Raw genomic sequence first — 144,179 nt, 5'->3', positions numbered from 1 at the left:
AGTAATGATATGGCGATGGCGAGCAGAGATAGATTAGCATGGGGGAAGCTTTTTGCAGGGAAGCAGTTAGCAGCTCTGCACACCAGTTCTCATTGCATTAGCAAGGGTGGCTGGTGGCTTTTCTTAGCTACTCTGAGTCATGTCAGAGGGTTTCAGCCCTGCTGCTATTCTTGTATTCTGCAGGTAACGTAGAAAGGCAACTCACATAAAAAAGAGAGCACCCATTTTTTCACATGTAAGTGTAAGCATCAAGCTTAAAGGGGAAAGTCTGTATGTCTGTGTGCAGATGAGAAGAGCCTGTATTCAGTATGAGCTCAGCTGCAATAATTGTTAACTACAGTTGTACCCTACTTATTCACTGAAGTAGTTTGCTAATGGGTGTATTCTTTGTATGTACAAAAACATTAACAAATAACAGCCCACTACGGGTTTCAGCACTGCTAGTATCACAAACCATATTTCTCTTTCCAGAAACATAGTTGTATCAATGCCAGCTTTCAATTAAAAGAAGTAATTTTATACATTGCAGTTTCTGCATGTTAATAAGTATTTTTCACCATGCAAATTATCAGAAACACTTTTGAGTTTTCTGCTAAGAGAATATATGGGTTTCCTTCAGTATGAAGGAACATGTAGCTGCTAAGGAACACAGAGAGTAATTATCCCTTCCTGTTACCCTTACAATTAACACTGAGGTATCCAAAGGGTTGGTCAGTGGGACTTCCCATTATGAGTATTTCTTGCCCTTGGTCTGCCTGCAGGAATTCCTGATGATTGTTTTATGAGGACAGGAGCAGGAAAGGGAAAACCCATGCGGCCTGTAACTTCCCTCCAATCCCTTTGGATGGGATCCACAGATCTGTGCTACAGTCACCATTACTCAGCAACATATGGCTTTTAGCTTTTTTGGGGGGGCATAGTCCCACCTAAATGGAAGACTTTGTTGTTCTAAGCTGTATCTAGTATGGGAGATGATAACCTTCTAATTACAAGGCCAGGTAAGGGATTTCCCTGGGTGCAATGCCAGCAGTGGCAGGCTGGGTCATGTCTGTATTGCTCCCACCATTAATGCATATTGGTGGTGTCTAAGCTGCATGGCATTTGCCCCCAGGTTTCTGCTGGGATCATGTGGATGCTCCTTCATTAACTATATTTGCAGCTTATGGAATGATTCATAAAACAAAAAGGTGCTTAGGCCAGAGAGTAACTCCAATGTGAATGTATAGGTTAGGTTACTAATGAACTCCATTATTATTGGACCAGAACAGGAAATCATGCTTCTTGCACACCCAGATCCTCAGGAAGTGAGGTGTAACTTGCCTGAAGTGGTGCATAACCTGAGGTAGTAAAGTCTGTCCGGCCTGCAAAAGCACAAGGATGTCTAAAATGAATGTACTAAACTGATGTTAATTTATATCTTGTAGGAGTTTGTTGGTTTTTTTTCTCCAGCTCTGGAAGCAGACATGTAGAAATTAACTGTGTTGCCTGAACATGGTGTCATTTTTGCTGCTTTTGATAGCTGAGACATCTGTGTGGGACTGGGGAATACACAGCCATGGGAGGGCTGTACCTTTGTGGAGCAGTGTCTGTCAGCTGGGGAGATCTGTAGGACATTTCAAATGACAGTAGACGCCTCCTTGTCAGTGACTGAACAACTCTGTTAAAGGGGATTCTTTTTGCAAAAAAATTAGCAACCAGACAATAAGGTTCTTCTCAGTTCTGTCTTTTGATGTTTTCCCACCTGGACCTTTCAATCCCCTCGAAGGGTGCAGGCAAATTGGAGCATGCCAAAAGGTGGGAGGCAACATTAATAAGATGGATGTCTTGAAGATGGCACCTCTGAGGGGCAGGTTGAAAGAACTGCCTTTGTTTAGACTTAGGAGGAGAGGATGGAGGTGTGGAACGTCATAACAGATTTCTAATACGTAAAAGGTAACTGTGAAGAACATAATTATTTGCTTTCCATGTCCAGTTGTTTTTCACAGCTGGAATTAAGTATTCAGTGTAATTGTAGAAAAGAAATGGTAATTTTGATCTTGGGAAAAAAAAATCAACTCTAAAAACATATAGTGACAGACACATGGGAGGCTTTGGAATACCCTTTGTCAGAAAATTTCAAGAAGTGACTGGACTCTGATCTGACAGGGCCCTCTCTCCATCAGTGTAGGGCAGAAACCAGATGGCCTCTTGAATTTCTCTTTTGCAGATGATTCCCTCTCCAGTTGCTCCACAGCAGTATTCCCAAGTGTTTTCCCTAGAGCAGCCCAATCCATTACAACAGCAAAGCAAAATAGGGAAAACAAATTGAAGAGTGGCGCTCTGATGTAAAAATGAACAAGCTCTTAACTCAAGCACTATAAACAGACCCTGTGCAATCTTGAACAGTTTTGGCTTATTCTTCTGTAAGCAAAAAAGATAATAACCAATTTTAAATGCTGGCCTTCACAGCATACTAGAGGAGAGATAAGGGATTGCACACACAGGGCTGCGCATGTGATGCTGTGTTCAAAGCCTTAGAGAATTCTCTAATTTTCTTTGATACAATACCAAGTTTTGCAAGTTTTAATATGCCAGCTTTTGGAAAAGGTGATTTTCTTGCTAGCTTTTCATGTGGATGCTGAATGGCTCATTGCAGAATAGGCTATGCATTTCTGTGCTGGGACTGTTGAACGATTTTGTACCAATTATTAGGAGTGAGGGGATCTCATCAATATAGATTGACATCTGTGTCTAAAGAAAAATGTTCATCTTATATAGGCAGGATGCAATAATGAGATAGAGTTCAAAGAATGCTAACATAATACTCTTCTTGAGCATAAATTGGGATCTGGTATTTATTAGATGATACAGCCTGAAAATGGATTTCAAGTGGGAAAAAATAATACAATTCTGCAAAGGAATTCTTTGAATTTGAATGGACAGCTTATTTTTCATCCAATACTAGTTCACAAAGGCTGGATTTATTGTTGTAGGGGAAAAGGAAGTGCTGACTCTAATATATAATTTTAACATCTATATATACTGAAATTCCTGTGGTAGGTACTTTTGATGTTCTTGGTATGTTCGGGAGACCAAGTATAGCCTAGAACTGCACCAGGATGAAGGTAGTTACATTTCCCTACTGCCAGTAAAAATTAACCACCCAAGGAGAAGGGAATCAAACATTACAAACTGCTTTGTGACAGGGAAGGCTTGAAGGGATATGAAATAATTCCTTTTCTCCATCACTATACTGCAAATGAAGGAGTAATGTAATGTAATGGAACATGAATTTAATGTGCCTAAAGCTATTCTCATTGCAGTGTGTAGAATACTTTCTGATAACTTCACTGGCATTTTTGCTCAGCCTACATAAATCCTTTGCACTAGCCAGAACAAATATTTTCTGAAGAATAAATAAAAAAAAAGTAAAGCCACACAGGCTGATTTCTGAGTGCAATCATCAGTCCTTTCTAAAGAAGAGAAAAACAAGAGCAACTTGAAAAATGAGATGATTATATTATTTATGAAAGTTATAACCATGTAATGTTGTGGCCAGTGAAAATACTGTGCAAAACTTATGAAAAGTAAAGGTTTATTAGTGAACCTTGAGATCCATCATGAATACTAAGGCACTGAAGGACTCTGTAATAACCAAGGTAGTAATTGCTTTTTTACCAAAACAGTATATTCTGTAGTCAGGTTTTGCTTATTGACTGTGGCTTTTCTTCCTATATTTATTTTGTAATTATTCTGTCATGAGGAAAAAAAATATGCTGAACACTACTGCTAACCTTCTCAGACATTATAGCTTTGGCCTGGTTCTCGGGCTGAATCTTCTGAGGAAGGTGCGTTGCAGCATGACTGCAGAGCTCTCACTGGTCCGAAGCTGATGCCTACTCAGTCCCTCCATGCAGCAAGCCATGGAAAGCATCCTTTTGTGCTTCTGAAACTCTCCCCCTGGACTGACCACTGGGGTGAGGGAAGTCTCCTTGCCCATTCTGTGTCACCTCAGCTTGCCCAGAGGAGCTCCTGGCACACGAGAGAGGCTGCTGTATGAATGTGGCAGCTGCCCTTGACTCCTGTGGTGTCCGTGAGGCTAGTGAGTCTCTCAGGTGGACAGTGGCTGTTGTCCAAGCTAAGGTGGCATTGCCCATAGGAGAAGTCCTAACTTGGTCACTGCCATGAAGTACCTGAAATTAATGAAATGGATTGACCAGTTGATCCCAATATTGTATCAGTAACTTTAGACTTTGACTCTTTTTGAAAAATCTCAGGTACTCTAACTGAAGCCTTTTGTTTCTCTCCAGCACTTCTTCCAGGAGCACTGGCACTGGTTTAGTATTTCTGGGGGGTGACTCTCAAACACCACATTACTTAAAAGGCAGTTGAGACTGGGGAATATGTTCTTAGTTACAAGAAAAACAAGCTTGGAGAAACAAGCAAGAAACAAACATTTCTAAAAAATCCCAGTGAAATGTTTAGTTTAGATATCAGTCCCTTTGAGGAGGAGTGAGTATCCCTTTTGACAGTCTGACTTTGCATCCTGATCTGCAGCGGCCTACCTCCAAGATTTGCATGGGACAAGTGAACTATTTCTAACTCGGCTCCTAAATTGAGCTTCTTAAAATAACTTCTTCCATCTTTCACTGTCTGAATGCAGGTAGCATTATGGTTTGCCTTGCCACAAACAGCTTGTTTCTGTGACACTTCCCTGGCAAGCAGCATTACCTGGGTACCATCTTTCCGAGCAGCTGTGACTACGACTCACATAGGACCCCTGAGATCAACATAGTATCATGAAGTGTGAACATGTTGAATAGCTTTATAAACAACATTAAATCACATTGAAGTTCATTAATTAGACATTAAAGAATGTCCGCAGTACAGAATTCAAATTTTGGTCTGTGGTAGTATGGACATCCCTATGAAACAAGATGGCGCATGCAATGAGGTACATGTCTCCCTTTCTCACTCTGTCCCCTTACTTGGTCCTTCATTATGAATATTTTGGAGGCTGGAGTGGAGATTTTGCAAGGCACAGTGAATAGCTGAATGATGTCTAACTCTCGCTGTGTGCTAAAATGCTCTTCAAAGCTTCTATTTTGCACTGGCAGTAGAGGCTGGTGGAGAAATCTCATTGGAAAGTGGAGGCAAACCTCCTGGATTTTAACTGAACAATTGTCTTCTGCTCTAGTAGATGCTGCTCAGATTTGGTTCTCCCAGTGCAAAAAAACCTCACAAAAAACAACTGCCCTCCCAAACTCCTACCCTTCCCAAACTCCCACATCTGAGAAAACTACAGATGAAGATGCTTAAAAGGGTCAATTTTTTTTTATTTCTGAAAACTTCATGGTCCACACAGGGAGACTATCTAAGCAGAAACATCTTTAAGTTTTAATGATAAATATTTTTTTTTCCCCAAATGCTGTTACCTCCTGGTAAAAAAGTTATTGTCTACATAATTTCCATTTAATTTTATTTCTCAAATATTAGATTAAATTGTCCATTGTCACTAAAGTGTGTCTGTGCTTTGATCTCAGTGTATTACTTGATGCAACAGGCAGTAGGCTGAGTTTTCAGGAAAATTCTAGATTTACATTTACATCTAATGGAAAAAGATTACATTTTGCAATTACACATTTTCTTGTTGACGTGAAAGAGAGAAAATCTTTTAGTACACACATACTCAGCAGAGATTAAAGAGCAGAAGACTGGTCTGAAGCATCCTGGCCATGTTAATATTACAGGTACTTGAAAGGAAGCTAGGAGATGAAAGAAGATTCTCTTTGGAAACACTGCTCTTCCCTCCTTCAGCCTTTGCAATGCAATGAATTCCTTTTTCTCTGATTTTTCCTTCATGGAGACAGATAAGAACATGTCATCTTCTGTTAAATGGAGATGACTGCAGTAGAAAGAGGACTACGTGGTAAGGGTTTGCTTTTGCTTCGCCAAATGACATCCCAATGAAAAGGTCCTGCAGATTAGAGCTATCTCTGGTTTACAATAATGTCACTTTGCTTGTCCTTCCCAGGACAAGAAAGCCACAGACTGAGGGCATCATGAGGAATCCTTGAGAGCGGTTATTAAGGGGGCAGAAGATGAAAAAAACATCACATCCGTTATCTCTTTGTACTGTGCTGGGTGGCACACAAGCTGACAAACTGAAATTGTCTGCAGCTGGTAAAGTGGTGCTGCCAGTAAAAAGCTGCAATTATTCAGTGGTTAAATACCCTGGGCTGTAAGACCAGCAAGACACCTTCCTACAGACTTCCACCTGTCTTCCAAAAGTTAGTCACAGGGGCTGGAAGAGAGCAGTGAAACCATGATTGCTCTGTTCACCGGGGTACATGCTCATGCATGTTAAATCCATGCTTACTGCCTTCCTGGAGCCATTGCCAAAAGCATTTAGAAGTAGTCTGCAAATTTTAATTTTTATCTGTTTGATTATGTAATAAATGCTGGTCTGCACACCCACAGAGGAACACAGGAAAGACAATGGCAGGGGGACCTCAAGTCACACCTTGTCCCAGCTACTCCCAGGCCCATCCCAGAGGCAATCAGCCCAGAGGAGCACAGGGGCATAGGGACAGGTGGGAACATAAATTAAGGACTCAAAGGAACAAACACCCTGTCCAGGCCCCTAACAGCATTGTCCCAGCAGGGACTCAGCTCCAGCATCCAGGCGTGAAACCCAATCACGAGGAGTCACTGGGAGCAGCTCTTCATATCACCCTTTGGACTAAAAGGAGGGTTCTGCCTAAGGGTGGCACACATTGTGGGATGCCGGGGAAAAGCAGTTTGGCATTGCACAGGACTTATTATGGGGTATTTAGGGGATGACACCCTGTCCCTTGACCAATATCAGCAGCTAGGCAGGACTGCCAACACCACCCCTGCCTCCTCCCTCAAGTGACATGGGCAGTCTAGGCAGGATACCACCCACACGATTTATGTAAGGCATGATTCTCTCAAGTCACAGTGACCTTGGTGAAGCAAATGGATGGCATGGCTCTTACCTGTGTTCAAAAGGCATGTGCATGATTGCCTGTTGCTGCCAGATGACCTGGGACATTCGGTGTCCCTGGCAGTCCACCCATGGCATCACTTATGATCCTGTGTTCTCTATAGAATCAGGCGAGTTGCCACATAGGTGTGTTGCTGCTCATCTTTCTTTGTGTTTTTTCTGTTGGTTTATAATGTGTTTTCAGACTCCATCATTGTTCAGATGACTGAGGAGGGACCCCAGGCAGGAAAAAGCAAAGCTAAAAATCTGATGAGAATTATCTGTAGACACGTTTTGTGTATGTTTTAGACTTGTGACTAAAACAGTGTTGATAACACACTGTTTTGGTTATTGCTGACCAGTGCGTACAGAGTGTCAAGGCTTTCTCTTTTTCCCACTCTGTCCCCCCGACATATAGGCTGAGGGTGAGCAAGAGGCTGGAGGGGACAGAGCTGGGACAGCTGACCTGAACTGACCAGAGGGATTCTCCATACCTAACATTGTTGTGCTCAGCAATAAAAGCTCAAGGAAAGGAGAAGGAAGGGGGTACATTTGTGGTTATGAAGTTTGTCTTCCCAAGAAACCATGACAAGTGTTAAGGACCTGCTTTCCATGACGTGGCTGGACAACTGCCTGCTGATGGGAAGTAAGGAACAAACTATGTGTTTTGCTTTGCTTCTGTACACAGCTTTTGTTTCAGCTGTCATTATCTCAATCCATGAGTCTCCTCATCTTCCTTTTATTTTTTGAGCATCCTGCAAGAGGGTGGAGTGAGTGAGCAGCTGTTAGCTGTTAGCTGGGGTCAACCCACCATGGTGCGGTTTGAGAATTTCAATGTATCTGTGTACATACATATACATTACCTAGATAAATACACAAGTGTGTCATGTGACTGTTGCATTTCAAGCTGGAAATTGTATAGGAATGTCCAGTTCTCAGTAGTTTGACAGGAAATTGAGTTTTTAAAAGTTTGGAATAGATTAAAAGCAACAGCCTGTGGAAAATTGTATTCATCCATATGATAATGTGCAGCATGTGGACTAAATAGAGTCATCAAGCTTTGATCCCATCATTTATTCTTTGCTCAGTATTTCTTCTCACTTAAATTTTTGCAAGACTACCCAACTTCTCTGAGGAGGTGAAAGTGTTGTCCAAATTGTTTACTAGGGATCTGCAAGAGATAAGGCTAACCTGCCGTTTCCTTCACATGCCTGGGCAGGCCTCTGTAGCTCTCCCGAGGACAGAGATGGGGTCAACAGATGAATCCTTCTTCTTAGTTGTTCTAAAGGTGGGCATCACTCACCTCTCTCCAGTGTCTGTACAGAGAGCTGGGGTCTCTGGGTACTTACTGGACTTAAGTGCTCTGAATCACTTGTTGCCTTCCTGGATAAAGCCACAGCGGGTGCTGTCTAACTCTATTCCTCCAGTCTGTGTGCCTGAATTAGGAACCAAAAGACCTCTGCAGAGCTTTGAATGACCTGCTGGAGCCTCATTACCCATTCAGGCTCCTAAAATCCCTAAAGGGGTTTCCTGACCCTACTACCATGCCACTGGTCTGCCTAAGGTATGCCAATAACCTTCAGTCATCCATTTTTACCAACTCCTTTTTCAGTGTTCCCCTGAAAACCCACACAAGGGAGAAGAAAATTGTAGTATGGGGAGTTTTGTAAAATGAGGACAACTGCTGATCTCCACAGCTTTATGGAGTGTAGTGATGTGTGACTCACAAACAGGAGAGCTTAACTTGGAGACCTCAGATGATGGCAGGGCTTTTTTAGAAAAAGAAAATCTCTACACTTGCAAACTGAAGAGCTGCAATAATGTTATAGCACAATAATTTGCATCTAGAAAGTCACTTTGCAGAGACCAGGGCATCTCAGAGACAGGATTTAGACACCCTGAAACAAGAAATGAAAGTCCAAGTCAAAACGGTCCTGTAAGTAGGTCCCCCATAAGATGCCTTGCGGAGTGGTAGGTAAAAGGTGCACAGTAAGGAAGGACTGGCATATGACACACTGGCAAAGGCCCCATGCGGAGCTGCCCCAGATGGTTACTTACCACCCTTCACAGAGTACCACTCCATCTGTTCCTCTGGCAGGCACTGACCTTGTGGCTACCACCCGCCGGCAGCAGCTGAGTCTCTAGCTCAGGAAGCACAAGCGCTGCACAAACCTCCTGACCCAGTCGGGTTGCACTGGCTGTGCATCACAAATGCCATAAAGCTGTTTTGATAGCATACAAGTGATAATTACTATAAGGAATATTAATGACAAGTAGTTAACAAACCATTGTATCTATATGTAACTATCCATCTAGCTGCTTTATAATGGATCCCCATTTTTGTAGAGTGAACTATTAATGCACCTATAACAAGGATGTATGTGTGACTAGGTTGTGCTGTTGTTAAATATCAGTTATGTTAGCAGGAAACCGTAGCATGAAGACTGTTGAAGAAAACCTGGAGGAATACGAGGTCCTCAAGAATGAGGTGAGACAGGCTTTGAAAGTCTGGGCACAGCATGCCCAAGACCTATAAATGTAAATTCAGAGTGGCTGACTACCGGTTACTAGAGGAATGCAACCAGCCTTGGGAGCTGGATAAAACAGATTTTAGGGATAACACAGGAGAAACAAGCATCTGACATACATAAAATACATAATATGCAGATAAAATGGATCTGACGGGGAATGAAGACCAATGAAGAAAGGATAAATGGGCAGTCCACGTTAGCTAACATGTAACCATAACCCCCATTATCAGCATCAGGTTCCCCCCAAAGAAGAAGGTGGGATGTTCTGGACATGTCAAGATCTCCATTCCTCTTGGGGAAGGCCAGTGTCACTGACCTTAGGAACCTGAAGGGCAGGGGAAAGATCAGCAGTACACCGTGTGTAGGATGGATATGAGGGTGTTCATGCAGCACAATTTTAACTATATTATTAATTAGACTTTTCCTGTAATTATATAATTTGAACAAAAACTTTAAATATCACCATAACTGGAGTAGTACTGACTTTTTTATTAGACTTCTGCAACTTTAATTAGGCTAATAACACATTTTTGTCTTCGCCTATAAAGGTGCATTGCTTTAGCCCATGGAAGTTGTGTGGGTTATTTTGTCTTGAGGCTGAGCTTCATTTAGGATGCACTGCATTCACAGCCAATATCTGATGGCTGAAACTGGGCATTCCCTGCCTCTCTTAGGAGATACATAAGAATCTGGTGCTCATCAGTACTCAGCAACCCTTTAATAGTAGTTTCTATGGAACAGCTGGTTTTATATACCAGAAATTTTCTGGTATAACAAATGTGTCAGATTTGACACGAAGACATTAGTTGTGTTATTGTGAAAAAAGGGGTGCCTTTTCCTCTTGGGAGAGGGAACATGTTGCTGCTCCCTTCTCCCCTGGAGGCTGCTAGTCACATCGAAAACAAAAATGTGCTCCCTGATGATTTGAATCTGTTGGGGTGATTGATTTTTCTTACAGTGCTGTAGATTTTCTGCTTCCCCATATTTGTTATCAATCAGTCTGCCTTCCAGTTGAAGACCCAATGTGAAAAATACCCTTCTGAATTTTGTTTGAAGGCCTTACAGCCCCCTGTAAATGAAATAAGGGGAGGGGTGGGGGTGGGGAAGCATTTGGGCTTTGCAGACTTATAGTCAAATGTAGAGATTTCTGCAAAGAAAAGCAAGGAAATTTAATCCAGAGGAGACTGAGTTTCTCACAAAAGATTGTCAGGCTTACGTATATTGGGCGAATTCCTACTCTGTCTCTTCAGAGGATATGAAAGATGTAGACTGGAAAAAAAGACATACAAGCCTCTATAAATAGCAGTTCAAAATCTTACTGGCATAGTGCTGGGAGCGGGGTGGTAGGGCAACAGCATCCAGCTGTGGGAGGCAGGCGCCGGGTGAAATCCTCGCCTGGGTCGCAGGTAGCAGCAGGATGAATGTGAATGGAAGTGGGAGCTGTGGGTCTGCATGTGGGGCTGGTGCTTGGGCTCGAGACTTGCCAAGGACAACACACAATGCTCTGGCTTCTCTTACCAGTCACTGCACATCTTACAAGTTATCCACACAGCTTGCAACTATTCTCAGACACCCTGTAAAACCTGTCCCAAGAGAAATGCTGTGAGTTTGCATCATGCTTTTTTCTGTCTGGCTAAGTTGTGGATTTTCCTTGTGAAGAAACATAATTTAAAACATTTCATTGAAGCTTTTTAACCTTTGTATATTAAAAGCTAGGAGTTACTATGAGAAAATAGAATTTAAAAATGGCAAAACAAAATTTCTTTCAAGTCAATGTGTTTCTACTGTATATTTTTTTGCTTCTTCAGATCTTCAGGAAAAATCATTCTGTGAGAAAAGTGTCAACAACTTCACTCACAATAAAGGCAGCAGGAAGTTGAATTGTATTCTTTAAGTCATCTGAATTCAAACTTTTCTCTTTTTCCTCTAGTTTAGCATAGCTACAGAACTCTGACAAGTTTTCATGTTCACATCACGTCATTTGTGTTTACAAGGTTGTATTTTATTTCCCTGTGCCACTCACAGGCTTATGAAAGTGCCTGGTATTTGGGTCTGAATGACTGTTTTGCAAGAGAACAACTGAAAACAGAAAAGGACCGTAGCTTTACATAAGAATAGGGGAAAAAATTGCCAAAAAGGTCCTTTATTATTGATTTCCAATAGTCAAGATAAGGGTTCTCACTTAATCTACAAGTATTGATGACAGTTATTACGTTACAATCCTTATGTCTGCAAACAAGCAAAGGCAGGAAAATGTCCTTGTAGTATGCCTCTAAAACTCGAGCCTGGAGAAAACGTTAGAAGGTGACCTCCCTGCCTATTGAGCTGTGGCTCCTTTTCTGTCCGCTCCTTGGTAGATTAAAGAAAGAGAGCTGGGAAGTAATGCCTTCCTGCTGTTGACTTGCTGTTGCTCATTAGGATGGCGTGAGTGTGTGGCAATCGAATCTTCAGCTGAATTGTGGCTGGTCAAGTATTCTGTTATTTGATCTCTGCAGATTAAAAGATTTCCCTCAGTGAGAAACTGTATTCAATTTGAGGCTACTTAGGGTAAATCTCAGGTCTTACGGAGCTTAGATCAGAGGCAAAGTGAATAATGAAGGGCAACTTCGCCAAATAATGGAAGTGTCAGCACTGTCTGAAAGTTTAAGATAGCATCAGCAGTAAATTAATTGGTAGCAGCCTATCCAAAGGATGGCAAAGACTTTTATCCTGAGCAGCATAAAACAAAGATAAGTTTGGACACTCAACATGGCATTGATGGACTTCTCAGATCTCCACAGCCTTTCTGACATGTAGCTGCTGGCACCATAGTTGACAGGGATGTGCAGAGATGCACTCACAGGTCTGAGCTCCTGGTTTGCAAGGCAATGGCACTGCTGCCTCACATGCAGCATCCTCCAGGCTTATTGCTTAATGCCCTAGAATTGTAATGATCAGTTAAAAGATCTGATGAACAGGATGAAAGCTGTTCAGATGAGTGCAGTTTCTAAATTCCTGCACTCAGAAGTATTTTTTGGAGTGTGTTCAGAGACTGCATGAATACTTAGTGCATTAGTGCAGACAATAGATGTAATGAGTCATCTTTCTGCTGGTTAGTGGAAAATGGAAAGTCTGGACATGTGTGAATTTGTCTTGGGGCAGAAAAAGAAAAGAGGTTATAAATCCAAGCAGTCAGAGGTAGACTGCACAGCAGGGTTGAACAGAGGTACCAAATTCCTTTCCTTAGTAAATGGAATTATTGCAATGATTGATTCAGTTTTACAACAGGCTACTCACAAGAGGCATGGAGAATCTGTAGCCTGAGGCTTACTGGTATTTCAGCATCTTCTTAAAAATCCCTGGGCTACAGCTGGGAACTCTATGCAAGTTAAGAAGATGAGGCTGGCTCAGACACCCACAGGTGGCCCATGACTCTCTAAGGAGAGGGGTAACTCCTCTTGGACACCCAGCAGCACTCCTGGAGCAATTCAGCTACCTGGTGCGGCCCTATCTTAACCTATTTTGAAACATGGAGTTTGTGTCACTAGGTGCTTAATCTCATGCTTGCCACAAAGGTCCAGCCAGGAGGCCAGAGACCACAGGATCTGGGAGGCTTGGGTGCTGCTTCTTGAGGGCACAAGGACACAGGAGTCACTCTTATCCTCTTGATCAGAGAAAGCCACAGGAGGTAACTGCTGGGAACTGTATTCTCTCACCAGGGCACATCTTGCAGAAACCAGCAGATCCTCGCTCTCAGAGAGGTGAGGTCTTTTCTTGCTTGTGGTAAGGACAAGGTTTTCAGCCTTTAATGTCATCTTGTAGTTAATTTCTCTCCATACCCCACAGCTGCTCTCACTTCCCGAATTTTCCATATTTCCACAGAAGTAGCAGCTATTGCTTTGGAATGTAAGATGCTCAAAGCCATCATTTATGCCTTTCTTGCTGTTTTGCACATGCTATGATAAGAGGGGAGCTCTCTCCTCCCTGGATGGCAGCGTCTGCCAGTGCCGGCTCAGGCCAGGGAACAGGAGGAGCTACGGGCTAAGGGCTCCTGCCATGACAGAGCTACAGGGGTGGCCGCCAGCCAACTGGCAGTGCCTTGCTTCGGGGAGAAGCCTGGGTTTCCACATTCCCCAGGAGTTCGAAGGGATACCAGCACCCCAAAACACAGGCTGCAGGGTTTTGTCCAGTAGAAAGCACGGCCACACAATGGTCTGGCCCATGGTCTTCTGCTTCAAACAATGATTGCACACCCTCCCTGCAAGCCCTACCTTGGAAATCATTGTTAAAGGTGAGCTGAACTCTTTATTAATTCACATTAGAGGAAAATAAAAAACTACAACCTGCTTTAGGTATTAAAACTACTGGTTGAAAGTAGCTGAGCATTTAAGGAATTTCTTAATTTCAAGGCAAGCAGATCTATACATCTGTTTTCTTTAATTATCTACAGCTTCTTTTTAAAGACATTTGAGAGTTTCAGAGAAAAAAATCTTTTATTATCCCTGCATGCTGTGTAGCTCTCAGAAATACTGTTCACAACCAAATATTAGTTCTTCTAATGGAAAAATTGAATTATTTATTTGTTTTTGATATCATAGCTATACTATTTCTCATTGATTTGAAATTTATTTCCTGAAGTATAAATTTCAGTTTTTAAAATGTACAATGTTCATTGCAAATACAGTTCTTTTTCCCATTTCGCTCCCACTTGCCTCACCAACAACGCTATTTTCTTCCATGCTTTTTTTCAGAAACACAGGTATTTGTCTCAATCTGTAACTGAAACATTTCTGATCCTGAAAAATCTCTTTTCGTATGTGCATCACAACAATCATGTAATCAAATTGTTCTTGAGCCTCAGAGAAAATAAAGAATACTTGATTTTTAGATTGCTATACTTTTAGTTTTGCAAAACTTGCCGTTTCTTGATTTCTGTAGTGCAGTTTATTCCTGCTTCCTATTCCTTCTTTGGCTTCTTCACTGTTCCAGGCTCAAACTCTTTTTTTCACTCTGTCTTTTGTTCTCAGTCTTTCCTTTCTTTCTTTGTAACTCAGATTTTCTTCCTTATAGCCGAGTTATCAAATGACTAGGCTCACCTTAACTTTCTCCTCTTACCATTGTCTACTGTCCCATTGACCTTAGCACTTCCGTTCAGCTTCCCAGCTCTCAAGCATAATGCAGTCTTTTGTTGCCATTTCAAAATATGCTTTTCTTTTGACAGTTCCCTTTTGGGGGGGGCTTTCTTCATCTCACTATTTTTATTCTATTGTAATAATTTTCTATTACAATAATGTGTCCTTCCAGAACAGACTCTTATTCACATTTTGTCATTTCTTTTCTTACAGGTCTAATATGTTACTTCCATCTCTAACGTCCATACATTGACTATTATTATTTTTAATGGAATTGCTATGCCCATTTCTACCATCGATGTAGCTCCTGGATCCGAGCTTCAGAACTGGTTGCTACTACCCCAGCTAAACACAATTGTCAAAGTTATTGTTCAGATAAAGGAAAGTAGACATTTTTTTTCTAAAGACACACACACATTGGAAGTACTGTATAACAGTCTTGGGGACTGGCATTTTCTTTCAATTTTCTGTTAGTAAATATTCTAAATAAACTGAGATCCAGATCCATGGCTGGGTTGTATGCACTACTACACACAGAGAAAGAATAATAATCCCAGCCTACCTCACTTCATTACTTAGGCACAAATTCCAAGCCGCTTACTGTGTATTTTCTTTCACGTCCCTATCCATCTAGTTGGTTACCTATGTCTGTATGTTTTAGGTAATACATACTACAAGCCATAAAAACAACAGCAGTTCTATGGACCATGTGCTTTGGTGCAATAAGAGTCTATTTCCACACTCTGCCAGCTGTAGTGACCCCAGGCTAAGACTAGGAGTATGTAAAAATTAAAATGATTTTTGTCATTGTTCCTAGAAGTGATCTTTTCAACACCTGTGAAGGCAATGATCTTGTAAAAAGAGTGCTTGCCTTCGTAGTGTTGTATCTTAGGTTCCATATCAAGAGTTAAAGAGAAATGTGGTCTTCAGCAAGGGAAGAATCTCTGATTCTTAATATATATTATGGTAGCTCATGTTAATTGTGCCCATCTGTTATTTCAAAAATATAAAGTGACATTTAGGCTCCTGAACAGTGCTGGAATGACATTTCTGAAAAGTGAGTTGCCCACTGAACAGAAAGAGCAGCCAAATCTGGTACATGAGTAGCCCTGACACGATGCAAACACCAAGAGCAAGCGGGAGGAAAGCCCACACCAGCCACGCCAGTCACAGCTGGACCAGCCATACTGCAGTGTCAGCAGCAAAATCAGCACCAACTCTGGGAATAATCCCATCTCCTGCAAGTGCCTCACTGTGTCCCTGCACTGTCCCCACCTGCACTTCCACCCTCCATGCCCCAGGGCCAACTCAGCCTGCTTGGGAGGGTCACAAAGCTCCTGGGAGAAAGACAGAGGCCAGGTCCTGGTCAGCAGCAGGGCAGGACAGGCAAGGCTTGGGGAGGGTGGAGGAGGGGAAATCTGTAGGAACTCTGGGGAGGAGGTCTGCGGAGAATATGGGGCATTTTGCCTCTGGGGAGGAGGTCTGCGGAGAATATGGGGCATTTTGCCTCTGCTCCCACTTGCTGGTGAATGACCTCACATGCTTGACCTCCTCATGCATTGACATTTCTGGCTCAGACCACACAGACCACATAAGCAACAGCCTCAGGATTCCTGAAAGCACCACCCACCTCCCCCCTTCCATGCCCCCATGTGTCACCCTTGCTGACATCCCCCAGACAGCTGGGAAAAGGAGGATTGGGACCTGTTGGCTGCCACGGCAGAGCATTGTGTTTGCTTGTGAGGTGGGCTCAGGAACCAGGGAGTGAGTATGTGTCTGGGCAGAAAGGGTACTAGAGGTCAGCTGCTGAGCTCCAGCCCTCTGGTACAGCCTGCCATCCCCAAATCCTGACTGTCTATTTTAACGTACACCAAAACTGGAAAAAAAAAATGGAAACCAAACCTCACTGTCAAAGGATTAATGGATTTATCCAAAACCAAAAAATATTTTGAAGGGAATTATTAAGCTCATGGAGAAAAGAGCTATTACATACAGTGATGAGTATGTGATCCCTAGCTCAAGAACTCCTTACAATGCTGGTTTCTAGAGGCTGGGAGGATCAGTAAGGGCAGAGGACTATTTTTTACCCTCTGTTGTTAAGCAACTTTTGGAAAGAGACTGTTCTACTAAAAGACCCTTGCTCTGAGTCTGGCGGTGTTTATGTTTTTAAGACGTCTCTTAGAAGTGGCCTGTAGCATTGTTGTGTATCCCAGATCCCAAGTTTATAGCTCCCTCAAGCCACAAACTCAGAGCAGAGGATGTCTAGGAGGTGCTCTGTGGTCAGTTTGTGAAAACTTCACCCCTCCACAGGATTTTACAGGGCTATAGGTATGCAAGGTGACAGCTCCATGCGAATGTTGTCTCCTGCCCTGGGGAAGAGCTTTGGGGAGGTAATGCAGAGCCTCTTGAGAGATGGGTCCTGAAGATGAGAAAGGCAATGAGCAACCAGGCAGGACAGATTTGGAAACCTCCACAGCAGACATAGCTGACACAAAGCAGTCAGCCATGGCTGACCTCTCCCAGAGGCAAGCTGCTATTTCTGGAGTGGGAGAGCCGCAGCTTGGGTCACAGCACACTGCAGCCACGAGATGAATGGCAGTGTCGCCCTGTGGGGAAACACAGCCCCACGGACGGGCACGAGTGGCACCCACAAGCCATTGTACCCACAAGCGCATTGTACAGCACAGGAAGGAAAGGGCTGCGCAGACAGCTGCAGCACTGTTTCAGAAATGAGCGGGTAGGGGATTCCTTAATTTTGTGAAACACTCTGAACTGACATAATTCCCAGGGGTGCCAAAAGGAAAATCAGGCAGCTGTGCTACTTCTGGAACCAGTCCTAAATTCCTTACCCAGCAAAACTGCCTCCTGACATGAACGCACAGACACCCATGCTGAGTAGTTTGTAAAGTGGATGTAATTTGTGGAGTATCAATTACATCAAACCTGTTTGTGATAGGCTCAAAGCTGATTGTGTTTCACAGCTTACCTACCAGTTGTCTGTCATGGGGATGGGGTACGCTGTGTGCTTCCCTTCAAAACAGCTAGCTGTTTTCCTTATCTGGCATGTTTTATTAAAGGAAAAAGGAAATGTGAACAGAAGAACCATCCCCTACATCATTATATCAGGTGTAATCAGGAAATACATTCTTAATTCATTCTAATTTAGAGGGAAATCGCTTTAATTTTGCGAGAAGGCAGCACAACAGAATCGGTTAATGATTAGCTCACCTGCCTTACAGTTGTTCAATAATCTGTTTTCCTGGTCTGTAAACTGCATCTTAATTGCTGCCTAATGAAATAACTTGAATTCTTCTAACCTTCTGCAACGAGGATGTGTTTTTACTCCATACATCTCAATTTCATGCTTCCCTTCCACCGAACATTTTGCTATATTTTGTTTTGAACTATACTAGAATAGTCTAGAATACCTTATAAGTGATTAGCAGGGGATATCATTGCATCAAGTCATGACATCACATAACTCGTACTCATCAGCTATGTAGGGCTCAATTGTATTGTCAGTGCTCAGACCTGAGTCAGAGGTGGAGAAAATCTTCCCCTAGCTCTGAGAAGTGTGAAGGTATCATTTCATGAACCATCACCAATATCCTGCCTGCCCTGTTGCCTCTAAATTGAGTGCCCTGGTCAGCCGCATCCCTCCTCCCTAATGAGAGGCACGGCAGATGTGGCTGGGCTTGCTGTGCACAGGCTGGTACAGTTCCCCAGGAACATATGCCGAAGGAAATGGTGAAGGGAGATGGCCTGTCTCCCAGAATCTTTGCTAGATCCCAGGTTCCTTTCCCTAGGTCTTGCTGTAGGGGGAGAATAGCTCAGACCCATGGCAATCACTCTACTCCAGAAGTGAGACTCCAGCTGCCTTTGGCCAGTCTAGAGCCATACTGATGACAGGTATCAAAGGGTTTACAGGTCTCATGTAGCCCAGAAACTGCTGTCCCTCCCTGCAGTCACCATCAGGTCATATGAAATACATTCAAGAGAATGGGAACATAGGGTGAGTTCAGAGTTCAGCTGTGGCTTTAAGCAAAAGTACATTGGTGTGATGCTATCAAATAGATCATACACATGACACTTCTGATGCAAGCAAAGACTAGCTTAGGTTTGGATTATCTTTTTTTGTGGGACCTTTTTTCCCTTAGAATATATGAGAGTAAAGTAAGTGGATGTAATAATTCATTCCTACGCTATTGATTTAACTAAGCTTGTTTTGCTCCTCTGTTCTCTTGGGATTATATGAAGGATCTGCCCAGTATTTTACTGCATTGCCCAGTCATGTGTGTGATTATGCCGACAAATTAAATATGATTGCCATTTATCTCATACTTTGGCTCTAAAATAATTATTTTGAGGTTTCCCTTCTTTTCATTAACTTGGTTTGTTCCTTCAAGTAACCTCAATTTTTCTAAGAAATTAAAGACCTATTAGGTAAGTTTTTATCTATCAATGTAAGAATCAAATTCTGAAGAAAAGCATGTGGCAGAAGCAACATGAGGAAGGTCTCTCAGTGGCCCTGTGAAATGGCTCCTCCACTCCTCTGAGGCTCTGTGCTGGTGGGTGGCATTGCCTGACACACAGTCCCAGCAGCTTGGGCTGGAAAGGGCTGTCTTGGTGCTTGAATATATCTCCCAGGTCCGCAAAGGCATACACTGGATTGGATCTGTATGCAGAGTGAAACGCAAACCTTTCCCCACATTTTCCGTGCACTATTACTTAGGAATGAATATCCACCCACAGCTGAGCATTTACTTTGCAGCATTAAATATGGAGCAGGAAAGTATCCTGAAAGTAACCACAGAGCTGATGGAAGAACGTGGACCTCCCCCAGAAAAAGACTAAAAACCCCTTTCCTCTGTTTCTACTGAGCAAAAGTACAAGCAAAGAGAAGTCAACCCTCTGGCAGCTGCACAAAGTCCTTGAGCAAAAAGCATGGGGACCATCCTGAAATACCATAAAGGTGCTCTGGCACGGATCTTGGTGTGTGATACTGATCTTGCAGAAAGCCTTGTATCATCACACGCTGCCAAGGGAAAAAGCTTTTAAAGTGTACATCATCCAGCCGCTGAGCAATTTGTGCTTTCCCACCTAAGTCATTCCCCAAACAAATACATTCAGGCAAATTAATTATTCTAAGTATAAAAAAACTAGCATGAATCCAGTGTAATTCTAACTCTAGAATGAATCAGTAAAAGGAATTACATTTGATGTAATTTAAATTAAATTGGAATGCACATAATTGCATGGATTGAATGCAATTACGTAGCAAAGTTGACAATTTTCACTTCATTTATTGTTCTTTAAAATTAGTGTGTATGCTTCTCTAATTCTTTGGAGGGCACAAAAAAGTAGTACTTGGAAATGGAGAGTACTTGGAAACATGTTTTTGGAAGAGTTACAGAAGCTGCTGCAAGTTCAGCAAATGTATGCTATATGGGACAGAAGGATCTGTAAGATGCTGGAAGGAAAGAATCCTTCATGCCAGTTCTGCTGAACTTGGCTTCAAGTTTGAACCCTTTGATCCTACTCTTTATTTTCTGTTTTCTTCTTTGATCACGAGCCACAGACAGATGTGGAGCCAGAGACAGATGCGCCTACATTCCTTGCAGAAGCTCAGTGGTTGTCACCCAAATCAGGAATGAATCGAACTCCAAGTGTTGTTGCAAAAAGTTGAAATCACCCTTTAATCACACCGTGCATGCTAAACCGATTGATTTGTTGTCAAATGGAAAAAATCAGTTCTCTGAGTGCCAGAAAATTTGGTGTAATTTTTCCAGGTTCCTGGGTAGAGCCTCTAGGCAGTGTTTCACGGGCATGTCCTTTAAACTGAATACCAGCCCTTACTGCTGCTGATCAGTTCCTGGAGAAAGGGCAACACTTGGAACTGGCTCTTTGGACTTGATTCTCATGCCTGCTGGTGGGCTGGCACTAAAAGAAGCTGACACCAGCCCTGAAAATAACTTTATCACCTTTCCACCTTTCCTAACTGCTTGGCTCTACTCAAGCTGCAGTTCTGCACTTCATCTTCATTGCCAATAAGACAGTTTATGAAGCTATGCTGTATTCCAAATCACTGAAGTGACAGTAAGAATCTGCTGGACATTTGCTCCTGCACATACCTGCACAAGAAGAACCTGGAGATTTAGCTCGCAACTTTTGTGCAACATGTTCCTCAGTGTTTTCTAGACATTAAAAAAATCCCAAACGCTAAAGAACCTGAAAATTGACATAATCAAAATCAGTGTAGAGACCTCCTAGGCTATTTCTTACTATATAGGTAAAATACAGGTAAAAAAAGGAAATATCTAAACCTGGGGAAAAAAAAAATACATCTCCAGAATGCATGCAATTAATTGTGTCACATCAGGGCTGTGCTGCAAAAATCTGCCACCGTATTGAATTAAGTGATCTAAATACTGTTTCCTGTTCTGTTCAAATGGTAGTGCAAAAATTTTGTTGATCTCACTGACATCAATGTGAGTAGGTTTAGGTGTCCAGGATGTAGCTGAGGACAAAATCACCCTTGAGAAACAGCCCATAAAACCAGTGCTCTAATTTGGTGGTAAGCAGGGGCTGCTCTGTCTGTAATGTGAGGACCTAGTGAAAAGCTTGTGAAGGGTTTATTATTTTAATATCAGGCTCAGAGATTCAAAGTTCTCAGCCAAATTTTCTTCTCTAGCCATCAACATAATTACTGTAACATTTTCCTTTTATTACTTATCTTGCCCTTGGTGCTTCAGTGAGAATGGCTGGGAACTGGAGGGTGGGGTAAGTGGGCAGGCACAATGCTCTGCAATATAACAGAATAAGGAAGACAGCTCTTGTTCCTGTGCTATCTGTATGTACAAAGGGTTGAAAAATTGTAGTGTCACAGCTATTGCAGCATCCTTTAAAATGTAGATTGCATTGCTGGGAAGATAACTCTGTGTAAGAAATTTATGACCTACCTTGCCACTCTTTCCCTGAAAATCGGAGATAAAAAGCATTTAGCGGATTCACAAGCAGATCAGAGAGATTATTCTTGCTTATAATATACCGTATTTTGTAGTACTTGGACATTTTTTCATCTTTTAACTTAGCCTAGAGTTCTAGTAACTTCTATGCATAGTGTTTATTCTTGTGAACCATCTAATTGTAATGTATGTGAGATGAGTCTATTGGATGTTAATTTTAAAGAATTAATCAAGTCACTGTTTTTCTACAGTACTTTGGCTTGCAATTTGCTTAGGCAATCTTGATTGATATTTCTGCCTTATGATAGTGGGAAAATGGCAAGAAATCTTATGCTTCAATAGGAAACGTAGATCTGAAATAACCTTTAGAAAGATATTTTGTAAGTTGTACAAAGTAAGGACTAGCTGTGCTTCATTACTAACTACATGACATATTAAATAGCTAATGCATCTCAGCAGAATGGAAACACAGATATCTTTTTAATGTGCTTGTTTATTGGCAGCATTTGTTTAAAGCCATGTGCATTAGTGCTAACATGTTTTTTCTGGTCATCTGTTCAGCTAACTATCACTTCAATATCTACTTCATCCAAAGGGAGAATGCACTCAAAATACTTTGCAGGAGGATGGGATGGCTTAGAATTAGATATAGGGAGCCATTTATTCATTGCCTGTACAGAATCAGAATGGCTTTTTCTTTCTTTAATATATGATTTTACTTCTAATATTAGATAAAGCTCAATGTATTATGGACAATCACTCAGCAGGAAAAGACACAATGGGCTGCATGCTTATGTGAAGTCAAAATAGCATACAGGTGTCAGGATTCCCTTTAGTTTGATTTGAACTGCTACCTGTCCCCTAGAAAAAGCAATCAAACAAAATCTTTCCAATGTGTAATGAACAATTTTTAAATCTTTTCCATAAAATTAGAGTAGCATGTCACATTTGATAGACACAGCTCTAATAGGCACTGCCAAAGCAAAGAGAGTATCCTAAGTACATACTTACTAAACACAATGTACTTTTCCTACTGGTTAAAATGGGTAAAAAGATCAAACAAGAATAGAATGTTTCAAACTCCAAAACATCTTTAGCTGGCATTGAAAAGGAGTTCAAGAGACAACAAAGGTTTGGCTAATGTCTGAGAATAAGGAATAGTTCTAGACATCCTGGCCTGGATTCAGCAGAGCACTTTGTCTTGCACGGTGTATGACTTAAGAGGCTGGAGGAAAGGGAAGTGTTGGTAGATCTTCATATGTCTAAAGATTTGGGATAGACAGCCAATGCTTTAAATTGTATTTAACCCCTGAAAAGATGTAGGTAAGCAATTAGTGACCTTTTCAGATGTCCACACGTACTTCCAGTTGGTGTCAACGGATGCTCACTTTCTACACATCTCTGAAATTCATTTGGATGATTCTTAGCCTTGTGATCTTGTGCATGCTTACTACATAGTAGCACTTTGCAGTTCCTGTGAGAGATTTTCACCATTCACACCATTACACTCCTTGAGGAAGGGTATCTTCTCTTCCTTCTTTCTGGTCTTGCCATTGTCCACAGACATCTCACCTTGCCAACTTTCAAAAACTCTTCCTGGCTCTGGGCTTGTCATATGTACTGTGCACACAGCTGCTGCTTTTCCTTTTCTTGTACTATTTAGCCGTATTGCAATGAGGTTTAAAGGAAAAATTTTGTTCATTGTTTCCTTCCCATTGCCTTGAACTGAAGCTAGCCCTGGCATCATCTCAGCACACCTTCTTTATCAGAAATTTGAGACTCACACATAAATAAACGTCTGTGTGAGACATTTGTAAACAAAGAGTACAGAGGGAAGGTTTGCACTTCATGTTTTTGCACTGACTTTTCAGAGCGCTGCAAATGGCTGTATCTGAACTCTGCTGCTGCTGACAACAATCTTCTCCTAAGATAGGCGCCTCAGTAAAAAAATGGTGAAAATTATAAAAAAATTTGTCAGCAGAATAAGGTAAATATTTGACCTCTCAAGTTTTGGGGACCCAAGTTCCTGGTAAGACCCCAAACCAAGACCACTTTCTGCTTGTGCTGTAATGGCCCCTGCACCTGTCTCACACTCATCTCGCGGGCTGTGCAGCCCCTGCGGGAGTCAGCAGGGAAAAGGCTGCTCTCAGGAGTGGGGTGGCTAAAGGGCAAGATCAGGAAAGAGCCACCCACGCTTTTCTTCTCTGCTGTATACAGAGGGAAAATAGCAGCCTAGATAATTATGGCCCACAACTCTTTTGCATTGCTTCTGACTCACCTGGGTATCGGCCACCAGGGAAAAAACTGCAGTTTTCTTTCAGATATGGGTTATTCTTCTTTCTGTCACTGGTAGCATACCAGAATAAAAGGAACTTTTAGGGAATCCGTATTTTCATGGATGGTTGAAATACAGGAACATATTGTGACAAGATAGCAGCGACTGCTGCTGTTGTGTGGAGGGTTGCTTTCTGGTTCTGCCGTAGACCCTAAAAACAATAGCTGAAGAACAAAATGAGGACATATGTTCTTGTTAGAAACTTGATTTTTCTGCAGGTTGGTGACTATGATATCCATCCTGTTATAGGAAAGGGTGAGAAGTTTTGGAGTTTGATCTGCCAGCCACTGAATTTAGCAAGAATTTATGTACCAACTCCAGCAAAGGCAGCATCAGGACCTCTGTATGCATCTGCACCATGCCGTGTGGGTTATGCTCAATAGTCCTCCTCCTAACACACATGATATTACAGCTGATTTGGCTAGAGGAGTATTAAAGGAATTGTAGACATTACTTCCTATGGCTTCATTCCCATCTCTTCACACATGTGGCCTCCTTGCCCACCCACAGCCTCTTCCAGATTGGAGATCATCGCTACAACAATCCCTAATGCTCTCAACAGTCCTGTCTTTCGAAAACGAAAATGTTCTTATTTCACCTGAATTATAAAGTCTCCTGCAACACTCTGCTTGCCTAATCTGTAGATTTCACATTTACATGGTGGGGACAAAACCTTACTAAGGAAAGCTGGCAGTGCTCTAATTCATTGACAGCAACACAGAGAGGCTGTAAAGCACCTGAAAGATCTTTTAAGTACCCGAAAGAAAATCTTTGCAAAATATTCTATAAGCTGTGTTTATGCAGACATGCAAAGCAGGTATTTAAACACTGTGGCTATTTCAGCAGCTAGGGGTACAGCACCTTAACAATATTAAGAAGTTTAATATTAGATATTAAGAAGATTTTAATATTACTTTCTGTGTTTAAAGAGTGAATGCTTGTATGCTCTGATAGAAATAAACTCAGGTCTCACTGTGTTTTTTGCCAATTGCATTAATTACATAGCAGCAGTTAATTATGTCAAAGGTTTGAGGCACATCAGCATTAATGAATGCATGGTGGAGTTTTACACTAATTAATTTGTCTTTTCAGATTATGATCAAGTACTTTCCAATGAAAGTTGCCAAGTCACAACCCCAGATAAGCCACCAGACAGCAATTAACAAGATATTTCAATGATTAAGTCCTCATCTGCAACCTCAACGTGAAAGCCTTGAGTATCACAATACACTAGCCAAGGTAGGAGAAAAATGGACTTCAAACCCAGTTAGGGATACCTTAACAATTCTTAATTATTTTTTTTTTAAATCTTACATAAAAAAAGGTAGCAAATTTTGTAAAATATCTAAAATATCTTACTTTTCAAGCAGTGACTATCCTGGTGCAAGGAAGAAATAAAACAATAGATCTGGCAAACGGGATTTGGAACTCCAAATACTAAAGATAGAAAAAGAGATGTATCTTTTTTACTGTGTACTTCATCACCTGTTTCTTTTACTCGGTGATACTAAGAAATCACAACTGTTATTTGTCAGAGATTTTTCATATATATGTCAAATATTTTCTGTCTCATTATTTTCCTCCCAGAACTTCTGATCTGGAAAGTCAATGGTATTCATCTCATGCTTTTATCTGAAGGATATTCTTGGAAGATGAAATGTGATTATTCTGAAGTTCAGGTTCAGAACCATGCAGCTGTACCTTCATTTTCATTTCCTTATCCCATTCTCCACTATTCATGCTGTTTTCCTATATACAGCTTTTTCTCTTTTGTGTATGATAACTTTTTTTTTCTAAAGGAAATTTGCAGCTTATTTTCAACATGAGTTCTGATGATTCACCTCCTATCAGCTTCTGGCACAGACCACAAAGAATAGATCTGCAGAAGCTGCTGCTGACCTTGTATGATCAAACAACACACAGTTCAGTAGTCATAGGGAGCTCTTCATAATGCTAGCGCATAAATCAGTATGTTAAATTTGAAGATTGACCAGATGTCAAAATATATATTAAGATATGAGCCCCCAGGGCCTCTTGCACTGATGCAGTTCAGCGTTGGCCTGATATTCCACAGTATCCTATGGGTAATAAAAAGTCAAAGAGTAAAGCAGGATATTATCACAAATGGTTTGAGCACAAACCACTCAGGCTAACGAGACTAGTTATCATGCATCATCTACATTTTATTTGATGAGAGGTAGGAGGAAGTTGAAGTTGGAAAGAAACTTTTTTTTCCCCTTTTACTTAAAACATCCCCCTAGAGACAATTATACGTACTGTGTTAGAGTAATGATATTATCTCAGACCAGAGCCATCTCAGTCTTTACAGCCCTGTCACTGTGCTGTTACTGATGTGATGTCAGTCATTTTGAGGATGCCATGCAGACAAGCTTCTTGTCCTCCAAAGGATCAGAAACGACTGCCCAACTGTGCCGTTATCCAAGGAAGCCCTTGTGAATGTGCTCAGCTTTCAGTACTGTCCGGGATTAAGAATGTGCTTAAAATACAGAAAATGCTCAAGGCAGGGAATGAGGGAAAGTATATTGTCCCTAGCCAATACCTAAAAAGATGGAGCTGGGAAAAATTCCTTTGCATGAATAAGGGTGTGGTTATGTCCAGATCTTCTGGGAAGGTGACACATGGCTATGGCAGGGTGTCTGCAGCTCTGTGCCAGACCTTGTTCTCTGGCTGGGCCTGTGTTGGTGCTGGGCTCTGGGCTGGGATGCTGCCCCCTGCAGAGTCCCCAGGGATGGATCAGATCCCAGTATCTCAGGTGACACCATATGGGCATATGACCTCGAGGGCTTCCATGGATGTGGCTGTGACACATGCCCACAGGCTACACCTTTACAGCTTGGCAGCTTTAAAATGTGCACAGCAAGGTTGTGGCTCTGTGACTGGTAAGACGCCAACTTGGTTCACCTGCTTTGTGCCGTGCTGCCCCTTGTGGGCTCAAAACATTTCAAAAGGGGCATGTTCAGGGAGAGGACTCCCACACTGCTCTGTGTGAAGGTGCCCACATCATGGAGACATATGAGAAAAAGAACATTTAAAAACATGAATGTTCAAATTACTATACTCTTTGAATGACAACTGAGTAACTTCTTTCCTTAGGGACTGACAGCATCCATCCAGTGAGTTCCAACACATAAGGATATATTCTGACAGGAATTTTGCATATTTATGTTGTATAAAGATACTTATGCAATTTCTACTGGCCACACTTTTCTGTTCATTTTAGTTTCAGATTTGGAACAAAAATATTTTATAATGAGATAGTGCTGTGGTCACCCTTCAAAGATATGTATAACGCATTTATCATATACAGCTGACATCTCCAGGAAAGAGTAATTGCAACTGATTTTCTACCCCTGAATTAACACTTTAAAACCAGTGGATGCCTGTGATTGCTGTTACTGTCTGACAGACCTACACGCTCACTGTGTCTATAATTTTTTTTTGTGTCTTAAAGTAACCAGAGGCTTCCTCTGTACTGAGTACATAGCAACAGTGCACAGACATGGGTGTACTGAAGGAGAATAGGATGAATAAATAATACAGGAGGGCACAGATGCCCTTTCTCATTTTCCTCCTGTGTTAAGACATCTCATCTGATGTGTTATTATTACCAGCAACGCTGTGGACATAGTCTGCTCTCGAAAGTGTTCTGGTTTTTCTTCCAGTACCCCTGGCACATTTGATCATTTTGTTAGCCAGACAGCAGGCTCCATGTTTTGCAACCACTGGGTAAATAGCTCCGAGCATCAAAGGCAGCTCTGGGCGCAGAGCAGCCCTGGCAGTTTCAGGTGGCTTGCACTGTTGCCCACTCTGGCTGGTGACCCAGACTCAGCCCTGGCAGCAGCCCCCTTCTGGGTCCTGCTAGCCCATGCTGGGAGAAGGTAAATGCTGCAACGACTTCCAGCAGCTGTGGTGAGAAATTCCCCACCCGTTGGCAGTGCAGTTCTTGCACAGTTGCCCTGGGCTGGCACGGTGCCATGGAGCTCTCTCAACAGCTGGGGAGGGATGTACTTCTTCCTCTTTCCATGCCCCACACCACGGCAATGGAGAGAGGGGAGAGCCACTAGACTGAGGAAATTACTTCATGTATTTGAACTCCCTTTTGTTCCTAGCCACCTTATTTTTCATTCATGTCTCCAAATAGACTGGATGATGATGCCTGGTGTGTCAATGGAAAAGGCCAGTAGCAAAAAGATGCAAATAATCATTTGAAGGGTGCATATGCATCAAAAAAACCTAAAAATTAATTAACAGCATGATTATTAAAAAAAATCATGTTTTCTCTCCCAAAGCTACTGCCAGAGTCTGTTTTACTCACGAGACATAGTCCACTACTCTATGGTGGCTGATACTGCTTATCTCCAAGATGCCAGAGGCTCTCAGTTATTTTCCAGGCTGGGTTATGTACAACAGTATTACGTGGCACCAAAAATAATCTGAAAACTTCCATTCATCAACAAAGCATTTCAGATGTTGCTTACGCTGGCAGAGACTGCAAATGTTTTATCAAGCTATTTCTTTTTCAGTCACAAGCAAGCCTACAAAATGAAAGGTAAATTGAGTTTGTTCAAAGCATTGTCCAAACCAAAGATACTAACACACACAGCTGTTCTACATGAGAGTTTTATATCTTTGCTGCTTTAAGAAAACAGATATATACTAACCAGAGCCACATTTTGAATCTTTTTTGTTAGGCAAAACTTACAGACTTGCATTAGCAAAAAGAACCAAATAATGACTTAGGAAATAGGAGTCATCTACAGATAAGTTGCATGGGAAATCAGATAAAAGGGAGAAAAGGCATAACAGCGGCTAGTGATCGGGTATCAGAGGAAAAGGGCTTTGTGTGTTGAAAGGCAAATGAATTGCCAAAGCTACCACAGCACTTGTATTTCATGGATGTACAAACTGCACTTCCCTGCCAGAATTTCACAGCAAAGAGATCTTATACTTTAAGGTGCAAATGCTGTCTTGGCCACATACTTCAGCCTCAAGTTTTTAAAGAAGATGTTCAAGAAACAGCAATAGATTCCAAAGCAAACCTACGCATTGGAAAGCAGCTCTTGTACCTTCACCTGAGACCTCAGCTCAGTCAAAACCAATCTCAAATACCTTGTTTCTCTTTCTTCTTTTTACTTGTCTCTCTCTTTTTCTTTTTCTTTCCTAACTGTCCTCTTGTCATCAATGCATATTCAGAGGGTCTCCATCTCACTTTGAGGTGCTCCACTGAAACTGGTGGAAGATATGTTTAGGTAGGTGCCAGTTTTGACTGCTGTGCTGACTCTAAGCTTTTGCTGCCATTCACCTGACCTTGCTGGCTGACTCAGCCAGCTTCTCTGAGGGGCCTCGTGACTCCTGCTTGGAGGGAACGGAGGGCCATCACAGGGGGCTGAGAAGTGCTGTGAGAGGGTCTTACAAATGGGTGTTTCAATGGAGAGCACAAACACGCCTGAGGAAATTCCGGTGAAATTCTCAGTTCATTTACCAAAGCGACTGTGATTTCTATTGTGTGACTGGGTAAAAAATTACAAGTAATTTATCTCTTGTTGTTTATCTGCTTTCAGGGCATTTTAGAGATATTAACATTCAATATAAAAAGCACTCTGTGGACTCTTAGTCTTTGTTGACTTTTGTTTTAGCAGGTAGTCCATCAGGCAACCTACATTAGATATTTCTCACTGCTTGTTTGTAAGGCATGTCACTAAAGCATATATTTTCTCTTTTCCAAAATGCCAACAGAATAACTTTCTCAGTGTTTGCTTCCAGTACACTGGGTAGTACTTACATTGGCCCTCCAGACAGCAATTTTTCACAAGTACATTAACTTTATATCAATGTGAGTTTATGGGCATGTTTTCTTTGCAACAGATCTTTCATTATGCTTGTATGAAAGGATGCCCCTGTGAGTAGGCTGTGAGACTGGATGTCAGTAGAATTGGTCAGTCCATTCTTCTTGTCTAGTCCTTGAGTGAGTGTTATTTCCAGGCTACCCTCCCTACAGACATCTAACCAGCTGGTTTATTCCCAGTTTATCTTGTTAAGTGATATTGTGACAAAACACTTGATTTCCCTCTAGTAGAAATCCGTTCTGAAGCCTCACAGCCTTAGAAATCTGAATGCCGAGTTTAAAGTGTTTTTTTCTTATAAAAGTTGTTGGTCATTTCTTTTCCCTGCCTGTTGTGCCTCCGCAGCCCATTGGGTCAGGGGTTCTGCCAAGCTGGCCTCAATTGCCTTGGCAGGATCTTACGCCTCCTCTGTTGCAGTCCTTCCACCCTGCGTAGACTAGTCAGGTACTGGAGAAGAGAAGGAATGGGACATGATCTCGCTAGGGATTCAGAGGGTGGATTTGAGGCAGCATGAGGCAGCAGAGGGAGCTACTCATATGTATGATCTTGTACGACATAGAAGGTTAAAACAGGCTGCATTCCGTGGGGCCCTGTGTGAAAGCCCTTTGCTCAAACTGTGGCTACCTCCTTCCCTATAACATCCCTGGTTATGCCCAGATAGTAATGCAAGGTAAGTCTGTGGTGTCTTGCATTGGCTTAAAAAAGCAAGGATGACATTGTCAAGTAACTGCACAAAGACCCTGAAATGTATTTCTTACACATATAGATATCACCATAACTACAGGTAGGAAAAATAATTTGATACAGCACATTCAGCACACGGGGTGTGAGTGAAGGGTATCACATGCATGAAGGTTATCACACCACCTTTTTACATTTAGAAACTTGCTGGGCAAAGAGGCATGAGAGCTGATTGCCACACCGAGAACTGATGGTTCCCCAAACTGGAAACCCACCAGCCATGGCTCTTGGCTATGGCTCAGTCCACCATTTGTACTGTAGATTTTATTTCTGAGGACTCCAGGAGGTTGTAGGTTTTCCACCCTTGGCAGTTTTCAAGCCGGGACTAAGCTCTGAGCAGACTGGTCTGACCTGACAGCTGTCCCTACTTTGGTCAGGGACTTGGAAATCTCCTGAAATCCCTCTCAGTGCAAATGACTGACTGCCCTCCCCAGGCTGTAACCCCTACAAGAGTGCTGTTCCTGCCCTGCTCTCTGGGTGACTGGTCCCCAGTCCACAACAACCCTGTCCCTGGCTGGGGGCCTGTCATGTCAGCCTGCTAGCTCTGCACAGGCAGCAGAGGCTCCATGCTCATGAAATCCAATGTGTAGGTTGGCAGGAAGCTATGGAGGTCCTCTGGTCCCCTCTCCTGCTCTAGGTGGGACTATCCCCAATGCTGGATTGGACTTAATCTCACATTCCATAGGTTGTCATGAGGAAAAGGTACATTGGTTATATTTTCAGCAGTACTAGACAGACATGATGAGCATTCATCACCCAGCTGATGACATCTACTTTTGGGTGAGTCAGCACTGTTGCTGGCAGAAGCAGTTCTGGTTTGAAGTGAGTGCATAAGTGCTAGTTGGTGCCAGCAGGTTTGAGACCAGTATGAGCTGAATGAAATCCAGGAAGTGGTGGGTGTCACTGGGTGTGAAATGAGAGACTTGGCTTAGCATCAACCAGTCACATTTGTTGTGAGTTCCTGGACCAAGCAGTACCACCTGCCAAGAGCAGATGATGACCTGAGCAATGTTTCCACTGGTTTTGGCACTCAGCAGGTACCATCTGTTCTTCTGGCTCTGCCCACAGGTGTGGGGACCAGCACTTTCATCTGAGTGGTCCCTCAGCAGGCTGTCAGAGATGCAGCCTGAAAACTGACCATCTTTTCCTTAGTGCTCTGCTTGCTTCTTCGTGCCAAACCTTCCAGTGTTTTTGCACTGGTGTTGCCAGCCATGGGGCTGGGAATCGCATTGCTCCAACCAGAAAGGTGAGAACCAGCAGCCCTTTGATGTGGTGCCAGTCTCTCCCTTAATAATGTGCTGCTCTGGCTCTGCAGCTGTCCCTGTCCCCTGTGCCCCAGGGGCTCCCCTGGTCAGGCCCATACAGTGCAGTTGTTTCAAGGGCCTCTACCCCCGCGACGGTTGAGCTCCTTGACCCTTCCAGAGCTGATGGGTTTCCCCATGGCTCTAGGTCAGCCTGAAGCCGATGTGCGAAAGGACATACTGCTGCTGTGGCTTAATTTTGCTTCTTGGTTTGTGGATGGTTACACTTGACTCCTCCAGCTCTGTAGAGCAGGGTCATAGCACCCTCTAAGCAAAGCATGAACTATAAACCCACCTGCTTGCCCCCAAGCCTTAGTAGCTCTTGATGGGAGTGCAGAAAGTGGGGAAGGAAAACAGCAGTTTCCATGATCTGGGACATCTGCTTCGGAAAGGCCAGTGCACCCTGCTGCCTGCTGTCACGCACCCAGCTACGAAGGTGAGGGAAAAGCCATGGCACATGTGAAGGTGCTTTGCAAAACCCCAATACTGTTAATTTTTCACCCATCCAAGTCTGCTAACAGTTTTAAAAAAAAAAAACAGCAAAGCAACTGAGAAAGAAACATAGAGGTAATGAGATAATGACATTGCTTTGCATAAAACCAAATTTGAACCAATAACTACAGCCCAGGCAAGCAGCTTTGGCAGGCATGACTAAGAGATTTTGCTGAGGAAAAGGAATGACCCATCCTGCTCACTGGCTGCCTTGATGTGGCTCTGAGGCAACATTTGCTTTCATGTCTTCTTTTTTTGGTTCATCTGTGAAACAATCAACTCCTGATGCTTGTGCTTTTGCTCTGCACACCCTCACTGTCAGCCAGGTGCCTTTTGCAGTGCCCTCTTCATAAAGCCAGAGAAAAACCTTGTTTTGCATTTATCAGTCACGCCTGGAAGTTCTCCAAGGTCTCTTAACCATTTCAGTGTGAAGCTCACCTCACCTCTGCAGTAATATTTTACTACTTTGTAGATGGAAAAACTGATTGCATTCAGGTAACCTGCCTGGGCTACTTGAAATTTAGTGATGTACTGTGACTGATTATTCTGTGGAAATGTGCAGAAATATCCCCTCCCTTCTGGGCTATCTTTCCCCCTTCTGCATTGGCTACTGAAGCATGAACACTGGTCCGTGTGATGAGAGAACTGCTCTGTGCCATAGCTTTCCATTGACGTGTTGGCTCCATTTCACCCTGAAAGCTAGGGTTTTTACTGAGAATGAGAAAATTGAGATCTCTTCAGAAAAAAATTGGAAGCTAGAATTTTCTCTTGGGATGGTAAAACTGAGCTTTTCAGTCAAAGTAGGAATGTGTTAAAAGCATAATTAAGCCTAATAAGTCTGCAAATAGCATTTGGATTTCTGCAGCTTGCCAGATCTCTGAAAAGAAGGTTCTTTAGTGAAAAATTCATCACTGTTTATGCAGGAAACTGTTCGAAGCTTCTTATTTCTTGGGTTTTTTAAAGTATTTCTTTAAAATCTGAAAAATTATACCAAATCCCCCTTACATGATACTGTAAACTATACCAGATATACTGATACTGTAAACTATACCAGATATAAAAACCCCAGCACACTAAATATCACAGAGCGTTAATATGACTGTTGCTGTTTATTGATACTGTTCATTTCCCGCAAACTCCAACCTATTCCTGTAGTGTAAAGTTGAGTCAGGTATGCTTTGATCAAAAAACCTCTAACGTGCGCTAGCAAAATGTATGTTAACGCCTTGCACCAAATCATACCTATCTGAAACCAGAACTCTTCAGGAATGTGCTGTGGAGTACCATAAAATAAGCACGAAATGCAACAGGGAGAGCTGCATCCAGCATTAGTCTCAGGGCTGGGTTTGGCTTTGTGCACAGGTTCAGCTGCTTCAGTCCTGTGGGTGATCACTGCCAAATGTCCACGTATACCATGACTGTGCAGTGGCCTTCAAACAGACATTGCTGAGGCAGAGAAGCATCTTGAAACAATCCACTCTCTAGAGTTTGCCCTTCCACTAAGAGGTGACTCTTCTAACTGCTCCAGCTCACCCAGCCTCACTCTATACATTGAGCTTTTTCAGTACTGTCAAGGAAGTTTTTCCTCATTAGCTGCTAAAGAGTAATTGCATTTTTTTAGACTTGTTTGTTTCTTATTAATCACTGCAGTGGTGTTCCAAAGACATAAAGAGATATTTATTTCTAGAAACATAACATATTTCTTAACAGTCCAGAAGTACTTTGCATGCTTTGCTGCCATCTTTGCTGATAGCATCAGCAAGTGATTTCTACTCCACGAATACCAGCTAAACCAGAGAAACACTCTCAGAGGGAAATATCTGAGATGTTGGAAAGTGCGTGTTTTAGAAGTATTTTGGCCTCACAGTGGCAATTTTCTCCCTGTTGTTTTAAGCTCACACTTTTCATCTTGTATACTTTGGATGTTATATTTGAAGGTGAAGTACAGACCCAACAAAGTAAGTTTAAGGGTAGAATACCCCTTTGATATCCACACATTGCTGGAGCTTGAGAGAATCTTGCATTGAGCTGAGTGATGGGTAAGACCATTTGAAACCCTTGAGCCTCCTGCATATTTGAGCCGCTTGGGTGGACCACACATGTGAGACCAGGTTCTCTCTCCATCCTGCTTAGTTGTTGACCTCACAGGTGATGACAGCTCCATGCTGAGGACTTCTCATGGTGAAACCTTTCTCAAATGCAGGATGTCCGTAGCCAGCACAGCCTTCTCAGTCCCTTTCAGGGGTCTACAGGGCCCTGCTGATCCAACCCCCTGCCAGCTCTGCTCTGATGCTTTGCTGGGGAGAGGGAGGAGTGCTGCCTGGAAAAGCATATCACACACCTCATGCAAATGCTGGGGGATATTATTCAGATGCTATTGACTCATGCCTTAGTTCTCATTTGCGCTACAGACTGGGATAATACTGGGTCTGCAAAGAGGGAGCAAGGTACAAGCAAAGCAAACTTGCAAGGTTCTTCTGAATCAGCTTTTGTCCTCTGACTGTGGATTATGCACAGACACAGTTGCTATACATGGCAATGGTTTGCTCACAGCTATGTAAATCAGGATGAGATGTTTAGGACTTCGCATTGTATAAATGAGAGAAAGCAGAGATGAGGAAACACATTGCATAGTATGGTCATGAGCAAACATTTTAGTTTAGGGTCAGTTTTACTGTAGAGTGAGATTGAAGAGTTTGATCGAAGAATTTGATCACCTCCGAATGAGGGAAGTCTGGTGTTATTGTGCGCTACGAAAAGAATAAGCCTTGCAGAGAAAAGAAAAAGAGGAAAAAAAAATGACAGGAAGACTTCTGCACCTTAGAAATACCTTACCAGAAGTGCAGCACAGTGTGGAGAGAATGCTGTGCAGAAGTAGCAAAGAAAGCAAAGATCAGAGGGCCTGCAACCAAGTCATAGCAGGAAATCATCACCTCTAGGGATGACATCTTGTTTCTCTGCTCCCAGGTCCTGCAAAGTTTTCGTCTTGTGAGAGTTATGCAATTAATTTAAACAGTTAGTACCTGATGAGTGTCCAGTCCTTTGCTAAAAAAAAAGGAGAACAAGGAGACACAATATTTCTAAAGGCAGCTAAAAACTTTCCTGAATTAAAATAAAGATAATATAGTCATAATATTCACAGCCATCAGTTGGCCTTGGTGACAAGTAAGGAGCATTTTAGGGCATACAAATTGGTTCAAACAATTCCAAGATTTACCACAATCTTGTTCCAACACAAACGGTTTAGTAAGCCCCAGTCTGTGCAGGTAATGTGTGTCCTTATAGATCCCTATGGACCCATAAATGACAATCCATGCTTACTTCTAGACGAGTGTGGATACCTGTTGAACAGCTGGTCTTAGTCCAGTGAAAAATGTAGATGTTTCTTAATCATCGGAAAGCATCAGCTTGGTTCAAAGTTACCACGTGCAGGACTAAACATTGGCATTTAAAATACCTGGAGCTCTGCCACATGCTCTTTAAGTGGAGGTTCACACAGGAGACAGCCTCTCAAAGTCTGGCATTAGAAGGCTTTTCCTTCTTCACTTTCTGAGAAGTTGTCAAGGCTCTGGGACTTTTTGACTAAACTTTCTGAAGTGCTCTGCTCTCTTGCAGCAGGCTTCTGGTGAACGGAAGCCTTGTTCCTGGCTGCAAATTATACCAAGTTTAACAATGTGATGAGCTTTCTGCTCTCAAATTATTTATTTTCCTAGACAACAGACTAATTTGTTAGTGAAACAGAAATACACATTAGGTATTCCGTTGGTCAGGGGGGCTTAACTAATGTGCTTGTCATTATTTATACAAACTTGTAATTTATTACACAACTTGTCATTTTTATATAATTTGGACTTGGCATCACATTGACTCTCCAGGATGGTTTTCTCAGTAGGACAATTGTTTTCTTGGGAAGCTGAAGTGATTCTTGGGACATTCAAGGGATTTACTTGGGGATTTATGGTCATGGTATTGTTTTTCCTGTTTGGTTTCTCAAGAAGTTGGGACTAAAATGCTCACAGTCTGAAGAGCTTCTGCAGCGTGGAAAGGAAGTACCCTGTGCTCGCTCTCAGATGGTAGTGATCAGCAATGGCGAGAAGCTGATGCATCTGATGAAATGGCAGTGAGCGAGCCTAGCTCAAAAAGCAGCATTTGGAAAGAGGTGAAAGCTTGGTTGGTGACTGCCACAACCACCCATTTGCCCTGTTAACACTTTACATTTCACCTACAATTTAGCTATAAAGCTGCCTACTGTCACTGCTGGTGAGGTGAGCACAAGGGAATTACTTGTGCAGGATGCAATCAAACGTTTCCATAGCTCTTCCAATTCATTAACAAACTTCTCCCAGTAACCACCTGGAAGCAGGCAGCTCCCACACACGGCTCCGGGGTGCCCAGAGCAGAGCGCGGGGGGCTGCCGCACCCCGGCTGCCACAGCAGCATCCGATGCAGTCCCTTGCTCTCTCCCCCTCCTTCTGCACTGAAGGCTCCTCTGAGAGTTTTAGCGTGGCAAGGCGGCGGTTGCCACTGTCTCTGGGACTGGCTCGTGTCTGGCTGCTTCTTTCTCTGCCAGCCACTGAGAGGACCAGGAGTTTTTCTTGCCAGTGCTGCTCAGTGAGCAAGAGCACTCGGTGCTCCTTACCTTCTCAGCCCAAGCTTTTCAGCCACCTGCTCAGGGAATGGGACTGCGACTATCCAGATGCACCTAATCAGTAACAGCCCACAAGGAGGAGGTTCCTGAAGCAGATGTCTTGGGAATAGGCCAATAGAAGAAAAGGGTTCTAAATTTTTGGCTTACTCTTCAGGACAACAATTTCTCTGACAACTCAGGATCCATTTGTGACTGATTCACAAAAAGAAGATTAAATTCATCAGACCATGTATTTAAAATGAACAGTTTAGCACACTCCTGGCTAAAAATAAATAAGTTTATAGAAAATATTGAAACAGGATGACTCTCGTATGTAAAGTTCAGCAAGTACATGAATATTTTCTGGCTAATGTCTTCCATTTCCCAGCAAGACAGCCTACAAATTCACAAGCCTTATTCAGCTGCTGATTTTTTTTTCAGGACCACTGTGTCCTGAGGAACTTATCACCATTTCTGAGATTGAAGATGACTCTGTCATGAGCTGCTGTATTTCTGTCATATGAATGTTCACTGTATTTTCATATCTTATCACCACAGCTAAAGTACTATAATTCCACAATTTCACATTTTCACGTAATGCCTAATTTCATTTTTCATAGTAGCAGCTCCTCTGTTTTCCAGCACGCAGCCTGCTGGGGCTGTTGCAGGAAAGCAGCTACGGCACAGTGCTCCACCGCAGAAGGGAATATATTCGCACCCTCAGTGGCTCGTATTTTTAGACCTCAGGATTTCACTGGGTAATCTTAGAGTTTGGGCCAGAAATGTTTTAATGAGGTTTACTTTCTGTTTAAACATAGCTCGAGACAACTGCTGGAGGGTTTCAAAGCAGGGTGTCTGTCAGCACAAGAGCTGCCTGTGGTTGCTGCTGTCAGCCAGCGCCCCGAGATCATTTCAGCATTGACCAACACTAAGCTGTGTCCCTCAGAAGCAGTATTCAGCGTGGTTTTAACCAGGAATACGTTTCAAGAAGGAAAGCTTCAGTGGTTTGAAACGAACTACAGCTGGTAGCTGCAGTTCAAAAACCCGAAATTCTGTGAGTGATTAAATGAATGAATGAGCAAATAATGAGTTATAAAGCAGCTCTCATGCTCATCGTTGCTTTACCTGGTCCAGTGAAGTTAGGTTTAGGTCAGGGCGATATACTAAATGATTGGTATACCTCTCATTTGCTATAAAAAAAGGAAGAATATGGCCTCAGTTGCTTACCTGAGATTTCACAAGGGTTCTTGCTTTATCAGCTTAATTTGACCTCCATGATCAGTATTGGGAGCAAATATATTGAAATATATTTGGAATGGCTATGGGCATAAGTAGTATTCAGGACTACCTGCAAAGCATCAGACTTTCTGTGTATTTACAAAATCTTTTCATATATAGTGATGCCGATATGTTTGTCAGATGTGACCCAATCGGAGCTATTATGTCCTGGGCTTCTCCCCTCCAACCACCATTAAAAAACTGTGATGGTTATTCTGTAGGTGGAAAAAGGAAAAAAGTGGGGACAAGATAAGATTATTAGTACAAACCATCGATAATTACAGTTCTTTATAAAGAGCAAGTTGTAGATTATGAATCAAATTATGTCTATTGCATGTAATTTGTATGTAATTTTGGTAATGTCTATGTTCTACGTGACTATATTGTATCTTCATGGTTATGCCAAGGCCTTTAATTGTACTCGTTCTATAGCCTGCAGTGCTTTATTTTTGCTATAAACTCAAAGAATTTTGAAACATCGTACATATTAGTTAAATCTTATGCAGTATAACTATGTTACTTGTGTGAGGCTAGTGGATACTAGCCAAGCCAATTTTCATAAAATGTGTCTTTAATTAAGTTTCCTATTTACTGTTCCCCATAAAACATAATGTGTGCAGATGTAGGCTCTGAAAAAGGAGTGAAAGGAAATAAATTTCTTAATATAAGACCCCACCTCATTGCTTCATGGCAAAATAAGAGAAAGTTTAAAACCAAAGTAGGACAAAACTTAAATTTCAGTGTTTCCCTTCTCTCTCTCGTGAGTCAGTCCCTGGTAGCCTTTGCCTCCTTGCAGATTAAGACAGTGAGAGGCACGTCCTTCACCTCCTCCCTTCCTGAGGCAGGAACAGAAAATGTGTGCTGGTGGCCACATCCTGCAGTGGAGCCATGTGTAACATAAAGACTATCACGGTTCTCTCCAGAGCTTTATTAACCACTTTCCCTTGGCTGATTTTCCCCCTCCTTTTGTTGTTATTGTCCTCTCAGTCACTTTGCGGCTCCTGGGAGAGCATTCACATCCAAATCAATCTAAGTGAATTTGGAACACAATATGCATGTGACATGCTATCAAATGCCTTGCCATAATTTAAGTGAGTATGACACCTACCACTTTTTTGCTACCTACTAACTTTGTTAATCCATCCAGAAAGTAATCACGGTGCTGTGACAAGCGGTATCATGGGCTGCTCATCACTCACAGTTTCATTACCTAGTGAAGGTCTAGTGATTTTTTGTTGTCACATTTATTTTAATCATTTACAAGGAATGGAAGTTAAGAGTTGATCATGATTGTCAATTCATCTCTGTCAGAGACCCAGGCTTTATAGCATGTGACAACATTGCTGTCATACAATGTTTGCAACTGCAGTGATAAAATTAATTGGAAGAGAACTCTTTACCAGTAATTTTCTGTCACCTCCAAAGTAAATATTGAAATACATTTCTCTTTGCTTGGCCTTGGCTTTTGTGTTCTCAGTGTTTGATCATGGCAGGAGAACAAACACATATGTCATTACTATTTCACCAAGAAGGTCAATTCAAATAAATAAAAAAGTGATTAATACTAAGAGTTTCCAGTTGGGAGTGGAAGGACACCTGGACTTCTTAATAAACTGTATTTAACTTTCTTTTAATGGTAATGCATCCTGTTTGGCCCTGAGGGGAGGAGGCAGGGCAGCTAGGATGGCATTTAGATGCTCAGATGCTTCCAGAGAGGAGGTTTTGGGCATAGTCACCCTGAAGTGAGGAGGCTTGCAGATTCACTTAGACATGAGCTTTTAAGGACCAAACAGATGGACAAAATTAGGGTATGAGAGTATTAGGGGTATTATTTCCTTTTTTTTTTCTTCTTTTTCTGGCAAGCCTGGTAATGCAGGAAGGTCAGAAAGGAATGCAGTAAGGAAACTTAATGTGTGAAGCCTTCTCTCAAGTGGCCTACCCACAGGGTCACAAAGATTGGTGCACTTCCAATGTCTTGGACTTCTCACTGGAACATCCTAGTGGCTCTCTAGGCTGAAGAGGACTGGCATGATGGTTTGCTCTGGGCTGTAGAGGGAGCTGCTTGGGGTGTCTGCTAATGTACTTTAAAGGGGGATGTGGGATGAATGGACGTGGGGATTTCAAGGACAGCTTTGCACTGTCTGAGATAGCTCTGACTGTAGTGGACTCAGCCTCCTGAAAGCCTGCAGCATTATCCCTCCAGGGCTGATGAGATGCAGAACAGACATGACTCTGCCTGCTGGCACACCTCCTCATGGCTAGATAGAGGTGGGCAGGTGTGACTCACTGCATTACTTCACAGTTTGCTTGCTTTTTAATGGGCTGATGATTTTTTCAACTTGAAAAATCAACCCTGTAATGCTTGTGTGGACCTGGGTCCCTACAGTCTGCTCTATTTGTGCCATTTCCAATGAAACGTCATGCCATGTACACATTTTCCCATTCCCCCTCATAAAGCACTCTGACCCTCCAGTCACACTACCTTCCTTAAAAGCATCCACTTCCCTTTGGATAAAGTGTACATGGCGTGTGGGATCTGTCAGCTCTGCTGCTCTGAGAGCTCCTCCTCCCCAGTGCAGGTGTCTTCACCTTCTTGCTCCATCTTCCAGCCCAAACAGAAGAACTGGTGTACAAACCCCAACATGATTTTGGATTTGTTTCCACAACAGATCTTACTGATGTTGGCTTCCTGCTACAAGCTTTCCTCTGAAGCTTTTACCTCCTACCTTGCTGTGCCTGTGGCTCTGGTTTCACCACTGAAGTCACTCTGTCTGGACTTTGGTTTGTATCTGACTTTCAGTGACTAAGTGCTGCTCCCTTTGCTTCAGACTGAAGGTTCCCCTTGTGCCAGTGTATCTCTGCCTGTGAGGAGTTCCTCTGAGCCAGCCCCACTGCCTGTTTGCATCCATTGCATTGCACCCTCGGCACAGTCTGGTGTCTGGTAGCCTTCGTTAATCTTTCAAATGCTGGGAATTGCTTCACTGTGTGATGCTTGCTTCAGTGTGTGCATGGTACCCTGGGGGCTAGAGCACCAAACGATATGCCCCTCTCTCTTCAGTATTTTAACTCACTTGCTCCCCATTTTTCTGGCATTCAGCTGTCTATTAATCATCATGATCTTTCTAAAAACCTTCCTCTCTGCTCTACAGAAGGAACACTTCCAGGGTCCTTCTAGCTTTTCCTTCCTGTGTATGCATTTTTCTTTACCTTTTTCTCTTGGATGTCAGTAACAGTGGAGGAACACGGACACAAAGCTGGCTTCAGTTCCCAAACAGGATTTCCCAGTTCCAGAAAATGGCAAATCCCAGTCCATCATAACTACAGCCCTTGTATTAATCTTTTCTGATGGTGGGAAATTCTTAGTATGTTTTCAGTTGGTGTGTAAAATCCACCACTGCAACATTTTGTTTCAAAAACTGTGCAAGTCCAAATTACATTCACCTGCACCAGGCAGAATGGAAATGATAAAACTAATGTCAGTCCCTCCAGGGTATAGAGGAGCTCCAACTTCATGGGAAACTCTGTGAAGATTCCTATTAAGGAGAGACCATAACTGAAATGTCAGAAATAGGGAATTTAAATGGCTCATGTAATTGTGAGTAATTGGAAATGCAATTAAGAAAGAAAACAAATCTGGAAAAGAAATAGCAAAATTGCTGTATTCAATATACAGGTATGATGAACCTGAGCACCAAATATTCCCTAATTTAAAAGAAATTAGATCTGATTATTGCTGTGTCCTGGAGAACTTTCCCTGAATTTTTAATTATAAATTTTCACATAATCTGTGAAAAATTAATTCCTACCATTATGAAATAAAGCATCAAGTAGTCTTGCTCCCATCTAAATTTCTCTTTTGGTTGCCCAGCCCAGAATACTGTAACAGGAGTCAGATGTGGTTCGTTTACTGAGTAACACTCAGTGGGTTCCTCCTCCAAATTCTTCTCTAGGTGTCTCCTGACAATCTTCCAAAATTTTTACCTGCTGTCACACAGGGTTTTCCAGTGAGTTGTCCAAAATGATGCTCAGCATTTGTAGGCTTTTACATGCATCAAAGCATTTCTTCCATTATTTTTTTTTTGCTTTAATCCCTGCTTGAAATAATTTGTCACTGCTGAAAAATCATTACTGCTGTTGTTCATTCAGTTACTTTTATTTGACTTCCTCTGAAGTCTCTCGGCTGCTCCAGTATCCAGAAACTTTACTTTGAAATAAAAATGAGACATGGGAATCCAGTAACAGCGATGTTTGAAAGAGCAAGTCCTCTGAGATCCTTCATTTGCACCTGGCACTGTGTGATGGAGGTCTTCGTGCACCTTGCTCACTAGCAAGGCTTCCAAACCCAAGGAAATTAGATCTTGTCTGCCTCTCTCTGCCACTGACTTTGTGCCTCCTGTTTTTCTGCTGTGCCCCCCTCCAGATAGGGGCAATTGATGCAGAGAGATGTCAATGTCAGCAATGAACTGCTTGTGCTTGGTGCTCAGTTTTAGGATGATCTTTCCTGACTCACATACCTTAGCTGTCAAACAGACCAGCAAAGCAACTGTGCTCCCTTTCAGCAAAGTCTGCAACCCCCCGTGGTCTGCACTGTGCTGGTTGTAGCTGGGCTATGTCTGCACCAGGACTTGCCAGCACTTCCGCCACCATGGTAGAAAACATCCCACCTCTTCCAGACCTCACACCAGCATGTCCCAACATGTGGGACTGTGCTCTGCAGGTCTGTGTGGTTGCCATGCGAAGGAAACTCAGCATCACAGAGGCCCAGGCTGGAACCTGCAGCTACCACCTTTGGTACAGGGGGAAACCCCACAGCCCATGGACATATTCCTTCAAAGGAGCTAGTTCATTTCTGATCTCTTAGCTCTGCTGCTCAAGAGAAACCTGTAAGTAATTTTGAAAGACAGGTCTAGGAATGAAAATTAATAGTAGTAATGCGAAAAAGGTGTTGGGTTTAGGGTCAGTTTTGTAACCTCTCCATATAGGTTATAGATTACTTTTCTACCTGTTTCCCCTAGGAGATAACTATCTGGTCATCTCTAACCCTCTCTCTCCTTGCTGCATGAGTGCCAGCTATCAGCTTTTAGTTGCTCCAGCTTGTATACACCCACTTAAACTCTGAGTAGTTTTCTCAGTCTGTATTTAACTTTGGGCACTCAACAGCTTGTCCAGTTTTTCAGTTAATCTAACAAAATATATGTCTGCAAATACAACATTTGTCTAGACCGTGTCTTTAAATAGCTGTGGCTACAGCAAAGCACTGCAGGTTTCCTAATGACACAAGACCTTCTCCTGGCATGGCCAGCCCTCAGGATGGGTCACCTGGCATTGTACCTGCCTCTCTTAGCCCAGCTCTGCCTTGCAAAAAAGCAGGCATGCGTGCATGGAATCAAAGAAGTCCTTTTATTCTTCAGGAGCTTCTCTTGATTTGAAAATAGAAACCAGTCTGCAGTTTCTAACATCATGCAACACATAATGTGCAGTTTGCGTTATGAAGCGACTGCCCCATCACAAAGCTGAAGCCATCAGAGAGGCTGTAGTTTGCCGGGCGGCAAGTTATTTGTGGAGAGTGTGGTGAAGCAGGAGAAAATGGCTGTGGAGAGAACAGAAGTCATAAAGTCATACTGGTTATAAATTCAAACAACAGGTGAAAAAAATGTAGCAGGAGATAAATTGATAGTAATTGGATAAAGATTTACAGTAATTCATGGCATTCTCTTGCAGCTCTTCCTTTGGTTATTAGAGTTATGTAAAAACCACAAAAAAAACCCCCTCACCCAGAAAAAGATTCAAGTATCTTCAGAGTTTTTATTTTTAACTCTAATTTCCAAAATTACTGTAGTCCAAAGTCCCATTGAAATTCTGGGGAGCATCTGCTTTTAAAAGCCTGACTGCTTAAAGTTGTTTAGATATCTAAGATAAAAACATGAAAATAGGTATTCTCAAAAGAGTTGCTGCATCTCAAATACATTTAAAAATGCAAGAATGAGGTCTAAGAGATCACTGTGCCTTTACTTCCAATATTGTCCTTTTAGAAAAAAAAACCGCAACAATTTACTAATCTTCTGAAATTCCAACACACTTTCAGGTATATTATAGAGAAATCTGTACTTTTAATATATTATTTTAATTTTGTTAAAGTTTAACCTGAACTGCTGGAAATTTAATTTATTGAGTTACATGTATCATTCTGTTAAATCTATTTCTGATGAGATTTTGAAAGTGCAGGCATTTGTAGTAGAATTGATTTATTAGAAAGCTGAAGAACTATGTTAAATTCTAGGTATTCACAAAAAAATCCTTTAGTAGTGGACCCTTGCTGATAAAGTCTGACATCTCCTTATTTGGAAAATTATGTTTAACTAAATCTATTTTGAACAATGTTGAAGAAGGTCAGAGCTGCATCTTTTAAATCATGCTGTATTTTATAATGGCTTTATAGCTACTGTCAATTGGTCTAAAAGTCAGAACAACTGCCCAGGAGATGAGAACATTAAGTTCCTGGGTTCTGGTTCATTACTGAATGCAAGCAATGATCTTTCATCCTATTACTGGAATAGATAATTGAAATGTAGGACTACAGATTAGCTGCAATGTGAGGAGTGGTCTTTTTTTTCCTATAAGTACCACCAACATGCCCTTTCCATCTACCCTATCTGGATTGCAGCGGATTGCAGGCCAGCCAATTAGCCACATTAACAGCTAATCTGGGATAGAATGAGTCAGTGGGGAAAACTGACATTTTTCTGATCTCTGTTTCAAATGCTTTGTTGTCTGTGTGGGTTTAGTGTGATAGTCCAGTTAACGCGGGAATAGGCTTATTTGACAACCGTTTTGTTCTGTATTTATAGGAATGATTTTAAGTTAAAAATGTATCCATGTAGACATACCACTATGTTAACAGACAGCGTAGGCTGACTTTCCAGCTGGAGCAACAGTAGTGGTGAATCAATCCTGCGCTTTATTATAAAATATGGCTTGAAGCACTCTTGGTAGAAAACAGGAGCACCATTTCCTATCTCACTACAAACATGACCAGGAAAAATATAGCTTTATTTTTAAGAAATGAGTTATTCTGTTCTCCCTAGATGGATACTAACAGTTTGAAATTTACCCTAGACTTAGCACAGCAGAAAAAAGCTTTTTAAAAATAGGCAGTGTTATTAAAAAGAACAAATTTCAGCACTGGTTAAAGAAGAATCATACAAAGGTACCTCTTTTCATCCTGCATAAAGAAACTTCAGTCTGAATCCATAAAGCTATTAAAATAATTGAAATCAGAAGCTGAATTGAAGAGGAAAATATTTCTTTTTCCTTTTCCTGCTTTAAAGGGAGACACTACTGTCTGGTACAACTCTTGAGTTTCAGACAAGCTTTTTCATTCATAGCACTGGGGAAGCTGAAGCAAAAAGTGTCCTACTGTAAACTCAGATTCACTCTCTATCCTTTCTTTACAGGATGTGTATTTGTTCAGTGCTGACTGTATCTCTCATTTACATACAAGTTTGTGCTGTCAGTGACATGATTTTGTTTTGAAAAAGAGACTGAAATTCATGTCATAGTCCTCAAACTAATCAAGAGTCTATAAAAAGCTGAATAATGCATTGCTCAAATAACACCATGAGGAAATCCAAAAAAATGCCAAGTTTTTTAGAAGTTTTATTTAAAATGCTAAAAATAAAAATACTAACCATCTCCACTTTGTTTGTTTAACAACAAACTGTTCAAAACACTGTGGTTCAAAACAATGAAACAGTATGTTGGGCTTTCACTCCTGCAATGCAGTCTTGCAGAAATCCAGCCAGCTGGTGGATTGCAGAAGCAATTCCACCATATAGGCAATTGCAGTGGCATCTGCTGGGCAGCAGAATCTCCTCCTGCTTCTTTGGTGGTGATGTCTGCAAGAGAGTGATGTTATACTTAGCATTTTGTATTTGGAAAATACAAAATATGAAAATATTGTGCCTCAGAGGTGCAGCCAGGTTTGCATTACAAGAGATCTAGTGAGAGGCTTGATCTGCCACACCACATCTTGTGTTATTTTCTTCTTCTGATGCCTTTGTTTGCAGAACTTTCATAAAGATTCATGATTTACATAGTGCTGTTTGTAAAGATACACATTCATTATTAACACAGAGATCTGGGCTGAAATTCCTTTTGCTGGTGAATCTCTAATTTGATATTTTCTTTTTCCTGGATGTTTTCATAAAGGCCAAGTGCCCAGCAGCCCAGACACCAGCTAAGGTCCTGCTTGGTTTCAGCCAGTGGGATACAAAGCTCTTCACATCAAAAGCTGCAGGCTTAGGGTACTGTCATTACCACCTGGCTGGCTTTCCACTGCCTTTTTAAAATGTTTTCTGCCCTGACTACTTTGTAAGAAGGTTGTTAAGACTTTCTTCTATTGGCAGAAGTACATGCAGGTCTTTGAGGCTCACTGTGGTTCCTCTTGGGACATGATTTTTTCTCAAAAAGCCACTGCTAAAAATGACAACCTGACTCTGGTAGCCCCTTTGTGAATTTAGGGAGCAGCCATGTGCCGGTGTGTGCAACCATCAACCATGCACAGGGACCATGCAAACGCCCTTGCGGAGCCTCACACACCTGACCAAAGGGGCATCCTGAGCTGGACAGTTCATTTGGTTAGAAATCAGCATGTGATTTATCCCCAAGAGCAGAATTAGCCGGTGCTCTGGCGAGCCTATCCACCCCCCGTTGCTTTCTGATTGCATGACTGCTCTCCTCGAGCACCAGCTGCGTGCGTCCCCTGGCACTTGTATTTCTTCCTCGCACAGCCAGTCAGCAGGATTCTGTTGTGCATCCCCTCACTCACCCTGCCTCAGTAATCTGTTCAACAACATTGTACTTTGGGATCTTCTGCCACAGGCTTTCCTGCCGTGTGATGCAGATGAGCCTCCGAACGGTACAGGGGTTTTGTCTGGGCTCTTACCTTCACAGGAGCTCTGGTTTTCCCTGTATTTCACTGCATCAAGGTACTTAAAAAAATTACTGGAGGGACAGAAACAGGGAGACTCACAATCTACTTGTGAATGATTTGTAAGCAGGGAAAGTAGTGAAATCATCAACCAAATTATCTGCAGTGAATTGTTAGTTCTGCTCTAATTTGAAGTCTAAGTTGGAAAATACATAGCAGATTTCACAAAGGCTTTTCTCCAGCATTCATCCTAATCAGCAGTTTACATACACCCTTCTCCACAGAGAAGCAGAATAGCTGCTAAGTAACGTAACTTACTGCTCAAACTTTCTCACATACGTCCTTCCCTACTTCTCCTACTCTGGCCAGACAGTGCCAGCACTCTTTCTAGTTATTCATATATTTTGCTAATCTACCGATGCCTGGTAAGTCATGATGATATGTGGAAGTGGAGATGGGAGCAACAGTTGCTGTAGCTGAGCTTACCTCTCCCAGGGTTGGATACACACATACACACAGCCACAAAGCTGGGCTCTGAGAATAGTTCATGCTGGTAAACGTCTGACTTTGCTGCCGTTTCTGCAGGGAGGTGCACTTATACTGAAAATCATGGCTGTCAGTGGATACAGAAACCTTGAGAACCACCCTGACTCACTTGAAGCCAAGGCTACATTTTGCTATGCCTCTGCCCTGACTCTCTAGTATGAACCAAAGCTATTTAGGTTGCGTTTCTGACAAGTGACAGTTCTCTAAAATTATTATATTTTTCTGGCAGCCTGGTTTGACAAGCTGGAGAATCTGGTACTATATTTTTGGTTTTTTAAAGCAAAAACTGGAACTGGACTTTTTTTGGCATCTTGTCTTGCAAATTTGTTTCTTAGTTACAGCGCCGGTTCCGTTTCTGACTCTTGTTTTGTGTCTAGTCTGTGTGTCTGCTACAGAGGGGATGCTCTGAGTCATTTTTGTTTCAAACTATTTCATGGGGACCTAAGCTTTTCTTATTCTTTTAAACTTTATAGACTGTGCAATAGTTCCTTCAAGCTAGACTGGCAGTGAGAAGACTGAAAGATTAATGCTAGCAGAATGTGTCTTCTACACACGGTAAAACAGTTCACTGGAAGAGATGCTGCATCCTCGTGTCTGAGGCCAGGTGGGCACGGGAAGGCAAGAGCCGATGCTCACCAGCCCCAGGGCAGGCTCCTGGCTGCTGCCTTTCCCCAGGGACTGCCCAGTCTCCTTGGCAGGCATATGGCTGTTTCAGCATCAGTCTCCTGGTGCCTGCCTGTGGGATCCTGGCCAGCAAACCCCAGACCCACAGTGGCTCCCACCTGGGTGGTAAGCTGGGGATTCCTTGGCATGGCAATCAGGTCAGGTTGGTTTTGCTCTGAAGAGGGGTCAATATACCTCTGGGAGGTGTTTCCAGCTTCCAGGGCCCAGAGGCAGACTGCAAGTCTTTCCGTTACATTCAATAGCCATTTGATTAGGCTGAAGAGATGGAGATAAAAATCCAGGCCTCCTTGCAGAAAACATAATCTCTGACCTTTTTGTTCCATTATATGTTCTCTCCTGGCTGGTTGAGCTGCCAGCATCCAGGACAAGCTGTACTGCTAGCTTAGGCAGGCAGGGCTCCTCCCAGGGCGCTTGCTAAGTAACTTCTTACTTTTCCACTTGCATCATTTCCATGATATGTTCCTTAACTGGCTTTACACCGTCTCAGAGGAGGTTGTTCCTGCCCAGTCCCTAGGCTGCCATGAACTGGGGCTGTGGGGCTCAGGGAAAGGAGCTCCTGATGGGTAGAGGGGTGCTGTGCCCTCTGCCTAGGAGCATACTTCCTGGATCTCTCAAATTTTAGATCCTCTTTGAAGCACCTTTGCTCACATTTAGACCTATTTAAAGGTATTTCTAAGAGCAGGGTTGTCTCTGCCACTCTTAACTGAGACCCACTGCTGCCATGATGACCTTCAGCTTCTGAAGTCTCTGTGATTCTGAGGCATGAGCCAGAGGGACACACAACATGAATGATGGCTGCAGACAAGGGTGATGATTCTGAAAGGAAAATTTCAGCCATCTCTCTATTTACTACACAAAATTCTTTAGCATTTTTCTCAAGCAACATGAAAGGCATGATCTCACTTGCCCTAAATGCCCAGGTGCCATAAAATGTTATCCTCAGCCAGTCATCAAAAGCTGAAACTATGACATGGATTTCCACATTTTGATTATTTAAAAAATTATTCTGACAGTAGAGTAACTCAAAGACCCTAGGTGTTTTATTAATATCCATAATGAGATGAAAGACAAAGAATCTCTTTATAGCATGTGACTGGTTTGCTTATGGATAGCGTAAGACTGAACTGCTCTTGTGATGGAAACTAGAGACAAACTTAGAGATACAGAAATTGAGGTTGAATTTGGGGGCTAGATCTTTGGCTGCTGTAAAGTGGAGACATTTCTTGAAGGCACTAGAGTTTTCCTGATTTAGGGCAACCATAGATCTGGCCTTAGGGATTTGGATCATATTAAGTTAAAGTCTGCAAAGTGCCTAAGGATCACACAAACAGCTGTTTCTTTTGTGAAGTTAGGTGGTTTAATAGAACACAGCACAGCACATATGCTTCTGCTAGTAAAAGGAATACAGAGGAACTTGTCAACCGCTGATTGTGTTTGCTGTGATTATCATCTCTTTCAACCATATTTGCAGATGTCTTAACAGCTTTTACCTTGTTTCCCATAGCTTGTTCAGTTGCCAAGACAGTTTTGAAAATCTCCTATCTATCTGTGTTGACCTACAAGAGCATTTGTTCTCTCACTGTGTCTCTCAGTCTCACTTTGGATTTGCACATCTCAGTCTGCTACCCTAAGCTTCCCTTACAGTCACTGGAGAGTAGGAGGCACAGTCAGGATCTGAACCATGTTAGGTGTCTGTTGCAGGAGGAGGTGTACACAAGGGATGCATATTTCACACAGTAAATAAGGCAGGTCTGAAAAAAAGAAAGCACAGGGTTTTCTTTGGTACTTTTGTTTTTTGATTGCAATCTTCTGGAACCCAGGAGGGATAAAAGCTGTCTGATGCTCTTTTGGTACCTGTGCTCAAGAACAAATACAGCTCAGCAGACAGACTGCCTCAGGGCTAGGCTATCAGGACTTACTCTTTGCAGAGCAACATTGCATCTATATTTCTAACAAGGCAAGGCAAATTCTGAGTTATCAAAACCTAGGAAATGAAATTACCTTTTTCTGGCTGTGGCTCTGCTAGGCTAGCTCTGTCCTACGTAATTGCTTTGGCCAGATGCACCTGCTTACTTGCTGTTGTACCCAAGATAGTACTGCCAGCCCATGGGCATCACTCAGAAGGTGGCAACAGACAGCTGAGATCCCACCAAGAACAACAGCCTGAACTGCAGCTTGAGGGTGGTGAGGACTTGCTTGCTTGCCTTGTCCAAAACAGGGTGGACAGGTTTAAGGCTGTAGGTAAGTGATTGTGGGAGATGTTCCTCATGGAGAGTAGCCAAATGTCAGCACTCCACCCGTGCTGTGTGCAGGAAGATGACCCAAAAGATGAGCCTTGGGCTTAGGTGTGGGATAAAGTTACAATGTGGGTAAAGCCTTAGGCGTATTTTTAGCTGCTAAATGATTATTGTGATAGCCACTCTTAGGAGAGTCAGTCCCTTTCAGTAGAGCTGTGTCACTGCTTTTCAGGGCAACCAAACTTTCAGGCCAAACTGGCCATTTGTCCACTTAACAGCGAGAGCTTTGCCTGGCCTGGGGAAAAATACTGTCTGCAGCCTGTCCCTTCAAGAGTGCACAGGAGGCCACTCCTAAGGCCCAGATACCTCCACCATAACTCCAGTCATTACAGCAATGTCATGACGTTGGTACTAGGCAGACAAGATGCTCCAGTGTCCTTCTAAGAAGGCTTTGAAATGTCACTTTTTGCAAGGGCAGGCCAGATTTGTACGCTGCCTGAGCGCTGACATTCAGGCCAGCTGCAGGCCAGCTAGGAACTGCCCCGATCTCACCGTGCAGGCATATGGCATCGATGTATTGCCCAGGTAGGCTATTACGAGGATACTCACTCAAGCTAACCGGTACGGGAAAGCTCTTCCCCATGAGCAGGAGAAAGATGAGACAACAAAGTTAGGAAGAGTAATGTGGAAATGAAAACAGAACAAAGGAGTTTAGCAACAGCATGAAAGGCATAAAAATGTGTCTAGGACATCTGGCAGACTGATGTGAATGGATGCAGATTTCAACTCTGCCAGATGGCTGAGGAGAGCTGGCATTCAGATTTCCTGGTCTGTGTGAAGAAGGACCATATTTACGAAACCGACTCAGCAACTTGCAGCTTTAGGCTGAGATAGAGATCATTCTAGTTTGAGAGAGGAAAGCTTGAGGAACAGGTTAAGGACAAGTTTGGGTCCCAGTTTCTACTCTACCTTTATGTTTCCTCTGGTTTCTGCCCCTACCACCCATCCCCTGCCCAATTTTTGTAAGTACTTTTTTAAAAAGTTCTTTTTTTATGCATCAAATTATTATTCATTACAAAATAACCTATAACACAACCAGATAACCCATCCTCGGGGAACTCTGTGGAGAATGAGTAGTTTATATAGGCATTGAAAGTGGTTTCATAGCGGGAAGTTTGTTCTTCCCTTCACCTAGTCCCACGAGAGTATCTTTTCCAAATCATCTTGTGGACCTCCCCATATCCTGGCCCAGGTCCTGCCTGAGCACTCCTCATCTGGTATGAGCAGTTAGACCCCTCACACACCTAACTGCAAAGTAAAGGTGCCTCACTTCTGGAGGGTACCAATGTATTTCTCCCGTTTGACCAGCGGGAGGCCCTTAGAGACCATCAAGCTGTCAGCCTATAAAAACTACGTTTGGCAGTCAAGTAGCCCTCTTTATCTGCAGACCTGCAAGTTCTCCAGAGATTTTGAGGAACAGCTCTGATCCCAGTTTTACAGAACAGAGTTATAGCTAGAGAAGAGAGAGGACTTCCCATTAAATTGCAAAATAAGTTAATGGCAATAATTTGTGAGATCTTACAGAATATAGAAAAGGGTAACTTCCCTTTTCTCACAAACAGTAACATCATGTTCATATATTTTTATTGTTGTTTTCTTAAACATTTGGTTTACTCTAGGAAGTGCTTAAGAAAATTAACCTTCACAGCAATTTCTTTCATTCATCCTCATGCACATTGTTACATCAAAAAAAACCAACTGTGCTTAATGTCATTCCTTTCTGGCTCCAGACAGCCAAATACCCAATAGAAGTGTTTTGTCTTTTTCCCTTGAACAGTTGCTTCAGACACTGAGCTATTTTTGTAACTTTCTGGATCACCTCCACTGTTTTCTATCTGCTTTATTGATAGAGGTTTGAACCAGAGAAATTCCTGTCTAAGGCAGTCCTCTTAGCAGCTGTGCTTTAACCTAGAAATATCTCTGCAGCCTTTTGAGCCAATTCACCTTCTAGTACGGAATGGAGATCTGCTGGGAGTTATCATCTTTTCTAAATGGGCTGAACTTTGGTCTCAGCTGCATCCGAAAAAACTTTCCTGTGGTGGTATCAGTTTCTGCAAGAGTTAGAAGCTACAGAGTATGTCAAACAAGGAAGACTCTTTAGGCTGAATGCCAGCTTTTCTGCTAGACAAAGCATCCATATTTCAACTCTTGCAGAAATATCTGTTTATCAAGATGACAGTAATGTCCACATTGATCTGCTTGCCAAGCTTGAAATGTTAATTTTTTATATTATTAGATAAATGAAGATGCACAGGAACAGCCTTACACACTATGAAAAGATATACCTTGAGTGGAATAACAAGAAAGCGTTGTAATGTTCCAAGTCTCCCTCTGAAGGTATGTGAAATAATTTGTTAGGCAAGAATAATTTTTTCTTGTATGCTCAGGTTATGATAAAAGCATGCAAACCGGTTGAAAATGAACAGCAATGGTTTGAAATTTTAATTCCTTACAGCCCTTACAGTCTCTGTTTGTGGAAACAGACCTTAACTGTTGGACTGCCACACTTACCCTGTTGGCAGCCTCCGTTTGACCCTCATTCAGCAGCGTGTTGAATCTCCAAAATACATTAGCAGAAGCAAAAATGAGTGTTGCATACATATTGGCTAAAGCGAATAGGCTGGAATGATGTCTCTGGAAAACAGAGATCTCTTTTTGTATGTTTTTTATCAATCATGTTTCACTGTTCCCCAACTGCTGAGACATGTGACATTCAGAGCTTTTCAAGCAGGGGGGTCATGCAGACAGTTGCTAGGTAGGGAAGGTGGGAAGGAAGGTTTTACAGATCTCTTTGCCAGTGTCAAGACAGTTATTGCAGAATTATGGGATCTGACCTTCTGAACAGGAAAAAAACCAAAGCATTTCAGTTCTAGCACCATCAACAAGCTTCACACAAAGTGCCCACTTCCAGACTGGGCTGCCCAAAAACCAGCTGAACTCCTTTTGCAGTGGAGCAGTATATTTCTAACCATCTAACTATGAATATGGGTAGCCAGCTCCAGATAGATAACAACTTTTGAAAAATTGATGGCTAAGGATTACTGTGGATAGCCTTGCAGGAAGCAGGGCAAGAGGTGGCATGTCTGCAAAGGGTGAAAAGGAAGGGTGCCATCCTGCGGTCCCCTCAGTTCTTGAGGATTGCAGCAAGGTTTGCAAGTGCTAACTCTTAGGCATATCATAGCTTCAAAGAAAAAGGTAAATACACAGACAGTTTCTGCTCTAAGGCTGCCAAGGTATGCAAGTGAATCACACAAAAGCCAGCAATTTAACAGCTTGATTAGAGGTTGTAAAATGCCACAGAGATGAAGAAAAAAAGAAAAAAAGAAAAAAAAGGCCAAGCACACAGCATCTGGCTGGTTTAACCTGGTTCGTACAGCAGAAGATGCATGCTGACATTTGCTGTGAGGTTGCTCTTCGTTTCACACCAGGCCCCCTCCAAAAGGCAGATTTATTCTGAATGAAGCAACAGGGCAGTGGTCTGTGAAGGACACAGGAGGGGTGACAAGCAGGGGAAGACCCAGACAAGACAGTATGCCACCAAAGGAGGAGAGCAGACAGAAGACAGCATCTCCCTTACCTTGGGCTTCCCAGGATAATGGCAGAGGAGTGTGTGAAAAAGGAAAGTACAACAGAGGGGACTCTAGCACTGAGCAAGAAGGATTAATATTGTTGTATTTAATTCTTACATTGAAATAATGGCAAAATAAGGCTTTTTGAAGAGACTTCAAGAGATTCCTTTGTCCAAGACAGGATCAGCTACACTTACATCCTTTCTAACCAGTGTTTTGCCTAAATCAAGCAAAACCTCCAGTGATGGATTAAAAAATGTTGATGGAAGCTGTATCAAAGTTGAACAGAGCAGATGGGATATTCTGCATGTTTTACAGGTTCTTTCTATTTAAAGAACCCTCTATTACCTCTGGCTTTTTTTTCTTTTCTTTTTTTTTTTTCCCCACAGACTCACATTTCCAGCAGCTCAGTGTTTGTCTCACAACCACCATTAGAAGAAAAACAGTCCAGGCCAGGTGCTCTTCATCCTGTCTTTGTGATTATTTCTGCCTGTGTAGCAAGCTAGCTGGTCCCACTAAATATCACGTCAATTTTTCCAGACTGGTTCCCCAATTAGTTGTGGCGATTCAGAAGCCAAATCCTGCCCTCAAACATGCCTTCAGCCTTTCCTAAAGTAGTGTGCTCTGCAGACTTCTTAAGTGCAAACTGTCTTTATCAACTCAGTTATTATGGAAAGTACTGGGCAAAACCATATTCAAAAGAGACCCATGCTGAGCCCTAGTTGTTCTTTGACAATGAACTCTTGACAGTGTCTTTCTGCATGTTGCTTTCCAGCTAGCTTTTCATTCACCCAGTCCCTAGGTACCACAAAAATCTGATTGAAAGTGAAGTCATATGCAACATCTAGTGCTTCTTCCTCTCCTCTCCACAAAGTCTGTTACCCTGTCATAGAAGGTAATTAGATTGGTTTGATACAATTTGTTCTTGACAAATCATATTTAGTTGCTGAATCATTATAAACTTGCTTGGGCATTAAAAAACAATAACGATTGCTTTCGTACATGCCTGGAGATTACAAACTCTTTGCTTATATTTTTGTTTTTAGATACCTATTTTATTAAATGAGAGACTAACCAAGGGAGTTACAGGAGGTTTCTGTTTTCTATCATCCACAAGCAAACCTCAAGAGTCAAAAAGGGTCTTGGTCTTTGAATACCTAGTGCATTTTTTTTTAGTCTTCCTATCTTCTAACTGGCTTTTCCACCTGTGCTTTTATGAGCTTGGTTTGGGAAATCTTTAAGAATTGTTCTGGGGTTTTCCTGGTTTATACCTGTTGCAGGGAATCCTTTGTAAAAAATCTAGGACTAGGCTTTTGCATCACAGATAACATGCTTCTCTTGGGTCCCCCATGCACATGTCAGGACACAGGTTACTCAAGGGTTCCCAGCTGTGCTGTTTTATCTGATCCTGATGCTGACAGAGAGATGAAGGTTTCGCCTGAATCCACTTGGTCCACCTCATAGACAGGTTTAATGGCTAAAACCCCAGACAAACAAAAAACTAGATTCTTATATATGAGAATTCAGATCAGCCTTCCAGTAAGAAGAATATAAAAGAGCTAATTAAAAACTCCAGGTGAAATGAGATTTAGTAGCAGAAGGCTTGTGCAATAACTTGCTCTGTTATCCTTGGGAATCCCCAAGATGTGTCTAGAGTTTTGAGCTGTGATCAGCCTTGCAGCAGCATTACCCTCTTCTCAGTGCTGCCTTCACTTCTGACTAGTGCTTGTCTCTGCCTTCCCTTCCTTTCAGTAATTTACAAGTAAGATTTGAGGATACAAGCACCTAAATCCTATCCAGAATCATATTCTGCATTGAATATAGGTAATTTCTCCTATAGCTTCTAATGACCCGATCATGTTAATACTGTTGATTTCTCTTGCTAAACCTGGGCACCTGGGTTACCTTATAGCTAGTATCCCTTCATTCTCAGCCTGTGTGCCTGTTTATTTCCTTACTTTCTGCACCAGCCCCCTCATCCAAGACTATTTGTGTTTTCAAATCTGCTGTTATATGAAATGCTGCTTAAATATGCAAACTTGTGATTTAGATACATTACCAGATTTCTACAGGTGAGCTCAGTACACACTAACAATTACTTTGTCTGTAGGATTTACCACTTTTTCCTCATCTCCTCCTGGGTGTTAGTGGATTTGCCAGGGATGCTTTACATCGCAGGCTAGCTGAAAGGAGCACCTACGGCTCCTGTGGCAGAGCATCAGCTGTGAACTGCTTTCTCAAAGGGCAAACAGTCAACAGCCACCTTACACGTTTTCCCAAGAAAACAAAAGTCATTCAGCTAGGACAAAATGATTGTAAGAAAAATACGTTAGGGTGTTTCACTTTTTAACAGAAAGAGATGTCAGGGATGTTTTAAAACCAGTATAATCTATGTTTTAAAGACTGATCTTCATTGCCTCGCTTCTGATTTTCTTCTGCTTAAAGAAATCTAAGCTTTAAATAGCTTTTCAGTGTATAATTTTTCTAAAGCATTCAAGTCCTAAAGATTGGAAAATGTTCTAAATGAGATATTAAGTCTCTTTATCTAACTCCCATTTCATGTCAATGAGATAAACTTTGGTGGTTCTTTAAGTACTTGAAATATATTTCTTTTGATAGATTTACATCTTTTGATAGATTTTGATAGATTTTTGATAGATTTTGATAGATTAGGTTCTCTTTAAACAATGTTTTATTTAATTACCTCCTGATGTCTTTTTTTAATTGGATAGCATAAAGAGTAACATACAAAGAAGTCAGCTGAATTCTCCAGTCAATATAGTTATTATTTGGCAATACATTAGCAAATACCTCACTGAACTCAGCTGCAAGAATCGCTTCCCTGAGGTTTTAAAGAAGAAATTCTATTGATGGGGAGAGAGAATAGGCTATTAAATACTGTAGATTCTGTTCAAGAGCTAATCTGATACCGAGTTTCTGTTCAGATGCTGGAGGTTAAAATCACTTTTCAGAAAATAGTTGAATAAAGGAAAGTTGTAGGTCTAAATATATCAGATAATTTCCTGAGAGCACTTGGGCAATTTCCAGACTTACGTACTGCAGGTTGTATAACCAGGAGATGGAGGTATGATTAACATCAGTCCAGAAATATGCCGATTGAATGAGATGGCAGCTTCAGCCACATCAGAAGGTGGCCTCAGGAAACCCCTCTTCATGGAAAAAGCAGAGCTGAAAGGTTCCTCCAAACTGAGCAAAAAATACTTTCTTCAGCTCCTGCCTCACACTGGCAGCGCTCATCCAGTTTCCTGGCTTCGTCTCTGCAAGCAAGTGAAAGAGACCCTCTTCAGGGGGGACAGCAAAAGCAGCCTCAGCACCTGTGATGGAACCTGGGGTGTCCCTGCAGGGGTGGGGTGGAGGAGGTCAGTGCCTCCGCGGAAGGGAGGGTGCTCAGAGGGCATGGTCCTGGGGAGAGAAGAGGCACAGGTGCACACAGGGAAATAATTCAATTCAGGAGCTTTCAGTAAGTGCCCTGTGGCCTCACAGCTCCTTGAATGGCTTGTGATAACTCTTAATTTTTATTTTTTATTTTTAAACTTTCATAAGGTTTGTCTATGCACAGACATCTTCAGGTTATTTCAAAACCAAGCAGATACACCAAGGAGAACTTGCAACTTTAAAATTAATTTTGCTCATCCATGAGCTGTTGGATCTATGACAGTCTGAGGTAGACCTCGATACTTGTTGGGGAAATAAAGTACTTCAGTCCCTTCTGAGGGTCAGTTTTGTCTCAAAAAGAAAATCCCTCTTAGAAGTCCTTCAAATTGAGGCATATAAAAAGGGCAGAGGTTTACATAATTATTATTCCTTGTTTGTGTTCTGTTTGGCTTTTTCTTTGGTTTCTTAAACTTTCTTTGATAGAAAGACACTTTCAAATTCTGGCAGTATTTAGCTTGTCTTTAATTTTCATGGATGATGACATGTGGTGGAAAGCCCAATACAGCAACAACAACAACAACACAACAAAGAAACAATTTCCCTGATTTAAGATTAAAAACTTCAGTTTACTTACTTTATTTACTTTTTCTATATTATTACATGTTTACTAAAAAGTTATCTGGCACTCAGAACAGAAAGACCCACTTTATACTGTCACAGGAAAGTGGAAGGAAACTGATTGTGGATTTTTTGGGACAGATTAAGGTTCACTTCTTGTCACAACATGGGAGAATAACAGAAATATGAAAAAAACCATAATCTGTGACTCCCATGTTTTATGGGTCAAAATTGCTTCAGCAGTTCCATGCTTGGTTGTCTCCAAGTTCTGCTGAAGCCTCTGTAGCCTCTGAATGCCTGCAGATAGAGGTCTTAAACCAAAGTCACTTTAAGTGTCTGTGTTTTTTTCAATGTATTTCTGTGTGTAATCAAGGTCAGTATATAACCTTAAAACGTTTTTGCACATGCCATAGTCTAAATTGTCACATTTAGTTTACGATCAGCATGCTGACATAATGCAGTTTATAGTCCAGCGGTGACGACAAATGGACTGTGTAACAGCCAAAACCAGAGAAATGCTTTCTCCATTAAAGAAGGGATTTATTTCTCCACATAGCAATTTTCTTGCCTTTATGTTGTTAGTTTTTCAGCCTTTTTTCCCCAGTTTTTATTTTAAATATACTTACTTGTGCTGTGATTCTTCTCGCTAATTTACTCTTCTCCCTGCTAATAATTTCAGAGGATCTACAGATTATTAAATCACTGTGATGATTTAAATGGTGGTTCCAAACAATCCAGAAGAAAGTGGTTTTCACCTGCATGCTATTACCTGTATGGAAGAAATGTGTTAATACTGGGAGAGCAGTTACCCCAAGGTGCAAGTTATATCATTAAAATAAGCTATATGCATGTTTCAGAGGACTCTTATCTGGAAAATTCCTGCTAGCTTGTGTCCTGGGATTCCTTTTATGTGCCACAGATGTTGGCAAGTATTTTCGACAGAGAGGGAAAGCACACATCAGAAATAAAATATTCTGTAGCTAGGTTACAGAAATGGTCAGAAAAACTGAAACAGTAATCCTTCACAATTTAAACTGTTATTTGTGTACACAGCTTTTGCTCCTTCTCTCACCTCGCCTTCCCTTGCCTTCTCTTGCCTTGCCTTGCCTTCCCGTCTTGCTTCAACAGTCTCCCTGCTGCTGAATTCAAGGTGAGACAGGAAGGCAGTAGTTTGTTTCTGGAGGTTACAGCCCTAAAGTGACTGTGTATGACTGATCTCTAATATATATGCAATTTCCAAATTTGAAAGTGATGTAACTGCCTCATGTCTTAAAAATACCCAGGAAACAGTGGCTGTAAGTTATGCTACTGCATAATTCTGAAAAAGATTTCTTAAAAATAGGCTTAATCAGATTTATAAAGCTAATTCAGACATTAATCTATCAACATTTGCAGATTTGATTATCGCAGGTGGAAACCCCTACTGGAATGGAATTTACATTACAGAGTAGGTCTGCTCAGGGGTTGGCATGTATAACTGTCAGATGGAAATCAGAGTGCAACTATTTACTGAAGCTAGCCATGTTACCCCCTAGAAGAGATTATTCTTGGTGTTTCTGTAACAGCAAAGGTAACATATTACATCAGCACTTCACTGAAGTAACTCTCTGCATCATATTGCAATCTAAGATTATTTAAAAAACATCCCATTATGCCTAAATAAAAACATTCTACTCTGTGATTTTCTGAGGCACAAGCCTGTTAGCCATCAATCTGATTAATTTATTTTCTGCTTATCAAGAAAAATGTTGCTGTAACATCAATGCTGTTTTCAAATAAGTAAGGCTGAAAAATAGCTGGTATCAGCTGTTTTGTCTAACTTACTCATGACTTTTTACTTGTTTTTGTAAGGAAAATGTTTCTTGGGGGTCAGTATAATTCTCATTTTCAGAATTTGTGCCTCTGTGCCAAGATTCAGTGTGTGACCAAGATGGCAGGTACACGTTGTTTTTCCACAATGACAACACATCATTCTTGGGTCTGTCAAGGCTTTGCCATGGAGGTTAGCTCTTAGGTTGATGCACCAGGTGCCCCTCACAGGGACGCCTCTGAGCACAGAGCTCTAGCTGGAGTATTTTGCAGCAGCACTTGGAGCTGTGCTCATCCTTCTGTGGGGATATACTGCTGCCAAAATGCCTTTTCTCATGGTTCCCACTGCTTTGAATGGGGGCCCCCATTGTGCTCCCTCCTCTGCCACTGCCTCGAGGGGGTTTTGGTCTTTCTGCTCTGTGCAGAGTAAAGTCCTTCCTTTTCCCTCCTTATGCCCCAGCTCATGCTGCTCCAGCCCCAAAGGGGTTCCCAGGCCCTGGGGTCCCTTGGATGCCCAACCATTGTCACCATGGCTGTCCGTAACTGCAAAGACAGTGGATGGCATGTGGGAGAGCTTTCTGGAGGAGATGCTCAGCAGCTCTGGGGGCAGGAGCATAAGGCATGTGGAGCGCCTGGTTAGGAGAGGAGTGGCTTGCTGGCCATGGGGCACAGGGCCAGGCCAGGGAAAGTGCTTTCCTGTAGGTGAGCAGGCATGAGGCTTGTGCTGGCCTGCAACTGCCTTATCCTCACAGAGAAAGGGAAAATCCAGCCAAGTATCTATTTATACAACAATGGACACAGATTAGGATGATGTTGGGCTTCCCAGAGGGTGAGTCAAATCACAAGATGAAATGCTGTGTGGAAAACATTGTGCTCATGATGTTCCCACTTGCTGCTGCTGAGTTTACAGCCGGAATATCTGCCAGTATTCCTGCCACTCTGAATTGCAGCCTGTGCTGTAGGAAGCCAAGTGGTTTTTGCTTTCCCGAAGCTGTGCCTCTCCAGAGCCAGCCTCAGCAGCCTCAGCTGGCTCTTTCCCTAAGTGAAGATCATCACTGGCTCACTGATTAAAATGCACCTCAGCTTCACCAGTCACACTCTCCTCCGTGACTCACGCTGGCTCCGCTCTACCCTGCCCTCCTTGCTCCAAAACTTACAGTCATATTTGGCACATACTTTCCCTGCAGCTTCATCACACCTACCATATATCATGTATATTTGCTGTTATTAGGCCTGCAATTTGCTGCTGTCTGGCTGTGTCCCAACAGATGATTTACGTCCCAGCAGCGTTATTACCCTTGCTGAGAACTGACGTTTTGTGCTTTTTAGCGTCAGCTCATTCAGCTACATTTCACACGTGCCTTAGCTCATCATCATGCCCCAGGCTGAGCTGAACAGCAGTGAGAGCATAGAGCTGTACCAGGTACGAGCCTGGAAACACGGCAGAGTCGTCACCTCCAGTCCCATATGCACCGTCCAGCATAGGCTGCTCCCTCCTTCCCATTTCTTCAGCCTCAGCTCAGGCTGTTTGGAGCCAAACAGAGCTCCCCTGCTCAATTTGTTCTTTCTGTGAAAGAGTTCAGATGTTGACCTAACACCGAAAGTTAAGTATGGAAAGTGTTGTTGCAGTGCAGTGTACCTCAGGAGGTGAATTTACAGAGGAGCTCTGTCGCATGAGAACATTTTGGGAGTCTGGAAGCCAGAGAAAACAATACTTCTGTTTCGAGGCTATGGGTATTTAAAAAGTGAGTGGCTCCCTGCAGGGCCTTGCAGACTCACATTGTTTATGGCAGGGTAAGAGCTCCACAGCTATGAGGCCAGCACGTCTGTGGAGACTGCTGTTCAGTGGGGGCTTGGGCTGAAGCGCAGCAGCCAGGGACGCTCCAGCCCCCACACTTCTGCCCTGAGGTCAGTCAAGCGCTCGCAGCACACAGAAGGACACATGGAGATCTCACTCTGTATCCCTTTCCCTTTTTGTTCACAAGTTCTTCTCTCAAAAGTTATTTTGACTTTTTTTGTCTCTGTTTAAGAGATTCATCCTGGTCACAAATGCCAATTAAGACTTTTTCCTTAATGACTTCCTAGGAATGTTACATTCATGGCACACTCCGTTTCCTCAAGAAACACTTACTGAGCGTGGCTTTGCAGCATTCTTAGAGTTGCTGAAGCCTGCCAGGTGCCCACCCAGGTTAATAATTTTCAGCATCTGCCCAGAAGCCACACTTGATGGCCACCCCTCGCTCTAAGTCAGACTTTTCCGCACAGAAGCAAACCCACTGGAACATGGCATAGCTCTAGTGCTGCTGCAAAGCCTCTGATTTGGTACCAAGCCAGAAAGAAAAGAAACACCACGTTAACCATAGTTTCTTGGATTTGAGAAAACATTTACCTGCAGTTCACTTATGCTGCTTAGCAGAAGGCTAAGCCCAGGCTCACTCCTACCTGCTGGTTCATCGCTAATCAGTACCATGAACTGATCTCCCAGTGAATTCTCTCCATTAAACACACTGTGATGAGCCTGATAACCACATACTAGTGCTTCTAATTCACGGGTGCCCAAACCCCACCACCATGCCGCTCACATGGTTACTTTACATGCATTTGTTTTAGACTCAGGGCATGAAACCAGGATACTGGTCCAAATTTGCAAAGTTGTTGCTAGATCTCCTCAAAACCCATTGGTTTCAGTCCAGGTTGGGTTTGCATATATATCTGAGGAATCTCCAAAGCCTGGGTAACCTGAACATATTATGATCCAGGAGATACAACTTTAAAAGCATACTGTGCTTGGTGACTGTCAGGTACCCAACACTATACAGAGTGCCTCAGCTGGCTTTTCCTGAAGCTGGACAGGACATGTTTTTATCCCAGGCTTGTTGAATTTGAGATTAAAAGCCCAAACAATGTAAGAATTGATTATTTCTGTCCAAAACAGAGAAAAAACCAAATTATGGTACTTCTCAAGAGCAGACATTCCATGCTTTTCAGCAAAATGTTAAACTGATTCGTCACACAAATAATTTGATATCAGAGATTTTGATTCTGATTTAGAATAGTAAATTCGCATTTTAAATCCAAAGTTTTTGAATGAAAATAAAACCCTTAGTACCTAAAATGATGAAATGAGCTATGTGGGCAATTTCATAATTCTGTAGCGTTATCCAAATGGGAAATTCCACCTTCCTACTGAAAAGCTTGTTTTCATGGCAGCATTTTCCTATGGAAAAACATTGTTCACAAATACAAAGAGGTTTTGTACTATGGTATTTTCTTAAGTACAGTTAGGATAGACAAGAGGAACAAAATGTGTTTATATTGATTGTGAAACCAATTATCATGTCCAATCTTGGGGCATATTTATGCTTTTATTCTTCAAAGCATTTCACGATGTCCAAGTGTCACATCTATAAAGATCTATAAAGATGACTTACTAGGTATAGATCTTTATAACAAAATAAATCTGAGGCCAAAGAAGAATGGTTTTGTTTGACATATTAATTCCTTTGTATCAGTAAGTCAGTCTGTAGACTGGGTTTGAACATCCTTGTCACAAACGCAGCACAGTTTAGAAACGTGATGGATGTGTCCCTGGTTACTTCTTTATGGGTCATAAGCAAGGGAAGCACAGACCTGCAGACGGTTTCACTTGGCCTGTTACTGGTACCTTACAGGTATCAGGAGTGTCTGGTTTGGCTTCTCTCCTTTTGCCGGTGGCTCCCCAGAAACCTGTAAGACATTTACTTGCGTGCACAAAGCTTTTGTTGTCCTATCTCCCTTTGCTCAAAATACAATCAAGTCTCTGATGTTGCACCAATGCACAAACCTTGCAAGTTTTATGTCTGTTACAAACCCTTTTCTCCGTTATTTAAGTTTTCACTTACTTGTTTTTTGTAATTATGCTGATTGTACCAGTATTCTCTTATCAAGGTTCTTATACACCGAAACATGTTATCCAAAATCAGGAAACATTTAGAAAAACAAAAGTAATGTGTCCCCTTCACGTCATAAGGGGGATTTTAATCTTAACACATTTGCACTAGTTTTCTATGTATGTGTTTGGGGAAGAGGAGGTTAGGAGAAGACCACCTTAAGACCCCTTAAGCCCCCTTCCCTGCTGTGTTTCTCTCCCACACCTCATGGATCCTCAGCTTTCCTGTGCAAGAGAGGATCTGGGGATGCAGATGATGCCTGGACAAGACCTGTAGCATAACCTCTTGTGCTCTACCCAGGCAAGGAGACCTCCTGGTATCACTGCGTACTCTTTGCCTAGGAAGCACGTGCGGTTGGTTGCTGTTGGGTGAAGAAAACCTTAAGGTTAGAGTACAGCCAATTACTGACAATAGTCTGATTAGAGCATGAGACTAATCACTGTTCAGGGGCTCAGAGAAAAATCTGTCATCGCCAGACCAGTCTACACAACTTTTGTTTCTTCCTGCCATCAGCCCTGAGATCCAATGTTGATAATTATAATAGTCATATAATACGTAGTATATATAAAAATATTATGTCACAATATATATTATACATAGTTATATATATACATATATTTAGTTATAATGAATGACAAAATACATGCTGTTTAGTGGCAATGATTCAACCTGATTTTGGAGTTTGTGGTTGAGCATCTTCAGATCAGCTGGTGATGTGGAGGTAATTTCCCCCTTCCTCTTCCCTCGTTCCCTACTGACAGAGATTATGTTAACAGCAGGTCTGGTACTCATAAATCACACAAGGAAATAGAGTCAGGAAATAAATCTGGGGCTCCCCAGAACAAGTTCAGTGAGGTGACTCCTGTCCCTCTGACCTGTAACATAGCTGTCAAACATAAACAATATCTGGTTTAGTGCTCCAGGACAGAACTCACATATATAAAGACATGTCTCCACTGAGAGATACTAACATCAAAGTTAAGAGCAAAATTAAGATAAATGTCATTAAAATAATATTTTTAAAAAGGATGTTGAAATAATTGATGGGATTTATGGTCTTTTTCCACTTCTCCTTGGTAATTTCCTGAGACACACTGGGAACATGGACCAGGATGTAGTGACAGAAACCCACCAAAAACAGAATCAGATTTGGTTTTACGTATTTCCCATAATGTGACAATTGTCTAAAGCTGCCAACAAACCAGACCCTCATCAGTAAACCCATGGAGAGATGAAGTTACAGCTGCTGGGAGAGAACAAAACCAGCATATCCCTGAAGTGATTCAAATCATCTTCTGCCTGTCTAATATGCAACAAGGATCCCTTGCTCATGAAAAAATCAAGAAGCACCCTCCTCCCTCCCCTCCCTCCCGCCATCTCCAGCTCTGTCAGCGGGATTCCTGGTGGCCACTTTTCAGGTGATCCTGTAAATGCTTTGGGGAAGAAGAGACGATCTGCCAAAATCATGGTCTTTACAATGTATTTAAAGAACCACACTAAGTTCCTCTAGCAGGTGTGATGTCTCTTTCCTCCTTCCCTCCCCACTTTCTGTTTGAGGTGGCAAATTGCTTTCAAAGCCAGGCATACTTCCAATCCCACTTCCCCCTCTCCACAGGCCCTGTGGTTTGTGCCAGATTTTCCTAGAAATGCAGTTGTCTTCCTCCAAACCAGCTGGGGGGAGGTGAAAAACAACCCCAAACACATTCCTCTGGTGCTGTTCTTGTTTACACCTGGTGTGCACTGTGACCCTTCCATGAAGTCACTACTACAGTGTTCTTGCTTTCTCCCTGTTCTAAGTCTAGATAAAATAAGCACATCTGTTCTTCCCAGCAATAAGAAAACATGAAAGGACACAGAGCAAGTAAACACATCTCCCAAAATGTGCTTCTGAGCTCCAGACTTTCTCCATGAGCCAGTGTCCCTGACATCTCTTCATGAAAGACCGGTACTTACATCTTCCCTTGGGCAGCTGAGTTGTACCTTTGACAAACGACTGAGCAACCTTGCAATACTTTCTAGGGCTTTTACACAAGGAGGAAAACCCCACATAGAGGTAACTCTGCTTCTCAGTCTCAAAGTACTGAAGGCAGCTGTTTCACACACCTTTCTGTCAAGTATTTTTTCCTCTCAATGCTCTTCTCCAGCAGTTTGACTGTTTCCAGGTATTTAAACAACCTGTAAAATGAGCAGGAAAGAAATAAGGCTTGCCCTGAGCAGTGATCTGTGTTAAAATGAAAAAGAGTATGTTGATTAAAATGAAAATTGCTAGTTAGAGGTCATGGCTCAAATACTTCTTAGTGGGGAGCTCCTTTCTGCCTTCATATTCCCTGCAGTGCAGTCAATAACCCATATCATTCTCCCACATGACATTTGTTTTCACATCAATCTGATGCTCAAAAGCAATATGGACCCCAGTTTACAAAACCTTCACTGAGAAAAATGAGTGGTGGCTTCATATACTTGAGACTATCAATTAAACAGATCTCATACTGCTACAATCTAGTTAAATCTGGGAAGCTGGCATCCTCCTCGGGTCACTTAAGCTTCCTGGATGAAGCACAAATTTGATAAAATTAAGGCAAGTATTGCTCTTTGATTGTTCTGGTAAATTTTTTTATCTTCCTAGGGAAAGACTCCGTTCTGATTAAAGAGATTAAAATATTTACCTGACAAACAATATAGTATGTAATGTATTATCACAACTAACGTCAAAAGAACTGATGTTAAGCTTTTGAATTTCTTGCAAAAGGAGTAGAAAAGAAAATTCACTTTCAGAAAAGCTGTCTCAAAGTGGAGTGGTCAAAGAAGTCTTAGGAAAAAAATATAGAAGGAATAGTAATAAATAAGCTGGAATATATAGCACTCTTCCCAGTATTGTCAAAGAATTCAGATACGAAAATCCCAAACTATTATTTGTCATGTGTATCTCTCTTAAATCAGTCTTGCTACAATGAGAACAGAAGGGTTCAAACACGATGACAAATTTAAAAAAAAGCCCAAGTGTAAGAAGCTGTTAGGCATCACCGCTTCAATGTCATCTTTACCAAGAAAACTGTAAGAAATTAGTAGACTCCTGGATGGTGTCTTCTAATGTGACTATGGTGTCTATGATGACATCAAGAAGAGTCAGCATCTTCCAAATTTGCCAATTTTCCAAAGGGAATATTAGTTGTCCTTATTGGAATCTTGTACAGAGTCAGTAAGGAGATGGTATATGCTGATTTCCAAAATAGTTTTCAGCAAGTTCCCTCACCAGATGCTGTAAATGGTTACAAGATGAAAGTTTCTTTTCAAGATTAAATACTTGTTAAAGGACAAGAATCAAAAGTTAAAAATAAAAAGTCAGTCTTTAAAATGGGAAGGTTACAGAGTGAGTACAAAAGAGATTTGTATTTATAAATGATATGGAAAGAAGAATGAATAGTAAGGTGACAATGTTTGCTACAGATTAGAAATTAAACAGGAAAAAAAGAAGACTGACAAAGAGACTCTTACAGGATTTTACATTATTGAGAAACTGGGTAGTAAAATATCAAATGAAATTCAGTGTTGACAAGATGTAAAGTAGGACACATAAGGAAAACCAGCTTTAACTATATTTACACAGGTATGAGCTCAAAATTAGTCATTAACATTCAGAACAGAGATTGTCCCTGTTCGTTCCTTATAAAGAATAGACCAGTCTCAGCAGTGGTCAAAAAAACGTAAATGGGATGTTAGGAATGATTATGAAATGAGTAGAGAACAAACCAGAAAACCTTATCGTGCTGTGTACAAGTCCATGGTGTGCCTACCTTTTGAATACTGAATGCAATTATGGTCTTAATTCTCAGTATATAGTAGAAAGAAAAGATGCAGAGAAAGGAAGTGAAGATCAACTTGACAAACAATATAATGTATAATGTATCTGTCCAATCTGTCTCCCTGTAAAGAAATTAAACAGGCTGGGGCAGAAATGTCTCAGGGGGTATAAAACAGTAGATTATAAAATAAAGGCTAGGACACAGAAAAAATTAAAGAACATTAATTTGTTTTTTTCTCATAACACAAACTCCAGAAGGTACGCAGTGAGATTATCAGGCAGCAGTATAACACAAAGGAGTATTTTCTCACCAAATGCACAATTAAATAGCAAAATGAATGGTTACCAGATATGTGGAGGCAAAAGCTATGAAGGGGTTAAAAGAAGGTTATACAAGGTGTGAAAATCCACCAGTTTCGATTAAACACGCACAGCCATGATCTCAGGACATCCCTAAGGCACAGGCTGCTGGGAGGATGCATGAGGAGAAAAACCCCAATATATCTCCTCCCGTTTCCTACATGCTTTCCTAAAGCTTTTGATGTTTGTCTGCAGTACAGACAGGACAATGGAGTAGGTGGACCTGTAAAAATGCTCTTATGCTCATAATATAAATTTTAAAATATATTGCCAATTAGTTTAAAAAAAATGAAAAGAACAAGAAAAAGAATATATGGTGTGTTGATTTGTACAATTTTGTCAACAGATTTGTGGTACTGTGCTCTGAAGGGAGTACAGATGCTGCCAGCACTTACTATAACAATAAATAATCCTACTGATAGACACAATCTGACAGATATCAAAGAATGATCGCTCCACTGATGCTGACTATTCTGCGTCAGCTGGCTACCAGAATGCTCAGCAGAGAGTTTCTGTGATAATTTTTCCCTATAGTGCAGTAATGAATTGGCCACTCAGAGTCAATTCATTCAAAGGAGGGCCAGGTGATTTCCACCGGGGCTGAAAGACAAAGTTAATGTTGCAGAAAAGAATAAAAATGGGAACTCTTTAAGTAGATATTCAAGTTCAATGGAGTTCAGAGGGGGCTCTAAATCCAAACCGACATCCGCTTTGCATCCACAAATTGCTGGTGTTGGTACAGTGAGAGCTGCTCTACTGCTGGGATGACTGAGGCTCAGAAGCAGATACGTGTGACTCGGATGATTTCAGTCAGCATACGTGTTCAAAGGGATGCTGTGACATTAGTCACAGAAGGATGAATCCCAAAGTGCTCCCTCCAACTAGTTTCTTCCTGGTGCCCTGTGTAAGCAGATTTTAAGAAACCTCCACCCCTTGGCAGACAGCATTAGACATGTAGGGCAGGAAAACAACTCTACAGGTTTGGTAGTGGAGCCAAGAGAGGTGCAAGCTGAGCTGTCTGCAAGGACAGGATAGCAGATGAGCAGCTAGGGACCAGCCAGCCCTCCTGAGTGGAGGTTTGTTGCTCACAGATGACAGTCAAACATGGTTTTGATTTGGCTCTCTCTCTTTCATTCAGCTAAAATCTATTGAGTAAGGTGAGGGTCCGGTTTCAATAAGGATTTCAAAATCCTTCTACTGTTGAAACATCTTGAAAAGACTGATGCACTGGGCTGGGAAAGGTGGCAGAAGTTTGAGACAGACGAATGTTGTGTAGTAGGGTCCTTGGGCACAGGCTAAAAGAGATGGAGGCTAGCCCTGGTAATGTAAAGGACAGTTATAGAGCTCAAAGCAGACCAAACTGATCACAGAAGAAACACAGCTGCCAAGACAGCGCTTCATTACAACAAACGGACATATTTAAGAAACATATCCGAGTGGAAGAGGTTGAAAGCAACAGCTGTATTACTGAGTAGGTGTTATTTTTGAAGATCAAGATGTAAATGTCCATTGTGCTGAATGTCACTTAATTCTACTTAAATCAGTATCTTATAAGAAACTGTTGTATCTCATGGTACATCAGCTGCTAAGTACTCCCCGATGAGGGTTTCTGGGTCCAAAAGCCAGGCTGAGGTCTCTATGGGCCATAAGGCATCTCAGGGAACCAGCTGCCTAATACATGGGGCCATAGACACTGGAGTAGTTTCATGACATATAAAGTGCATGTTTTTTCCACAAACCCCAAATACCCATCAACATTGCCACAAAGTCCTGGAAGGAATTACAGTCTGACTGAGTGGCCATATGGTCCAGTGGGTCGGGAAACATGGGTGCCACTTGGCTTCTGCCACCACTTCCATGGTGGATCTGGAGCATAGCAACAGGTGTGACTTCCCTACTCCATGACATTGTCCCTTCGGGGAAAGGGCCCTGGGACTGGGATTTGCCTCACCTCGCTGCAGAAATATACACCTCAGCTTGTCACCACTAAGGCTGCTTGAAGCAATAGAGTGAAACTGGCATTTCTGGGGTTTGAGTCGTCTGATCTGTTCCAGTGTGGATGATCGGGTGGGATGAGTCCCCCCTTACAAGTGCTTGTTTCTCTCGGGTGATGGTAAGGGGGCTGGAGGGTGGCTAATTCAATGTCTGCTTTGTGGATATGTCAGTCTGAGCAAAAGATTCCTACTGTCACTCCTTGTACAGCAACACCCCCATGTCAGCAGTTCTCAATCTCTGTAACACAAGCCACGGACTGGCTCAGGAATTGGGTTATATTTTTTCCCTGTTACAAAACATTAATTTCTCAGACATGAAACTTTCAGAAGGGATGTACCAGTTCTGAAACCTTTCCTTGGGAAAGTTCCCTGTGTCCAAGAAGGCATTCCAGGTTAAAATCAGTGTGATTCACATAAATACATCATGAACCTACCTGCAGCCTGGGAATCAGCCCACTTATTTGGGAGTTGGGTGGTTTAAATTAAATTCAGGTCTCTGCTCTGCTGGACCTTCCACAACGTGCAGAGTGCCTTGGCCACCAGACACCTGGAGAAACTCTGTGTGTGTGTGCGCACATGTATGCAAAAGCTTCAATGGACAGAGGAGAGATTTCCATTGATCTCTGACTCTATTTCAGTGGGAGTGTTACTTGGTTAAATACAGAACTGAAAACCTAAGACAAATTTCAGGATTTGACCTTATATGCATGGGGTTACTTCATATACACTTTCTACAGTACAATAAAAAATAATTAGGTGTAGGCTGTTTTATAGGAATCAATAACTGATTTGAAAGAGCCAATAGTCCAGAGCACAATTTGTACCTATTTACCTGAGTCTGCCTGAATCATCCTGTTCTTTCATCATTATTGTTTAAGTAAATGAAAATAAAGATCGAAAGTAACAACCTTTCCAGGCTGCTAAAATGTGGCACTTGTGAAGCATGCCACTTAACCAATCTGATCTGAGAAAAATGCTATTCAAATGCAATATGCAATAGTGTTTGTGCAGTGCCACTTAATTGCAGGCAGGTAATGTTATAATACCGGGTTGAAAATTCACGCTGTATTTTTGGAAAAAAATCAATTTTGCCATTCTTTTGCCTGCAGCAGTATCACATACAAATTTTCTTCTCTCTGAACATTTTCTTCTCCACTTTTTGATACATCAGTGTAGTCTTGCTTGGCATGTTTTACAAAGAAAGCTTGAGACAAGAGATTTCCATTTTTTTCCCTGTACAAATTGGTTACTAGAGACTTTGAGGTGTATTGCTTGCTTGACTTCTGAAGGGAATAGAGCTTGTGGTATTGCACTACCTTCTTGCCCTTTTTACTCTTTTTCACCGGCAACCCTGATATTTGCTGTCAGATTTCAACAAAATTCCATTTTGGTTGAAAATTCATATTTGAACCTTGTATTTACCAGTCCATTCTTGGGACTCAACATATGAAAAATGTTACTATGCATTTTCTTCCACCCTGCCCTGCATCCTAATGCCCCTGCTTAGACTTCAGGCTTTCCAGGCAAGGTACCTTCTTGGAAAAGAGCACTAAGCTCTGAAGAGAGAAAAAATGCTGCAAAGGCAGCAACAAGTAAAACAAAACACGGTGCCAGCATCCTTACATGCCAAAACCATGAGTTGCTGGGGTTTTTTTGAAGCTCACCCTGTTAGCACAAATAATTCACTCTTAGCCAAATGTTTTACAATGGCTGTAACTACCAACGCATGTGGACTGTGTGCCGCTAGTTTTGTTCCTAGTGCATTCTGTTCATGCTGTCTTTGCCTGGCTAACTTGGCTGTGCGGTGAGCCACAGCTGGGTCTCTTTCTAGACATTTTTGATGGGATTCCTCTTATTGAGCCAGAAGTGATGCTTGAATTGTCCTCTGGAAGTACCTTTTTTCCTAGGGAAACCTAGGGAATTTGGGCAACTGGTTTAGCCTAGATACGTTGTCCATAGTGACCATGATGCTGTGATGAAACACAGGAAGAAGTCCTCTGGGGGAACAAAAAAATCCATGGGACTAATGACATTTGAAGATGTGTAAGAGTGGAGAATTTAATTTTATATTTGCAGAGTAATTTCTTGGTTTCATCTCTGCCACAGGTTACTAGAGGGCTTAAGGAGCAGATCTACAGGAAAAACACACACATTGAAAGTATTTATCAAAATTAAAAAGAGAAAAATGTATGAATTACTCTTCTAACCACTTGTTGCAACTGATGAATCTCTGTCTCGAATTGAAAGTGTTACACTGAAAGCAAAAAATCCCCTCACCTCTTGCACTAGTCTCTGTCACTCAAACTCACCTTAGGAAACTTGGACAGGGGAGCTGGTTCCTGTGAAATGTTCTGGGTTTCCACACAAGGGGCAGCGTTTTGCCCCTCCTAAATGCTAAAGGCCCCTTTGCCATAGATTTTAGCTGAGGCAGCAAGTTGCCAGAAAAATTCAGGCTTTAGTGGGGTATATTTAATATCCAAGACTAGGCTGATCTCCAGTCTAGAAGACTGTAAAAGGTATTGTCCCCTGCTTGTCAGTGGTTTTTGCTGGGCTCACAACACCTCTAGCTTTCCCCCACCCTCCCCAACATATTTGCCTGTACTGTTATATCCATTTAAATATACACCCAAAATGTAAACGCTCCCAGCTTACCTGGGACAGTTAGCTATAGAAAAGGGTTAACTGGAAGCACAGGTAATTCAAGAAGTTGAGTGCTTACATCAATCATTGAGGTCAGGCGGTCTGAATGAAGATTTGTAAGAATAATGAACATGGGTAAGAAGACATCTATTGAACAGTTTGCAATCATGCCACAGGCTGACATTTTGTTTCAGAAAACATTCATTAATTTATTTGGCATAGCAACCGAGTGAGTAAAAATCACATTTTTTGTGGATACAAAACAAAAAAATCTCTATTCCTCCTGAATGTACAGTTTATCATGAATCACATCTAATCCAAAGAAGAATTTTTTTGAGCCAATGATAAAAAACAATTGATGTGGCAGAGACAGGCATTAAATGAGGAACTAAAATGAGAGGTGTACATGCTGGACAATCCCTAATATTTGAAGGTCTAAGCTCAGATATAATGAAAACTTCCTTGCCAGGACTATACCCTTTTCAAATGGACTGTTTCACAAACCAAACTATCACATAGTATTAACATCAGCCTCAACATTCCTCTTTGAAACTCAGCTGTTTGTGTGATTTTGATTATTGTGAGAATTTAATTGGTCTCCTGAAATTCAAATTTCCTGTGAGACGTTTGCATAATTTCTCACAACCATTGCTTGCAAAGCTGCTACTTTGGAGCATGTGACAGGTTCTGAGCCCAAGTCCCCTCAGGTCAGTTTTACCTCAGTTACAGGTACGTGTATTGTGAGTTAGCTCTGCAAAAGGAGGCAAGAGGTAAGCCACAGGGGCTTGTCCTCTTGCTGGCGTTCATGCACTAGGAACCTAGCACAGATGGATGAGCAGCCTGATGAAGATAAAAGCTTATGTTGGTGCCAACTGGAAACATTTTCATTTGGTGGTTCATAGCATTACAGTGTTGATCAACCTGGCTGGCCCCAATCACAAATATTTCTAAATTCCCCCCCAAAATGGAAATTCTTTGCCTGAATTTTACCCAGAGGAGGATACGCTGGCTTATTGCCATCACCACTCATGGATGCAGCCTCACTGGCATTACCAGTGTACCAGTCTCCTCTGACTGTACATATTTCTGGCCACTGCAACATGCTTTGTCTCACGGAGTGTTTCCGTGGACACTGTGCTCATTTGTTCTCTTCTGCTCTGCAGTGAGGCAATGACCCGTATTACTTATCTGACTGTCAGGTCCTAAAGGGAGACAAAATACTTGCTTTATAAATCATCTAGAGGAACCTGAAAGTGCACAAGTCCATGGGACCTGATGAGATGCATCTGCAGGTCCTGAAGGGAATGGCAGATGAAGTGGCTAAGCCACTGTCTGTCATACGTGAGAAGCTGTGGCCATCTGGTGAAGTTCCCATTGACTGGAAAAGGTGAAAAGTAACCCCCATTTCTTAAAAGGGAAATAAGGAAGACCTGGGAAACTACAGGTTAAATCAATCTCACCTCTCTCTGGCAAGATCATGAAGCAGATCCTCCTGGGAACTATGCTGAGGCACATATTTGTGACAGTCAACATGGCTTCACTAAAGGCAAATCATGCCTGACAAATTTGGTGGCCTTGTATGATGGGGTTATAGTGTTGGTGGATGAAGAAAGAGCAACTGACGTCATTTACCTGGACTTGTACAAAACATTTGACACTGCCCTGCGTGACATCCTTGTCTCTAGATGGGAAAGTCATGGATTTGATGGATGGACCACTCAGTGGGTAAGGAATTGGTTGCACTCGAAGGGTTGCAGTCAACGGCTTGATGTCCAAGTGGAGACCAGTGATGAGTGGCATTCCTCAGGGGTCAGTATTGGGACCATCGCTGTTTAATGTCTTTGTTGGCAACATGGACAGTGGGATCAAGCGCACCCTCAGCAAGTTTGTCAATAACACCAAGCTGTGTGGTGCGGTCAAGAAACTGAAGGGAATGGATGCTACCCAGTGGGACCTGGATAAGCTTGAGAGGTAGGCCCATGAAAACTTCATGAAGCCAAAGTGTACAAAGCCAAGTGTAAGGTCCTGCATGTGTGCTGGGGAAATCCCAAGCACAAATACAGGCTGGGCAGAGAATGGATTGAGAGAAGTCCTGAGGAGAAACACTTGGGAGTGCTGGCTGATGAGAAGCTCAATATGACCCAACAATGTGTGCTTGCAGCCCAGAAAGACAAATGTATGCTGGGCTGCATCACAAGAAGTATGGCCAGCCGGTCAAGGGAGGTGATTCTCCCCCTCTACTCCGCTCTGCTAAGACCCCACCTGGAGCACTGCATCCAGCTCTTGGGCCCCCAATATACCAACATAAGGACATGGAACTATTGGAGTAAGTCCAGAGGAGGGCCACAAAGATGATCAGAGGGCTGGAGCACCTCTGCTATGAAGACAAGCTGAGAGAGCTGGGCTTGTTCAGCCTGGAGAAAAGAAGGGATCTCTGGGAAAACTCTCTAGTAGCCTTCCAGCATCTGAAGGGAGCCTACAAGAAAGCTGGAGAGGGACTTTTTACAAGGGCATGTAGTGATAAGACAAGGTGGAAGGGCTTTAGACTGAAAGAGGGTAGATTTACATTAGATAGAAAGAAGAAATTATTTACTGTGAAAGTGGTGAGACACTGGAGCAGGTTGCCCAGATAAGTTGTGGGTGTCCCATCCCTGGAAGTGTTCAAGGCCAGGTTGCATGGGGCTTTGAGCAACCTGGTGAAGTGGAAGGTGTCCCTGCCCCATGGCAGAAGGGTTGGAACTACGTGGTGTTTAAGGCCTTTTCCAACCCAAACCATTCTATAATTCTATGATTCTATAATCAGGAGATGGTAAGGCAAGTGGATAGCAGGCAATGTAATGCCTGACTTTCTCCAGGGCTTAATTCATCTAGCTTGTCTTGGAAATCATTTGCATTCATGAGGATAACCAACTAATATTAGTCACCCTGCTTCCTTTTTTTTAGACAATGAAACCATTGCAGTGGAGGGAAATTTGTTATTGTCCTTTTTTTCTAAAAGAGACTATGGGAATGTAGCTGCTGGAGTTTTCTGGTTCATTTCTATATACTCTGGTGCTAAACTCCTGTCTGCAGAGGAGTTTGAGTGAAAACCAGAGTTCCTTGTGAATATAAAAAAACCCCACTGGAATATCACGACTGTATTTATACCTTTCTGTTGCAAGCACAGAGAAACCAAGGGATTGATAAAGGAAATTTACAGTGTGTGAGAAGGATGGTGCAAGAGAAGCCTTGGTCCACTGTGGTAGACCTTACTTTTGGATTACCTTCAGAAGTCCATATCTTAGCTGTTTTCACACAAGTTCTGACTGTCATCATTATTGCTCTGGTGGCATATTCCTGGATGAGTATGCAGATATTATATTAATTGCTCAGAATTTTAGGGCTTTGCACCTCCTGTATACAGCAGCCACAGTGTCTCAGTCTCCATATCTATAGCGTGGAAGGCAGCAAATACTGCATCAACCACATTTTCCAACTGCATACAGTTGTCCAGTGTCATGGTTTAACCCCAGTTGGCATCCAAGCCCCACACAGCCACTTGCTCACTCTCCCTCACCCAGAGGGATGGGGAGGAGAATTGGAAAGGAATGTAAAACTCACAAGGGTTGAGATAAGAACAATGTAATACGTAAAGCAAAAGCGACGCACGCAAGCAAAGCAAAGCAAGGAATTCATTCACCACTTCCCGTGGGCAGGCAGGTGTTCAGCCACCCCCAGGAAAGCCGGGCTCCATCACATGTAACGGTTACTCAGGAATACAAATGCCATAACACTGAATGTCCCCCGCTTCCTTCTTCTTCCCCCAGTTTATATACTCAGCATGACGTCATATGGTATGGAATATCCCTTTGGCTAGTTTGGGTCACCCGTCTTGGGCATGTCCCCTCCCAATTTCCCATGCCCCTCCAGCCCTCTCACTGGCAGGGCCCAGGAAACCGAAAAGTCCTTGATCTAGCATAAACATAATCCAGCCACAAGTGCAAACATCAGGGCAGTTATCAACATTGTTCTCACAAGAGATCCAAAACACAGCACTGTACTATCTACTAAGAAGAAAGCTAACTTCATCCCAACTGAAACCAGGACATCCAGGCAGAAAGTTACAATGTCCTGGAACAAACATTCACAGACACTTTTGAGATGAGAGGCTTGCATCTTTTTTTTGATGTAGTTTGCTCCTTGCTTGAGTATCTAGGGCCTTTCTGTCTCCTCATCTTTCTCTGCTGAGGCTGGCAAAGTGCTCAGGTATGCTAAGGTTTTTAGGAACCTGGCTGAGGATCTAGTGACAGGTCTTGTGTGCTTCTGTTCGGGATGGCTTAGGCACAGAGGCATACCTATTGCAGCAAACACAGAGCAGCTTAAATGTATGTTACAATGGTGCTGTACCACCCTGTTCGATGGCTCGGACTAAAAAAACTATACCCTTATTTATAGACAATGTTTTCCATCTAAGAACATATATGTTGTCTGCTTTCACTGTCCTGAAAGATTATTGTACACATTTTAGCTGGAAAGAAAGGTTTATATATTTTAAAAATACAAGGCAGAGTTGGATAGAGAAATTGCCAGAAGCTCATATTTGATTGGATCACAAATCTTTTTCTCTTTAAATTAATAAGGATAAGAAAAGTTTAACCTTTGCTTGTATGCTTTAGCATGTTTGGGCCCTTTTGTTCCAAGTGTGTTTGCTCTGACATTCATTCATTTTCACCTAGAGTCAATAGCCCCTTGTTTTAGCCAAAAATTTCTCTCCTAATTGTTCTTGGTCACCTCACAGCCATCCCCTTCAGCTGTCAATAAAACTTGCTATCAGTTTTTTTCTCCACTGCATTCCCTGTTGTTTCTTTTTTATCATCATAAGGAATCTTAATAATAACAACAACAATGGTAAAAAAATCATATCCTCAGACTAAACACATTCTCTAAAAAGGGTAAATCATAAGATAAACCACTGAGGCCTGCATCTTTCTCAGACTTAGGCAATGGAGGTTAATTCCTCCTTCACACCAGTTTTATCATAGCAAAACTCTGTTAATGGATTTCTTTGTGTGTGCATCAGTTCAAGTGAGAGAGGGCAATTAAGTCCTCATTGGTAAAGCGGGTAGGAATTAAGATTTCCTTTGCTTCTTATGTGTTCCATTTATCAAGGAAATAAGAACATGATCTAATACATTCTTCATACAGACAACCTTTTGTATACCATATCTATACCCGATTAATATCTTTCTAATTAAATTAGCTTAGGGTTCTTGCAGAACATTTTTAGGCTGATGAGCCAAACTTATCTAGATATCCATTGCCATTTGTATTCACACACAGGGAAGCTGCTGAACAGCTTCATCAAAGCATCTGAGTGCTTTAAGGGCACAATCATTTCTCTTCTCCACAACTTCACCGCCATGGAAGAAAACACTACTTTTATAGCCAAGTTCTTACTGTTATTGTCCTAATTTTACATGGGGAAAGCTGTGACACAGGGTTCACATATCAATGAACGTAAGATCAGTTTGCAGCAGTCTGTTACCTCAGGTAAGTACCATAGCTATTTAATGAGTAAGAAGGACAGTAAGGATCTTCTTGTACGTTTAGCTGAGTCAGTGCAAATATTTCAGCTCAATAGCCTGAATGCAGTTGTCAGTGTAAACAGTTCCTCATTAAATACAAGCTCTGGCAGTCACATCAGAAGTTAATGGCTCTTCAAATGTGAAAATAAAGATAACAGTAGGCTTCTCCCTATGATTCTGACAGAATCATTTGTTCACTAAAGGAAAGATTTTATCCATGTAGCTATTAATCTCATATGAATGCTTGTGGTTAAGGTCTGTATCTGGAATGACATGAAAAAGGGAAAGGTTTTGTCTCCCTAAAGAGCAAACACCGAATGCAAAACCTTCACTCTGCAGCATAATTCTGGACACAGAAGGGATAGAAAAATCCATATCATCATAACAGATATGGTCCGTTATATCAGCATATTATCATATCCTCAAAAAAAAAAAATGCAGTTAATCTGCATATTATGCAGATTGGGAATTATGTGAACATGTGGCAACTGGGGAAAGATTTATAGAGGAGCTGCAAGGCAGAGTTTGTTTCCTTTCCCTTCAACAGTTCTGTGCTTGTTAGGAGAAGCCTGAAGAAGATGCACTATGTAGCCCTGGGCGGAGAGATCTCATGAACACAAGCACTGTCCTGGCAGGTCAGATCAAACTCCACCCAGTCCAATATTCTGCCATCAATGCTAGAAAAAGTCAGTACTATTTATGGAGGGTATGCCAGCTTCAGCACTTTCAGTGGTCCATTACCTTGATACTGCCCAAGCATCCAAATCTATCTTATTAAGATTGTTAAAGGTGAGATTAGGTGAGATGTGCTGTGATTTCTGTGTTCCATTTACCTTCTACCTTCAAGATCTTTTAAACCTCAGTCACTTCATCTTGTCAGTCTCCTTCTCAAACAAAGAGCCCTCGCCTTTTAAATCTCTCTGAGTAAAGCAGCTGCTTCACAGTCTTGATATTTGTAGTTGCCCTTCTCTGCACTTTCTCTAACCTCATTCCTCTTGATATGTGAAGACCAGAATTACCCACAAAACACAGTAAAAAACGTGGGTTTATACAGCAGAAAAATGATGTCCTTTGGTTTATTCCTATTCCCCTCCTGATGATGTTCAATATTTTATCGGCATTCATGGCGGCCATTGTTCATTCAGTCAATTGTTTTGTGGCCTGAAAATGAGTACTCTGAGATCTCTTCTCTGCTAAACAGGAGTTCAGCATTACGGAGGTGTGTTTTAGTTTATTTTTGCATCACTTCATATTTCTCTGCCTTGAATGTATCTGCCACCTTTTTGTCCTCATGGGTTCTTTCTAGAGTTTCTTGCCTTTGGTATAGCACTAGGCTGCTGGAAAGAGCTTAGTACCATCTGCAAACTTGGGGATTTTAGTATGGACTCACTTCTTCAGCCATTGACAAGGATGCTTCATAAAATTGGTCCCAGACTAGTCCCAGCAATGTTTCATGTATGTCCTGAAAAGTCTTAGCTGTTGTTTCCTATTTTTAAGTAGCTTTTGTTCTGCAGATAGATATTCTTAATACTTTTTTTTTCTTTTTCTAGAGGTACCAAGACAAAACACAAGGGTTATACAGAACAAATAATAAGAGTATCACCAGACACATTAGGTAGCTTTCAAAGATAAAGTTTAGTGGCAGGAGTCTACTTCTGTCAGACACCTGGGAAAGGGGAAGAGAATGGCCTAAGTCAGATTTTCTGCCCATTATTCTTTCTTGTGTTCTTTGTCCTGAAATACTGGCTATTTGATCTTCTCTTCTGTATCCCCTTGGACTGGTTCACCAGTCTCTGCTTTCCTTTGTTCATTGAACTGAAAAACATTGAGGCACAGCACAGTGATCACAAACTGTGGAAAGCTAACATTAAAATGGTCTGTTTAAGTATAGCAATATTGAGGAACATAATATACAAGTTCTCAGAGGATGTCTGAGATCCAGTTATGAGCTATTATTGCAGTCATTTTATTTTTGGTTTGTGTCTTAAGGATTGTTTTGCTTTTAGCACTGACTTCCCTGTGGAAGACACAACTGAAGTGCTAGTCAACAGGCATAAATGGTCAACAAAAATCACCAACCAAATACAAAGGTGGTGGACAAGAGGGTTTGTGGTGCCAAACTGGAAGAGCTGTAAATGTAGGCCTATTACCGTACTGACATGTTTTGCAGTAGTGTAGTATCAAAGTGGGGAGCTTGCTGTGTGCTGATAATATGAAAAAAACTCTGTGTGGTTGAGTCTCTTGGTAGACTTGCATGGATTACAGCCTACATCTAAAGGTTTTTATTCATTAAATCTCTTTATTCTTTAATAGTCTTTTTTCTCATGTTTTATTCAGCTGCTTTTAGATCTCATGAGCAGTAAGGGTCAAGCAGTTCTTCTGTTCTGGGTCACAACAAACCAAAGGCTTGTTACATTTTCTTTGTGACGATACAGGTTTTCTTGAGACTGCTGTCACTCGCCTGGCAGCTTCTTGCCAGAAGGGCATAAGATAACGCACAGCAGGGGAGCTTCTTCCCTTTTATCCTGCACCTGATGATCCCTGCCTCTAAATGGACACTTGCAGCTTTGCAGAATGCTCTAGATCAACAAACTTACTTTGATTCTCAAATACCTTGCATGGTTTGCCAGAAATACAGTTTTATTTACATCTATCATTTCAAATTTAAAAAGTGCTTTCTTCTTAGTCACTTTTTCCTGCAGAGTCTGTTAACACTAGACCTTGAAAATGTGATGTGATACTTAAAGGATTCTCTTTAATCGCCTTAATACTATAGCTGATTTGGGGATTTGGGGATTTACTTCTCTTTCATGTTTCCCCTTCAGTCTTAGTTTTCTACGCAAGGTGAATCAAAGCTGTCCCTTTCTTTATCATTATCTCCTTTTCTTAGCCCCCAGCCCCTCTCTGTGCCACCATCCTGGTTCTCCAGTGTTCTCCCAGTCAATACAGATGCAAGAGGAGCTACACAGAGCTCTCTGGCCAAGTGATGTGGGGACAAGTTTCCCTTCTCCTGCTCCCTGAGATTTCATTACTTTTCTATTATTTTCTAAAAAATAGTGACATCATCCAGCCTTGCTTTCCTGCAAATTACATTTTTGAGGTTCTTTCTGCACTTTGTAAATCATGCCTGCAATGATCACTGTATGGACATCTTTTATAGCACAGTGTTTAGCTGTCTTTTGAGTTTTAAGACACCAGATGTAGTACAGACTTGGCATTTCTATTTCACCTGATGCCCCCAAGCTCCACTCTGTCCTCTTATGATGGCTTTTGAAGCTCCTGTCCTCCCATTCTTGCTATGTATTCATAAACTGCGCAATCCTGGCATTTCAGCTTTGTTAGTAGAAAAGGTCATTTGGTTTAGTAGACATGTGTCTTCCTGATAAAGACAAAAGAAGGGAAGATAAAGAATATGTTTTCATATTGAAATTTCAATTTGGAAAGCTTTTTAGGAATTTTTAGGAATTAGGAAAAAACCCTAAACTTGGCACAGAAAGTCGGGGAGTAAATGGACAAGTCAGATAAGAAAAAGATTGTTGAAGAGAGCATATCAGTTTTTTTCTTCAGCAAAACTGAACCAAATTCAATATTACTCTGATAATCAGCCAGGAGACAAAACACTGCAAGTCCCACAGCCCAGTTAACCAAAGCTTACCCTTCTGTCACAAAAGTGGAAATGATTTTGGTTTACAATACCTGAGCTCAAGACTTTACCATCCAAAGAGTGACAAATGCTGTTCACTTACACATGAAGATGTTAATTACTATTTCCAAGGATTAAGGCTATGACTACCATGGTCTTTTCAATGAGCAATAACACTCAGAGCATACTAAAACAGAAAAATACAGTTGTGTTCACCAGGAGGAAAATTAGAATTAGACTTAATGTATGTAGAGAAATATTGTCACTGTCCTTAGTAACTGTAGAAGTCAGATTGTTTGCCTGCTGGTGGAGTAATTTCTGTCTTGATGGGAATTAACAAGAAATAAGCTATTAAATGTTTTTCATACGAATGTGTATTGTTTTGTACATCTTTATACATACTAATTATTACCAATCATTGCTTTACATGTAGTCAAGAGTGGCTTTAAGAAAGTTGTTCTAGAGCCTGACAGTTAATACATTCGTTCTTTCCAACTGACCGCAAAATTTGCAAATTTCACATAATCACTGCTAAAATTATAAGGAAAACATAGAACCCATTCTCCAGACGCTACCAAAGCTTGGTCTGAGATCTGATTAGATGAGGGAAAAGTGCAAGGCAAGGGATGAACACTGTAAAACAGGTGGGGTGTAAGAACATAATCTAGAAACTGTGAGCCAGAGAACAAATGAGTGAAACAGTGACTACAGTACTGTAGTGATTTATGTGGTAAAAGCTTTGAGAAACTAGAAAAAAAAAAGAAACATCACAAAGAAGAACATGAAGGAAGACATGGAAATAATTTTGAAGGTATGGAAAGCAAATTTTAAGGTGAAGGTTCTATAGAAAAATCACTGACACGGAAATGGAAAAAAAATCTTAAGTGATCAAGATGGACATCACTTGTGGGGAAAGGATGGGATTAGCAATTAAGTGTGCAAGAAATACTACGCAAAGCAAGCGTGGGTCATAAAGTACCTTGTCAGTGAAAATCAATGAAGTTACATTGATGTACTGCAGAAGGGATGCAAGGCATCGATGCTGTGATGAAAGTTGCAAGTCAAAACAACAACCTGTGCAACACACTGTATTGAGTGGGGAGGACTTATAAAGATCAAAATTGAGAACTTCAGAACTTGCTCTCAGGCAGATGAGGAAATAGATATAAACATGCAAATAGAGGAGGATGCATGGGAAGGCAAGCTAGAAATGAAAGGCTTTACTTTGGGACAGAACAGCAGGAGTTAGTTAAACATCTTTCTTAGCAGTTATCAGTCTTGCTTGATTTTCATACCTGTAGATCTGTAAATCTTATTTTTAGATCACTTAAAGGAAAGAAGTCAGTACTGTAGTATCGCAACAGCATGTTAGAAGCCAGATGCATATTGCAGAGGCTCTTCCCTGTTCTCGGGCTTAACTAGAGCCTGCTCTGCCAGGCAAGACAGGTTTGCTGCTTTTAAATGAACCTGTTGGAAGCACCCGTGTGTGAATACCTATCTTACATCCAATGTGCAAGTTAGCCTGAAAAAAGGCAGGAGCTGAAGTGTTCAGATGTTCTCCACGGCTGCATGGGGTCGAGGGTCAGAGAGGCAAGGCTGGACTAAGCTAGCGTATGTAGGATGAGTGCATAATGTCTAGAATGGCAATTTGCAATGAAGTCTGTTTTCTTTTACTCACTGACTAGATGTACAGAGATGTAAGAACATTAAGGAATCCGAACTGTAACCTTGAACATGCCATTTAGTAAGATGAAAGGCAATGGATGAGTTTGGTAACAAAACCATCACAGTCTGAATCCCCCTCTAGGGAACCTCAGTCACTTGTTCTCAATAACTGAGCTGAGACAATGATACACTTTATTATTTGTCTGTGCTCATATCTTATTTCTCATTAACATACATCACTCTTGAGTTTTGACCACTGTTTTACTTGCCCTGCTAACTAGTTACAAACATCTCTGGAGATCTTTTTCACTACTGAGAATCAAAATAAGCTTTGTAGGATCTCAATTACAGAAGTAAACACAAGCACAGTGACTCCCTTTCCTGCCTTGTTACTCAATGCTTTGCGTATGTCTTGCACCATCTGCATCATGATACACATTTCATGCATTTTAGACTCCAATATATTTGCTGTTCACAGCTGACTCCTCATTTTGTCTTCCATTTGAACCTGCTTTCCCTCTTATTTTATTCATCTTTTCTTCAAATTGCTCTTTCTCTGCAGACTCCCTTTCTTACTCCTTCCTGGCCCCTCTTCTGTTCATTTTCACTGAAGTGGAATCCCTCTACCTCCCATCACCAGTTCCTCACTGTTGGAGCTGGAAGTCTCCTCAGAGTGGCCTTCATCAGTGGACTGATCCTTTTTCAAATATGAGATGCATTATACAACTCTGCATCAAATTTTCTGATAGTGCTGCCTGCAGTGTCTTTTCTTCTCAGGCTGAGGCATGCCAGCAAATTGACATCTGCAGCTGGAACCCAGTAACATAAACCTAGAAATTGGCAGTCGGTCAGTTTTTAGTCTTTCATTACAAAAGAAAACCAATGTGCTTTTCTGTTGAAAAGAAAATGTGTAACTGTAATATTACGCACTTGAAAATCACATTGGAAAACACCAAAGCTTACCTAGTCATGTCCAAATAAATTTGTTATCTCAAACACTAAATGAAAGCAATAGGAAAGAAATAAAAGATCAGTCTTTGTTATGGGTGAAGATTAAAAGCTTGAGCATACATTGCTGAGAGAAAAATAAGCAAAAGGATAAATCGCAAATCACCATATGGCACAATTTTAGCCCAAGCTTCTAGCTTTTATTGGAGGTATTTTGCATTGTTTCTGCAAAGAGGATAGAACTGATAGACTTGTCTGCTCAGGTCTTTATTTGATGTGGTCCTGCTTGCTTAGAAAGAGTGGGCAAAGCCTATTTTCCCAGAAAAGCAGCAAGTGGGCAATGGGAGACATTCCCTTTGTGCTGCAATTCGAGCATCCTTTCTGCTAGCACGTCTTGCTCTCATTTTCCCTCAACCAGACTCCATCCACTTGGATGCCATCCAGGAAGGTTATTCCCCTTCCCCAGCATTAGGGACCGCAAAGCCTTCCATGTGAGCCATGTCTGGTAAAGGAGAATTTCACACAGATGTGGGTACCACTAGGCTTGCTCTAATCGTGACTCAGAGCTGGGCCAACACCTCAGTGACTGGCAGAGAACAAAGGGATGCAGCACAGCTTATATACACTAATCAGATCATTAGTCAATGTCTGAGGTTTTAGGAGTTTCCTTTGGTCTTATCAGCTCTGGAATTCATCACTCAATCCTGTTCCAGTTGATTCACCTATTTGGCTCCAGTCTCTGCCTTGGTTCTTAGGTCCTCCTTGGATCATGATCTTTCTGCCTGCTTTAACTCCCACAATCCTTCAAGCACACTTAGTCAGTGAACAAGCAATTCCTATTCATCTATATAAAACCAAATAATGGATTTTTCTAAAGCCACCTGTGTTTCAGAAAGCACCTGTGTAAACAAATTGATCATCTATTGTTTTTCTGTTTTCCTACTGATTAACTTGGCTGGGTTTTAAACCAGCCTTGGATTAGGGCTATGCTAGGACTGAGGCCTGGTTATGTCAGTTAGCAGCTTTAGTACTTTAATTTTCTTGATTCAAACTACATTTTCTTTAACCATGTCACTTACTCAGATCCACACGCAGGTAGCCTCAGGGTCTGCTGCAGCAGCTCATGGTTTCCATTGCCGTGTATGCCTGAATTCAGTTGTTCTCCCTTATTTTCCCTGAATGAAAGACTGATGCCCTCCCCAGAACCTCTGTGCCATGGTACAAGAGCTGAGCCCTCAGCACAGGGCATCAGATTTGGGGCTATGGGGAACAGCCTGTGTTGCCTAGCCATGCTCAGGAAGCTGGATGCCTGTAGGACAGCAGATGTCCTGCACAGATGGCCCAGCCACCCTATGCTCCCATTAAATCTGATGTTTTGAGCAAGCATTAGCTCTACTCAGGCACATCTGGTCTGAGGCATGCCAACTACAGCTGCATCGTGAGGGAGCTGTACAGTCCGTGTGGGTACATTTGTGTCTCAGAGATGCTGGATAGCAAGGTGGGAGCCCTACGGCTGTGGTGCTGTTAGTAATTACAAGTTCCTAACATCACTGAGGACTCAGGATGGATCCTTTTGCAGTTCGTGGACTTTGTCACTCTACTGTTTGCAAACTGCCAAGTTAACCAGGCATGTACATTTAAAGGCTGCTATCTGTCTCAGCAGTATCCTTCCTCAACCAGCTGGAAAAAAACACATTAAAAATCAATCTAAAATGCTCAGTACAATCCTCAGCAGAGTATTTAAGAACATTTCTTACTGAAGCTTATTTCAACACTATATTCACTTTGGATTTTCCAGCATATCTGATGCTGAAAGCGTTTACAACAGGGCTTGCTGTGTGGTTGTTGGTTTGGTTGTCAGTGGCTGTTTTTTTACAGGAACTCTAAGAGTCCTAGGAAAACCCCAGCAATAAAAACAACCAACCCTTCACACAAAGCCAAAATCAGAACTGAAAAAAATGGGAGTAAGTGTAGAAGAAGATGTTTCCAGTGTATGCAAGGATAGTTATAGTGTTAGAGGTTTAAATGGAAACAAATTAAATTTTTCTAAAACGGAGTGATTCAGAAATGATTGTGTCTCGCTGTTCACGTCCACCCTGGAAATAACCTGTCTTTCAGGTGTTGAGTCAGGAACAACTGGGACACTGTACCAGCATGGAATAAGGCACTTGGAACCACGTGTCAGAAGAGATGCTCTGCCCACCTTGTGTCAGAGAGCGCTTACAGACAGCCATGGGGGCAGGCCTTATTTACAGACTAGAATTAGGGGAAAAAACCAGCAAGATGATGAGAGCTTCAGTTTGTGCCAGTAAGCACAGTACCCTGTCACGTGTAATGAAGCTGTTAAGACAGACCACATGAAATCTGGCATTAAGCTATGTGCTACTTGAGTACTTACTGCTGACCTGGCTTCTGCTTGCCTGCAGCTGGAAGTTCCATTTGTGAGCAGAGGACCAATCAAAGGGGCAACAAACTGGGATGAGAGAGCAAGGTGTGTGTCTGTAAGGCTTTTGGTGAACTGTCTCCAGTTCTCTTGCTTTCTCTGCAGGATCCCTAACCGCCTTGTTACTAAGCTAGCCTGCGGGAGGGCACAGACTCTAGCGATAGTCCCCTGCACTGCTGCTGTCCCATCTCATATTGAATTCTCCAGTGCTTTCCCTTGGCTGGGCCAGTGTGAGCCATCTTCTGGGCAGAATGGGCTGGAGGATACATGCAGATACTGCAGATATGTGCTCCACTAAACTCTTCTCTTCTGATTTTTGTAAGAGTAACCTGGGTGAAGGCATCCGGACCCAAGGCTCTCCCAATAACATTTGCAAATATCACAGTCATGCCTCGCTCCTCACATCCTGGGAAAAGACATGGCTTTACGTGGTCTTTGGACTCTAAGCCAAGCAGCAGCTTATTGCAGGGATAGACTCCCATGGTTCGAGCAAGAGTCCAGTTGCCACACAATCCCACCACCATCATCACCATGCTAACCCACCTCTCCCACAGCAGCACCCACCCGACAACCCACCTAGCAGCAAACAATGTCACATAGTCTTTCTAAGTCTAGGTGAGGGCAAGGCTGCCAGCATTGCTTGGCAGACTGTGGCTTTGCAGTTAGTTCCAAACACCCTCTATGGCATGGTATTTTAAAACAGGGAGACTCAGAAAGCAGCCTGGGGACATTTCCTGGCTTGAAAAGTAGTATCAGGTGAGACCCAGTGTGGAAACGTGCTAGAAAGAGACAGAGGTGTTCCGGAAACTGTCCAAAGATTCTCCATCACAGGAAAGGAGAATATCTGGGCTCTCAGCTTCAAAGAGGGAAGCAGTGAGAGCTAAAATGTCTCTAAAACAAATATTTAAAAAGAAGGCACTGTAGGATTTGACTGCAGAGTATCCCTGGAGCTTCATGGGGTAACTGGGTTGGGGAGAGGAGCTGGATTAATTCCTGCAAGGCACCCCTGCTTCTGTCACAGCTGATCTGTCAGGACCAGATGTTCCTTGCCACAAGGAGGATGCGTAATAGAGGGAAGCCAGAGCAACAGGATTTTGTCTTTTTTCATGTTTGCCGTTGGGGAAGGGAAAGGGAGGCATGTTGTTAGCAGTATATTAATGAGTGGTCTGGTTTGTGTCCCAGCACACTAGTCACACAAGGTGCTTTTTTTAAATAGCAGCAAAGGAGCTGAGGTTGACTGTACAAGGCATCTCTACCTGCTGTAGCCTGGCAAGAATAGCCCTTTCCAGTGGCCACCCAATAAGCTGGTGCTGATGCATGGCATCTTTGCCCAGGGACAAAGCTATGATATGATATGATATGATATGATATGATATTGTATGGTATGGTATGGTATGTTGTGGTATATGATGCAGAGAAGCAAAGCTAGATCTCTCTCTTACCTCCAGAACCAAGCTACCCAGGTTCACTTTGGCGATCTTCAGGGAGGCCACCCCTCACTTTTGGTAAGTGCCCAGACTGGAGAAAAACATGCTTTGAGCATCATTATTCCCAGACCCAGGCCCTTCCCTCAGGGTCACCAGTTGTCCCTTCCCTGTCCCCTGCCAAACCTCCCCTCTGCAAAAGGCATCCCTGGCCTGGGAGAAGAGGTACACAGACCACCCCCAGGTCCCCAGCACAGCACTGGGGAGCAGAGTCTGTACCTGCTGGGGTACCCTGCCAGTGACAGGATTCCTGTGCCCAAGGGAAACACCCTCACTTTTGGTGTTCCCATCCCTTAACCATCCACTGGCTCTGATATTGGGAGTCAGCCAGGGTGGAAATACAGAGTGAATCAGAGGCCCTGATGGAGCAAAAAAGCCCCCTTAGGGGGTGGTCCTGCCTAGCCTGGCATCCTCTTCCCAGGGTTTCTCCTGGGCGAACCTCATCATGTGAACCTAGAGGAAGAATCAGTGTTGTCTGGAAAAATGAAAGTATTTGAGAAATTCAGATTTGACTGTCCTTGGGTATCTCTAAGAGATGAGGGTCTCATGGCATTTTTTTTCTTTCTCCTGAAAGAGCTTGACTGTCAACTGTGCCTGATAGATGATGCAGCTTTGGCTCCCTCAACACTGCTTCAGTATGGGTTTCTGGTACTGTTGTGAGCTTACGGACCTTTTAATGCAAACCTGGTCTCAGTGCTTAAGTGGGTTGTATCGTACTGGCTGGCCATGTGAGAGAGGTCTAGTCCTTGAACAAAACTAATTCAGAATATTTACTCCATCACTGGCTGCTAACACGATGTCTTATTTCATCAACAGTCTGTTTGCCAGTGGAATAAGCAAGAAAATTACAGTTATATGCTGTTTTAGCAAACAAACACATAACCAAGTACTGAGAATCAGTATTACTTGGGGACACATTTAAGTTGTAATTCTCTCTTTATTGATGGATTTTCTTTCTGCCTCTCTGGGAAGTGATTGTTACAGCTTATTCTTCAGCCTGGTCCCCAAAGGACATAAAGCTTCCTTGGCCTCTGTGTGTTCGTACGTGTCTGTGTGTTTATTCTACTCAGTTAACTTTTGAACTACAGGCAGCTTTCAACCCACATTAGAAAACATTTTCATGAAAATAAGCAGCCAGGTAAAAGGCAGAGACCGCAGTAGTGCCTTTACAGAAGTTAGGCTATTGTCAGCCCTCCAAAAGCCAATATACAGAACAGATGGCAACGGGGACGGGGCTTCATTAGCTCTGTTGCTCACACAATTATTTGTTTTCTGTACTAAAGCCTCTCTTTCTTGTTAGCTCCTCCTCAGCAGATCCTGCTAGAGGACATTTTCAGGTAGTCAATATGTCAATCAGCTGGCCTGTGCTGGAATAATATTAAAGAGTGCTGCTGCGAGCCACCCTCTGACATTTCAGTTTAGTCCTTGGGCAACACTTGGTCTTTCTGATATTGTCAGTGGCATTTCAGACAAAAACGCAGACCAGTGTTTCCTCTGAAACCAGTTATATAAAAACGTCAGATCTTTTTTGCCACGGCATAGGTGTGAGCCCACTTTGGGTAAAATTCGTGCTGCTATGTGCAGGTATCTGGAGAGCGATGTGATAAGTTTAGGCCAGGTCCAGACTGCCAGGCAGTGACAGAGGTAGACAAGTCTGCTGCTTGCTGCTCCTCTGCTTTAAATCTCAGTCTTGCTGATCTCCGTCTCAAACGGCTAGAAAAAATGACTCCCACCTTGCAGCATTTTCTTCCTGTACCTTCTCCCATGAGAAGGGGGCTGCTCTGAGTGCTGCGGAAGGTGGCCCGGGGGGAGTGCAGCAGCTGCCCCGGTGGGAAGGCCCTTTGCTGCAGCAGGACCAGCCTGCAGAAGAAGCCAGCTGGCCTGTCCCGGGTGCCGGCTGGGGTTCATGCCTGCTCAGCCGCTCTGCTCGCTTAGACAGAGCTCAATGGGGATTCCCTGGTAAACAACCCTACGTGATCTTTGCTGCTTAAACACACCTAGGTCAAAATGCCTTGCTGGCTGTTTCAAACCACCTTCTAGCTCCCTACAGCTATTTTATCTTTGCCTTATATTTGCAGAGGTCATCATGGGCTTTAAATATGACAAATCTGAAGACTGCTTCATCTGGGGTAAGTATTAATACCCCTGTAACCAATTTCCTCCACTGATAACATAAGGATGCCTCCTTTCTGCTCAGGAAACCAGTGTCAGCATGCAGGAGCAGCCCCTGCTCTTTTCTTTTGGGTACCTCTGGCTGGCAGCACGGTCCCCCCCACCCCCACCGATGGACACCCACGAGGGCCTCTGCCAGAGCACAAGCCTCCACTCTTTCCAGCTGCATGCCAGCCAGATCAAGCTGCTACCCACCATCGGTAGGAGGGCTGTTGCACCCCTGGGTAGCTTCACATCAGCTCAGGTGCTGGGAGAACAAGGAAAAGCTCAGGGTAATGCTGTGCCAGAAGAGCTCGGCATTGACTAGTTTTTGCTGACTCCTTTCTCTCATACATTTTTACTCTCTGTATCTTCCTTTTCAAGTCATCTTTCTGTCTCTCTCTGCTGTTGTTCTTTGGCCAACCTGCTTTTGCCCCATCCCAGAGGCATCCTGTCCCATCCCCGTTCCTCTCCCTTCTCTGACAGTGCGGGGGTGGCAGAAGGTCAGACCCTTTCCTCCAAAATTCTCTGTCCTTACCACCTGACATCAGTGTTTTCAACATACCCTCTTCCTGGCTCAGCCCCTGTTCAACAGATAAAAAGTCCAACCCTGCCTATGTTCCCCCTGGCCAGGTCCCTTCTGCATGTCTGCATCTCCTGCTGGCAGAGCAGCACATTCCATGCCTTCAGGTGTGGAAACAGGAGACAACCACCCGTGCCACTGCGCAGGCATCTAAAGGCTTGTTGAAGCTAACATTCTAAACAGTGAGTGTTTTGGAAAGCTTCTGTGCTGTCACAAGGCAGATGTTGCTCTGCATGCTGCATCTGTGCTCTGGGCTGCGCAGCAGGGAAACAGCTCCTGCTGCCTTAGGGTGCTGCCTTCTCACCAGGCATCTGCCTGCCCGCCTGAGCACTGCCAGAGAAGACAAGAGTCTTTCGGAGAGAATATGCCTTAGCGTAAACTCCCTTTCAGACTGTCGGTGTTTTCTCTGTACCGATCCACTTACACTTTTCCACCATGCTCATGGAAGGTTACTTGTGACATTTCAAGGAATTAGCTTGGCCATTGCTATGGATTTCTGAGAACCTGATTATACCACAATTTGTCTGAAAAGGTTTTTACTGTCCTTTTGCCTTTTTTTTTTTTTCCTTTTACAGCTGTGATCTTTTATTTCAGTTCTACCTGTAACTTTTTCTTATGGTCTAATACAAATATGATTTACAAATAAATGTCCCGATACCACTTGTTCCTATATACATTATCTGCAGTTACCAGTCTCTTTTACCTCAAGTGCCTCCTTGTTCAAAGAGGAAATTTGCTACCTTTCTCCTCAGAGACACAAATCCAGTTTGAATTTCACTTCTATTTAAGGCTTATTTCCTTCTCCTTTTTTTGCAATCCTGACACTCTCCCTGATGGAAAAATGCTTTTGGCAGTTGCAGAGCTATGTTGGTGTAGCGGCCATTCACAGGCACACCGGCAGCTGTTTCAATACCCATTTGAAATTATGAGTTTTATGCTTTTTATGGAAACATGAAACAAATTAGGTATCTCATTAGTCACTTAGAAGCAAATTTAAGTGTTTACCATGTATTGACTAAACAATACATTCTGGCTATTTGTTTCTTGGGCAAAAATATTCCTTTCTGCAATGACAGAAAACCAATGAGTTCTTAGTATCTATTTTGTATGGGCTTATTTTATGTCATAAAGCAAACCAGAATTTTAATGTATGGAGGCATCTCCATGCTTTCTGCCAGCTACAGGGTTCAGGGAGTGGAGGTCACTGATGCAGTAGTAGGCAATCTGATGTGAGGCAGCTACCAGAGCAGTTGAATCATATTTCTTCTGGGTTTGGCATCCCACACAGGGATCTTCTCCAGTAGCTAGCTTGTTTAAAGCTGGCCCACAATACCCTGCACAAGCTGCAGATGGAACAGTGAGCAACACAATCACTGAGGACTTCTTCGGAGCAATCTGAAATGGCTGCCCTATGTGTGCAATGATGTATAATATTTCAAGCAACATTTCCCTGTAATAAGAACTCCAAAATTTTGCTTCAAGTTCAAGCTCTAAAAGACGCTAAAGATACGGTCAGAAGTAGAAGAGTACTAAGGATGGAAAAGGGTTTAATTTTTTGGCATTTTATCTTGGGAATCTCTTGGCTTTTTGAGTCTCTTCAGTTAAGACGAGACTTGGCTACCAGTGATAACCATGGTACAGCATCTCATTAAAAGCCATGCTTCTTTTTAGACTACAGAGGTTTCTTTACCTCAGAGTATCTCTTTTGGAAATGTCTTGCTTGACTATTTTAGGATTACATTTGATTTTTTTCCCCTCAGCTTTTATTGCATTGATGGCTTACAACCACCCTGTGACCGACAACATGTATTCAGATATTTCTTAAGTCTTTTTCCAGTGATGACCTCCTAGCAGAAGTTCTAGTCATGATTTCTGAAATGTGCCAACTTGTATTTGGCATAGCTGAAATTAAATGCATGCTAGTAACTCCAGCTCTCGAAGTCATCCAGTCCCTCCTGTATGATCTGCCTAACCTTCTTTAAACTAAAGATGGTCCCAAACACCTGTCATCAGTGAACTTCATTGAAAAATATCTCATGGTGTCCTGGTTTCACCTGGGATAGAGTTAATTTTCTTCTTAGTAGCTGGTGCAGTGCTGTGTTTTGGATTTGGTCGATAGCACACTGATGGTTTTGGTTGTTTCTGGGTGATGTTTACACTAAGTCAAGGACTTTTTGGTTCCTTGGGCCCTGCCAGAGAGAGGGCTGGAGGGGCATGAGGAATTGGGAGGGGACACAGCCAGGACAGCTGACCTGAACCAGCCAGACAGATATTCCATACCGTATGATGTCATGCTGAGTATATAAACCAGGGGGAGAAGAAGGAGGAGGGGATGTTTGGTGTTAGGGTGTTTGTCTTCCCAAGTCACCGTTATGTGTGATGGAGCCCAGCTTTCCTGGGGAAGGCTGAACACCAGCCTGCCCATGGGAAGTGGTGAATGAATTCCCTGTTCTGCTTTGCTTGTGTGCGCGGCTTTTGCTTTACTTATTCAACTGTCTCTCTCTCAGTCCATGAGTCTCTCACTTTTATGCTTCCGATCCTCTCCCTCATCCCACTGTGGGGGGAGTGAGTGAGCGGCTGCCTGGGGCTTGGTTGTCAGCTGGGGTTAAATCCCAACACATGGATGAATCATGTCTGTTGTGAAAATACAAAGTAAAATGAATGTCAAGATTAAATCCCCGACATGACAATACTTTCTTTTTCAATACTAGACATAATATCCTATCTGAAATAATGATGACAACAACAAAGTAAACACAGAGGGAAAAAAAAAGAAACAAAAAATAAAGCCATCAGATCAATCACTTTATGGTCCTTGTGTTTATACTTTCTTCTCCAACTTCAACAGTAAATTATGATATGGGGCAGTTTGTCACCTAATCCATGGAAATCCAGATGGAGAAAACCATCGCAGAGTTTAGAAATATATATTTTTTTAAATCAGATTCTTACTGGAGAGAGATATCATGTGGCATGAGCCACCTTTGATAATTCATATTGCATTTTATTGTGTTTTCCTTTTGCTTCTTTGGCTTTGTTTCAAAAATTCAAGATTTGCCCTGAAGCCACACATACTAGTGAGACTGTAATATTTACCATTGTTGCCCAAACAATCAATCTGCTTTTCTCTCTTTCTCTCTCTGTCTCTTGAATTGGTTAATTTTTTGCTTTTCTTCATCAGACCACTTCTCATTTCAGAGATTTTGTAGAAAATAGTTAATCTTCTATCTCTGTTTTCTGTTTCAGCTTTTTTGGAAGGAAATATTCAGGCCTCCCACAACTGCATTCATGAGGTTTTGTTCCAGATCTGTTGTAATTTTCATAACCCCATTGACATTAACTGTGTGTTCATTTGGAGCCCTTTATTTCTCAAAAAAAAAAAAAATCCTTTGGAAGTCAGGATCCTTAATTACAACATTTAGTTTTGTTTATCCTTTAATTTAATTTGAATGATCTTGGTTCCCAGAATCCCACAGTATTTTCTACAGCCACCAGCAATTAAAATCAGCTAAAATAACATTGCCTCTGCCTGATGGCAGGACAGCCACAGGAGCTTTGTAGTTAGAGTGGTAGGCAAGCATGGAGCAGATCTGCAAATCAGCTTGCAGATGTTGATGTGAAGTGAAGGGTGAGATTACCCAGAGAGAATGTAAGAAGGGAGACAAAGAACAAGCCAAGGACAGACTCTCATGAATAAAAAAGGCTCAAAAGGCTCAAAGACATGCAGAGAAGTCTCTGGTGAGATCACAGTCCGTTATTGTTGTGAAAAGACATGACACCAAAGGCACAGTAGCGAATGTGTGTGAGTAAATTGAGCAATCCCAGATGACTGATGATTCCCATCGGTAAGCTTGAAAAGCTCTGGATAACAAACATGGGCAACACACCCCATTAAAATAAAGGATAACACCCTGGTGCAACTTGTGAATGTGCTTATATAGCACAAATATACCCGTTGTTCCCAGACTAAATCCCAAGGTAGATTGTAGTTCGTAATGTGGCGTTACACACCCAGAGCAATCTTGGAACTGAGGCATATGAACGATTGCTTAAGTCTTGTTTTATTGCTTAACTCATGGCTACGTTCTTAGCATTCTAGTATGTTCTTGATAGCTCAAGCAAAATCACTACGGGTTTTGAGGTGTCACAGTCAGGAATGCAAGAACTTCGTCAGGTGGTAAGAAAAAAGACTGTTACCATGCTGTCAGAAAGTCTTCTCTGGTGACAAAAGTGCCACTTTACCTTGCTGAGAGATAGCCAGCTCAGGACTGGGACAACCCGGGGAGATGTTCTTGCTCTAAAAGTTAGCTTATATGTTAAGAAGCCAAAAACAGCACAGTTTTTTCCCCGCATTTTGTTTTACATATTTAAAAAGTGGCCAGTGAGAATCTAAGTCCTGAATTTGTAGTTAGGAATTTAGACATATGTTCCTTCAAACAGTAAATTCCCCCTCTTTTTTGTATTGGTTTGCCTTAATGCTGCTACATTTAGGTAGGTACAGTGGCAAATGCAGGGAAAGGGACCTGAGCGTTGATTGATATGCTGGGACACCCTGTACTAGTGGTGTCTGTACATGTGGGACAGTATAACTTGCATGAGAGCTGAAAGTTAAACTGTCTTCTGAAGGAAGTACATAAACATCCACTCAGTAACACAGTTCACATTCTTACACTGATGGTTCACTTGGGGGTGCATAAAGCTGTATTGGACAAAGCAGTATTTAACATATGCTCAGCAGTAGGCTTCACTGGTAAGAAAGAAATGAAGATCATCAGAAGCTCAGCTGTCTGTCAGGTAGGTATCCAGGGAATCTGTACCAGGCCTACAGGGAATCCTGATCGTCTATTCTTTTAATGTTGGTCACTTCATATCATTACTGATTCATATTGTTAAATCTTGGTTGCTTTTGTCATTTCCTGGTTCAATATGCTTTTGATTCCTTACATTTTCTTTTTTCTATCTCTCTATCTTTTGTATAGAAAAAAAAGGGGGGCATAATTTTAGATCCGCTAGCATGTATTTCATATTTGTTCACATTTCACGTCTAATAGACAGGAGAGGAAAAAAGTGGAGTTAAAAAAAAAACTTTGGCACTCCCCAGAGTAGGATAGACTTCCTTTAGGTGGGGAGCTCAAACTAGAACAAGTAACAGCTTCCTTTCACTAAATCTTGACAGTTTTGAATTATGCCTCTGCTTACTGCTTTTGTTTCGTGCTGTCCATATTTCTGAGGTTTCCCCTCTTGATACCTGTGCACGGCAAAGACGGAGGAGCCAAAAGAAAAACTACTCCCTCAGGGGTGGATAGACTTCCTCCAGTGAGCAAGTGCTAATTAGAAAATGTAAACAATAGCCTTAATAGTTTTAAATAGAATTTAGTAGTTGAAGGGAGGTTAATTCTTCTGTGAATGCTTTGAAAATTCTTTTCCTGTGTAAACAGTCTCCACAAGTCATTGCATTTTTTTTCATATTTTCCCTGCTTCATTATGGTCTAATCATAATACAAACACACATCTCATTTTCAGCACAGCATTTGTTTGCCAATAATCAGAGCCCAGATCTTTGCACAGGGAAGTGACACATCATTAAAAATGTTGTTAATCTGAAAACAAAGAAGATAAGCAACAAAGTACCAGATTGGAACAGGCCCTCCCGTTCTCTTGTCAAGTCATGTATTTCTTGCATGGCCAGTACGTGTGTGGCAAATACCGTGAAACAGCAGTGGCAAAGTGTTTCTTTTGCCCTTGGAGGGAAACTGGCGAAAAAAAATCCCAAACTTGGTATGTGGTTCTGCTCTAGGTGAAGGCGGCAGAGGATGACATGACTATTGTGAATAATTCATCTGGAAGATTTCTGTTCAGTGTGGTTGAGATGACGGATGGCAAAGCCATTCTGTAAACTAAGTTTTGCTGTTGCACGTGCTCGTATGCTCAGCCATCCTTCCCAGGGCAGGAGCAGAGCATGAAAGGCATAAGTTCATTGCAACTTCCTCTACTGTCCATTAGGGCAGGTTTACAGCTGCTTTGCTCTGTTAAAGGAGCCGGGAAGGAAGCTCTAGCCTCCAGCCCTTGCTTTTCCCACACGCATAAATAACAGTAATTGATAAAGACAGGCTAAGTTACAGTTGTCTTTGCTTTCATGGTGAGACTTATCAGCAAATGCGGGCAACCTACTGCTTGCATATAAAAACTCCTCCTAGATAACCCATATTCCAAACCTTCCCAACTTCTAGTAATCCATTTTGTAAGCATGTTTTTATCTCTTCTACAGAAAAAAAATAACATTGTCAATACTTTTTCCTCTCAAATGTCATTTCAATGTTATCTACAGTCCTCCAAGGTCAGCAGCCTAAACACAGTGCTTTTTCTTCTCAACACAGCCCATGCGCAGCAGGTACCTTTCAATTGATTTTCAACAAAAAATCTTTTGGCAAGACTTCCTGTAACATCAGGTGTTGCAAGAAAGCATTTCTTCATGCAACTTTTTACAAGCAGTTTTCTTGCATTGTGTAACAACAACAGTAATGTTTTCTGTAATTCTTACACTTTGTATAATGTTGAAAATTTAAATCTGTAAATAGCCAATTGTTATTTCTTCCCTCAGCTTTTGCCTTTTGCGTGGATTTATACAATCATAGAATGGTTTCATTTGGAAGGGACCTGAAAGTATTGTAAGGCTGCCATAAGGTCCCCCTGGAGCCTCCTCCTTTCCAGTCTGAACAACCTGAACTCCCTCAGCCTGTCTTCACAGAAGAGGCGCTCCAGCCCTCTGATCTGCTTCACGGCCCTCCTCTGGACCCACTCTAACAGGTACATGTCTGTCTTGTACTGGGAATCCCAGAGCTGAACACAATACCACAGGTGGGGAATAACCAGAGGAGAGCAGAGGGGAAAAACCACCTCCCTTGACCTGCTGACCATGTTTCTTCTGATGCAGCCCAGGATGCAATTGGCCTTCTGGGCTGCATGTCCACATCGTTGCCGCAATTCCAGTTTTTCATTCACCAGTACACCCAAATCCTTTTCCACTGAGCTGCTTTCAGTCCCTTTATCCTCTAGTCTGCACTGATACTGTTGATTGCCCTGAGCCAAGTGCAGCACTTTGCACTTGGCCTTGTTGAACTTCATGATGTTTGCATGGGAAAGCTAACAGAATGAAGAGTGGTATCTCACATGATGACAGGAGCAAGACCATGAGGTGCACAGCCAGAGCCTTCCCAGAAGCCCAGCATGAAGAAGATTTCTCTGAGACTCTAAAATTTATTGAAATCACAACAAGTTCATACTCAGTAAAGAGATCTCAAACAATGAATACTTTAGATATCTCTGATCTGTTGAGTTTACAAAATCCAGGTCAAACATCTTTAAGTTATGAGAAGGCTTAAGAATCATTTTATATTTGGGATAGTCTAACAATGCACACATAGAAAATTTCTGCTGGCTATTGTGACTTAGCTATCATGAAATAACTAATGATCATGCACCTGAGGCATCAGGTAACAGAGTTCCAGCTCATACCTGGCAATTCCCATGTCTGGAGCTGGGGACTGACTTCAAGGTGCAAAGCCTGATGAGGTTCAAGTAGTCCCAGCTTCTTCAGCTCAGCAAGTTTGTCCTGTCTGTAAGGTTTTGTTAGTACTTGGTCCCTCAGAAGAAATGTGATGCTTAATTTGTTGAAGACTCTTCTTTTGGTGGAGTAGAAGAAAACTATGAGAAACTCTCACTTGAGAGCAGAGAAAGCTTTATATCCAGGTGGCAGCACCTGCAGAAGAATTTGTGGTGAAGACAGCCCAGCCACAGCTATGTGATTCGCCTGGCTGCCTGATCTATCCACTGTTGTGGATTCACATGATTGACCCTCCAGCCCAGAACTGCAGAATGCCTTTTAGTTAGCCTTTGTTTTATTACTTGTTTCTATTCTTCTTGGGTACAAGGTATTATCTTCTGACATGATGATACTTTGAAAAATGGATCCTGACATTATTTTGTAGTCTTAATTTTCTGTCTACCATCTCTCTTAATTTTTTTTCAGTGCTAGAATTCCATTGAATTAATAATACAGTAGTTATTTCAACTGATGCTACCAATTAGATGCATATGTTTTCTTTTCCTTCATCAGTTGCCTTCCTGTAGTTTTGATTTTAGTTTCAGATTCAAAGTTGTCTTCACTGCATTGTCTCAGAGACAAAAAATGAGAACAGTTTAAACTTTGCTAGAGGTGGGAGAAGAATGAAAGGAGGAAAAAACTTGGCACATTTGATTTTTCAAAATTTCTCTTCATGCTAATAAGAAAACTTGATGGAGATTGAATGCCATGGATGAATGGGGGGGGGGGGTTAGCTCTAAAAATTCAGTTAAAATCAGTTTTTGTTACAAAAGGAGTGGTTCTGAGTAAGGGAGAAATGTTTCACATAAAGATTGCTTGGTAATAAACAAGGAAGGAGCAAGGTATGGTTATATTAGCTAACAGAATAACTAAATCTCTGTGTTATGTTAAACAGAATACTGGAAAACAGTGTATAAGAATTTGAGCTACAAGATGAGGCCTTATGTGGAGCTCCATTATCTGAAATGAGATTAAAAAATTGTAAACTCAAACTGAGACATAAGTACATAGGGGCTATCTGAAGTATCACGGGTACGCCTTTAAAGGAAAATGAAATAGCTTTGCTCTTGCTCAGCCTAACACTACAAAGGCTGAGCTAAGATTTCTGCCTCTAAATACTTCGTAAGAGCAAATATCAGGGCAAGAAAAGTAGTCTTCAGAGTAAATAAGAAGGCAAAAATGCCCCAAGAGGTGTAGTTTGGTCTGTGCAAGCAATCCTCTGCTCTGACAAGACTGTATCTATTTATAAGATTTTGTAGAAGAGGGGTTTAAAGTCATTCATTTTAATAACTTAAGAATCTGTATTGCTGAGAAAAGCTCAGCCTCTGCCAAAAGCTCTTGGCCAGGGGTTGTTATGGCATTACCATGTCTTAAAGAGCTGGATGGAGTTCATTGCTATAGCTTGCAGTTTTCTTACTATAGAGTCCATGTCCTTTTCAGTGCATTAGTTTGCCCTTGTGACAGTCAAGTGTCATAGATCTGTGACCAAGCTGACCCGTACTGGTATGAGCAAAGTGGGAGCATGGCACTGCTGCCGGACTGCACCTACGGTAGGGCATTTCTGCAAATACAGCGAAGCTGGCCAAGGGCCTTTCCTCCTCCTACCCCTGACAAACACATGCAAACCAACTGAGAACACTGATGCTCTGTGTCTTGATCTGTACACCTTAGATTTCTGTTCTGCAGCGGAGGCAAGTAGGGCTAGGTGGAAGGCTGGAAGGAGTTGAGAAACTTCTTACAGATAGTAAATCAATTTGTCTTGCTAGCTTTGTTGAGCCTGAAAACTGATGTCCTTTTCTCATTGTTGCCTCAGCATCTTCTTTGTCCCCATTTTGACCACTCACGATTGTAAGCTTTTTTGGGCAGTGATTACTTCTTATTAGCAAAAGTATCAAGACATCTCAGCAAAGTGGATGAACCACTGAGGCAGCTTGTTAACAGAAAATAAGAAAGATCATTTGGTTCCATAAAGGTGATAAGGCCAAAGTGTAGCCTAAATTGTAATATGCTCTTTTATTCTTCAGGTTACACGTTGTGTCACCCACAGTGTTTTGAAGTTTGTTCTGGAACAAATGACCAGGCTTGCACATATTGTTAGCTTGAAATCCAATTTCTCAGCTAGTTGTTGCTTATTCTAAATGGAAAGTATCTGGTCTTATAGCATATCTGAAACCTTACCTCATGTGAAAGAGCAAATTAGAGAACTGTGTGCTTGCATTTGGGTGCAGTAGAGGAGGAAGGGAACAGAATGGATTTCTGTTTACTGCATATCCTCAAATGCTCTGTTAATTGCTTTCCTTTCTCCCTCCATCTTCTCCCATGATGACAGCAAAATCAGCTCTCATCTATTGCTATAAACTGTCCCTGTGTCAAATGAACAGATGGATATAGAATCAGATAGTTTTAATGATAGAAATTCAAGGAAGTCTTAAAAAAAAAAGAAAGATGTCTTCTAAAACATAGAAGAAATGAGTGATAGGCGCCTGCCTTAGGTAGAAGAAGGAATATTGAGATTTCAGCAGTCACATGCAGGGAGGACAGGCCTGCAAGGTGTGTTGTGTGGGGGAGCAAAGGGATGCTTTTACACACACCCTGAATCCTCTTCGCTGAGATGCCACTACACTCTTGGGCTAATGCCTCTCATTGGATTAACGGAAACACAAAGCAATAGAAATTCCTTCACCCTGAATTACATTGAAGTAAGAGGTCAGATACAAACATAAATTTGAATACTCCCCTGGATGTGGCCAGGTGCGTGCTATTTAATGTGACACTGCCAAAGGGGTTTTAAGCTTCTGATGAGATGGCACAATTATTCTTATTTACAGATGTGAAATCAGAGGAAAACACTTTTTCATAAAAACTCTGATAGCTTCAGTGGTTTCTGAGCTTTTGGCTCATCCCTGGAAAGCCATCCCAAATGAGCCACAGCATGTGCAGACCTAAGCTTGACATTTACATGCTAGCAGTGAGTGCTCCTGGGCATTCACTGCATCTGCAGGCAGGTTTCCTCCTCCTTTCTTGTGGTACTACAAAAAAAATGCACTGACCTTGAAACCCTTTGCCCAGGGTTGTGCATGACATCTGCAGCAGGGCAGCTTACCTGCCTGCTGATAAGAGAAAAAACCCTGAGTCGGGTGCAATGGGCTGGAGAAGGGCAACCACACTGTGCTGTACCCCCTGCCCAGAGAGCACAGCCAGATGTGAAAATCCCCCCAGCATCCCTCCTGATGCCTACCTAGCAAGGGGTACCACTGCAGCAGTTTGTCACTCGGTGAAAAAACAAAGATAAACCGTGAGCTGAGGAAGGAAAAGGAGGAAAGGACTCAGTGATTAAACGGGGTCTGAAAGAGAGCCCTATTGTCTTGCACAGCCTGCAAGCTAAATTTAGTCATGAGGAGCCAGCAGATAGGCAAGCACACTAGTTGGGACCCAGATGCAGGAAAAGAGACACAGTTTACACAGATTGCAATTAGTGAGAAGTTGCTCAGAAGCGCATGTGTGGAAAAGCTACAGCTTCTGTGAGTTTTAGGGTGTCCTGTTATTCTAGGTGTGAAATACATATACATTTTGGATGTGACAGGCACTGTGTGGACAACTGCTTATTGCGGTGTATAATGGAGGAAGTTATCTTTGTGGGAAATTTATTTTCCCTAAACCTCATCCCAGCAGTTTCTTTAAAGAACTTCAGAGCTTCTGTTTACTCGTTAACACTTGCAGAATACAAAAGCCCTAGTGTTACACAGGATGCATTTCCTTTTCTTTCACTCTACTTCTCTCTCCCTGAAAATCAATATTCCTCCCCAAAGTAATTTGTTTTGCTGTAAATTTAGAGTATGTTCAATAGTTATTGAAGTAGAGGGTTAGTGGATCTGTCTGGCATCAGTCAAAGACAATCAGCAAACCTCACCCCACAGCTCTTCTAATACAGTGCAACCCTTGATGTGTTATTTCATTCTTCAGCCTCTCTTTTCAAGAAAAAGCACTTAATGGTTCTCACAGTCATTCTGTCCATTATAAAACTAAGGACCATACACAAGCAAAGGAACCAGTTGTGCATAGGCCTAGGAGGAATTTTCTGACTAATCAACTTACTGAGGAGACTTCTGGCATTTGTGCAAAATTATTTTGCAGGAAAAATACACATTATCAACGCTGACCATTTTTTTCTAACATCTACACAGAACACATGCAAATGCAAACAGATCTTCCTGATCTTGCTGCAAATTCATGCCAGAGATCATGCTAGCTGATGTTAGTTCTGCACTTTGATTATTCAAATACAGCTGTAACAGGGTTTACTTTTTAAAAATTACCATTATCTTCTGGCACCCCTTCAACCACAGAAAGACTGTCCTGTTTTAAATCCCATCCTTCTGATAAACAGCCTCTTCATATGTATGAGATTCTAGCACCTTGGATGAGTGCCAGTTGGCATAACTTCCTATCATAATGACAAGCACCTTCTCCACCAGTCAACACCAGCTGAATGTGTTGATTTACATGCCCTTTGCACTGCAGATGAAGCTGCCTGACAGATTTTTATGGGGGAAGGAAAATAACAGATGCTCCAAGCTGCACCCTTCATTGTCCCATAGTGGTGAGTTTTCTGGCGTCTGCACCACTGACAACTGGAGTCAGGGCTTCCCAAAGGAGCTCAGCTGTTATTCAGGCAGTTGTTCAGAAGATCTTTCAGCTCGAGTACCTCGAGTACTTGAGAAGTCAAAATTGCATGTGTAACTATTCCTCCTTTTTATTGTCCCAATTCACTTTTGTATCATACCAATGTTAATTTAATCTGTCTGCTGAGATTGGAGGAATTCAACTAGCATGAGGCCAAAATGAATGCATGCTCTGTCTTTTGGTTAGAGAAACAAGACAGTTTCAAGTGTTATTTCTCTGCATGTTCATACGGTATATGCTGAATAAAAGCCTTTTCAACTGACACAGCTTGGTAAAACTCATGTGGGCGATGCAATCGCACAGGCTTATTAACGGCATGCTATAAAGGGGGTGCTCTGAGGTCAGTTTCTCAACCTCCTGGGGCTACATCTGTGTGCTTGGGCCTCCTTTCCATGCCCAATAACTCATCTGGGACCTGGTGAGGTAACCACAAGGCTCAGAAACTGATTTCTGGATATATTTTGTAGGACCGTGCTGTGGCATGCTCAGCCATGCCAGTGTTGACCCATATGATCAGCAAAGGTGAGTCTGGGCCCAGGTAAAATCATTGGATGTGCCAAGGCACTTCATTCCTTGCCTTGGAGAAAGGCAAGGGTCCAGAGCACATCTTGTGTGTGGTGGATGGCAGGCAAGACTGGCATGGAAAAAAGGGTGGGATAATTTGTGGCTATGAGTCTGCACTATTCTGTCTGTCTGGATAATCTGAGTTAACGTTTAGTCTTAGAGTCATCTTTCTGCTGGCGTTATACCAGACAAAACTGGAATGACGTATGAGAGAGGCTCTCTCACTGGCTAGTGAGAAGAAACTGGCATTTCCAGGCTGGGTTAATTCTTCAGACAGAGATGGATCAAACTGTAGAGATGCCTCTTTCTCTTCATTGACCACAGAGGGAGCCCAGGGTGACAACATCAATGCACATATCTATAATGTAAAAGCCTACCTCTGGTGAGATGAAACTCACAAGTGTCAGTTCCCAATACTTTAAAAAGAGAAAGTAGCTTAAAAAAGAAAAATGTTCCATGATTTCCAAGATCAGAGTTTCCCTCTTTGTATATCTGATAATCTTGCTAAGTCACATCTGGTGAGATGAGCAGGGAGATACTACCACAAAGAGATGCCCTGCAGTTGTAGCTGAGGAGGGCAGAGCAAGGAAAGGCAAGAAACAAATCTACTGACCTTTTCGTTATTTAAAACAAAACAAAACAGGGAGTGGGAAATAAGAAACAGAGGAATTGTGATTAATCATGAATTAGCTAGCTCTGATTCCTGCAGTGACCCATCAGGAGTCTGCCATTTGGAGCTGAATCATTCTCTAAGGTCAGGCGTAGTGGCAATCATTTCCACTGAGCTGATACTGAGCACAGTTTACAGTCTAAACATGAGAAGCAAAAAATATCTTTCAGCACTGTTACTCTTCAGCAGGCTCGCAGGTATCTTTTCAAAGATAAACAGGCAGCTTCTGTTTAACTATGCTTGATCTCCAGATGAGCAAGGCTTAGACACTGGGTTTTGCACTGGTATCACAATTTGTGCCTCTTAAACCACAAAAAGCACTATAACTCACACCCTTTAAGGAAGCCCTTTGACAGCTCTGGTTTATTTTTTGGGCTGGAGTTTTGTTTTGTTGTGGTTTAATCCAGTCAGCAACGAAGTACCACACAGCTGCTCGCTCACACCCCCTTTTCCTAGGTGGGATGGGAAGCGGAAACAGAAAAAAGTAAAATCCATGGGTTGAGGTAAGAACAGATTAATAATTTAAATAAAGTAAAATATACTACTACTACTACTACTACTAATAGTAATCAAAAGTGAGATAAAAAGAGAAAGAGAAATAAAACTCAAGGGAAAAAAAAAAACCCAAAATGCAGAAATGATGCACAAAACAACTGTCCACCACCCCCCACACCACCCCCCCCCTGCTGATCGATGCCCAGCAAGTCCCTGAGCAGTGATTCCCCTCTCCTGGCCAGCTCCCTCCAGTTTATATACTGAGCATGATGTTCTGTGGTATGGAATACCCCTCTGGCTAGTTCAGGTCAGCTGTCCTGGCTGTGTCCCCTCCCAGTTTCCCGCGGCCCTCTCACTGGCAGGGGCTGAGAAGCTGAAAAGTCCATGACTGAGTATAAACATTACTTAGCAACAGCTGAAAACAGCAGTGTTATCAACATTATTCTCATACTGGATCCAAAACTAGCCCTGTACCAGCTAACAGGAAGAAAATTAACTCCATCCCAGCCAAAACCAGGACATTTGTGCAATCTGAGAGTATATCCATCACCTGATGAAAGTTTTTAATAGTTATCTGATCCTTTCCTGTTCATTAAGCATGCAATACTTTGTAAAATAGCCTTACTGTGCACCATCAGAAACCACTTCAATTGCTATCTAAAAGGCTTTCACAAAGATGTACAGCGTTAGGGGAAGGAGGAGATGAGGCACTGATCTCCCATTGCCTGGGTACCGCTGCTATCACTGCACTATTGCCTAGGTAAGCGAACAGCCTGGGGATAAAACTGAGGGTACCGCTGCACTTCAGCTGTGGCTGGGAAGAAAAGCAAATGGCAGTTACAACCGCATTTCACGTGGAAAGGATCCTGCTGGTGTGTCTTAGCTACCCAGGGAAGGCTTTCAGGGGAGGAATGGTACAGCCCTGCTTCCTGGCCAGGTGAGACACCCCCAAGTGCTCAAGGTCAAGGACATGCATGGTCAAGGACAGGCACAATGAGACTGTGGTCAAATGTATGGCAGTCTACAGGTGCCTGTGGGGTCATGCAGTAAGAGGCTAAAGTTCATCAAGGCCATATTTTTGGGTTTTGATAGTTTGCAGAAAATTGCCTATGAGCTTTCTGAGGACCAGTCCTCACCATGCCAATGATGTGGCAGACTTGTCTTCTGCTGAGAAAAAGTAGCATTTTTCATATGGTCTTCATGGGAGTGATGGAAGATTGGAGAAAGGGGAAATTACCAGAGACAATGGCAATAAACCCCCTGATTTCCTTCCATGTCTCAAAACCAGAGAGTTATATTAGGTGTTCCCAAAAGAAAATGAAGCAGGAATATTGGCTAATATCCTTGGAAATTATTACTCAAATAATTGGCAGAAATGCTTTTAGGCTTGTGTAGGTTGTTGTGAAGTTTATAAATGCTTCAGTCTGCATCTGCACAATCTCTCCTGTGTGAATATTTGTTTATCCAGAGTTTTTAACTCGGCTGTTTAATACAGTGTTTGACATTTGCAAAGCATTATTTGCTTGTGTGGAGAAGCAGTGATTAATACTAATAGACTTTTTTTTTTTTTTTTTTTTGTTACAAGAAGTCTAACACAACCTTTAATCAGAAAGGGTGTTGGAAATAGGTCTTTCCCTAAGAAACAGGCAATGTCTAAAGAAATCAGACAGAAAAAGTAATGTATTTAAGGATCTGCCTTTTCCTCCCCTTTTCTAATGTAATTAACTACTTGTTTGTTCCAACCCATTCTTCCTGCTTCTTCCCTAGCAGCCCAGTTCTTTTGCTCTTGTTTTTTTGCTGGATTTCTTGTCTCTGTTTCTGCATCAGCCAATTCAGCTATGGGAATTCCAATTCCTTAGCAAGTCTGACTGTCTCCTTGGCCTCATTCAGATAGCCCCCCATGGGATCCTATGCCCCATGGTTTTGGGTGCTCCCTCTTACTTCCTGACAACTACATCTTGGAAATTCATTATGGCATCATGGGTCAGTCCCTTTTCAGATGTCTTGTAGCTTGGGGGCTGACTCTAATCCACCTCACTACCCATCCCTGCCACAAGTATCTTCACTTCTTTTTTGCTGATGCCACTTATTCAATACCCTTCCCCATCATCTGGTCCTGCTTCTGACCTGCATTTTCAATTATCTGTTTTCACAGGAATGTGATACATACTTCAGTTGATTTTTATTCTTGAACTGCAGCTTCTTTATTACAGGCTGTGTGGCTTGAAAACAGCAATGTTTTGATCTTGAGATTTTCTGCAAGAACACTATAAAATAAAATAATTAGATGGGGGTTGGAGAAAAACTGCTCATTGAAAACTGCTCACCTCTTCTGTCTTGTATGGAAGGTAGGCGTTTCTTTCTAATTGTGCTGATTTAATTTCTAATATGTATATATACTAAATATTTTTTTCACCAGAATCCAGAAATAGAAGCAAAAATTTCCTATCTGTGTAAGTGACCTAGAAGTTCAATTCTACCCCATGATCACAATGTCACAATGGAAAAGAAGAAATTTTACAGGAAATGCAGAATAAATCAATTTTGTGTGCATGTTAAGATCCACTGTAATGTGTGGAATACTTTAATACCCTAAGGAGGTCACCAAAGACAATAACAAGACTCCCAGTGACTACCACATAGGTAGCATTGCATCCACTGCTTGACACTTGCAGGTCATGTTATTCTACCCTTTCTAATCTTTAAAACAAATTATTTTTTTTAATTGAAAACTTGCTAAGCAAGAGGCATTGCAATGGCCAGAAGAAACAGCTGCTATTATTTTTATCTAGTCCTTTTTAAATGTATTAGAATTAACAAGTCAACTTTTTCAGATCTGCAGTTTAAGGGAAAGTTGCTAAATCATATGTTCCAAGTAAAAATCAAACACTTCTGTCATGTCAGACATTTGCCAGAAAGGGGAGGACAGTGAATGGTACAGAAGATTTAAAATTGGTCAAAGATCCTGAAAAGGTGGTAGGAGATGGAAGAGAAGGGAAGGAATGTGCTAAGAAGAAATGCATCACGAAGGGAAGAGAGAAGCATGGGGACTGAGGTGGGAGAGTAGCTGTAAGATGCTTCCAGAGTGTTTTGGCTTTTTGGAACTTTTTTCTTATCTTGATATGGACTTTGTTCTGAGGTAACAAGTGGTTAGATACCAACTTACAGGATACTTGTGCTGAACACTCCTAGAAGCAAGCACTTAACCAAAACATACCTTATGATAACCCCTGTACAAGGGCAGGTCCTTTAGTTCCTGCCACACTACAGCATCTGAACACCCTCTGACTTAAGCCTGCAGTTTGGACAGGATATCTACAGACATCTGGCTTCTTGGGAAGTGTCCAGAGGCATGCTGGACTACACCAGCTACTGAGTAAATGGCTCTTGAAATTGCTATCCAAACCCTTAATTTATGGATCCAACTCCTCACTAATCAGAGAGATATGGCATACCTGCTGCTCTTCTCCCCAAGAAGAAGAAATTATCTTATCTTTGTTTAGATCCTCATTCACTCTGCCCAGTGTCTGTTAGCCAGCTGCACCACAGAACACATATGTGTGATCTGTTTCTTTAGGGCCACTCTAGCTCCCTTTAATTCCCTTTTCCCTTACAGATTTGTTTGTCAGGTGATTTTCTAGAAAGCTGAATTTCTGAAGCCAGTTGATTTTGATTTGCTTTTCCCCTTCTTCTTTTCTTAAGGAATGTGGATTCTGTCATCTCACAGTTACCCTCCCCTTAGTTGCCCTCCACCTCCCCATTCTGATCCCAATTCCTTTCTAATATTTGTAGTTCTTGCAGTGTCCCATTTTCAGTTGCTCCCTCAGCTTTCTGTACCCATAAGTTGTTAAAAGCTGTTGCCAACATCGAGAAATTGCTGGATTGTCTGTGGCTTGCTGTGTATTCCTGTCCTGGATATTGGATTCACCAAAGTTACTTATTCTGTAGCTAGTGGCCCTTTCTGGAAGACAGAGCTGAAGACCAAAAGCTGAAGGCTTTGCATTGGTGATGTACTAGAGCTTTTGCTCTACCGTGTATTGTTGCTTCCTCCTGTGTTTCCAACCAGACTGCATGTCAGACAGCGGAAGGAAGCTCTCCCTAACTTTATTAGACTTCAGTCCACCTTTGCTTATTTTCCATTTTACTGTCATGGCTTATAAGCAATGAAAGAACTTCATTAGTACTGATTTCTTGGGTAATATTCAGAGAGTACTGCAGTATGGTCTTCCTGGGCTGGCCTTGAAAGTGTCCCTTCTGGGCTATCGCCATCCCTCTGAACCAGCCAATTAAATACCATGTCCCAGTTAATACGAATGTGGTGGTGACTCTTTCAGCAGAAGAAATCTACCATTTGGTGACTCAGGTCCGAGGGACCCCCGGCACAGGGCATCCACTGCAGCCCACTGGATGGCTGTACTTCCCAGCACAACAAAGCCCACAAACAGGTTGTAAGGAGGGCATACCAGATTTGTTTAACAGGTTACAAATATCATGCAGCATGTATAGCATCCTGTGTTGTCTCACCATCTCAAAATCGATGATGTACAGTAACCTCACATGGCCAGCTCAGGTGCAAGAACTGGCCAGGGTTTCTGGCAGATCTTAAACACATAGAAGGGGTGGCTTTTCCCTGGAAATCTGGAGAGATTTTGTTTATTAAAAACAGCTGAAGACCAACAAGTACTTTGATAAGTGAAACCACCCAAGATTCTAGACTTTGGTGAGGCTTGATACTTCCCAGATTCAGGTAAGGTGCAGCTTAAAGGGTGCACAAGCACTGGGAATAGATGAGTGCTCCATGTCCTGCAGGTGTTCAGAGGAGAAGGGGCACATCAGCCTTGCTTTCCATTCATCTTTTGGGGAAGATTGAAAGACTGAAATGTTGAAACTCATTTAGGCTGTTAACACATGCTTTCAAAAGGAAGAACACAGGCCTATAAAGAAATCAGTTGAGCCTTGGCAGTATATGTTATTAACTAGAGCATTTTATTAGATCGGGATTTATCGTGGAGAGGTTGAACTCTGTTTCTGCAGTTCTGTGCTTAGAGCTGTATTCTTGGAAGACTGCAATCTTGGGCTGAAGACTGTGAAATATTTATTGAGCATCTATCACTCAGGGCCTCTAGATGCAATATACTATATACCATAATAGTGGACAATAAGATTTGAAGTAATCAATGGAAAACAAACATAAAAGTTACTTTGCAGTTTGGTGCATTTAACAGCCCCTGGAGAAAACTTGGACTGTTGTAGCAAATCCAACTGAGCACAGTTTTCTTCAGGACTCTAATCCACTTATCTGCTCTTACTGTTCCAGGCAAGGAAAGGAAAGGTGAAACATTTTCAACTGAAAGCCCAACAAGTTATTGTAAAATTTTATACCATGTACTCTAACCATTTCCAAATTCTTACTGATATTTTCAAGCTCCTTTTTCCTCTCCAAGGAGTTCAATGACTGTATGAGGATGACACCAGGGCAAAAAATGAATTACTGTTATTTTGTTGTGAGGGCCCCAGTGGGATTTTGAGGGAATCAATTCAACAAAAAATACACAGAGCAAATTTACAAGGCCAGTGGAGAGGCATATACTCTGCCTGTCTGTATCATTATTATTCTTAATGGTCTGCTCTTGCATTCCTGGGCTACAGTGTACCTACAGGTGGAGGACTAGCTATTCTTTGAGACCTGGTGCATTCAGATTCAAACTTGTGTATTTGATGGATGCAGGATACACACCTGAGGGAAGCTTATACCATAAATGTATTTTCTCTGTCAATGTTTCTTAGGCAGTCTCAGGTGCTGTACATATGCCTTTGTGCTCTTTTCCTTTCTTTTTTTTTTTTTCCTGGCTTCTTAAGGACTGCCGGGAGTAATGCTGACACCCAGTCTGACTTTTAATGCACCTCTGGAGAACTACTGGATGAATTGTTTTTCTTCTGTAAACAGAATTTTGCTTCTTCTGCACATCATTTATGACACCTGTCTGACATTTTCACCGTAACTTTGGAATGGGTTCTCCCAGTCCCCAGAGTTGTCATTGCTCACTTTGAATTATTTTGCACAGGAAATAAAGAGGCCTGTGTTGTTTACATTGACATACAGTCAAACAAGCACTTTTTTACTGTGCACATAATATTCTAACAATGTTCTTTAATTTTAGAAGGCTAATCTGCATTCCTGCTTTTGTAATAAGGGATGCCTTTACTTCTAATAGCCAGCAAAGGAAGAAAGGAACTTGTCAAGCCAGGAGTGAGATCACTCTCACAGATCAGATTTGCAGGTGTATTCATGTGGTCAGAAATCTTTTGCTACCCAAATACCATAAAAAATACACAGAATTTTTCAGAAGTGGCTATTTAGAAAAGATAATTTATTGATGCTCTTCAGGATAATTAATGGATGTGCTAACTTTTAGAACTTTGCCTGTCAGATATGGCAAAGCAGCTGATGCTAAACCATCCATCTCTCCTCCCAAACCCCTATATTTACATGCAAAGAGACTTGCCCTTTCTGAAGATACGTTACACAAAAAGACTAAGCATGCTGCGGCAAAAATATACCAGAAATGAACAATAAAAGTCTTATGAGGAATGCTGAGAGAACTGAGGCTGTTTAGCTTGGAGGAAAGGAGGCTGAGGGGAGACCTTCTCAGTCTCTACAACTACCTGAAAGAAGGTTGTAGTGAGGTGGGTGTTGGTCTCTTATCTCAAGTAACAAGCAATAGGGCAAGAAGAAATGGCCTCAAGTTGCGCCAGGGGAGGTTTAGACTGGATATCAGGGAAAAATTCTTCACCAAAAGTGTTGTCAAGCATTGGAACAGGCTGCCCAGGGAAGTGGTTTAGTCACCATCCTTGGAAGTATTTAAAGGACATGTAGATGTGGTGCTTAAGGGACATGGTTTAGTGGTGGACTTGCAGTGTTAGGTTAACAGTTGGACTAGTTCCTAAAATTCTTTTCCAACCTAAATGATTCTATGATTCCATGATTCTAAATATTACTCTGTTCGGGCTGAAATAAAGGCAGCATAAATGATGGTATTACTCAAAGTAACATTTGTTAAGAACACAGATAGTTAAAATGAGGCTTCTAGAAACAATAAGGCGCTGAAGAGTAAGTATTTACAACTTTTTTCCCAATTGCTCATATGGTTAAACCTGCATTTGAAAGCTTAATTTTGGGAAGACATTAAAAATAAAGAAGATAAAATAGGACTTCTACTACTTCTAGTACAGAGATTTGCTTTTCTAAGTCTATCAAACACTTCTGTTTGTCATTTCTTAAGGGGAAAGAAAAAGTAAAAAAAAGAGCAGATTTCATTCATCCCTCCAACCCTGATGGAGTAGCAGTATTAAACACCAGCTAGGCAGGCTGGCAGGCAGCAAAGTCTTGTGTCCTTTTTTTTTAAAAAAAAAAATTGGTTGGAAACAGAAGTGCTGAGGTATTAACAGACTGACTCCTGTTCTTACCTCTGCTGTCAAGAGTGGTTCCAAAAAATGTTTATCAATATGGTGATAGGTACTTTATAAATATATAAATATAAATATAAATATAAATATAAATATAAATATAAATATAAATATAATATACATATACACACACATTCAAATGTGTAGTGGACACAGAAACTTCAGAACTCCTCCAAAACATTTTCTTCGACTTTTGTAATCTCTGTGCTGAAACTCCCACATGCAGTAAAACTCCTTTACTCTGTATTTTACTGTAGAATCATCAGAAGAAAAAACAACAAATCAAGGCATCTTTATTTCCATATTTTTGTTAGTGTTCATGAACAGTAGAAATCAGGAAGAAAGCTATGCCTAACTAGAGGCCAATGCTGATTTCTAATGCAGTCAGCACACAAAAACTGGACACCTGGCACGAGCCAGGAAGCTAGCCCACATCCTTCCTCCTCTGGGCCAGTTAATTCAAATGTCTTAACTCCCCAGATCTTTCCTCCACACTCCCAGGAATTCATGCATAAGATTTCAATGTGGATGGAGTTTGGTATCTGCAACTTTATGATGCTGCCTGATATAGATTTTAAAACAAGAAGCAGGAACCCACACCAAGGCAAGGCATGAAAAAAAAAAAAAAAAACCCAACCCAAGCAAGAATTTAAAAGATTAAGGGAAAATATTTGTCCATTGCATTTGTTACTTACAAAAACCAGACTCTTCGATGAAATGAAAAAGTACCCCTTAGGCCAGAAAAGAAAATGTGTCATGAGTACTGTTTGTGACCTGGTACAGTTGTGATCTGCAGGTAAAAGAGTGGCAGAAGGAAACGGAATCAAAGCATACAGCAGAGCTTTTCATATGAAACACAACTTCAAATAACCTCCAGTGAATTATGTCATTTGCCTGCTGTCTCCTATCCAGTCTTGCAGTCATGTCGCTATGGGGGCTTCAGTATGCTCCTATAAGCACAGCCACGTTGGACATGCCGTCAGTTGTTAATGCAGCCATTCTGCGTTCGGCTTTCTTGTGAGAGATGTTGATCACAATGGGGTTGTGGAAACAGCCTTGAGGGAAGGAATTCACACCTGGGAGCTGGAGGATAACCATTCTGAGAGGGTGCAGCTCAGAGATGCATCCCACCCTCATGTGAGTTCCCAGGGGGATGGGGTGGTGATTAGGACCACAGTGCCCATGTGTTCAGAGCACATCTCTGTAGTGGCACATCTTCAGTCAGCATAATTAATGCCACTCACTTCAAAGAAACCATGCAGGCTGGTCTGCCTGGTGGCCTGGCCACCTAGGTGGAAGAGGTAATGCTGTGTCTGTTGCTTTCTGCACTATGTTTCCCACTAACAAAAAAATTTAAAGCTGTATTTCCAACCAATTTCAGCTTATATCAATTACAGCTAACAATACCCTGTGCCCCTGTGATTAATTCAGACACAGGCACGTAATTGTTTGTCTTGGCAGGTTCACTCCATTGCACAGTAACTTATGGCCTGAATCTCAGAAAGCCCAAGCCATACATTAAAGTCAACAAGCACTGCAATTGCTCACCTCTTGCCGAGTCCGGCAGTTGAAGCTGCCTGGCTTCCGAACACCTTTGCCATTGCCTAGAGGACTTCCTCTGTCATTTATCTTCACAAATTGTTAATGATAACTGTTAGGAAGATGAACACATTGAATGGATTAGTAATCAGACACATATTTAAAAAGGCATAGTATCAGTTTCAATGGCAATAAATTTGTGTTACACTTCTCTGGCAATTGCATAAATGGTTTCTGCTCCTATTTAAGGCCTTGCTTTCCCTCCATACAGCATGAATTTTTTATATCTGCAGCAATAATAAATAATATAAAGTCCCAGTGTAAAAGGAGGTCTCAGCATGAGTTCTCTTTAACTAGTTTACAGGCTGTACAGGCAGTTTGGTACTTGGGTACCTGCACATCTCAGGCTCAGAAGCAGCCCAAGCGCACTCTTCTAGTGCCAGTGTCACCCTGAAGCCAAATCATGCTTTTCCAGGCACTTCAGTAGCCATGTTCCAGTGGTGTCCTTCTTTGATTTCTCAGTTGGGAGGTCTGGGTCTAGCTCCGTTTTCTTCAGCTACTGACTCTTGTTAGACTTTGCTCACCAGAGCTGTGGTACTAAGGAACCACTGAGTGTGGATCTCTCCCAGTCCATTCTTCGGGATGACCTTTTTTGTTCACCCTTTTTGACAAAGCATTTTCCACAGAGATTGCTTCTCCTTTGAAAGACCAACACACCTTTCAGACACCCTGCTTTTCTGGGCACAGCACCTCTTTGAGAAGAATGACTATCTTCCCTCCTACCCTGATGTATAACTTGCATTTAGCTACACCCAAATGCACTTTCCTCAATGTGGGAATTTACTGAATGACCAACATGCTTTGTTTCCCCAGTCCTTAGTGTTTGTTGACCTTCCTGATAATCTCTGTCATGCCTGTGATTTACCAGATGTGACTGTATATCTGCTTGCCGACCACTGGTGATGATCATGAGGCAGATCCTCATGAGGAACCAGAGGTACCAGAGGCAGATCCATGAGGAAGATAAATATCCCCATTCAGTGACCTCCTTGCTGACAGAAGCTTGAAGTCTGTCAACAAGCTAATTATTTTGCTCTCCAGCCTGTGTTTTTTTTCCTCCTTTAATTCTACATTTTTAATCAGAGTATTGTGAGTTACTAAGTAAAATGCCTTTACACAGTGTAAGTCTATTATATCAATGCATTTATCTTTAGTCATTAAATCTGTCAGCTTATTGAAGAATGAAATCATATTTGTTTGACAAGATTTCTGTTATCCAGAAAATTGTGCTGAGCAACACGAACTATATTTATATAATTTAATTCTTTTTTAATCAAATCCTTCCATTAGCTTTTCTGGTATTTTAACTGCAATTTATGTCAGGCTGGGCTATGAAAAAATGCTCCACAGATGGAGAAAATAGGAGGTTATCCTCCTCCATCCATCATTAGGCACTTTTTTTTCCGCACAGTGCTGCCCAAGGTGGTCCCAATCCGTTTATAAGAACTGAGGCATTTTAGAAAAATAGCTTAGTAATAATATAAAAAATACTTTACCCAGAGTAGGCAAAGCAAAGAAGAATAACTTTTTCTCTTCTCTTAAGATGAAGTGCAGAGCATTAAACTGATACAATTTTGGATACATTCTATTTCGCAGTTGCCAAGAAAATCCTGCAATTGAACTATTAATGGATAATATTTATTCCTATTTGTTTATTTAGACGTATTATTATAGAACAGTTTCTAGGAAGAAACCCTGCTTTCACTCAGATATTTATTTTGCCGAGCTCAGGCCCTTTCAGTAATTCTGCTTATCTGCTTTTTTTCAAAGCAAGAGCTCTTGGCATTCCCAGACCTCTTGACTGTTCCCACTTTTAAATAAAATTTTCCTTTGATAAGCCAAGAGTTTTAACATTTATTAAATTTTAGTTAGGTGTTCTGTTGGAAAATATGACTTTATTCCCACCCAAATCCACTTGAAGGTCTCTGGCCAGTCATGGTGTACATCCCACTAGAGCCTTCCCTTTGAGGCTCAGTTCCCTGAGGATCTGCATGGACTGGGTCTTGGACATCTTGCAGAGCCTGAATGAGTGACCTTGCTGGAATATCTGTTGGTGCAGGAGAGCACTGGGGAGCCTGGTCCCCTGGAGAGCTGGATGAGCACCTGAGGTGGAGTGATGTGACCACATGGGGGAAGCCCACGTGGCTTTTTTGCTGGAGTTGGACGAAGTGACATCTGTGGCCATGATCACAAGTGACCTTAGCCCCACACTTCCCAGCACAGACATACTCAGATAGGGTGGTGTGGTTCCTGCACTGTCATCTATCTCCTAGGTCCCTGGTTTCGACCAGAGTTGTGCTGAGCCTGGAGGCTGGCAGGTTGTCCCTCTTTGCCTAGCCAATACTCATTTTAAAAGCTGAGAAGGGCTGTCAGAAAGTCAGAGACTGACATTTCAACCTGTGCAACATCTAATTTTTCACCATTTCCTCCCAGCTAGTGAGAGTCAACAGGCCACCACAGCATGTGACAACCCTACAGGCATGCAAGTATGTGGTACAGAAAGAGGAATGTGTTTTGTTCAGTGTGAAGTACTTTGCTGCTGAAATATTGATGTGCCCAGGTCACCACCTGCCTTGTTCCCTCCTAACTCAACGCTTTCTCTCCTTCCACAGCCCGTGAATTGTGAAAGCAGCAGAAAAGCAAGCTGACTGTGCAGAGCAGAGTTGTGTCTCGTGTTGCTGCCTAGCCAAGACTGTGGGCATATTTCGGCAGGATAGGTGGGAACAACTCATGTCATCCCTTGCACAGTTGTTCTTCTGCATCCTTCTGCTTTCCTTTCTTCCCTTTTGTTCAACTTACCTGACTTCTGACCTCTGTGATGATCTGTCTCAGCATGCCTATCCACATCACTGACTTCCACCAGTGCCATGTTAAGTCCAGCTCCCACAACAGATCAGACTTGACAAGAACTTGGCTAAAATGCAGGGTGGAAGAAAGGCATTGCCACTCTGCCTTTTCTGAGAATGTGTTTCAAAATCATCATGTCAGGTTATGGATCTGGAGACTGGAGAAAGAGGCCATGATGAGTGCTGAGTGTTCTCATCATTTGTACTGGTCTAGTATATGACTTTCTTAACAGTCATTTCGTTGTTCTCCTCTTCTTAGAAGGAGCCATCTCAGTTTTTTGGGTCAATGGTAACAACTCTCCTAATAAACATGAAAAAAAAAAAGGGTGTGGAGAATTACACACCAATGAACTAAAGAAATTATTTGAATCAAATGATGACATGTTTAGAAAGTACCTGGAAGATAAAGAAAGAGTTAAGGAAGCAGTTGTGGATTTGTAAGGAACAAATTGTATAAAAATAATCTAATATTCCTCTGCAGCAGAAAAGCAGATGTGGAACTAATCTATAGATCTTTACTTTGGGAATTCTTTTGATTTGATCTTACATGACATTCTTATAAACCAGCAAAAGAAATACAGTCTGGATAAAATCACTAGGTGGTATATATAAAGCATTTACTGTATCTATACTCAGAATTAGTTCAATGGCAAAATATAAAGAGGTAGCAAGGGCTTTTCCAGAGGTCTTTCTGCTCTGATTCTGCTCAGTGATTTTGCCAGTGATCCTGCTCATACGCTTACAAATGACACAAAGCTGGGTTGAAAACGGGTTTGTGGTTCAAAGTTATCTTGATAAAGTAGAGAAAGGACATCTAAACCAAGGGCAACTGCAAAGGAAAGCTCTAAGAGGGGAGTGCTCAATGGCAGGGGCACTGTATGTTTTAACAAGTAGTCAGGTTGCTGTTTTTGGAGAAGGATCTGTGGGATTGTGATGGATCACAAGCAGAACACAACAATGCACTGTTATGAAAAAGTCAAACATCGTACCACAATATATAAACACACATCAAGTTGGCAAAACACCTAATGTATCAGGAAAGCCTGGGTGGGAATACCTTTCCAGTTTTGGGCTGTGGTTCAGTGAAGATGGAGGCCAATTGGGGAGTGTCAAAAGAACAATGTGAGCGTATCCATACTGCTGAACTCTCTTACACTCTAAAATTGGCTGTAGGCAGACAGCTCCTTGGCCTGCGCTAACTCATCAGGTATGCCCTGCAGCTCTCTGGGAGAGTGCTAGCTGGCCCAGGTCAAACTGGGACAGCAACTGCTTGTCATGGCCTAAAGGGTTGCCGAGTCTGCAAGTATATAGACATCATGAGCGTGGTTTTGCAGGATTCTGTAACACAGAAGAACACAGAAGCTTTATCTTCTAAATTTATCTACGTTATCATAGATTATACAAATGCCACACAGTATCACCACTAGCAAGTATTACTAATAAAGTGAATATATATATATATCAAGATATTACAAATTACTTACTATCAGCAATCAATAATATAGTATCAACCAACAGTATCACAACAATCAATTGTATAGCAACAATCAATATTTTAGCAATCAATAGTCAACAACCAGTAACAGCAGCAACTAAGCAGGCGTATATACTATCACAGGTTACTACAAACATCACTAGTGAAGCAAGCTTATCAACAAGCTTATCAACAATACTTATGAGAGATTACTTATACAGGTGTCTAATAGGGGAGTCAAGTGAATTAGATAGATTTCAGAAGAGGCCAAACCATCCCGGAGGTAGGAGGGCAAACCAAACTGACCCCAAAAGTAAAATAACAGAGAAAGAGCCCGGTGTCACAGAGCCCAGCGTCAGTCAGCCAGATCTCCAGTGAGAGCCCAAGATCTCGTAGAAAGTTCATGTGGAGAATTCAACCTGTTTAAAAGAGGAAAAGTATGTGCAGCATGCATTGCTCTTGAGAGAAGGGCTGTATTCTGGATCAAAATTAAGCCCTTCTTATATCATAGATATATAAGAGAGTGTAGACATCATCATTTCAAGCAGCCAATAGATGCCTGAAAATAGAATTTTTGCATGTAACAGACAATAGATGATGATGATATTTTCTGTTCATTCAGAACAATTTTTATTTTTCTAGAGGCTTTTCCACCTTTTCAGATGATAAGTTACCATTACAGTCCCTTGTTTTTGCACTTACCAGTGGTATATCAAGATGTCTCTTGTTTCTAGGTACCCAGAGTATACTTCAAAGAGGCCAGTTGCACTTTTCAAGGATGTTCCTGGTTCACAGGCCTGGTTCTCAGGCTCACAGCTCCCAGGCTGGCAGGTGTTTTCTTTGTCCATATACTTCACCAGACATTTTCTTCTGTTCAGTAATTTTCCCCTTCTAACCAGGTTGCCTTTGTGGCTGCTCACATCACTGGTCTAGCATCTACTGCCCAGAAATTCTCTCTGATGTTATTTGAATTATAAAAATAGACAAAGCCTATGATTGTATGACCTTTATCCTGGTCTGAAATGCCTGGCATCAGCCTATGAAAGAGAGCTTTTGTCTGTGCACGCTGGTCAGATTCGTCGCCAGTAATAGTTTTGGGGCGTGATCCTTAGTATTGAAACATCTACTATGCATTGTGGATGCCAACCATAGGCCTTCAAGCCATATCTGGCTATACTGATTTCTTTGGTATTTTTTCTTATGAATGAGTTTGCTGTGTTATATTGAGTCAATAGTTCAAAATGCAGCTCTTCAAATTGATTTGAAGTCTATCCCAGGAGAAAAGAGAGCCCTCCAGTTTTTTGTAGGACAAAATGCTGTCTCAGGGGGGCATACACAGCGAGGGTTCCCTTGCTGTTGTGGGCTTTTTGCTTCAGGGTCCAGGTGAGAAAAGGTTGGCTCCCCATGAAGTGTCTTCTTTCAGAAAGCTCAGAGAGGGTGATTTGGGGGAGAGGGGGAATCCATCCATTACTGTGACAAGCAGCTTTCAAACAATGATGTGCCATGGAGATGCTGTTTTTTGGGGACTGTCTGTGTGGGTCTGTTCCTTGACCACCACTCTTGTGAGTGAGCAGATTTTTCATCCAAATGAGGTAGCTCTTCTGCTATTTCCCCAAGGATACCTGGTATGACACTTGGGTCTTTTCTTTTTGTGTTGCCCAGGGAAGTTACTTGGGTCTAGTTTTGCCCTTTGTCCCACAGAGAGACATGCAGACCCTGAGAGGTGGCTGGCACTTGCTTCTGTCAATATGGCCTGAGCTTTGCCTCTCTGCTCCCTGAGATGCTTTGGAAAATCTGGTCTAGGCATCCAGGATCCCACAAGACAGAGCCACCCTGGGAACACAATGGAGAAAAACAATAGGACATGCTATGAGGGTTTGACCATACTGTCTTCAGCAAGAGTCTCAGCTAATCCTGTGTCCTGTCCCTGATTTGGGCTGGTAAAAGAGGGAAGTGGTATAAAAATAGTGGTTCTGTGAAGAGGTACTTCTTGAGCAGGAGTTAATAACAAGACTGCTTAGCCATCTTGGATGGGCTTTCTCCCCACTAAATAATCTAATCAGTTTCTGAATTAATCTAAACTTCAGGCAGCCACAAGATTCTGTCGTGATTAATCCACAGTTAAATTATTAACTTTACAACACCCACCACCATTTCCTTTAAGGTTTTAAACATGTTACCTGAGAATTTAATCAGCTGACCTTTATATATTTTGTTGTGAGAAACAGTGAATGTGAGTTCCTATTCACTCCTCCATGCTGCTAATGACTACGTACACAAGCTCCTCTCTGAACCTTTTCTTTCAAATATTAAAACATTTTGAGCTCTTTAACCTTTCCTCATATAAAAGTCATTCCATAGCTTTGACTGCTCTTGCCTTTTCCTCTGTATTTTCTGCTTCTGTCCTCTTGGAGAAAGAAAGAATCAGAACAGCATGTAACATTCACAGTACTAGCATGCTTTACATGCATACAGTGGCAAAGGATTATTATTATGTCTGTTCTCTGTTCCTTTAAGAATTCTTAATGTTTTATTTACTTTTTTTTATGCACACTGAGCATAGCAATGAGATTTTAATGGTATTGTCAACAGTAACTTGAAGATCTTTCTTTGCTGCGTGCTGATAGTTAATTTAGAGCCCATCGGTGTTATGCATGGTTAAGAATGGTTTTATCCATGTGCAATACTTTGTATTTATCAGCATATCATCTGACATTTTTTTGCCCAGTCACTCAGTATTGTGAGCCATCTGCAACTCTTCACAGTTGAATTCCATTTTATTGCCTTAAATAATAGAGCATCATCAGGAAATTTCATTACTTCATTTTTCCAGATGACTTATGAACTTGTGGGATAACATAAGCTCCAGCATGAATCCTTTCAAAGAGCTACAAAGTGAAAAGGCTGTCTGTTAACTTAATGATTTAAGGACATGCAATGACAAGAAAGAAATTTCTTAATAGGTGAGCAGTAGATGGTCTCTGCCTTCCTGTGATATTTTTTTGGCTTTTATCGGTTCTCTGGGGACTCAAATGGAAGAATATCTACAGAGGATATCACTGAATATTTCTAAAGATTCTGCCTTTTACTTTTGCATTGGTGCTACTTTTGCATAATGATCTGTTCTGTATCAGGGCAAGATCTAGTTTACCGCTCAATGAGAGCTACTGCAGTATTGTACTTAAGCTTCTCATCATCTGATCCAGAGATACGTTTTTCATTTTCATCTTATACTCTCCACCTGTAATGTCACAGAATGAAAAGTCTCTAAGCCATGCCTTCCTACAGTATTTTCAAACAAGCGTTGCAAAATCAGTTGAGCTTTCACATAGTGTCTTTTGTTTGCTCCACTAGCTCCATAGCACAGATGAGAATTTCTCCATCCCCATTACCACTCTTTCTCCCAAATACAGTAAAGGGCTACATAATAAAGAACTTTACAGAAATGACCTGTTGGCAGCATCTTAAACAGCTAATTCATAGTCAGCGGCTTTTCCCCTTTTCTCAAGACTCTTGCATTGTATACAGTAGCTTTGTATTTAATCAGGGGGCCTGGCGTACTGTCTACAGTATCTCAGTTTCAATGTCTGCTTTGAGACATACATAGATGCAGTTCCCTTCTTTTCATCCACATTTGAAGCCAGGCTTCAGCAATTACATTTTTTCCCAGGCACGATGCCATGGCAGTACACAGTACCGTTTGCAACATCAAGTGACACGCTTCATTAGGCCTCTGAGACTCTCCCAGCACAGAGAGGAGGGTGCTCTCAATGAGAATACCTAGCCACAAGCACATTTCTTGCTCTGCTTGGGACAGCTGGAGGAGGATGATATGCATGGTTTTGTTCCACCTCTCTCTTCTTCTTGGTCCGTGGTATTTACAGATCAGGAATGACTGTACATTTATAAAGGTGCTTGCCTGCAGGAATTCCCCCACCCTATTAGATAGTGCAGGAAAAAAAGTCACATTGGAACCAGGAATCAGGGTACAAGAAGCAGCACCGTTCTGCACGCTGTCCCCATCACTGGAGACAGTGAAGATCACTGCATGGTCTCCAAGATCTGCTTGCTACTGATGGAGCTTTTGCCATGTCAAGCCTATGCTTCATCTAACTCCCTCTGTGAAACTTTGGGAATTCACTTGGTTATTATTTACCCACCAAAATCTTCATGTTCAGCACTTGCATCACTCAGGGAAGATGGAGTACACATCTTTTTTCAGAGAACACATATATTTGGGCTCATGTCAGGAATGAGGGTATGAAACTGAGTGGCAGCCTGAATGGAAAAGAAAAAAGAAGACAGCTAAGTTATTGTGGTGTTTCCCTGGGTAAGAAATCTGCTGCCAATACTCATAGTGGATGGATCCCTCCTCCCTAACAAACCAGAGCCAGTGTGAGGCTCCCAAAGGGATTCAGGGATAGGACTGGTGTTCCACATGTTTGGTGCAGGAAGATAAACCCTGTTGCTCAGCACACAGCCATCTCCCTCTTTTCCAAGAGAGGTATGAGGTGGTGTTGTAGCGTGGAGTGGGATAAAGGTTGGATCAAATGGAAACTCTTCACTGGGTGAAACTATTCAAGGAGTAAATCCCAAGGGGTGGTTTTTCTGCTATACACAAAAAAGATCAGTTCAGAAATGGGTCTGGCAAATTTTCTGTATTTAGCCACCCAAGGCAGCACCGGCTCATGCTCATGATAGAGGGGAAGCTACTCAGACCCATTCATGCATCCCTCTGAAATTTATCCTGTTTTCTAGACTCCTCAGTTGAACCAGTTTCTGCCACAGAGAAAAAGAGTTGAAAGTATTTAATCATGATTGTTAATGTGACTTGTAACGATTATTGCATGAACAAATGAAGTCTACAAATGTTTGCCCCACTGCAGATGTGTGGGACTGTCCCAGCAATACTATGGTAATCGAAACTTGTGTGTCCTGTCTTGTATTAGGGAGGCATAAAAGCAGCTAAAATAGTTTCTTTTGATGGTTTTGCCTATATAGAGAGGATGGGGTAAAGGTTACAAAAGCAAAATGGAAGTAATGAAGCTTCATTTACCACTCTTAAACCCTATCACTGAGACAAGCCATTATTTGCAGCCAGCAAACTACTGTAGTAGGACTTTACCTCTTGCACTTCCCCATGCCCAGTTTCCCAAGTACGCAGCACCGTTCACCTCTAACTCTTCACAGTTTACAGTTCCTTACATAGAACTACATGGTCCTGCTCTCAGTGTTGTCAGGTTTGCTTTCTTCCCTTCTCTCACCTTCAGTTAGCAGTTTGCAAAACCCTCTCTCCAGTCTCTAGAATATGTTAACTTTACATCTGTCACAGTTTATTTGGCTCAGATATCATCTATAAACAGCTGGGATAATCAGACAATCAAATGTTACATAGAAACTTTATTTATCTTTTAAATAGTTCACATGGGAGGGTAAACAGAGAGAGCACCACTTTGAAGGAGGGACATTCCACTGGCCAAGTGGAGGGACTTAAAGTTCACATAACCCAGCAACCAGGCACCCCTTCTTGTTGGTGAGAACAAGGTCCAGCACAGCACCTCTCCTTGTTGGGTCCTCTATCGCTTGGAGAAAGAAGTTATTGTCAGCACATTCCAGGAACTTCCTGGGTTGCTTTTGCCCTACTGTGTTGTCCCTCCAACAGATACTGGAGTGGTTGAAAATCTCCCATGAGGACCAGGGAGGGTGTGGGGGATGCGGGGTGTAGCCTGTAGCATACCCCCACTATAATGTCACCTGTCCCTGCCCTCCCTTTAATCCTGACCCATAAACTCTTGGTTGACTCCTCATCCATCCCCATGTGGAGCTCCATGCACTCCAGCTAGTCATTGATATAGAGGGTGACATCCTCTGGTCTAGTGGAAGGTGTCCCTGCCCTTGGCAGCAGGGCTGGAACTAGATGGTGTTTAAGGTCCCTTCCAACCCAAAGGATTCTATGATTCTATGAAATGTAGATAAGACAGAGTATCATTTATATTTAGAGTAAAGTATGTACAACTGTGGTACAACTTGCAGATTTCTTTGTATCCACAGCCGCAGAAGAAGAGAGAAGGAACAAATCCCCAGAAGAGCAAGGAGGAGCAGCAGGTACATGCTGATCATGGTGTCAAATGTACTTTGCTCCCTTTGACCACCCGACCCTGCTGGCCTGTGTTTCCCGGGTGAGGTACCACAGTGGAGAATTTGTGTCTATTCCTGGTACTGGAGGTATCAGAACCATTTGAGTCTCTTCTTATCTCGCTCCTCCTGAGTCAGTGCAGCAGGAACAGCTGCAGTGAAGCCCTTTTGATATCCAACCCATTCATCTCTTCTTCTGTCACAGCTCTCTGAGCGTTTTGTTTTCCAAGTCATTTGACCTGGCGAACAAGGTTAATGAAATTTTTGTGAAAGGCTGACTTCGCTCTGAGAACACCACTCACTGCACATCACCATGTGAGGTAGCAGAAGTTATTACTAGCCCTTTCAAGGAATAGGGGCACAAATTATGGGCCACCAAGACCCAGCGGTATTTTTTTATTATCTGCAAAAAGCCTTTGGATTCAACTGTCACAACCAAATCCCTTTGAAGGGAGCCATCAGGCCAGCTGACCCAAGGGGGAGCTGGCATGGAGCATGAATGGGGCGTACACAGTTACAGAACCAGTGTCACACCTTGCAAACTGGGTAGTTTTTAGCTGGGAAACTTTTCCAAGAGAGAGAGGGGTAATGCTGGATGTTTGATAGGCTGTCCAAAAGGATGCAGTCCAAAATATAAACCCCAAAGTAAACAAAAGAACACTTTGGAAAATTGCACTTCTGAAGTCAAGAGAGCATTGGAGACCCTTTTACATTGTCTGTTCTAGTTCAGCTGGCACAAATAAAAGAAACTGTGTATTAAGCTCCATTTCACACCCTCCGATCCCACAAACACAAACATCCACTAGGGGGAAAAAAGAAATACGTATTTGCAGCTTGGCAGCATGTCACAAGAGTGGGAAGTTGGGTCTACCTTTCCATCTGTTGCAAGTCACTTTGAATGACAGCAAGATCTTGCCCCAGCCAGCAACTAAGCCCCACGCAGCCACTCACTCGCTCCCCTCACAGTGGGATGAGAGAGATTCGGAAGAGCAAAAGTGGGAAAGCTTGTGAGTTGAGGTAAAGACAGTTTAATAGGTAAAGCAGAAGCCATGTGTGCAAGCAAAGCAAAACAAGGAATTCATTCACCTCTTCCCATGGGCAGGCAGGTGTTCAGCCATCGCCAGGAGAGCAGGGCTCCATCATGTGTAACAATGACTTGGGCAAAACAAACACCATCACTCCAAACGTCCCCTGCTTCCTTCTTCTCACTACAGCTTTATATGCTGAGCACAGTGATATATTCAGTATGGAATATCCCTTTGGTCAGTCGGGGTCAGCTGTCCCCGCTGTGCCCCCACCAGCTCCCTGTGCACCCCCAGCCTGCTCGCTGGTGCGTTGGGGTGAGGAGCAGAAGAGGCCTTGGCTCTGTGTGAGCACTGCTCAGCAGGAACTAAACATCCCTGTGTTACCAGCACTGTTTTCAGCACAAATAGAAAACGTAGCCCCATACTAGGTACTATGAACAAATTTAACTCTATCACAGCCAAAACCAGCGCATTCTGGCACCATAGCACAACAGATTTCTCTCTCACTTCTTTCCATCGCCTCCAGAGATATCAATATGGTAAATAATCAAGATTACAAGCAATAAATATCCCTAATATTTATCTTGCAGTTATATGAATAATTCTTGCTCACTGCTGTTTCTCATGTCCTGGTTTCCTGCATATTTTACTGGATGATATCCTGCTTTTTTGCTGCTGCTAATAAATAATAATAATAATAATTCATTATTAAGTGCAGATCAAATATTATATATAAATAAATCTTCTAATAACTACGACACTAAAATAATCCTTCAGGGATGCAGAGAGATTTGCATAACTACTGAAAAATCCAAAACATTAATAAGTTCTGAAAGACAATTTAGAAATAGTAATAGAATTTAAGCCTAGAAAGATTCAAGAAGATTCTGCAAAGACTAGGAATGACAGATGAAGAGCATCTAATAACCGTTTCACCCATGGCATGTGAGTGATGAGCTGCTCTGAAAGGCTTGGGTGTTTTGGAAGGTGGTACCAGAGCAGGTGTCATAGTTAAATTTATTTCTCATCTTGGTCTCTCAAAAAGTGTTTTAGAAGCACGCCTTCAAAGTATTACTTAATTAATCTAATGCGAATTTCAGGCTTTGTGATCTAGTTCAAGAGATATAATAAGGCATCTCTTAATAAGGTTTGAAGAAGATTGGATTACCATGGGAATTGAAATTTCCATGGCATAAGCAGTAAGTCATGATTTTATGCAGGGTGTTATAAATCATAAATACAAGCATGTCCCCACTGAAAAATGCCCTTGAATCTCAGCACAGATGGTGTTTAGTGTTTTTCTTATGAAAACTGCCATGCAAGCAAGTTACTGGAAGGTAACTTGGAGTGTGAGTTTCCAGGGCTCTGATACAACAGAGCATATGCAAGGTCGGTCTCCATGGTTAAGTGTGGGGTTGCTGACCCCAGGGTGAGAAGCCCAGGGTACCTCATGTTTACAGCCAGTCCTCTTGGGCAAAGAACTTGTGCAAAGTCTGGTGTCATGATGTCCATACCTGACTGCTGCTGCATCTGCAGCTCCCTGTGGAAAGGCTCTGTAAGCACTGACAGAATCAGGTCTTGGAGCTTCTTTTTGAAAATGCTGGAATGTGTTAGTACCAGCTAGGATCTATGCCTTCCTCAGGTTGCCAGAAGGCAGGTATGCCACCATCAGCTGTAGGCAGACCAGAGGCATTGTGAGACAAAACAATTAGCACAGTTATTTAGAAGTGTTCTAAAAATCCTAGCTTTGTGTAAAATACAATACTGGAATGAGACACCAGAAAAGTCTAGGGATACAGAGTTGTAACAAGCTTGTGACAGCTGACAGACTTGTACCCCATCAAGCGTGAGTGCTGTTCATTCCCCTGCCTTTTAACCACTATCAAGGACATGTATTCACCAAAGCACAGCTGAAGAGAAGTTTGAACCTATGACCTAAGTGTTCAGCCTTGGTGGCATCAACACCAAAGATTGGAACGGGCTGCAGTGGTACAAATGGGAGCTGCCTCAGGATGTCTCAAGATGGTCTGTTACTAATATCTGTGACTGAGAATATTCCCTTTAAGGTGAAGAATTTACCATTAGCAAACACTTATCACAGGAATGAGTCATCATGTACGTGGCTCAAACGACAGTTAAAAATTGCAGTTTGAGAACTTTTTTTTTTTTTTTTAATCTCTAAAATCCACACTAACTTTCCCTTCAGTCTTTTCGCTTTTGTGGAAAAGTGCCCTGACAAGACCCTGCACAGCCAACTTAGAAAATAAGAGGATCTGAGAGTGCCAAAGGCAAACAGATCTGCTGATATGATGCTTTGCACCTCTGCCATTCAAACAGTGCTAGAAAATCTCAAAAGCAACCGCCAGTAGATAAGGACCATTGAGATACACCCAGGAGAAGGTTCACACTCAACATGCCTCTCTTCAGTATTCAAGACAGATATGCCTCCCCGCTTTGGAAGGGGCTGAAGACTATATTCAATCCAAAACAACACCAAACTCCTTATATCTTCCTTCAAGAAGAGTCTAATGGGTTCTTACAGTATCCTTGAAGTTGACGGACCATCCATCCCCAAAACAATTTAGAGGTAGTGCTGTTCTCTGCAGTGTGTCCAACTGATAATTGTTGCAGCACACAGGGAGAAGATTAACTTTGTCATTGGGACTACAGTTTAAACTGACTGTCAAGACTGATAAATGCTTAATCAAAAAGAGTACTTTATAAAGGACCTGTCAATGTTTTCTACAACTCATCGTTTAAGGGCATGAAAATTAACATTAGCTTTCTGTTTCATGTTGGTATAAAGCCAAACCCTTCCCTGATATCTGTGGAAATGTAGCTTTTGTGGTAACGGTGCCTATGAAAGCACGTAACTGGTGTATTTCTGGTGTTCGCATTTTGTCTATACTGCACCAATTTTAATTACAAAATGCACTGCAGCAAGAAGCAAAATCTAGAAGCAAAGAATCATATTTTTGTTTTTAGCCATGTGCTTTGCTTTTGTTTGGAAATTATGTTTAGACTCACCTTAATATTGTCCATATGCTGCCAACGGCCACGTTTGGATGAGAGGCTGATCCTGCACTCCTAGAAGTCAGCATGACAATGATGCACACTCAAATAATGTAATGAAAAGAATTTGAAACATTTGGCAGGAGTGAAATCTGTGTGACTTTTTCAACGAAGAGGGTTCAGGCAAAGCTAGGTAAGGCACAGCTGTAGCTCGCTGCAGTGCCCATACTGGAGGTAATGGCAAGGGCTGCTATTCTTTGAGAAGTGTCTTGACTCTGAAAAATAGAGTAGGGTAACGCGCTTCTTTTTTGCCCACCGAAAGTAATGCTGGCCTGCGTGGCCAGTCACTTTTGCAAATTTCAGCCTTCCTTTTGGATTTCTCCGTCACTTTTTTTTTTTCCAGTTGCCTCCCTGCCCATTTCCCCAGGCACAGCAACAGCTTTTCTCAAAAAATAAGTGGCATTGTTTAAGAAGACTCCACTTATCCTTCTCCATAGCTTTCTTTGAAGCCTTATTTTCATGTGGCACCTAGAAGAAATCTGCTAAGTCACTGCTGCTGGAAAGAGCTGACAGGGACTGTTTTACAGGGACTTTCTGTCACCTCTGTGCTCTTACACCCAGCGTGCTCACAGCTGGTCCTCTGACCTCCCTCCCGATCACCCATCAGTGGCTCACCAATTTTGATGCTTGTGATCAATACCTGCTTGTATGCATACACTACACATAAAGCAGCAAGGCCCTGCTACAGAAAGCAAAGAGAAGACACATTTAATTAATGAGTACATTATAGTGTCTTAAAACATTAGTGAGTGTTGGTTCAGCTCCTGTTGTTTGCAGTAAAAGACGGCTTACTGTGTGAGCAGCAAAGTGGTACAAATTTGTGCAGGTGGAGGTATTAGAGTTTTATAGAGTTTCCTTTGTGCTCTCTCATGTGGACCTGAAAAAAGACTTGGTGCATTGGTAGGGTTCAGAAGACTTTTTAAAACTGATCTGCCACTACAGCCTTGGACCCAGAGGGGCTTGTTAACAGGCTACATTAAATGAGATTAGATTGGGAGGCGTTTCCTTTCCATAGGGAACACTTTATCTCCAACATCAGAAGTGTTTCAGCTCTAATTTCTCAACCACTGACACACCACAACTCAGCTGTAGCAACATTTTGCTTGGTCCTTCCTGCATAAGCTCATTCCTATTTCTGGAAAAGCTGTATGTACCAGGTAGACATCCTTGCAGACAGTTATCCTGGGCTGGTGAGATAGCAGGGAGAGCACATTTTTCTGTCAGCAAACATGTGTTTGTTTCTGCCAACACCATATGCTATATTCCTTTTTTCAGTGCAAGAGAATGTATTTGTAGATCCTCTGCCTTAATTTGCATTTTAGAGTACTTTCTAAGAACTCTTTGTATTTGTGGTGACTGGGAAGTGACTTCTTACCAGATCTGTTCCCTTTTACATGACAGTTGCAGTCCCAACCTTACCAGAATCTCTCCTGGGGGTTTAACAAATTCATGAACAGTTGCTACTAATAAATTCAAACACATAATAAAGACAAATAATAATCTACCTAAATCAAAGGCAAATATTCTCTGCTCTAGCAGGACTAGCAGGCAATTGAGGTTTCACAATACTTTGCAGGGTGGGGAAAGCCTAAGAATCAGTTCTAAATCATATTAATTAAAATGAATTGATTAAGTAGCCGGAAGGACCCTAGAGTAATTCCCTGTAAAAACATCCTTATCCACATTTGACCAGCTCTGAATGAGAGTGCAGCTAATCCTCCTAATATAAATATAATATGGAAAAGAAGCTTCATTAGCTCCATTGCCTGGTAAGAGTCTCTAAGCCTGTGGCAGAAAATTTAATAAAACCCAATAATCTGAGGAACTACTAGGTGGAGACTTAAAGTATTTTCTTAATGAATATCTTAATAAATCTCTAAGTCTGTGGTAGGAAACATCAAAGAAATATATTTCCCCAGTAGAGAGTCTGCAAGATCTCCCACACAAACGGAAATACATGTGAACTGATAACTAATGTTAACATCAGACACCAGGCAGCAGGAACAAAGAAAAGCACAGAAAAGTGGGCAGGGACAGAAGTTCTGCCCTGGAACATTTCTGCTATCTGAAAGTAATGTAAGGCAGCATAAGGCGATTCTCTTCATGTACTGTATGACAAAGCTGTTCAAGATTTGCTAATGCATGCTACCATACAAAGGTACAAAACTTTCCTAAGGCTAATCGATAACCAATTTAGTATAATTTTAGAATAGATGATCTGGCATTAATATCAAATGTCCCATTTACATTTTAAATTTATGCTGATAATTTCTCATAGTCCAGAATTTTTAGAAGTATCAGTAGATGACCAGATTTCTTTAAAAATCCCAGTCTTAAAAGCTATGCAAAGACACTAATTATTTTACTCTTTCATGTGCACAATTCATGAGATCACTGACGTGCCAGCACAATTCATACTAGCCTCATCTGCCTGAGGAGAAAGAAACCAGACTGCAGACATGTAGAATTTGCAGTCTTCAGGCACTTCATCATGTGCAGTGCTATGAGAGTTCTTACAGCACTTCTCCACGCTACAGGTTTTCCAAGGAGCAGCAGGGACTTTCCAATTTGTGCAAAGTGCTACACTAAAAAAAAAAAAAAAAAAAAAAAAAAAAAGGAGATTATTAAACTCCATACCTTTTCACGTGAAATTCACAGTGAAAAGTCTGTTTTGATACCCACACTGTCTGTAAAATACCTACTCAAATGCAGCATTCTGCTTATTTCATGGTGTTTATTATTATAACACACAGATCATTTGCACAAAAAGGCAATATAAGAAGAACTTTTGTGTAATAATATACAACAGAACTGTAACCAACAGGACAGAAAAAGGAATTCAAGCTTTAAATGGTGGATAACACAAACATGTAAAGAGAACCTCTCCAATAAACAGTCCTTTGTCAGTTGCCTATATTGTTTAAGCTTTAAATAATATTATTAATAGTAAGTCAAATATGGAGCAAAGTGTAAGCAGCAATGTAAATCTGCATCAAAAAAATGCCGAACAGAAAAAACCTAAAGTATGAAAGACTCAAAGAAACAGCACCTCTTAGTGTGACGTTCTGTCTCCTGCAGCAGTCCTACGTGCCTAATTTCAGCATCCAGCTCATGTTTTTTGTAAGGAGGATGGAGAAAGTGTTAAAGGCTTGGTGGAACGGGTTGATGACCTCAAGTGCAATAATGCTCAACAAAAGCATCATCTCCTTCAAGCTTCGAGGTACAATTGGTCCTCGGTGGGCCAAAACTGTTGTGTAGCAGATGTTCAAAGTGACACAGATGCTAAAGCAAAGGCTACTCACAGTTTCTTTCCAGTAGCCAGACGCAAAGCCCAATGATGCCAAGATAGCATAGGAGAGCTTCCATAACATGGTTTTGTATTTTTCCTTTAATTAATCAACCTAATGCAGCTGAGTTTCACAGCCAATAATTGTTAGGCACATTCAATTATTCTAACACAATTGCTCTGAGCCTTTTGTTTTCACACGCAACATCAACTGCAGCTTTTCATTGCTCTCTCTGGCTGTGGCCTTCTCTGTCCTCAGCTCCATCTGCAGCCCCTTTGCACTGCATCTGCATCTCCATTGCTGCTGCACATTAATGGGGGCAGAAATGGGAGTACTAAAAATTTAAAAAATCCTCACTAAGTCCTTAGGGTCTACACATCTGTTATCAGTCTAACGGTACCCACAGGAGAAAACTGGATCAGGGATAAGGGCTGTCAGCAGGAAAAGAGAATTTCTCAGTTTTTTTGATGACACTGCCTCTGCTGTTGTGTGTTTGGTTTCAGGAAGATAGCTCTTTCTAATGCTTGAAAATTGACACAAAAGCAAGTGAATAAAAATGCTTATGAAACTTGTTATTTTTTCTAACTAAAAAGCAACAAAAGCCTTCATATTTTGTCTATCATGCTTTATTAGCTGTAAGCCTTGTGTAATCCAATATTTACTTTTTGATAGTGTGTTCAGTTTGAGTGCTTATTTCTGTAGAGGCCACTCATGAGCATTTTTAAAAACATGGTGTATAAAATTAGAAAATATAACCAAAGGCAAAGAAAAAACTCCAAATGAGAACACATGCTTTCACTTTTTGAATTTTTTTCTTCTAAATTTCCTTCTAAATGTTATTTCAAGGGAGCTGGGACATTAACATTTATGCAAATTTTCATCTGATAAGGAAATTACTTTTCAGTGGTTTTCATACTAGATTACACAGCCTCTGGAAAAGAGAAAGCAAAGCATGTTTCAAGTAAAATAAACTGCATTGCCTCTATACAAAGCAATTCAAGACATTTGCATTCTATACAGATGGCTGAACGCACACATACATTACAAAGCAATAAGTTATATTCATAGGAGATATTAAATTTATGCATACTTTATGAAATATGTGCAGTCTTGTAGTTCATAACTAAGCTTTTTGCCCACATGCATTCGGAAACTGATATGAAGTGGGTCATGTCTTCAGCTGTGTTCAGAGTGCCCTACTGGTAAAGCCTATGATATGTAACTCTCTCTGTCATAGTTTTTATAAAAAGCAAATACTGTGTGGTCTTTTTAAGATATTTTTAAAGTGTGTGACATGGTAATAGATCACCACGCTTCCTGTATCAATTCCTGGCTTGTTCTAGACTACCAGCAACTGGCCCTGAATGCACATTCAGAACAATTAGAAGTGCACAATGATTTTTTCTCCAGGAGCAACCAACTGAACTGGAAATGCCCTTCTGGAGTTCAGTGCTCACCTATCTTTCATAGGGCACTCCTTGGAAATGAGATGGGTCCACTTGGAGACTCCTAACAGCCGAGTGAAGGAAGTGTTTCACTGTTGTAAAATTGGAATTTTTTTCCCTCACATCATTCAGCACAGCCTACCTCTTCCCTGAAACGCAGCACAACACTTACAGGGAGAAACACACCCAACTTTCCCTAAGAGCAACACATTTCCTTCTGGACATCAATAAATTATGTTGTTCCTACAGGTTGCCCCTTTCCATGGCAGATACAACACCAGTGAATATCAGACCAATGGCCATGACTAACCATTGCTCTTTCTCTATACCTTCAACCTCTGGCATAGATAGCAAAAGTATAAGCACTTTAGGCATGAGATTGGTCTGAGAATTATCTGGATTTCCTATTATCTTCTCCTGAATGAGTCTATGGCAATAAGACATTTTTCTTCTGAGTTTTCCTCTTATTCAGTCTGCTACATGAGTAATCACATGGCACAGGGGAGACAGGCCACTTCTCTGTTAGACTTATGGTCTAACAAAACTTGAGCAAGATGTTTAGAGTCATCTCAAAGGATGACTGTGGCCATTAAGAGTGTATCCACAGCAGGTTCCCTCTATCATGGCAGCAAGGAGCTAGACAACCACAGAGGGCCAGCCAAATGAGCAAAGGCTTGGACCACCACCTGAAGAGGTGTCCTATGTGCCTAATCAAGGTTACTTATGAGGAGTAGAAGCCCCTTTCTCCTTGTTACACCATCTTAACAGCCTGCCTAATGTGGCACCAGATGATGCTGACAGGTCTGAGGCAGCAGTTAGTAAGAACAGAAGAATGGGGCATCATGTGCACCCTTCTGCTGGCCAGCCTGGAGGCAGGGCAGGCCACTGAGGGGCCCTGGGCTGAGGCTCAGGTGCGGTGGGACTTGGCCGGACAGACATCAGCCATTTAAAATTTAGTCATCTAGCCTATGCTGGTCATCTAGAGTTGGTCTGAGTGGTGAGAGATGGGGCACCGTGTCTCATGCAAAAGAAGGTGTCCGAAACAGGAGGTATGGTGTGCACTGGATGTGGTGCCATCTCCGTGGATGGTGGAGGGAAGATGGCAGCTCACTGAGGCTGGGCGCCTGTTTTTTCAGGGCAACAGCTAGGAGAGAGGCACCCCACCCCTGGGGACTATGCTCGACTTTGTTGGTGACCTCCAGGGCCCGTAGGCCATCCATTTCTACCTGCTTTGGCTTGGTTTTAAACCAGTCATAAAACACAAATATAAACATCACTTTTTTTTTTTTTTCTTTTTTTGTAAAATTCCTTGAACCCTTTGGACAAGAAGGCTTGTTCAATGGACAGGTGTTAGAATCATCCTTCTCTGCCTCGCAGTGCGGAGACTGGTGTCAGATCTGCCACTGACTGCAAAGCAGCGGCAGGGTGGTGGTGAGCAGCAGTGATACACCCACCGCCTGGCTGCGGACCTGGGAGGGCTGACACAGAGCACAGGTCCACCCGCGCCAAAGCAACATGCTGGAGAGACCTGAGGGACTGACTTGCCTTGAAAACACAGAGCAGCACTTGCAATGAGATGTTTAGCATTAGGCAGGCATTTTACCACTGAGCATAATTAATTTACATTAAGATAGATTAAAACTTTTATTTAAAAAGAATTCTATGATCAATTCTCTTTAATTTGTATTCACTTATGGTAAAACAGTCACGCTAATCACAGAAATCATCTGAAGTAGCTATTTCTGTAAACAAGCAATTAGGCACTTCTGAAATGTTTTGGATGTGATTTTAGTATAAAATTAGATATACTCTTCACTGATAATTTTAGCATTAAGCAGAGTTCTATTCAGTCTCTATTCTTAAAAGATTTTTACAATTGCAGTGATCAATTATTATGAAGTGCTAAGTAGACATAAATACTCATCCAGTCGGCCAGAAGTGATGGACTTTCCAGGAAGGCACTCTTCCCAGAGGGAGCTCTTCCATCCCTTTTGTGGCATGACCTACACAGATGCCCTACCTGAGTGAGGACTCATAGGTTAAGTGTGAATCTGCATCCAGCTCCAAAAATTTTGAAGTATCGAGCTGTTCAAAGCAGCCTGGCAAATAAACTTCAGGCTTCCTAGGGAAATTATTACAGAGGAGAAATAAGTTATAGGAGATCTGTAACCTGGACCCAAGTTAACAGCACTTGGGGTGCCTGAAGTGACATTTGGAGATGTAGAGTGCCTCTCTTTCCAGCGGTCCAGCAGGATTCCACACATCCCAGCACCCCTCCCACCCAGCTGCTTATAACCCCAGCTGCAGGCAGGATGGCAGGAGTAAACCCTGCCAGCTCTTTTGGGAAGAGAGAGAGAATAGGGACAATTCGGTCTCTCCAGAAGAGATGCGCAGGCACACAGCTGGTGCAGGGCTACTGGCTTTGGGGAACAGTCAGGCTGCAGCCTGTATGTAGTGGAATGAAGCTGGGTTAATTAGCACTGATAATATACAACTGTGGGCTGGCTTCAGGGGCGGTGGGTTGGCCGATATAGATAAGGTGCAGCTGTGGCTGGTGCTGTTCAGTGGTTCAGAGCCAATGAAGGGAGAGCAGCTGAGGGAGAGGAAGCAGAGAGAACGTATGCCTGGGAGGAGAAGAAGGCAGCAGAGGGACTGGTATTAAGTGTATGTTGGTATGAGATGGTAAAAAGACCTTGTTGCAGCTTGATAGTTTGGAGAGTGCTGTGACATCTGTGTATGCGAGCTGTATAGCTCATGTGCAAGAAATGCTGTGTGCAAGGGAGGGCTGCAGCAAGAGCAGCTTGTCCGGCTCATCATCTATCTCGGAGACCCAGCTGCAGGCTGGCTGAACTCTGGTGAGAGGTGACTGTACCTACCCAAGGTAAAATACATTTTATAGCCCAACAGCAAATTTTCTATTCCTAAATAAGTATCACTTTACAGAAGACCCAAATCAGCTATCTCTTTACATGCATGTTTTTCAGGCTTAAAAGTTAGTATCATGTATAAAGATGGTGTCATAAAAATAAATAAAAAAAGTTAAAATGGAGTAGGAATAGCACAAATATTTCAATAAAGGTGCAGAAAACTTTCAGGTTTGAATAATACCATCTAAATATTTCGTTGCCTCCTTGAACTTCTGCCGCCTTCCTCTTGGAATGGGCAATATAAGAAATCTCTAAAGGTTTATTGTAAATGACACAGGCCCATCACTTGCTGTGGTTTCCCAGGACAGAGAGGATAAGCTACCCTGTTACCATCATGGTACCCAGCACTACCACTGAGCCAAGCAATTAATGCTCGGGGGATTGCTTACTGCTCAGATAAGTAATACTGAATTCCTTGCCTTTAAAGAAGGCTGAAAGACATTTTTTTTCCCCCAACTGAATACACACAGATAGTTTTCTGCTATAAAAAATATTGTATTTTGTCAGAAAAATGAGCCAGAAGGTATATTATTTCTACCAAACCGTGCATAAACCTGTGATCTCTCTGGTTTTTAACTATAGCATTCATTCCATATAAATCAAGCTCATTGGGAGAATCAGGATTACACATACCAATAACAGATTTCTTGTTTTCTTGCTAGGTAAATAGACCTTTTGATTTTTTTTTGTTTGTTTGTTTAAAACAAATTAAAAATTCATTACCTTATATATTATTTTGTGGGGTTTTCTACTAAAATAACTATTTGTGTTCAACAAATATTTCTATACATATTTGTGTTCAACAATATAACCCTTCCTTTCCACCATGTGGCATTTATTCTAGCTCACAGGTATTGTTGCCATGCAGCAGAATCACATACCTTTGATTTTTCATATTTAAACATTTCCTAAAAGGCAATATTTAGAAACACTGCAACACAAATTCTCCTCATAGCCAGAGCTGAGGAACTCTGGATTCTTTACCTGGTGTCAGTCTTAGAAAGTTTCCATACTTTTTGGTTCTTTGCAGTGATTTTCCAAAGCTTATGAGAAATCATTTTAGAGCCAAACTGCCCTGAATAATCCTGAATAAAGCAAGAACAGCTGAAAACTGTGATTTATTCAGCATCTTCATCTCCCACCACATTCAATGGGAGCAAAGGGAATTCAAGGATCTCAAAAAATTCAAATTCCTAACGAAGAACAACATTTTGACCTATTTAATTTCTTCGGAGAAAAGCATGGACATAACTCAATATGTTCCTGTTTGATATTAGTTTTTTATTTCACACCAATTCATCTAATGGCAGCTACATATTTTTACAAACCCTCTGACCTGTAGTACTTCTGACCCAGGATGAAGGCATAGCTGCACTGTAGTAAACAGCAATACTCCCTTGGTGTGGAACATACAGCATCCTGACCCAGAGGCCATTTTCCCCCCACCCACACCCTGCAGCTAGTTGAACATGACAAAACTGCCACGTTTTGGGTGAGACAGAGGAGACTGAACCCAAAGGGCTATTTGGTTCAAGGGGAATTTCACGTGTTTCCAGTTTTAGAGGTGTCTGTGTGACCCCAGGGTCACAGCCAGGGGCGCTCCCCATTGAGGACTGCAAAGCTTCCCAGGACTGAGCAGTACCCAAGCACATGGCGCTGGAGTCACCTGCCAGGGCAGGGGTTTTATCTTGGCCACTTTGAAAATTTATCAAACACATGAAACACTGTGGGCAATGCTTCAGGTTGAAAGAATCAGCGCTGTGGTTGTGCCAGCAAACACCGAGATATCTCTAGATAAGGGATTAGACTGCTGCAGCAGTGTAAAGTACATCATGTTTCTGAAACCAAGGTAATGAGACAAGAAGCGGGAAACAAAAAAACAATTACAGCTACAAATATTTCAATTACATGCTGGGATATTTCAGAAAACTTTCTTGAATCTTCTTCCCCTGACCTCCACTACTGTGTTGATTTTTTTCATTATTTTAATACAAGGATGAAATAGAAACAATGCCAACCTCAGATTTGCTCTTTCTATGGTATTAAAAATTGAGTGCATTTTTGTGAAACAGATTCCAAAATATTTTTTGCAGGTAACCTTTTGCTAGTAGATCTTTTTTTTTTCTTCACAGAACTGTATATTTGTCTTAAAGATATTATATGGGAGGGCAGTGATCTGAATAAAATGAAGAATGTTAATGAACATTTACATCTCATGTGAAAAGGCTTTGTCTAAGTTGCTAAAAATTAAAAGAAGTTGTTAGATATCTTAGATTCTGATGAAAGGATTACATTTTGCATGGAACTCCCCTCTAAATTTTTGCCTACCTGCTCCAAAAATAAAGAGAAAAGGAATACTGAGCAAATTAAGCAACGGTGAGGCTGTGACATATGTAGACACCTGCAGCTGCATTTCTGGAAAGCACTTTCCAGACCAGAGCCAACCATCTTTTCTGTCCTTGGAGGGTTCACTAGCTCTGTTAGGAAGAAGAGAGTAAAATCAATAGCACTTATTTAATTCTGTGGTGGTGTATCTTCGTAACTCCCCTGTATCTTTCTCAGGGGGCAGGGTCTGGATTCAGCTTAGCCCTGAGCAAGATATAGCAATACTCTTTTCCCCGTATTTATGATTTTCTTACGTCATAGCTGTGCTTTTCCCTTTCCCTCAGAAACAAAAATTCAGTAACTATTGGAGCCTTTTGTAGAACAACAGTAACCTTACCAGGCAGGAGGACACATCATGTACAGATGGTGTGGCTGCTGTTGAAGCATGTAATTTCTGCTTGCCTTGATTAAATTCTTACAAGGCAGAAGAAAACATTTTGTTAAAATGTCTCAGGCCAGATAATTTTTTCTCATTCTGAAATGCCATAAACAGCTCAAAACTTGACCAAACTCTCTGAAACGGTCACAGACTACGCTTCTGGTACAGTATGTGGTTTTAATGTTAAAGATCAGGGAAAGCACCGTCCTGCTGAAAAGTTTAGTAAATGAGGACCTCAGATAGCCCAGTAAATTGAAATTAACACCATATCTACACAGACAGCAAAGCAAGGCAATTGACTTAGCTGTAAAAAAACACCATGACATTAGTTTTCATCCTGATTGGGGTGTGGGGACACTCATGACTGCAGGTGGGTGGTGCCCAGGGATGGTGGGGGACAGGGCAGGACTGGCCTCAGCAGCACATCAGCATGGTGGTGTGGCCACATCCTGAGCTCACGTACCTGCATGTTGAACCTCACCCAGAGGGCACTGCTCTCAAAGGCAAAATCAGTCCAAGTTTTCAGAGCTCCACCTTTGGCATCACAGCCCTTTTGCAGCCCCTGGAGACAGCAGCTCCCACCAGCACCCTTGGGCAGCCGCACATACAGGGCTGAGTGGTTTCACACTGCACACATGACTTTGTCTACATTCACAGAGTGAGCTCAACACAACGTTTTACTAGCTTTCATTTTTCTTTTGCCGTGGTAAGGACAAGGGTCATCATCAAAGAGGATGAGGGCCATTGAAAACTCAATATTCCACTACAGCGTTTGGTTTATGGTCTCATTTTGCAGCAGCTTTCTTTGTTAGGTGTGCAGCTTCATTGCCTGTCCTATAGTCCACACACTTGTTACCTGTGGGACACCATGCTCCTATTTCCAGAATAGGTGGTACTTGGCACAGGAACTGCTCTGGAGTAAACGTTACAGAAGACCTGAGTCTCCAATCTGTTAGCCAGTTTTGGCACTCTGTCTTCACAGATTTCTGTGAAGATAGATGGAAAAAGCCTGTCGGTTGGAGATCAGACCTTGCATTGCTGCTAGCTTTTACTGAAAGACTAGAGTGTTTTTTACAAAACACCACTGCATGAAAAATAGCTGTGCTTCATTTTCTGTTAATTGCCTGACATTAGACAAACCCAACTAAAATTTTGTGGTATCCCTTAGGTGATGAAACATTTACTATCTCACACCTTGAAGACAGGAAGAGGAAAATAGTAATGCTTGGAGGATGCCCTGCTGTCTCCTCCACAACATGGCAAAAGCTCACACACTGGAAAACTGTAAACGTATTCCAACTCACATTTATTCAAGTTACTGCTTTCACATTGATGTGGTGCAAGATACCGCTCATTTCAGATGCGGCTACCGACATGCCCCAGTAAACTCTTGACATCTTTTATACCATGAATTAACACTGTACTCAGATCATTAATAAATACTTGGAAAGTCTCTAAATGACCTACACTGAACTCTTTTTTTAAAGTATTTACCTTATTTAAGTGAATTTATTTTGGTATCAATATATATTATACCATGAACTGCTGGATGCAACTGTTCTGACAGATTTTGTGCACCTGATACTGTCTTTGTCCCTGCTGTAAGTCTGCCGAGTTTGGGATTGCACAGAAAGTGATGAAGAACCTGCAGAGCCAAACTAGTTTTGATCTTAAGATGCTCACTTTGCTCTCATTAAAAGCAGCAGGTCTTGAAGCAGCGCAGCGCTTCCCAGGGAGCTCCTGTGGGCTGGTGCTCAATGGTCTGCTGCTCTGGCAATGCCTCAGTCCAGGATGAAATGGGTTGGATGCTTCAGCCTCAGCCCAGGATGAAACACTGGATGCTTCAAGCTCCTCAGAGTTCTCTGAGCACATCGGGCTTCCTCGCACGCGCGCGTGCATGCGCGCGTGTGTGTGTGTGTGCGCGCGTGCGCGTGCGTGTGTGTGTGTGTGGCGCTACTCATCATCCCCATGGAGCAAAACCAAGCGGCCATGCTGAGTACCTGATGCATTGGTCCCTGACTGTGCCCTTTAGACATAGCCTTCATGGCAGACATGATTGCCGTTGATAAGACTGAAGGTAGCCAGGGAATGGTTGGTGCTCTTGAGGGAGGTCATTCGTGTGGTACTCCTGGCCATGCTCTGGGACCGCATGAGGAGACGAGCTCTGCAGCAGAGTAGCTGGTTGTTGAACTGTTTCCGAAAGCTCTTGCTGAGCAAGTAGAGAGCAAATGGGTTGACACAAGAGTTAGTGAATGCCAGGATCCGAGCGCAGATGCTGGCAATGAAATGCAGCACTGAGGTGTCCACCTCTGAGTAGTGGTAGGACCGGTATAAATAGATGATGTGAGTGGGAAGCCAGCAGAAGGCAAAGAGGCACACAAAGACCAATACTGTCCTGGCCAGGCGCTTACGGGACTCAATCTGGAAGAAGAAAAAGAAATTCAGATTAGCAGCTAGTCCTAGCTCCGATCAGTAACTATTTTTCCCAGTGCTGCAGCTTTGGGGCTAGCACGTGGCAGGCAGCACAGCTGGAGCAGGGCAACCAGGACTGCAGGAGAACACAGAGTCAAGAACCCTCCGTGTTTCTCCTCAATCCCCTTCCCCTAAAAGCAAATAATCATGAAAAATTATTACAAAAGTAGTCATTCCTGTCCTGTTTAGAGATAAAATTCCAAAGGCTTGTCACTTTGTAAAATCCCAGCTCAGCCAACAAAAGTGCGGACATCTGCATTAGTTATCCACATAAAATATATACAAACTTAGATAATTTATATGTATTATCTTGTTGTTATTACTATTATTATTATTAATTATGGTGTAGGGGTCTGGGATATTTCACAGAGTCCAGAGGCAGGACTTTCTGCCTTGGGGCCATGTGGTATATGTACACAAAAATGCTGCCAATAGCTCATGGCCCTTGGAGACCATGTGCAGCACTCAGAGGCCAAAGGAACCGGAGAAACGGAGAGAGGAAATTCTGTACTTGGAGAAACATCAAGGCAGCGGTGAGGTGAACCCTTCAGCTGAAAGAGCTGGGGTTACGAGGAAAAGACAGATCTAGGTGGTGAATAGATGAATGACCACCTCTCCTAACATAGCTTGAGCTTTGTCACGGAAGGGTGCTTTTACAATGTCAGCTAGCATGCAGTATAACCTTCATGCGGACAAGCCACATTTGTATTTTACTTATGTGTACGGGCTTGGAGTCAACCCAAGGGTATTACTCAACTGAGGGGAGCTGAGGTAAATCATACCTTGTATTTTGTCCACCAGTGCCGCACACTAAGATAACAATGCCAGTGAAAGCCACATCTTTCTTCCTAACAAACACAAGAGCCATGACAGAGGTCACCCAAAAGGAGAGGACAGACAGGGTTGCCCAGAAAGACCTGCTAAAATATGCTGCTCTCTGGGAGAGGCTGCACAGTCAGAAGTTTGCAGGTACAAAAAGTGTAGCACTGTTGGCTTTTTAGGGCTTTGTAATGTTCTTCTCTGTGGTAATCCCTGCACCTCTTCCCAGCCCCCGCTATGGAATTTGTTGCATCCCATTCCCTGTATTTGAGCAGGACCTGAACGGCCTGAAACTGCCTCTAGCTCCTAGCTCCCTGCTGCCCTCGCTCCTGCCCCCGTGTCTGGCCACGCTCCTGGGACACTTCCCCATCCTCACTCCCCTTCCAAGCTGCACAGGTAAAGCAGAAACCGAGCATCTTACACAGGCTGATCTTTCCTCTGGACAGCTGCAAGCAGGGAGTAGGCAGGAGAGACCGCACAAACCCATTCTGACTTTATTTTGTGCCTCTTTACCAGCCCCACTGAAAATCAGCCACCGAGCTCAGGGATTGACATGTACCAGATGATGATGTCTCCAGAGAGCGGGCTGAAAATTAAATCCTTTAAGAAAGGGCTCTCCTTTGCTGAACGATATATTCTTTTTAAATGTATCCTTAATTTGATAGAGGGCTATTGAGGCCACATCTGCACTATAAAGAAAGGAAGCAACACAGTAAAGAAATCGATACCAGTTATCTCAGATAGAGACCTATAGCTCCTGAATGCACTGCAGGACAGGAATGATGGACTGATGGTGCTAGACTGCAGCCCTGCCTTTGGCTTTCTTTGGAGCTCTCTCCCCAAAACCAAAGGGGGAAAGGGCTGCTTTGACTACTCGCTTTGTTGTCACTAATCCAGTCATCAAATCAACAGAAAAATGGCCTGCAGGGGAGAAAGATTTGCACACATTCAGAAGGGGAAAAGGGTAAGGATTTCAGGGATGGCACATCATTTAATGGGCAGAAAACACAGCTTTCCAGCCCTACTGTTTCACCTTAGCAGCCGAAGGCTGCATGAGATGATTGTGTTAGGTCAGCCCAAGGTGATGGCAGCTGGGTGCATTATACGGACAATCATTCAGCTGAAGAACAGCTGTGTTAGTTTAGCTTAGGTTGAAGCACACCTCAGCTGAAAGGATGAGGTAAGATAAATAAGGTAAATATGTCAAGGTAAATAAATTGTTTAGAAACAAGTTACCCTGCTGTTGCTTTGTTACTTGGACAACCCAAGGCTCAGATGCATTCAGATTTAAGCACTGACCTGAAATACCCAGTTTCCCCCTGGAGATGACTTTTTCTCTCCACTTGCTGACAACAGGAGCAGTCAAGAGGAAGCAGCCTCCATTTGAAAGCTTGGAGTTAGGTGGGCCAAATCCTGGCTAAATCCCCTCACTTGGTTCAGGACTCTCACATTTTCAGCCACACATTGTCAACCAGGGCGTGAAACTCACTTGAAATACATGGGTCCCAGCTGAGCCAGCCCATCTGTGAGCTCTGCAGTGGGATGGTT

General features: G+C 42.1%; 1 protein-coding gene across 1 annotated transcript in view; it reads right to left on the bottom strand.

Moving 5' to 3' along the window:
- Positions 1 to 141,316: 141,316 nt before the first annotated feature.
- GRPR (gastrin releasing peptide receptor) overlaps positions 141,317 to 144,179 on the bottom strand; it is a 22,871-nt gene continuing 20,008 nt past the window's right edge. The window contains exon 3 of the mRNA XM_005231922.3: positions 141,317 to 141,761. Coding sequence (XP_005231979.1) covers positions 141,369 to 141,761 — 393 coding nt within the window. The 3' untranslated portion in view covers positions 141,317 to 141,368. The remainder of the gene's footprint in view (positions 141,762 to 144,179) is intronic.

Source organism: Falco peregrinus, chromosome 4, assembly GCF_023634155.1.
Source record: "Falco peregrinus isolate bFalPer1 chromosome 4, bFalPer1.pri, whole genome shotgun sequence".
Classification (NCBI taxonomy): Eukaryota; Metazoa; Chordata; class Aves; order Falconiformes; family Falconidae; genus Falco; species Falco peregrinus.
This window is presented reverse-complemented; position numbering and strand designations above follow the sequence as displayed.